The following is a 144179-nucleotide window of genomic DNA, read 5'->3' as shown; positions in this document are numbered from 1 at the left end:
GGGCCTTTATAATCCAAAAAAGGGGTTAGATTTTTGTTGACCTATAACGTTTTGGTAGTTATCTTGATGTCTTCATGTTGGTTTGGTTGAAAAAAGCCCCTAACATTTTTCATTGACGTTTTCTAAATGAAATATGATGGCTTTTCAGTTGAAATGACCTTCTGCTTAGAAATGCAAGAGAAAAACATTTCAGTAATCCTCAAAATCAAACCAAAAAGGTGGTGAGTCCTAACTGCTTTCCTCCCACTCTTTCTGAGCTGTCAGAAAAGCAACAGGAAAAAAAAATAGGGGGAAAGAAAAAAAGAAAAGGTTATTATCGCGGCCACATTTCTTGCTGCTTACTCAAGCAAAATTCCCAATAGTTCAAATCCCAAGGCCCCCTTTCAGTTTTCAGTCAGACAAAGAGACACCCACTGAAGTTCACGAGAAAGCATCCGAAGTATGAGCGAAAACTGAGAAAGGACTTCAGGACTTGTCTTAATGACTTAAAAAGACTGTAGTCTAAGTAAGAAGGTATTTGTAATGAAATGTAAGTCCAAGATGCAGCAAATGCAATTTAACCTGCTATATTGCTTTTCTTAGTATTGCTTTTTTTTTTAATGTTATTGTTGAGCTCAACATACACAACCAGTCTCAAGGGGTGAGGAGGGAATAGCTGTTCTCTAATACAGTCTTTCATTTCTGAGCCCTCAGTTCAAGCCCTTCAGGACACTAATTATCCAAAGTTGTTATCATCTGACAGCTGTCGATGGCCTCTGTGAAATGAAGTGGTGGTGGCTGCCACGCTCCCAGTGGGCATGTGTCAGCATCGTACAAACACTACTGCAGTTTGCCTGGTATTTTTGTTGGCAGCCTGAGCATTTATGGAAACAAACTTGTCTTCTCACTCCTAGTGGGAGCTGCTGCTCTTCACATCTAAAAGGAAGGGGTGAATCGCTGAAGCATGTGTCCCTCCAGTGTTAATGCTGGTGGTGGATCACTGAAGAGCATGTCGCTCTGATGTTAATGCTGCAGGTCATCTCTAGTGATCTTCAGGCTCCAGAGATGTCATCTGGACACACTTCAGGGACACTGACTCCAGGGAGGAAGATAAATTCAGTAGTTAGCACACTAAGAGGGAACGGGCAGCTCTTGGTAACAGACCCATTATGGACATGTTCACGTTCCCCTGGGCCCTCATGTAGGACTTGAACCCATTTAGCCTTTTGTGTCGCAATTAATACAGGGTCAGGTACACAGCTCAGCTCAATGGGCAGGCAATGGACTTACACTTCTCCTCTACTCCATCCTACCACTAAAACAAAATGTCTTTGTCCTGCAATGGATCGTGGGACCACAGCCCTGCAGCCCAACACCATCTTCAGAGGGAACGAGGCTGTAAGCAACGCTGCCTCTTAGCCTCGTTGCCAAAATTTCTCTATGATGTATCACCTTTCATACTTCACAATAAGCTAGGAATAGATTCACCAGACTTTCCTACACCAAATCCGGACAGCTCTGCCTGCGTACTTGTGGGCGTAGATGGCTCCTGCTCCAGCTCAGCAGCAGCACAGGGGCAGGTAGAGCCGTTCAAATTGTTCAGCATCTAACACTCACTGGGCCATCCCTACCAGCAAACAGGATGAACATGATGGTACCAGAGGTCTGCTGGATCATCTCCCCTCCAACCACTGGGCAACCTCGGGACTATTTGACACCTGCAAACAGGTGTATTGAGACTAAATTCTACAGGGAGCACCCAAAAAGAGAACATTAATAAATTGGTTTTGGAGGAGCAGAACTAAAAAGACCCATTTTCCCTTGGGTTTGCGTCCTCTGCCCTCCACCTTACACAGTGACGACGTCTCCCTTATAATCTCCATCCTAAGAAGCAGCAATTCTAAGGTGCTGTCTACTGTCTAGCCAGATGGCTGCTGCCCTCCGGGTGCCCTCCAGCTAGGAACTGGTACCCCCTTTCTCTGTGTGCGGCTTTATTTTCAGAGACCTCTCCTCCCGTAGCTGCCATTTTTCACTCAGCTTCTAAGATCTTTGAAATTCCAGGTGAGAGCGTGCCTTTCCCTGAATCGCTGTCCCCATGCAAACGAGAATGAGAGATTTCCCAAGGCAAGGGAGGAGAGGCGTGCAAGGTCAGTCCTGCAGCCTGATGCTACGGCATTTAGCCAGACAGGTGGGTCTCATTTCTGTTCCCTGCCTCGGGCATGTTTTACATATTTTATGCCATTTCTGCTGGGCAAACAGTAGAGTCCCACCACTCACAGGAGGTGCCCCAGCAGGCACAGTGGGGCTTAACCCCCTTTCCAGAACCATGCCTATACGAAATAGCTGAAAATTAGAGCTCGGTTGAATTAAGGTGGTTAAAATCCTTTTCCTAATGGTCCCATCATTAGGACATGAGCCTCCCTCAGGAGGGAAGTTGTGAGAATGAGGCTCGGTTAATGGATCATCCATGTACTACAACAGTGCAGAGTATACGCAGGTAGTTAAATGACAGAAAATCAAGCAGGGTAAAATGAGTAATAATAAGTAAGTTACTGCCTCCTCGTTCTGTAACACCTCTCCCACTTCATTAGATAGAATTTCACTCCTCTGAATATGACAAACTGGGCCAAAAATTCCTGGCATAACTCAGTCATCCCACTAGCTGTGATGAGTAACTGAAGGAAATCTAATTTGCTTCTTTTCTAGAACTTGCACTGGAGGAGTAAAATTCGAGAAGGGGGGCAAGAAAAAATATTGTGTAATATAATATGATTTATGTACACGTCTTAGGCAGATAATTCAAGCTGAATGATGCTTAAAAGGCTATTATAGACTTGCTTCCAGCAATGAAATAGCCTGTACTGCTATAAAATGTCTGCCCAGGGCACTTCAGTGAGTTTGGGATTCTCTTTCTAGAGAATCCCAATTAGCCAGGGGAAACAGCTGAAGTCTTTGATAATGCAACCTTCTCTTTTTCATTGTGCTAGAACAACTCTATGCTGTTAGCATGAGGCTGCTGGAGATGACCGAAACATGTGATTTTTAAACATGCAATTGTTTTAAAAAGTATTAGCACTTCTCCACACTGAAATAGTGGGAAATCTTCCATTAGGCCAGTTGGTTATAATAACCAACCAAATATATAATATATTTCTTAGACCCACACTGAGCCGACTGCAATGGTTAAAGTCTCTCTCCCAGGCACTGAAAGTCTGTTCATTTATAATGAGCAGAAACGATCGGAATTTCTTCTTTCCGGTCAGAAAATGCTGATTCAAGAAAACAAACTCTTTTGGCAGGAACTCATTGCTTGTGAGAGACCTGTTGGGAAATGCCCCTGAGCTGCAGGAAAGCCACTGCTCTTGCACAGAGACCCAAAAAGAGAGACGGGTACATGGACGGGCATCTGCCGCTGCTGCCACATCTGCCTGGCCGTAGCGCCCAGCAGCCACAGCACCCGTTGGAGAGGGTGTTTTTCACTAATTCTGTGCGAAGGAGCAAACATCACCAAGACCAAAATTACATTGTGGCACACAAATCTGTCACAAACCTAGCATGCATTTTATTTCCGTGTAGGAGGAGAAAATGCTGAAGACTCAGAAAAGTCCCATGGCATGGGAACATCATTTGCCACTCAGCTCAGATAAAGGGTTTTTAAAAGCCAGTGCTGTTCTTGTCAGACTGTAACAAGCATAAGATGTTCATTATTAACACGCTGAAGTCCAAAAATTCCAGAGACGTAGCAGAGGGGTTCTTGTCAGGTATAAAAACCAGGACAGCGTACAGCCATAGCCAAAGGAAACATCATAAATTGAAACACTGGCGTATATAAAAGTACAGTGCAGGTGTTATTTAGAGACACCATTTTTAAAGGCCCTGTAAAAGCTCTGGCACAATTTTTTTACACCCAAAAGGTGGCATATCCAATTTTTCTCCTCCAGTTTTCGCACTTGGGTTTTATGCAGATAACATTTGGATGAGTAAAACTGGAAGGGAAACTGCAAGCTTGCCCTACAAAATCCAAGGTGCAGAAAAAGACGTACGTAGAACTTCTCAACCATTTCTCCAGTTTCCTGATTGAGCCCACACCTTAAAAAAAAAAACAAAAAAAAAACAAAAAAACCAACCCGAACAACTTGGGGGGGGGCAGCAAGGCAAAGGAACAGCTGTGTTTAACTGCTGGCTTTAGTCTGCAGCTCGATTTCCTTGCACGTTTTTAAAAGGAATATCTGTGTTTAGTCTAATGGAAAGCGTCTGTCTGAAGGTGCTCACTGCTCGGCCTCATCTGGCTGGGTTACTTCTGATGTCATTTCACATGGCATTGACCAAAACACCGTCGAGCAAATTTTTTTCATAGCTCTTCCTTCATTTCAAGGAAATGCAAACCAGCAAATAGCAAGTGCGTGCCCTGTGCTGCACCCACTGTGCTACAGAGGAGGATTTCCAGATTGCAGATTTGTTTGTTTGGAAGGGAAGGCTTTTTGCCCTGACTTGGGAAATTGCCATCCGTAGGTGGGTTCAGTGAGCAGTTAATACCCATAGGCCAAGAACATTCAGCTTTTTTAAAGAGCTTTCCAGACAGATGACATTGGGCAGAAGACTGAATTTGCAGAAGCTGGTGCAGGTCAAGGAAGAGACAGGAGTAAGGAGCAGCAGGAAGATAGGACTGTAAAACTTTAAGGACGCTGTCAAAACATGAGTTTTCTCTCTCGGTGTCGCCAGAAAGTAAAATCCTCTGTAGTCTTCTCTTGGTCACTGATTGCTTGGGTTCTGCTTCAATAAATAACTTGTAGCAAAGGTAGATGCCTTTTATGCCTCTTCCCTTCAGTGCCTCTCCAAAGGCATGGATTGCTGACAGCTGTCCAGGGCCAGATGCATGGTCTTGCCTTCACAAGGCAGTTCAGCACACTTAAGCCTTCATTCTGAAACGTGGGAGCTCCCAAGCTGACGGGAGCTGCCATGGCCCTCCAGTTGGACTAGGGCCCTGGCTACTGGGCTGCTGGCACAGTTCAAGAGCCAGATGGTGCAAGGTGCAGCCCACATTTCCCAAACTGGACATGTAATGGCAAGGGATGCACAGTGGGCACGTCGCACCAGGGCTGCCCTATGAAAGCCTTTCATTTATGCATGTCTTATAATGTCTGCCCTAAACTTAATGTGGAAGGGACCATGGCCTAGAGCTGGTCCTTGGCACAACACTTCCCATCACCCTTTTACGCAGAACAGGGCATCAAGGAGAGCGAGTGGGCGACTATCTCCAGAGATCAAAGGCACCTTAATCAAAGGTTCAAAAAAAATGTGCAGAAATCAGTGAATTACTGTCTGGCTCTTTAATTTCTGTCACCAGGGTGCTCAGTCCGGCTAAAAGGCTTTGTATAAAAGGTCATCCACAAAGTTCGCCACCGGCACTGTGCCTGGATGCACTGCACTCTGCCGACCCCGGTGTGCTGGAGCAAGACTGCAGGCTGGAAAATGAGATGTGTATCTTGAAAGGTTAACCCCTTCGAGGACATTTCAAAATAAAAAAAACACCGCTCTCAAAGGCTTTCTGAAAAAGCACGTGGCAAGCAAGCCCAGGCAGCTACCGCGGAGGGGCGCAGCTACGTGACCAAACGGTCACCAAGCGGCACCTGCAACCACAAGCACGGGCACGCATCGCACTTGAGCCTACGGAGGAATCAGCCCTGGCGCAAAAGGATCTTCTAGATCCTACTAAAGGTCAAATGCTGCAAACCTGTCCACAACCAAGCAATGCATACCTCTGAGAAGGGGAATTTTTTCCCTGAGTAAATGGCCATTTTTATCCTGTAACTGCCCCATGGGTATTAGTAAATTCTGCATTGGTGAAAAGACTCAATGGACTTTCAAAAAGGAAAAGTGGGAGTTCAGTACTTGGCAGCTCCACCTGAGGTTGGACATTTTGAGATGATTTTATCCTCCTACACGTATTATCACCAATCTTCTATCTTTTAAAACTCTTGAATGATGTTTGAGCACTCGGGCTTACTTCAAGTACATTTCTTATACTGTCTGCTCCCTTTTCTCACCATATGTACTCTGTAGAAGTTTCTTACATTTTTTTCACTGTTGTTTTCTATCTTTTTAACCTTTAGAGACACTCTCAACTGTTTTTGTAAAATATGTTAATCTCTCCATCTACCAAGTTACCTTGTTTTTAATGGAGAAATCATCCTCCATTAATATTACATTAAAAACACTGCTTCTCTACATCAAGGGCCAAACTCTGCTCTCAGAAGTGCACACACAACGCTGCTGAAAGGAATAGCAGTTCCACACAGGAATCCAACGGCAACATCTGGCCCCAGATGTTTTATTTATTTGTAATTTAACATTGCATTATACAATATTCATAATTTTGCTGCTTTCCATTTCAATGACTGTTATTTGTATGACTTTAAGAGGCTGCCTGAATGCATTTTTAGTGCTCAAACAAGGAGAAATGAGTACAGCGAAGCAAATCTGCACGTATTTCTGGAGGTTCAGAAATCTTCCTGATGAACTACACTCGTCTCAGCGGTGAGACATGCTGAACCACTGTAATTCCAGGGGAAATCAATTGTGAAAACACCGAGATCCTGTACGAGAGCTGGGTTTCAAAAACCAAGGCAGCTTGTGGGCAGGGACACGTCCATAAGTTTTAGGAGACGCAACTGGTCAGAGAGCATATGGCAACCTTGTGGCACAGACAGACGAGAGGGCAGGTCCCAGGGCAGCATCTCCTCCCCTGTATGAGTCCATGTGCCTCTTATCCCCATCATGGGGACCAGGCTGAAGATGAAGGCACAAAGGTCTGACATGAGACCTGGGCACGCGATTTCGCCTTTCAGAATTGGGAAAGTTTATAAAATCACTCCAAACCAAGTAAAGCTGCCTCCATTACTTGATTTTGCTAATTTATTACATTTAAGGTTTTTCTTTCCCCACATTCAACTAAACTGGACCCCTCTGCCTGTAAAGTTAATCCTCCCCATAAAACAGAAATCATTGTTAATATTTGCAAATCTTATCACTGGAATGGAAATGGTGACCTGTGGGACTGTCCCACTTTTCAAGCAATTGAAGCATTAAGACATAATTTATGCACTTGAGAAGAAATTTCCATATCACAGAGATTGCTTCATTCCCTGTTATGACTTATGAAGGGTGTTACTAGTAAATGAAGCCACAGCGATCTGTATTACATAAGGACTTGTTTTGACATGTATACTGCATCTTATTTATGGTGATAGTCCAAAGGTACTGTTTTAATACAACTGAACATTATTCCAAGATTTTCAAGATCAGAAACAAGAAAAAAGCTTAAAGTAAGATCATACGATCTTCATTTCACTATGCATCAAAATCCCAGATAGCTGTGACAGTTTGGACATGCTGTCTGTGATGCACTGAGATTAATTTTTTTTTTACAGTATTTATGTGGAAGATGGCCTGTTGGGGAAGGGAGGGACAGAGGGATTGAGAAAGGGACGGGAAAAGACAGTGGTAGGGGAAAGGAAGGAGGGAAGGAGGGAAGGAAGGAAGGAAGGAAGGAAGGAAGGAAGGAAGGAAGGAAGGAAGGAAGGAAGGAAGGAAGGAAGGAAGGAAGGAAGGAAGGAAGGAAGGAAGGAAGGAAGGAAGGAAGGAAGGAAGGAAGGAAAGAAGGAAGGAAGGGAGGGAGGGAGGAAGGGAGGGAGGAAGGAAGGAAGGAAGGAAGGAAGGAAGGAAGGAAGGAAGGAAGGAAGGAAGGAAGGAAGGAAGGAAGGAAGGAAGGAAGGAAGGAAGGAAGGAAGGAAGGAAGGAAGGAAGGAAGGGAGGAAGGGAGGAAGGACGGACGTCTTGGTGTGAGCTGAAGACTGACCAGGCCCATGGCACCTTGACAAGTGCAGTACTTGTTCTGATGACTACAGTTCATTCGTCGTTCCTGTGTATTTCTGTAAAACAACACTAAGCAAAACCCGAAAAGCGTGGATTCCTCTCAAATCTCTCCCTTGAACACATTATGTGTTTCGCAATCTTATCTGGCATTTACTGTAAAAGCTCTGGTTGGAATTATTACGTGTGTAATTGTCTTTGGTACCTGCTTGATCCAACTCCACCCAGAGGCAAGAGGTTCCACCACTGAACCATGCACCTCATAGACTTGTGAGAGGGTTTACTTAATTAGAGTCTATAATATATTCCACAAAGATAGTGATCAGAATACCAGCTGGTGATCCCTTGCTTAGCCACTTCTCCTATGAATCAAAAATGAATTATTCTTTTTCTCCCTTGCAGAAGACTGTTGCTGAAAACAAACTACTTAATTTTGCTTTTAGGGCTCTCAAAAGACTAAGCGAGATATATTAGCTGTCGGAGGACAGAGAACTTTCTATTCTTGGTGGAATTCTTGTTGGTTTAATTGGGCTTTGTAGAAAAAATAATGTTATTTTAAAGGAGTAACAATAGAGTGTGGGTATGTTTTTATACACTCAATTGCTGTTGTATTAGAAGTCTGTTGCAGAGTTAACCTTACACACATCTATTATTTTCTGTGATGTGTATAAACAGTATTTGGGTATTTTAAAAATATACATGAGTATTACTGTTACACAGATGTAACAATGCAGCCAGAATACCAGCATTTTCTCTGTTTGATGGAGGTTACAGTCTGGGCAGCTGCAGGGAAGTTTTTAACCACGTCACAGCAATCTGGGCTTCAACCAAGGGCTGGACAATTCTCCCACATTCCCATTTTCACAGGTCTTTCCAGTTTTTACCATCCCAGGCTCCAAGCTCTGGGAAGCATTAGTGTCCCTCTGATTCTCACCTCCATGTAACGGTACCCACAGATACGCTAGGTGTCTGCATTGCCCCTGCATGTGTGTCCTGAATCTGGAAAGTGGGAGCTGTGCCCTATAGGCAGTTCCCACTGCATATAGGAAAGTAAGAAGAAAAACCACATTCTGCTTCTGTGATTTCCAAAATGTAGGGTTCTGAGGTGCTTTCGGTAAGCAGCAAGCTAGAATTTCAGTCTATGACCCTTGTAACCATTACAGAATCACAGAATCACAGAATCTTCATGGTTGGAAAGGACCCTTAAGATCATCGAGTCCAACCAAACACCCTACAATCTCTGCCACTAGAGCATGCCCTGAAGTGCCAAATCTAGACGTTTCTGAAATACCTCTAGGGATGGTGACTCAACCACCTCCCTGGGCAGGCTGTTCCAGTGCCTGACCACTCTTTCAGTAAAGTAATTCTTCCTAATACCTAATCTAAACCTCCCCTGCCACAACTTCATACCATTTCCTCTGGTCCTGTCATTATTCACCTGGGAGAAGAGGCCAACACCCACCTCTCTCCAACCTCCTTTCAGGTAGTTGTAGAGGGCAATGAGGTCTCCCCTCAGCCTCCTCTTCTCCAAGCTAAACATGCCCAGCTCCCTCAGTCTCTCCTCACATGACCTGGTCTCCAGACCCCTCACCAGCCTGGTAGCTCTCCTCTGGACATGCTCCAGCGCTTCAATGTCCCTCTTGACATTGACATGGAGAGTCTAGCTTGGATTTCATCCACAGACACAGGATAAACACAAGGGATTTCAAATCAAGAGGGGCAGACTGATCTTCATTCCTCAGTAAGAAGATCAGTGATGCAGAAGAATTGGAGGGTAAACCTGGAATTTACTGTTTCATTCAGCACTTCATCACCCATCTATTCCACGGAGTCAAGAAGGAGCTACACCATCGTTAAAACTATATGACTTTCAAGCCCATAGCTTGCCAAGTGCTCTGCTATAGTCTTTTCCTAAACAGGATAAGTATCTTCCACTTCATACTGAGTCAAAACCCAGTTGCTAGCATGAACTGATCAACGTGAAGTAATTTAAGGAAGCCGTTGCAAGAAAGACATTGTAAATTATACCTTTTATTTTGGCTTAATAAAACTTTCAACAGGCATTGCAATGAACAATGTCAGGCTCTTTCTCCGGGAACTTAAATTAATGTTTTCCAAGCCCTACTAGTCCTGCCTTTCTACAGAGAAAGCTTCCTCAGCTCAGGCAGGCTGTATTTTCTAAGTCAGCATCTTGCTTCTGGATCGTTGTTTTCCCTCATCTTAAAGGCAGATGAAAGAACAACCACATAGTATTAAGAAAAGCAACCTGGCAAGGAGCTGGGGTAGCTGTGCTCTTGTGTAACATCTGACTGTTGTCAGCCAGCTACGGTTGAACCTGCCCAAGGAAATCAGAGCTATGAGTCCGGATTCCTCCGTCAGGATAAGCTTTTCATTCACACCTTAGTACAGTTCCTGACAGCTGTGGCATCCTTGTCAGATTAAATGTATCAGGTCTCTGCCTCTGTTTTCAAACCAAGTAAGTAAAAAAAAAGCTCATTAGGAAACATGCCAGTTGCAAAAAGATCAGAATAGTTGTACTGATTGTACGGTCCTAATTACAGCTCATTAATCCTGAGAGCAAAGGTGGGAAGGTGGGGAACAGTGAATACAGACATCGAGGCAAGCAGTCCTATGCACGAGGAATACAACGAAATGCATCACATGTAGCTAATAGTTGTTACTTATCTGTGGTGGTGTCTAATACAATCTCAGTTTTTTCCGAACACCCCACGACCGTTCACTCTGCAAGAAATGCAAACCCAAAGGGAATGCCTGTGATGCATCCCAAGCCTGTGGGAGGATGCTGAAGGTGTGGGCGCCTTCCTTCCCAGCCTATGACAAACTAGGGATAGCCCGGCCAGCATAGGCAGGCGATGGAATCCCTCCCAGGCTTGCCTTTCTGGCTGTGGGGCTGACTGTTGCAGAGCACCCTCTCACGGCTCCAAACCCTGATGGCCGACAGGCTGTTGGTCCCCTGCGGGGGACGCCCACAGTTCGACAGCTACCCTGTAGTCTCTCCTGGTGCCAACAAAATGTCAAGGTTAAAAGTAAAAGCAGATGCTATAATGCAGGCTTTGCAGGTGTGCGGTATTTCCTCCAAGAGGCACTGCTTTGTCTCATCTGCCTAAAAAGCTGATGGGACACTTGCACAACTCCTGTGGGTGGAAACCAGTCCTGAAAATCACAACCTGTGAGTGACGATGTCCTTAAATACACATTTCTTCTGTAGTCAAGCCTTCTCCCAATGCGAACCAAGCGGTTCACCCACTCAATGCCTGCTGAAGATACCAGCTGTAACACAGCAAGGGCAATGTGTTGTCACCATCTGGCAAAAGGGACACGAATGTTGTATGGAGTAAATCAAAACTCTCTGTTGGGGTGAGAGTCTTGCTTAACTCTATGCCACTGCAAAGGAAATGATCTTGTCTCATCAGCAGGTTGGTGGAGACCAAACTCTCCATAAATTGAAAACTATTTAACACAAATGAACATCTACCATGTACAGAAACAACAGGTGCAATTTATCATGGGCTCTTCAGAAATCCTGGGCATGATTATAACCAAACATTTCCAAAAGGAAGGTTAGTGGGGGGTAACTGCATCATATACCAGGCTTTGGTGGACACAGTGTCAAAGTAGTGTCTGTCTTTGCTGTATAACACCATAATCAGCCCTACACTTGGCATCCATATGCTATGCTTGTAAATATGAAATCTGGAATATTTGCGATATTTGTGTTATAAGAATAGGCAAGCATATTTTCTTTGTTGTGTAGAAAACTTGGTGACAGACAGAATTAATCCGGAGTTCTAGTCTGAACTCACATGTCTAATTTGAAAGGGTCAAAAATGAGGAGTGTCCATGCGTTTTCAGATCCAGCAGTAGACGTTAGTGTCTTTTTTTAAAAAAAACCCTGTATTAACATGGCCGCAGCCAGCTATATGGGCCATTAGATGGGATTCTGAGAGCAAAAAAGAAGAGGAAGAGGAGGAAGAACTAACCAGCTGGTGAATGGATGTGTTTAAAATCTTCAGAAAATGAAAAACCTCCCCCAAAAAAGAAACTGAACAATGTAATGAAATTATGACATTGGGGCCTGGCAGGATGTGTCCGTAGCAGAAACCATCACATTAAAGACACGGAGGAGTTTCCTATGCTGGATCCCCCTTACAGAGAGTGATGAGTGGCGGGTCTCCCTGCCGTGCTGCTCCTGTGCAAGGGCAGGTACAGCCAGAGCTCTGCAAAAGAGGAGCCCACATCTTTTTTGAAGGGGGGGGGCAGACATCCTGAGAGAACCTGAACCTTCAGCCCCGAATGTTGCTATAAAAGAAGCTCAGAGCGAGCCTGCTGACAAGAAAAGGATCAAATATTTTTATCCCCCAAAAAAGAATTTTGGAAATCTTATAAATTATTACCTGTCACTGCCTATAGCCTGTTCTTAGCAGTGGTATTTCTGACACGGACTGATCTCGGTGATCTCTCACTTGAGAAATACACACAGCCTGTATTATCCTGTTAATTTCTCTCTGACTCAGAGCAGGATGCAGGTGGAATCTGTAATGATTTCATTGCAGCCATTCTGTCTTGGACTCTAATCTCAGTAGATATCAAAGATAAGCAAAATCAAGGCAAAAACCTAACCGAAAAGTCTCCAAGGAAAATCCAAACGCTGAAGAGAGAGGCAGAATGACTCAGGACTCTTTCCCAAGGGCTGTTTCCGAAGCTTTTCTCTTAACGAGGTTGCAAAGGGCACTGAACAGTAGAATATAGTTTCAGATCAAGCAAGTTTCAGATCTAGGCATTTATAATCATTAGCAAGATTGTATTGCAGGATAGGACCTATGAGTTACTGTCATGGCTAAGGATATTGAATTAGGCATTGAACAAACTCAGAACCGAAGACAATCTATGGGTCAAAAAAGGTTACAGATGATATTCTAAAGAAAAAAGGAGCATTAGGAAAATATCCATCTCCTCCTTCACAGTCCCTTCTCTTACATCCAAACACGTCCATTTTTGTCCCAATTGGCGCCTGTTTAATGGCATCAGTTTTTCAACTGCGAGGCCACTTTGCCTCTGCTTGCAAAGAAATGTTTTTTGGCAAATGAATGGCAAACCTTGCTTTAGGATCTCTGGCTGGAGAGCACTTCATAAAAATATTAACATAATTTGGTGCTGTCATTTCTAAAGCATCTCTTTAATGAGGGGAGTTGTTTACCGGTGACTGCGGCAGGCGTTGCTATCTCAGAGATCATTTATATTTCACAACGCTGTCAAATCCTGACAAGCAGCAGATTGTAACAGGATGGCTTCTGCTTTTTGATGCAATGTTTGGTACTCTCGGCTCACATGTGAACGGGCTCTCTGTTTGTACCTTGTCAAACGAGGGGAGAGCAGCTCCGGGGAGGGGGTAGGTGTTTCTACTCAGCCTGACACGTTCAATTTACATCGGTTATGCTTGCAACGGGGTAAACATTTTTCTAACAGAGGGTGTTGGCAATAGCAGTGGTCGTCTCAGAACCTTATTGATATTCTTTTGCAATTCTTATCAGACAGGGACTTGCGTGCTCCCCCACCAGCCAGCAGTAACTCACAGTGGGCAGGCGGGGAGGATTTTGCTGCCGGCGTGCCCTCTTCTCAATGACCGCTACAGCCAGGGAGAGCGGTTCCCTCTGTTCCTAATGGAGTCGGTACTTCACGAGCCCTAAGGCAGGTGCTTTATGGAAGCTAAAATTGCAGCAGCCCGTTTATTAAGCAACCTGGAGGATTTAAGCAACCGCGTGAGCACTTGGAAGCCTGTGACGGACTGCAGCCCAACTTCTCAGGGGTGACAGGCCATGCAGCTCTGCTGACGGCAGTGGAGAGACACTGACCAAAACTAGATGGCATTTTGGCTCTCTAGGCCACGTTCACAGATTTTCTATGAGCTCTTGGGCTCAGTTGAAATAGTTTTTCATGAAGGCCAGTGCAAAAATGCTCACCTCTGGGCTACCTCCTGCAGAGTCTGGTATTACAAGGTAGTATTAGGTATTATTAGGACAAGAGGAAATGGCCTCAGGTTGTGCCAGGGGAGGTTTAGATTAGATATTAGGAAAAATGTTTACACCGAAAGGGTTATCAAGCATTGGAACAGGCTGCCCAGGGAAGTGGTGGAATCGTCATCCCTGGAGGTATTTAAAAGAAGGGTAGACGTAGTACTTAGCAATATGGTTTAGTGGTGGGTTTTGTGAGTGTTAGGTTGATGGCTGGACGCGATGATCTGAAAGGCCCCTTCCAACCTAGGCAATTGATCCTATGATTCTACAAGAGCCAGGCAGCAAGCTCATAGCAAATGAGCGATCTGCCAAACTAGCAGGTTTTATAAGAAACTGAAGAGAAGCTAAAATGCAGTTTGCTAGAACGAAATGGCCCAGCTGCAGAAATAGCTGGAGCGACTCTTTTCGAGGTATTAATCATATCTCCCTCCCGACCCACCCTCCTCATTCTCACCAGCGCGGCTGTGCTGGGCTAGCAGATTTTCTGCTCTCCTACTGACACAGACTATGTGAAGCTCCAGCCTGGCGCCCGCAGCCTGCCTCTTTTTAAGGCTCAGCAGCACTCCAGCGATGCGAAGGCAGCTGAGGTAATCGAGGAGTACAGATTTTACAGTATTGTCTGCAGTTCAGCAGTTAGCTGGTACATAAAGGCTCTGCTTTCGCTCGTAGCCAGTGCTGGCAGAAGGCCTGTATTATGCCCTTTCATTTAAGACAAAGGCTCTCACACTGCAGTCTCCGGTGTGGAGAAATCTTTTGTACGGGCAGAGCCAGTGGGAGAAGGAGCCTTCTGGTCCCTGTGCTCCTTCTGCGGGGAGATTATAAAGAAAACCTCTTCCTTCTGCACATGGGCCAGATGAAGAACTGAAGCAATAATGCCTTTTTATCACAGTAATTACAGTGCCCATTGTTTTAATGACAGCGTTGTTGGGAAACAGGAATAGACCGCAGTCCCAAGGAGTTGTTCCAGTGTACACAAATAAACGATTTATTATATTGTTGTCAGATTAGACAGACCACTCAGCCTTACTTATACTAGCGTTTTCCCCCACAATTCTTTGTGCGTGTGTGTATTCGTTTTATTTAACCAGATTATGCAAACTACCCGGCCCGGGAGGAGACAAAAGGCCGCTTTCTCTGGAGAACTTCCTCCGGGACTGGCAACGAGGGGCTGAGATAGGCAAGGGAGACCTCGTCCGACCGCAGCGCTGCCTGCTTAGTGTGTTTATATACAGGGGAATAATACTGTGCTCATAGAAAATGTGCTGGGATTCACTGTTTTCTGTTATTCCTTAAAATAGACATCTCCGGCACACTCAAACACACCTCTGTCTAGGCGCCTGTGTGTGTGCTACCAGACAGAAGCCTCTACAAACTGAGAAGCCCTGGATTTAAGCAAAGTGGGTTTATGAAAAAAAATAAAGGAAAATGGTGATGAAACAAAATCTAGATTTAGAGGAACTGAAATCAGTGCTGGAAGGTGTTGATATCAGTGACTAGGACTACTGATAGCTGGCAAGACAGTGTGAGTCATGTAAGAACGTACCTGAGAAAGAAATAAATCATAGAATCATAGGGTTGGAAGGGACCTCTGGAGATCATTTAGTCCAAACCCCCTGCCAGAGCAGGGTCACCCACAGCAGGTTGCACAGGAACGTGTCCAGGCGGGTTTTGAGTGTCTCCAGAGTTGGAGACTCCACCACCTCTCTGGGCAGCCTGTTCCAGGGCTCTGACATGCTCAAAGGAAAGAAGTTCCTCCTCATGTTTAGGTGGAACTTCCTGTGCTCAAGTTTGTGCCCGTTACCTCTTGTCCTGTCCCTGGGCACCACTGAAAAGAGCCTGGCCCCATCCTCCTGACACCCACCCTTTAAGTATTTATAAGTCTCCAAGAAAGGGTTGTGATCTGGTGACGGTCTCAGTCACAAGGGAATCACAGATCCTCTGGGTGAAGCCTACAGGATGTGGAGCACAAGGTCAAAACACATCCTACCTCTCGCATATAAAAAATTCAAGAAGCAAACACATACCCTGAGTCAACTGGACTTTTTCTTTCATCAGTAGGGACAGATAGGCATCTGCAGAAGCCTCTGCTCCCCTGGGATGGCAGAAACCACCTCTGGCATTGTTTCCTGCTCTCCACTGGCTTTGGAGAGAGCCAGTCTGACAAGCTCTGGCTAGATGTTGGCTTTTAGATAGCCGAAGCCAGTCGCAGGGAGCCCCATGAGGAGTGGTTTAGATGTGAAGACTTAATTTTCCTAAGCTTGTCTGCAGGCCAAGATAATGCAGATCATGACTTTCTAAGAAAATTTGCGGAGCAGCTTTCTGAGCCACTGACCTCAATTTATAACAGCTCTTGGAAAATTAGAGGAGTCACAAAGCCTGGGAGATGCTATTGTACCAGTGCAGAAAGAGGCCACTGGTAAAAACTTGCATAACTATCAGTTGGTTCATCTGGAATTGACTGCACGCAAAATCTGATATGGGAGAAAATCAGGAAATAATTAACAGATAGCAGCATAATTAATGCAATCAAGATGAGTTTATGGAAAATAAGTCCGGTCAGAAAGAAACTGGATGCTGTCTTCCTCAGCACAAGTATGTCTGAGAAACTTAACTTTGTTGACATCAGATACCACCTCTGGATAGTCTAGTTTTCAGTGACCAGTTTCACATAGATACTGCAAAAAGAATTTTATAAAATTACTGAGAAAAAATGGCAAGGTTTGCAAGAGAAAGCTCAAGAAGGCTTGGTCACAATATGTGGTGACTTCATCACATCTTATTGAAGAGAAGATTTCTATAATCAGGTGAAAAGAGAGTACCCCAGTCCAACGGTGAAGCTAAACTGAAACTAAAGATAGGGTTAGAGACAGGGGATGTGCTTGTAATATAGCAGGTAATTATGTGTGAGAACAGTTTGTCTACATATGTGAGACTATATCTATCTTGTAGAAAAGTATCTCAAAAATTTCAAAAGCTGTGAGGTCATTTGGCTTCTCTCTGCACCTACTTGCTTTAGCTAGACCTCAAATGCACTCTCCACCCTGTGCTCCTTGGTGAACCGCAGCCATGGGTTACAGTTCCCCAGTGCAGATGGGGTCAAGGGAGAGCTGGTTTTCCATAGACCTCTGAGCCTGGGTAGCGTTGGGCAGAACCCATCTTCTGATCAAATCCAGCGGTGCTCGAATGACGTGACCCTGATTTAAACAAAACCCCACCAGTATTGCACTTGTGCTGCTTTCACCACAGATCCTCCGCTCCTTAATTGCTTTTGACCTCACCCACAAATGTAAAGGGCACCTTAGGATTTGGCTTATTAACCACTATAGCAGCAAGCCCTCGGGTAGTAATGGAGAGTAATTGATATCACTCCAAGCTCACAATAATTTGTGTCACGGAGATCAAAAGTTTAGCAATTTCAGGGGAATTTAACTCACAGATTGTTGTGAGGAGGGGGGTGTTGGTTTTATTGTGGTTTGGGTTTTCTTTTTTTAATTGCCACCCTAAAAATAATAATGACAAAGTGAATTGGGTCTACTTCTCTTACGGCATTTTTAGACTGAGCAGAGGAAGCTGCATTTCTTTTGCCATTTTCAGAGGCTAGTGATGTTGGTATCACACAGAAAAGCCAGACAGCTTTTCCTGTGTAACACTCACAGATTTTAAAAATACAAATCCTTCAGCCTTACAAAATTTCATTTTTGTTCATTCCAGACCAGACCAAACATTTCAGGAACCCTACCTGACCCCATCCAGTACCAATTTTAAAAAGGTGAGGGTTGAAAAGTCTTTACTGTTGTAAGATTTTTCTGCATTTAAACACTCTTAATTATTTGTAATTTGAAGTAGCTTAGCATGAACTCACAGCCACCAGATATTGCTACTCAGAAAGCTTTCTTGGTATTAAGAAGTAAAAAAACCCAGGCCCCCACTTTTTGCAAAGTTAAAAAAATCACCAAGACAGCAAACCATCATCCATAACTTTAAAGAAGATGTTCTGTTGTACCTTAATAAATCTTAAACGGCTTGTGATCGAGGGATGAGCCAACCCAACTAACAGCGTGGGAACGCGACATCCGTTGTTTTAGAAGGAGCTCAGCAATATTGCTTGTGCTTTCGGTGTACAGCTTGCAGGCAACTGACAGAGAACAAGGTGCCAACCTCGATTTGCAAGTGGCTGGTTTCAGGGTGGACATACTGCCTTGATGCTGGGCTTTCCCTCAGGCAAACCATACCTGCAGTCAATGAATGTTATAATGTGTTTTTTAATAAAACAAGAATGGCTGTCAAGCGAGGACTGTGGTGTTTCATCCCTGGAGCATCTCTACCAGCTCTCAGCGATACAGACCTTTGCTTGCAGTCCCTGAGAGGAAAAAACATCTGGTTAAAGAAAGAAGCGTAAATCCAACTGGGCAAAGCGTTGGGGCTCCTTCTGCAGCCAAGAAGTCTGTGTTGCTGCCTGAGGAGGCCTGGCCAGGGTGGTAGGGAACTAGCCAAGTGCACACACAGACCCACATGCCCCCTCCACATGTTTAGGTGGAACTTCCTATGCTGAAGTTTCTGCCCATTACCTCTTGTCCTGTCGCTGGGCACCACTGAAAAGAGCCTGGCCCCATCCTCCTGACACCCACCCTTTAAGTATTTATAAGTCTCCAAGAAAGGGTCGTGATCTGGTGAGGGTCTCAGTCACAGGGCTGGCTCCACTCCCCGGACACCACTCAAGCTCCACACCACGCTGCACCCTGCCAGCAACGTGCTCAGAGCTGTCCTTACCTGGCACCTCTCCTTGCAGGAGAGAGGAAAGACAGCGTGTCTTTCCCTGTACGTGCAGGGAGAACTAAATGAAATGATGAAACAGAAAATTAGATATTAACTTTTTTTTTCCAAGTTAGAATTAATGTTTGGGGTTGGTTTTTTTCAAAAAAAAACCCCACAACACTCCTTCTGTTGCACCCTTCTGGATCATTTAGGAAAATAGTGTGACAAAATGAAAACTATCCTTCAGAGCACCAACCCCATACACTTGCCAAGGCAGGAGAGAGTTCTCCTTGATGCATCTGATTTTAATTTAACACTACACTTCACCTTCACAGCAAATAATTTCACATACATGCTCTAATTAGTGATGGGGAAACCTCAGCTGGTTTTGAGTCTGGCTTCAGTTTAGAAAATGAAAAATCTGGTTGTTTTATCTAAACCTCATGAGGATGAAAACATAGGAAATTGGAAATCTCTTCATAAGAACAAGGTTTCTTGTAAGACTGTTTGCTTGTTTCAGTTTCAGTCTGAGATGGAAACCAGAAATGACAGACCTTCCCTGGACATTTCTGAGCCATTATATAGAGACAGCTCTAAAAGAGAGATCTTAAAATGGAATTGAATGCAGATTTTAACTACTCTTCATTTTCCCTAATTCCTGGCCTAGACGTATATATATTTAAAATACTGCTGCAAAAATAATTTTCTTGACTGTACTTTTACCACTAGGGCCACAAAGTTTTCCAGGAGAATGCTGCTCTAAGCACAAAATGCTCTTATGGAAGAAAACTAAAATCTGCGTGGAAGAAAATCAGTTTTGTAGATAATTTTCCATTTTCTGTTGGGAGAAAAAAATCTATCACGGAAGGTTTAATGTTTTTCTCCAGGGAGAGGGAAGATGAATGGCCAACAGCTTTCCAGAGAATGGAAGGATTTGCAGCCAAGTTCGGGAGAAAGTGCGGGAGAAGTTTTGCACCTGTCTTTGCCTCCACCAGAGCACAGATCTCTCCGTAAATCCTGGTTTCAAGGAGACAGGAGTAGAGGTCTGGCTCTTGGGAAGCGAGGCGGGGGAAGAAAGAGGGGCGGCACCAATGCCCACTTCCACATCACGCCTTTTGCTGGCAGGGCTGGTTGGGAAAGAATGCTGCGGGCAGGACGTAAAATTGGCACAACTGTCCCAGCTGGGTAACCACGAAGACAAACAGCTTAGCTTTAGTTTTTCCCAAGGTGGGCTTTCTGAAAAGACCTTCCTATTAAAAAACAACAAAATAAAAAAATCACTTTTTTTTTTCCTCCGATTCGGTACATTTGGTTGAGAAAATGCCATTGCCACTCTCCAGCCACTTCTGCCCATCCCATTATCCCACACTACTCCTAACCAGAGACTCCCTTTCCCCCACAGCATCCCACACATCCTCCTCACCTTCCTCTCTTACAAACCGTGGCATGCCATTGAGGCATTGACACCCCTCCAGCTCCCGCCACACCTCCGGCTTTCATCGTCCTCCAGCCCAGTTTATTGCCTTCCCAGAAACATGCGTAACGTGTTTATCACCAGCTTCCTCCTCTCCATAAAGCTCCTCAGCCTGTCCATGCCCAGCAGGGCTGGAGCTAACCAGGGAAATCGGACTAATCCTCCCATCCCGGCCCGCTCTTTGTGCTGGTGGTGTCCAAGCACTCCACCTGTTGCCTCCTGCCCAGACTCAGACCACTCAGGGAGGAAGAAGCCTCTTTTTTACTGCCTTTTACACCTATTATGGTGAAGGCCTGATTCTGTCTGGAGCCAGTAGGTGCTGCTATGTTCAAACAATAAATAACAACCATTCCTAACCACAACCATTTAAAAATAATTTTGTTTTGGCTCCTGAGACACCTAGTTGCTTTTACATTTGAATGCTGTCAATGTAACCCATGTAGGTTTTGCAGCAGTATTTGTTGTTCTGGCTGGTTAAAAGCATTTCTCCTGAGCGGGGGGATGCCAACCAATGCAGCTACACCACTAAACAAATACAGCTCCTTGTTCCAATCCATAATCTGAAGAGTTATTTCTGTATCCACTTACAGAGGAAAGTTGTTTTAAAGAAATATCACGAATTGCAAACACCGTAGCCGTTTCCAATATTACAATTTTCACACATGGATGAGTTTGGGTGATTGTTCTTGGGCCATGACACTGGAGCAAAACAGTCAGCAAGTGAATTTATGTAGCGTTTTCCCTTTATTACATTTGTACATGGGAAATGTGGTCATCCAGACAAACATATACTCATTGCCGAATGCTCTCTGTCTCCCCTTCACAGCTTATCCATGCTGCTGACCAAGTGAAAAAAACAGGTAAAAACCACCATTTGTTCAAACAGGCCTCTGGACCTCTGAGGCCATCAAGGACTTCTGGTTTTAACTCCAGGTCTGCTAGTGGTCTACCTTGAGACTCCAAGCAGTGGTCCATATGTCTGTCACCATCTCTGTTTTCTTGCTTTTATCTATTTAGATGAGAGAAGAGGCACCTTCAGCTTCTTCAGATACGGCACATCATCACCAGGACGTTTTTCCACTCTTACTAGGTCAACTTCTACTGTACTTTGATGAACAGATAGCCAAAAGTGCTGCAATAGCTGTTTAGCCACAATAAAAGAGAAAGTTTCCCCATCTCGGATGTGCACTATAGTACTCTATAAGGAGAAGAGATGCATCCCCGTATGTTTGCACAGCACAGGTCTCCAGAGCCCTGCACGCCAGGGACTGGCCCTTGTGGCACCAGCCACAGCCAGCCTGGGCAGGATGGGCACTTTTCTGAAAGGACCTCAGAAAACACTCAACTACATAATTGTGCTTGTTGCCTCAGAAAGAGCAGAGAGCAGAGATCTTGGATTTCACCACAAGCCGTGTGTTATTAAATTCTTTATCCACACTATTCCACTTGCTATGTGAGGAGTAGGCGGCTGATTTTCTCTCAGACCAAAAGCAGCTAAGAGATGACAGCATCTTTCCCTTCAAAGTGGTGTCATTTCATCAAGCTGCTAGTCCAAGATGGAGCTGAGAGAGAGGTGCAGAAATTGTATTGTGTCCGACATGGCAGGACTCAGATCTCCCACTAGCTCCCATGCCATTAGAAAACTGAGTCACCCTCCTGATAAAATTGAACATCTGTATTATGTAGTGATGTTCTAACAAGAAAAGCTGCCGGGGGATGATCCCCAAGGTCCTCTCTTCCAGTGACTCCCTGAAGAAATCTCCCACTCTGCTAACTGGAGAGCTTTGGGCAACCACAGCTGTATTTCAGATGCTTATACTTCAGTGCTGGATGGATTGCCCATGGAAAACAGGAAAACACTGGCTCCTGGCTAGGGAAGCTGGTTGGGATGGGCATGTCCCAACTCCTACTCCCAGCTCAAAATGTAAGAGAAGTGGCCTGGCCACTGGGTTTTAACTTATCTTAAATGTGAGTGTGCACTGACCACATATTTTGAAAACCTTCATGTGTTTCACATGCCAGAGTGGTTTCCTGATCCAGCACAGTGTCTAACCTATGTCATTGCAGGAAAAAATCTTTGAATACATTTGCCAAGTACTATCTCAAAACTCAGAGACCAGAAGGCAACTGTCCCTGTTAATTTACCTTTTCATAACTTCAAGGCAATGACAGGGTTTTCTGCAATCCACCTCAGTTTTGGGGCACCCGCATAACCGCGAAACTGCTCTGTGACAACCACATGTGTAGCAGGGGAGGTGGTGCCTCCGGACTCTCCTTCAGTATTTAGCAGATGCAACTTCATTCCTTCTGGAGTCAGTTCCTGCATCATTCCAGGGCCTCCATCTGGTTTTGGTAGCTCACCAACCAATGCATCTCACACCTAAGTCACTAATAAATACACAACGTTCATGGACATTAATGGGCTGAGTTGGACTAAACTAAATAACTCGGTGGGGGAAAGACAGGTCTAATATAAGTGGAAGTGCGGCACTCTCCTTCTCCTTTCCAGGAGGGACCATCTGAAAAGGAGACAGGGAGCAGGGAGCCCTGGCTTCTTTGTGAAACCACCATGGCAGATGCTGGTCATTCACATCCGTCTGAGGAGCCCCACCAGGACCAGGCACTGATTCCACAGAAAACTATGCTGTCATTCTCTTAAACTGCTTCATGCCAACAGCAACAAGTTATACTAATGAGAGCAGATGTATCCAGTAAACAGTGGCATGTTTTAAGTTTAATCTACTTAAACCTGGATATATACTAATTCCTAAGTAAATACCTTAGTGGCCAGCAAAATGAGAAACAGATGATAAAAGAAGAAGTTTGCTTGTGACCCTTGAGGCACGGGTATAATGTTTGGCTTGGCATCATTAATCTTATGGTCAGAAGAGTACAGCTTCAGCATGTTTAATGTGAGAGAGAGCTGCTCACAACAAAGTTTCCTCTCTACAGTGCCCTCTGCAAACAGTAATTTCCACATTTTTCTCTCTTCCCTCTAATTAGCTTCCCTTTGGCCTGACAGCCTCTGAAAGCGTTGCCAGCTGAAGAGACCTATCCATCTCCTCCCTTGAATAAAAACATGAGCTAATTGAGTGGAAGGTATTTAAGAACAGCGAACTGTATAAGGTATCACATGTCTCAAGATAACTGATTCTTAAAGAACAGCACCTTAAATAAATCCTTTTGAAACGCTCTCTCAGGCTGATGGTTAAATAATTAATTGCTCCCCAGTGTGTCAATAAAAATCAATCCTCTGACATGAGGCTAAATGAATGGGAATTTTGTCACCAAATTCAGTGGGGCCAGCATTTCACTGTACGCAACACAGGGACAGAGACAAGGCTCTGTCTCACTCTGACAAAGTTTTGATGTCAGTATTTAACTGAAAAAAACAAGTTATGTGAAAAACATAGGTGACACTGATTTCCTCCTTCCTCTGTAGCCAATGGGAAGCAGCTTTTGATACTTGCTGAACTGATCAAAACACTCACTTCAGATAATACATGCTATGAATTTAGTTCTTTCTACAGCTGGTGAATCATTGGCAAATTGATCCTGATTCCTGGAAATGTCATTTTTAAGCAGGCTATGATTAGTGATTAGTATCACACAATATTTTCTTGTCAACTGTCTATTTGTAAGCTGTAACCTTTAGGTATTCACTATACAGATTTTGTAATTGGAGACTTCAAGCACTAGGCTTATCCTCCCTGATTGGAAGATAGGTTTTTTAAAACAAAGCCCTATCAAACGATAAATGAAAACTTCCATCCCACATACAACGCTTGTGGGAAATTAAGGACACACAAATATCACGACAAATAACCAAAGCCACTTGCACAGGGAAGAGTAACCAATGTACTCCCTCAACTTTGTCAAGCTGAAAGTGCTTTCAATAAAAAAAAAAATAATAAAAAAAGTCATTGTGGTATTTGAATGCTTTTTTGTGATTCACCCCATACAGAAACATCCTCATGCAATCATACCGACTCCAGGGATTTCTACTCAGGGTCCGGCAGGACACAAAATCTCACTAGGGCTTTGCAACAGAGCACACGCTGTCTTCCCTCGTCTATGCAGAATGACTCACTTACTTAATGGTGTCTTACGCCATGTAAAAACTGAAAGGAACTTGACAATAGCACAAGCAGTTAATATCATATCAGGAAGGCAAAAAATAAAGGAGTCAAAGTCTGACTGTAGTTAATTTCATTAAGCTGTTTCCTATCTCCTGGGCAGATATACGAGGTGACTAAGAACCAAGCAAGCCGGGTCTTCTATTTATTGGTAGATTTGCATAATAGCTGCACTACAATGCGTTGAGACTGGCCATTTATTGGTTCACCAAAAGTTTGTGACAAGCCAGGGCTTATTCTGTGACTGATCCATTCCCTTGCAGATAGAGCTGTTGTAACTTGCCATGGAGTGACGCTTCTTCTTAGTAATGCTAAAAGGTGAATTTGTGTGAAGCTACTTACTTAAAACATATTTTTTTTCCTTCACCATGATGGAGGACTCCTTGAGATTCTGTTCCAGATTTCAAGCGGAAAGTTGGAGACCTTAAATCATTCCTTGTGAGTGTTCTCTTCTCTATGTCCGCTAGGTTTGGGCTCAGGAAGGAATTAAATGTAACAAACACAAATCCTTGGAGAAAAAGGAGGTTAAATATTTAAAACAGTCTTTGAAAGGTATGCACACAGAGATGATTAACAAATAACAGGAACTGTGTTTGTTCTCTTTGCAGACCACTAAAAATTCTCCCCTCAACAGGCTGGCACATTAACAAATAATATGATTTGTACCCCTTTCTGAGCCTGTTCTACAGAACTGAAAAAAAGAACAACAGGGAGGCAGGGAAAACAACTGCAAGCAAAACCAATCATCTTCCCCTCTAATATTATGGTAAATTACCTCATACTAATCCTCATGCAGACAATGAGCAGGTTTTTCCCCCCTCTTCTTCAAAATGGATATTTTTCTTTTTTTTTTTTTTTTTAATACATGTTATTAGGGGTAGAAGAGCCACAAAAGCCACTTTCAGATCCAGTCTTGTCCCTGCTGATCCAGTCCTGTTCCTGCTCACCCCTGCTTGCTGGCCAGCTGTGCTGTTCTGTAGCCGAACCCCCATCAACCTGCACCGTGAAAGTCGCCGTCTTTAAGCAGACTCCCCCTGACATAACACAACGAAATTACCACTGCAGCAGCACAGGTGCATTTACTTTGTCTGCCCTATAAATCTGGCCGGTGATATGACTTATATAAATAAAGTGAATGGTTTTGTACTTGTAAGGACTTGATAGGGGTCAGCGATTTGCTGAGCACTAGCAGAATTTCTCAGCACAGAATGGGTAAACCAGGAGGGCTTAATTCAAAGTGTTAGATTATCCAGGCGTGATGGCTTAATATGAGTGGGAGGAAGGCATAATACAGGGAATCATTACTCAGACACGTGCATTTATGAAATCATTACTGGGCTGAAGTAGTTCATTTGTCTGCCTGTTTAACTACGGACCTTTGGTTTGAGGAAGACCGACAGTGCATCCACTAGTAGGAGCTCCGGGCTGAATCCTGATCATCTATAATTGAAGATTTTCCGTTAACTGCTCCGTGCCCCTAGCTCGCTCCTTCTGGAAAGGTGCTGGGCTTGTTTCTGTCTGTCTCCAGGTGGATGAGAGATGCCAGTGGCATCTTGTCTTTGTTAGGTTAATTCGGAGAAGCGCTGGGCTCTCAGGGAGCGCTAGCTCCTCACTGAATGAGAGACTCTGTGAACCCTTTAATTTTCACAGCTTTGTGCTGTGCTAACTTTTATTTGAACAGATTTTGCTGGGATTATTTGAGGCCTTGTCAATGCTTATTATGTGACCAAAAGATAAGGCCTTCTTCTCTCTCCATGACTCAAAGAGCACAGAGGCAAGTATTAAAAGGCTTTGTTTTCTTTCCAGTTGAATAAACCTGTGAGTCACATCTTCAGCTGCCTTCCTTCAGCTGCCTCACTGTAAAAGGCAAGCTTTTTAGGCAGCCATTATGCATCTGATGTTGGGAGGGAGAAAGAGGACCACACTGTCTCTGTGAACACCATCTCGGCCCTTAGCTTCACACCTCTTCTCTTCAGGGACGTCTCTCCTCCAAAGCACCGCAGAGCTTGGAGCAGCACCAAGTAGCTGCAAGGAGAAAACAATCCTCCGACCGATTCCCACACACTCCACCCTCCCCCACCTTCAGCACAAGCCGTCATCGTCAGGACATGAAGAGGAAAAGCCAAGCCCAGCCTGAGTGAAAACAATCCTTGGCAATATAAACCATTTTTGGAACAACTTTGTACAACACTGCCAACAGAAACATGAACCTTTGCTTATGAACCTTCTCCTGTTTTTATCCACCATTAGGGCCTCCACTACAGCCTCGGGTTTGAACAGTGTCTCTTGGAGAATTTAGGGGCAGGGTGTTCTTCCCAGATGACCTTATTTCCAGCTAATCTCTTGCCTGTCAACTGTTTCAGCTGAGGTAAGTTTAGAAATGAATTTGCTGCTGGCAGAGATGAAGGACACCAGGAAAGGCTCTGCCCAAGTCAGCAGAACAGCTGTGTTTGGGCAAGATCAGGGTCAAGCACTCCATAATTTTGAATAAGTCATATGAAGCACCCACTCATCACCGGCATTAACATTTTCTGCTTACACCTGACCTCTGACAGGTTTTGTTTTATCCTTACCTTTTCAATAATACCATTTAGCAAAAACTGTTGGACCCGAGGTGATATGCTACAGATTGTGAATCAGACATCACACCAAAAGCATGGAGCCTGGTCACAGGAGCTTAGAGCAGCCATAATGTTCATTTGAATGCCGTAGTGAATTTTCCTCAAACTTGCTGGTTTTGTTTTCCATGTTTTACCAATATTTGCAAAAAAAGCAAATCTATTTCAAACTGATTTCAAATATTTCAGGACATCTTTGCAAAGTTTCAAAATTACTGAGATTACTCCAAACAGAAACTTCAGGAGTTACGCTTATCTAACCAGGGAACAGATCCTACCGTGGAACTGACACACCTCATAAAAATAGCTCAAGTTGCAAACTTTGAATAAGAAATGCTCCCAGCAAATTGCTCTCCAAGAAGCTGCCAGTGAAGAACGATTTCCAGAAGTGATTCAGCAAACAGCTCAAGAAAATTACAATCTCTTCACGGACAATTCACAAATGGAAGATGGGGTTTGTTGAATGATATTCATTACAAACCATTCTTCCACCTATATTTATCCCTACGAAAACAGCCAGGGCTCTCAGGTGGACCCTCTAACATTTACAACACCTGTAACGCACAATGTCTGGAGGCCAGGCAATTTTCTGCAGAACTTCTGCACATAGTAATAAGAAATTATGCTAAATGTCTAAAGCAAGAAATGGTAAAAGATTTTCCTTTTTTCCCCCGTTTTTCCTCTTCACATCATGTAGCAATTAATGCACAAAGGGCAGTAATAGGAACTTAGACCTGAAGGACTGCATTTTTCAAGCAATGCCTTTTTGGAAGGCAGGGAGTTTTTGCCTCTGTATGGCAATACTGGCATAAACTGGACCATGAGGTCTTCACCGTGTGTCCTTGCCCACATGATATGCATCTTCAACAGTTTCTACCAGAGGAGCCTTCTAAGTTTATACAGCGTGTCTTGGACACCAGAGTAGGCAGAAATTGCTTGTCACAGAAAGCACCCTCAATTCCCAGGGGCCGAATTCACTTCCAAAACCGGGCCATGAGATCAGAGGGATTTCTTCAGACCCTCCCCCTCATGTGTCCTGCACTGGCCTCACAAAATGCTGATGGGCCACCAGAGAAAGGAGAAGCAGGGAAATACACGAGCTGCCATTTCCTTAGATGACACAGCATCACTCCCTGGTGCATGCTTCTGTCAGGTCAAAGTAGCCCCATTTACAAGAGAAAATAAAGGATTAGTTGAAAGGATTGTTCTTATTGTTGTTATTATTATTATTGTTGTTGTTGTTATTTATTGACTGTCCTATAATAACTTGATTTGTTTATTGTTTCCCTCTGGTCAGAATGTTAGCCCTGAAGGATGCTATCTGGAAGCATATTCATATCAAAAGGAGACAAACATTATTTGTCATTCTCCTGTCTTGTCTGGTTATTCCCTCACTGCTAAATCCCCTTGGGAAGCAAACAGAAGTTTCAGGTTTACTGCAGGAAGGCCAGTTGAGGCTTCAGTGCTCAGCGGTGTTTGCTCATTGAGTCACGGCTCGGTCTGGCTTGGGTGCGATGGGGCTGTGGAGACCTCTCCCTGCTCCTGCCCAGACCTGCCTCCTTGGAACATGGGCTACGTGAGCTCCCGAGCTGTAAACAAGTGATTTGGCAACAGCAGTGCTGCTCAGCATTTGCTGCTGCCCTTTTTTAATTTCCTGGGGCACGGAAGCCCATGTGTGCCTGCGTTCCTCAATTCTCCCCTCCCAGTTCACAACCTCCAAGGTGGCCTGAGCGCCCCTGTATTCACCGGAGAGAGGTTGGCAACTTCACAGAGTGATTCATCACATCAGGAGGAAGACATCGAGACAACGAGAGTCCTACATTGAAGGGGGAACTACCACAGTCGTTGATACTACAAGGAGAACCTTGGCTGATAAAGCAAATGCTCAATCAGGTGTAACAAGGGTGGGAATGGTTCCGTGCTGTCAAAACAGAGATACCACTCCAGTCGCCCTAGCAGCTCAGATGTCCCTGACATAGAGGCTCTTTAGTACAAAGCCTGGAGAAGAGCAGAAAGACAGCTATATTTTTCCTTTTTTATGTGGTTTTTTTTTTCCCGCTGTATTTTTTTTACATTATTTTAAATTGAAATACAGATGGAGTACCTAAAATATTTAGGGGTATTTTATACAACTTTTATACAACAATTTATACAACAACAATTTTATACAACAACTACTCACCTTGCAGGATGACATAAAGCACAGACAAATAAGTTTTCGTCTCTTCTCTTTCTGCATACTGCATACTTGACACAGGAGTGACGCTAAAATAGGAAGGAGAGACAATATCACCCAAAAATGTGTTTTGAAAGAGGTGGCAGAGGGCAGATTTATCAAGCTTTTTGGACACCTGATCCAATATATTGTAATGAGCTAGTTAGAGGCAGTGAAGAGTTGAAAGCCACCAACAGCTGCCACTGCAGAAAATCACTGAAACCATCATGAGATCACACATCTAGAGGACAACTCTGGGTCTGAGCAGAGCTTGGCACTCCCCCAGAATCACAGTGATGTTGCTTGGAAGGGACTGTGGAGATGTCCAGCACAACCTCACACTTCAACCAAGACTATTCCCAACGTAAGATGACATCAGCCAGAAGACTGGCAGGAAAAGGGTAATCATGAAAAAAAGAAGGGACGGGGGAGGGAAGCTCTGGGAAGTAAAGAGTCTGAAAGAGCGAGCATTTGGGATCAGGCAAAGGATATGTATTGCATCAACTTGAAAGCTGTCCTCCATAGAGGGTCCTCATGTCTGCTGCTGGACTCCGCAAGCACTGAGGTATCACATTGCACTACCCCCAAGATGGTCTCCTGTTTCCGTCAGGTTCATCTATCATGGTTTATCAATCTGCTCTTGCCTGTATTACGTTTTAAGTGTGTACTTTCCCTGGGCTCTGTATTAGAATGGCTCCAAAAACAACAAGAAGCTGGTCTTGAACCCATGTTATATGAAGGAACAGCACATCAAGTGAGGACACTCGGACTGATTTGGAAGCAAATGAACTCATGCTTCCTCATTGCTATCTCTACAGTCATGAGCCTCCCTTTCCCATGAACATTTGAAACTTGGCAGCTCGGTTTTGCTTTGCTTGTTATTGGGAGTGATTGCCCTGGCAGAAATCCTGAACCAGCACACCACGTGCAGTGGGACATTCTCTGCATCTCGTTCAGAGCCTTAGGGAGCCAGGTTTCCACAAAAGAAATTGGGTTTGGAGATTCTTTACCCTCCAGTAGAGTGAATGCATGAATATTTCTGTTCCTGACTTGATTTTCTATCAGTTCCGGGGGGTATTTCAAATCTTTATTTCTCTTGATTAGTGGAGGAGAGATCACTTTGCTTTGCTGTTTCTTTTCCAAGTTCACTGGCTAGCTGGTTCTTAATGTCCTGGGTGTTTCCCTGTCCTCTCCCCAGTAACCATTTCAGGAAGATTCCCAATTACGATTTTGATCCATTTTAAATAGCTAGTTACTCCCAGCTGGTTTCTCTACCACTCCCTTCTGAGGTCAGCCCACCAGAAGTGAGAGGCGGTGGAAATCATTTCATTCAGCTTTCAGATGCAATTCCAAGAAGGAAATTCACCAGTCACAGAGAGTGATGCTTTGTGCTCACACACTGGATCCACTCAATCATAGCTTTTCCCCGACTTCACCTTTCCTTTCCTCAGGAGGTGTCCCTAAATCATTAGGAAGATGGCAAGGATGAGGCTGAGATAAACCGCGTGCTCTGAGGCTGTCTGCATCTGTCTGTCAGCGAGATGTCTCTAATGCCACGTTCACAACAGTTCTGCAAGCAGATTGAGTTGAGGCATCCTCCCCATCCTCAGGGACAGATTTCCTGCCCTTCATCACACTTCATGTCTCCTGTGACATCACGGCAGCTATGGGCCATTCTCAGCTACACCTTAATGGGCAAAGCAAGCTCTGGTTTATCTCCAGCTGTGCTCCAGAGATCACCTGCAGCTTTCACCTGAGTGACAGTTCAGTTCCATCGGTTTGGATCCTGGGTGACCATTGGCTCAGACCACATACAAACTGATGTGGACTCAATATCCAGCAGGACTTCTGAGCCCAGCCTACCTCTGCTCGGTGTGCAAAATCCACCCAGGATGATGGGAAGGGAGAAGCAAATCCACTCTGTGGCTGCACTGCCTCTCCCCCAGGTTGGGAGAAATTTCACCCTGATTGCTCAATGTCTTCAAAAGACAAAGTGAGGAATGTTTCCGGGAGTTTTGCTTCTTTTGCAACTGGCAGCTGGCATTCAAGTTCTCGCCATACAGCAAAGCTGTAGTCACTCTTCTCAGACCTACCTCCCATGTAAATGCAAACTGAGTAATAACTGTAGCAGGGAGGGTTTTCTCAGTCATTTGCCTGTCCCTAAGAAGCATGACTACACTTGGTCAGCATGTGTCACAAGCATGTCATTCATCGGTAATTCCAGAAGTAAGAAGTAAATTACTTTTTGAGTCATATCACCACTGAGTGTTAAAAACATCTACCTCAGTGCATGTAATTCCAAAATAAATTCTTGTTTTTCTTGGTCAGTCTATCCTGACAATGCAACCGCATGTATCAATGGTGTGATGTGTGGTATCACAGTCTCCAGGTTCTTCTCTTTCTTTCTTCTGCCCTTGATGTATAACTTGCTCCTAGCAATCGATCTGAAAATACCAGCTAGTGTGAGGGAGCACACTGACAATCCAACAGAAAAATAAAAGCTCTTCTATCAGATCTGTGTTTTTCACAAAATTTATGGTTATAAGATACTGCTTTTTAGAATACAATCCGAAAGACCAGATTATTCAGGTCATGAACAAATAAAAATGAAAACTGACTACTGCGTGCTTGAAAAAGGAGTTATTTATCTCTATTGGTTTCCACCTTATGGTGAAATCTATACCTACAGATTAAAATATTAAGTGATAGTTGGTGTTTTATCAATAAAAACTGATTTAATGGTTACCTATTACTCTTTCATTATGGGGCACATATAATGAAGTATAAAATGTTTGACCTTTTATTCATGCAATTACAGCTCTGCTGGGAACATGAAATCCCTGGGAAAGGACCTCTGGCAGTCATCTGGTCCATCACCCTGCTCTGACACAGGATCAGCTTGACCTGCACCATTCCTGGAGGTCATTCTTAAGGACCCCCAATGGCAGCCTCCCCAGGCAATCTCGATTTAATTGAGAACTTCCTCAACCAAAGCATTAGCTGCCTGTTTCTGCTACAGAGCTACGGCAGCTGAGAGCCTCACACAGGTCCTCTGCCAGATGGGCATGTTCCCCTGTGAGTTATGTGGGTATCTCTCTAGCTGAAATCTCAGGAAATCTCACTAAGAATCTGATAGTAAAGGTCTGACTTAAAAACTGTCTGTGAAGGAGAAAGCTGTTTAGATGAATAGAGAGCTATCTGTTTCCTGCTCAAGAGGGTATTTATATGTGACCCTTGAAATTTAGCTCAACTGTGTGCTTGGTGTTAGGTGAATGCTAAAGTACTTTGCTGAATTCAGCCCAAACATCCATGTTTGTCTTCCTTAACTAGCTGAAGCCACATTAGTTAAAGAATTTGGACAGCACAGGAAACCTTAAATTATCTGGCAATCAGTAACAGTAGAGTTAATGCCTGTGCTTGCTTTCCTGCTCTCTGTGAGGGTAAGTGAAAGTAGAGCACTACCACAAGCGAGTCCTGCGTTATCTCCACACCAGTCCAAAAAGATTGGGCTTTAACATCAGGCATATGGCTACCTCTTCCATCTCAGAGTCAGACCGCATGTTAAACATCACTTTTCTGCCATGGGTCATTATTTTACAAGGAGGTCCATCATCAAAAACAATATACAGTTTTAGGTAAAAAACTGGTAGGCTTCATCTGTGACACCACGAAGTCGCCTCAAAAAAGTTCCCAGAACAGAACTGCTCTACTTTGATTCTGACAAAGGCGAGGGATGCAAGATCATGGGACATGCAGCCACTTTGCAATGGTAATAAAGTATTACTAGATATCACACAACGATTTCAAGTTCTTGGCAACCTGGTCATATAGTCTGGGTTAGGGTAAAATTGACTGTTCTCGTTCTATGAGTATCTGCAATATATCTTCACAGAAAAGTAATTTATGAGAAACTTATACAATTCCAACAGTGTCACCCAGGTGAATTTTACTTGTTGTAGGAGAAATTAACTCTCTTACTGCTATCTGTCTGAGCAGGAACCTGAAGGCAGTCAGGTCTTCTTAGGGCTGCCTCCATGTTTGGTAGGTCCAAACCTCTGGTGCTCAGAAACTAGACATTTGCAAAGGCAAATGCAATTAATTCCACATAAGTTTCAGATCATTTGCTGGTTTATGCAGTATTCCAGCCAGCTAAATTTGTCTCAATAATTAATGCATTACACCAGCAAGCAGCCTTCCTTATGAGCCATCGTTGACAATTGTGACTAGCCTTTTCACATATCCTTCAGTAACCAAATATAAATAACTCTCTGTCTTCAGAGACCATGTTGTTGTGGTCCACGCCACGCTGTAATTAATGAATGGTGTTTTCAATTAATTACTTTTCTCTTTCAATATCGATTTAGGATGATCGCTGACCAGGGGATGCCTTTAAACATTTAACTTCTTGCAGAGAACTGTTTGGTTGCTTGGTTTTTTTTTTTTTTTAGAATGGTGTTCAGATACTGTCTAGCACTACGATGTGGAAAAAACAAGGTCAAGTCACTAGTTATGCCTGAGACAAAGCAGAAATTTTTTTTCTCCTATGGAATATGTGCCATGCACCGTTGTTCTTATAAGTCCCAGAAGCTGCCAGCTAGCACAAGGCTGGCATATTCGACTGCACAGAGCTGGTCCTGTAGAGATGAATTAGCATGGACACCTCCATCGTACATCCACTGTGATGGTTCAGACACCAAGGGTCCCTTCATCCCCACCAGTACCATAAGAACCAAAGCTATGCCCTTGCTTTTCACCATTCTCCTGCCTTCTCAGTCAAATACCAGCCAAAATCAGTCCATCACTGCAAAACAGTCTGGCCTGATGCAGCACAAATCACAGCGGAAAATTGTTCACCAAAATGCTTTCCAGGCTGCTGTAACTTGAGCAATGGTTTGGCTGGATTTCCTCCCACCCCTCAATAGTGAGCAAAGCAATTACACTAAAAATAGTTCAAGAGGAGAACTACTGAAAGTGAGGATCTACTTTTCACCAAGATGTAGTTACCGGCTGAAAATTTCTTAGATAAGACTGGAGTGGTTGCCAGTAGTGACTGCTCTAATTAAAAGCAAAATAATTTTCATTACCACCACTTTGCTTCACACAACAGTAACGTCCTGAAGCAGTCACCTTTTCAGCCTACGTCCATTACTGTAAAAAAGGCCTCAACTTGGTAAACGTTGTCCGCTCAGGCAATGCAAACAAATATCCTCCCTATAATTTTAGAGGACAGGTGTAATTCCATGTAAGCGTGCAGCAAACACCCACGTCGGGTGTGCACCAGGTCTCCTCTCTTTCCATGTAACATTCTCACACCTGTGGTGACATGAGATGTCAATTACCAACTCTGAAACTGCAGCCTGGCTCAAAGTCAAGCCATACTCTTTTTCGCCTGTGCATCACGACCCCCTGTGCTGACCCAGGTGAAATTTCACTACATTTCACTGTAGTGAAATGCTGTTTGTGCCTTGTCTGTACATTTTGGGTTAAAGCTTCTGGAACCAGGGCTTAATAATTGCATGAAAGCTGGCACAGATTTTCACTCCCATCTTTCACTGCTTTGTCACATCCACAACCCTAAAGGATTAAAAGAAAGAAAGGTTTTGTCTCTGAAGAAGCTGGAAATGGCTGATCCCCCACCGAGAACAAATCTTGGGGAAAAAAAGGCTAGACTATCACTATTCTCAGCACAGAGGATTCAAAGCAGAAAACTGGAGGTATTTGTGCATGGAGGAGAGGATGCTCAGTGTGTGGGTGCCAGGGAATGCAGTAGCTCACTTCCAGAGTGAAATCAGCTTATGTTTGAAGCATGACATGACCACATCCCTCACTGAGGGCTATCTCCTTTGCCTGCCATGGAGAAATTACCATGACTGTAAAGCTGACATGATGGCTTATGCAGCAAAACACTGCTCTTAAGCAGCAGGCGTAGCTACTCAGCATCTGTTGGCTCAAGAACAAGCAGAAGCCCTTAGCCCCACGACACAGAGCACTGAACTTGTGCTGAGAGGTACCAACCACCTTCGCTAGACTCTGGTTCACAGTGTTCATTTAGGATGCTCACAGTTTGCTTTAAAATGATTTAATCTGCACAGCCGCCACAAGGACTGGTTCTGCCTTTCCCTCCACCTCCAGCTGCGCATTCCTGCCTGCTCCCCTCCACCCAGCAGATGGTGAGCTGGCTCACAGACCCCAGCTCTCTGAAAAGCAACCACACTGTTGTGTTGCTAGGGTTAGTTAGGTGGCATGAACACATGGCTGAAGGGGATATGAGTATGAAGGGATGGGGTGGGATTAGCCTTTCAGCAGCTGTGTGGACTTAGGTCAACTCCAGCCATCCAGATCTCACCCACACTAGATCTCCAAGCCCATGGCAGGCTCCACGGGGAGCATGCACAGGAGCCTGGGAGCTTACAGGTTACTGTACCTAATTTCACAAGATAAAGAGCTGTGCTCTGCAAGTGCCAACTGCTCCAGCATTCAGGCTGGGGAAGATTCCCGCTCGTCCCAATTCAGCCTTGTTCATCAAATGCACTTTGAGTCACAAGGTACTAGAAAGAATACAATGAAAAGGACTGGGGTTTATATCCCAGCAGCCAAAAAATGCAAGAGGTAAGATTTCAACCGTAAAGTTAGTTTAGCCATTCTGTCAATTGAAAATATTTTCCACACTTGCTGTTTCCAGTAATCTTTGTAGCAGCACCATACCTATTATTCCATCAAATGCACTCCAGAAGAGCAGCCAGGTCAGTACAGCAGCATAGGTGATGTTTTCCATCACTCCTTCCCTTTCTCACTCCGAGAGAATTCAAGCACACAGTCTCATGTTGCAGTCACAAGGGCTTGTGCTTCTCACTTTGTCATGGGAAGTCTATTCTTGTAGTCAGGTTGGAGAACGCCTGATGTTGCTCTCGGAGAGAGATCGCAAGCTCACATGCTCTGATTGAGTTCAGGCTAGGTGTTTGCAATGGCACATTCACCAACCAGAATCTCATTTCCTTCGGAGATCTGAGATGAACAGAGGTGATGGTTTTAATTCTCCTCAAATCAAAGGGTTAAATGTATCCCCGCAAAACAGCTCACCTCCCTTAAGGATGCAGACTACAGTGCCTTATCGGGATCTTTCAGATCTGCTCGGTGATTACGCCCTCCTTTACAGGGAGTAAAGTTATCAGCTGTGATATAAAACCTCAAAGCAAGACATTTCGCATCTTTGCTCCCGTTTGTTATTTAAGACACTGGACTGCTCATGCTACATCGACCATACATAACAAATCATTTTAAAGGATGTTTTAATATCTGTTCCACAGATCTGCATTGGTGTCCTCTCTGACACTTTACTAAAGCCAATAAACACATGCCTATAACGAAGAACTGCTGTAACAGCACTTGACTTTTTGACCAGCGTATCAATTCTCCCTTTGTGCACGGGCAAAGGGGGTATTTATTTAATTGTGCTTCCTTCTCCTGGGCTCTGCGGTTCATGCTGTTCCCAGTCATGCTCCATGGAGTCCGGAGGATGTCAGCTTCACCACTAATACTCCGGGAGCTGAACCTTGTCGGGATCAGCCAAGGATTTCATCAGCACAAGGTCAATGCAGACACCTCCCTTCCTGTGGGAAACTCTGCTGTGAAGCGGCTCCCTGGCCTGGTGCTCTGCAGCACGGAGAGCGCTTTCTGCAAGCTGTGGATGCCTTTTCAAGTCTGAGTAGGGCTATCGGAGATAAAATCACAGCCATTTGAGCATAATGTAGAGAGCATCACACACCACTGAACCACCAGAAGTGCAAAGCTGTGCCTACGCAGACGCTCGCTGGGCCGAGATCTGCAATATGCCTCGGCAGCGGCTGGGTGTGAGAGGATCCGAGCGCAGGCGGGCAAAACGATTGAAGGAGAAGAATTACTCCTGGCAGTCCTCTTCAGGAGGTACATATGCATAGGAATCAGTATGCATGCACAAATGTGTCCGTACGCACAGGCGCACTGAGCAGGCAGACAAGCACATAAAGAGACAGCATAAACACAGACGGCATCCTGTGCGATTACTGACCCATTTTTCCATGCTATGCTGTGGTTTCTTTGGAAGTTATTAGTGCTCAGCGCTGCAAGAACACAGAAAGCCCTTTCAGCAGCGCGGCCTGAGCCGTGTTGTTTACGTGCTGGGGTTCCTGCCTACCCTAACGTCCTGCCTGTCATAAGGCAATAAGAGCAAATCCGGATCTCAAAAATAATGAAGTTTTTTGGGGTCTCCAAGGTGTTATGTTAAACAATCAACAACAACAAACACCTGTCTGAAAAATAATACTTTCTGACTCAAGAGAGCTGTTTCCTAAGCTTAATTTTTGTTTTATGTATACTGAGTTCCTCCAGCAGTAACACTATGTGGGGCACACGGTGGGATCCTGCTTCTGAGTTTAATAGTAGCACATAAGGCTGTAAATGTTCCATCCCTGGAAACATTCAAGGTCAGGTTGGACGGGGCTTTGAGCAACCTCATCTAGTGGAAGGTGCCCCTGCTCATTGCAGGGGGGTTGGACTAGATGACCTTTAAAGGTCCCTTCCAACCCAAACCATTTTGTGATTCTGAATCTATAAGCCCAGAATTGGGACCTATGTGCATCCCCTCTACACAGCATCTGTTCAGTTTATGGCCTTTAGTAAATGTTTACTCCTCCCAGCTCTGCAGTGAGAGAAGAGAGCCATTCTGCTCAACTCCTGCCTCTTTAGTAGCATTGTCATGACTGCAGATTTCTTCGTCAGTGGCACGAGAAAGAGAGAGTACAGCCCAGCCTTCTGAGTGCAGATTGATTGTGTGAGGCTGGTATTTCAGGGATTTTTAAAAAAAAAAAAAAAAAAATCAACCTGAGATGCTTTGTTTGGTGTCCAGTGAGATTTGTTTCAGACATTATTCAACAGGACATACAAGAACATCACTTTCATAGAGTAGCTTAAGAGGACAGAACCAGGCCTTTAAATAAATTGTCATGTTATTTAAAAGGATGCAAAGTAAATATAATGTGAGGCTTGTGGGTCAAGATAAGGACAGGGAGATTTCACTGACCAATTACCATCACAGGCAAAACAGACTCTACTTGAGGAAATTAATTCAACCAGAGTAGGGTAATGAGAAATAATATAAAATCTTAAAACACCTTCCCCTACCCCTCCTGTCTTCCCAGGCTCGAGTTCACTCCCGAGTTCTCTACCTCCTCCTGCTGAGTGGTGCAAGGGGGATGGGGAATGGGCATTGTGGAAACCTCTGCTCCGGCACCTGGAGCACCTCCTCCCCCTCCTTCTTCACCGACCTTGGTGTCTGCAGAGTTGTTTCTCTCACTGCTTTCTCCTGGTTGCTGTTATTCCCCTTCTTAAATGCGTTATCACAGAGGCATTGCCACTGTCGCTGATGGGCTCGGCCTTGGCCAGCAGCGGGTTCGTCTTGGAGTTGGTTGGCATTGGCTCTATCTGGGGGGAGCTTCGAGCAGCTTCTCACAGATGCCACCCCTGTAGCCCCTGGCTACCAAAACCTTGCCATAGAAACCCAATACAGAAGCAAAACTAGAAGATAATGAATGAGGAATTAGGAAAATTAAGCAACGTGAAAGACAGAAAAAGCAAAGCTGCAGATGGCTGCATTAGGGGATCCTCTCCTGAGCTTAACAGGTCATATCCCAGAAGAACACATTCCACAAAACAAACTCTAACAAAGTTGAATAGGGCAAGGAATTCACAAAGAAGGGATATCTGGGAGATGGAATTATCCTGGCATCTATCTATCCCCTTCAAATATGAGTCAATATACAGGCAATTGCTCAGCTTAAACAGTCTGTTGAACCCGTTGCCACTGAATTGTTTTGAAGGTCACATCTTAATCTCTGACGTGTCTAAAAGAGATGTTTTCATTTATATATTTGCTCAAATCACTTAGCCATACGCGTTTGTTCTAAGCTGCTGTTTCTAGCAGTTTGCCAGGTTTTTTTTATACAGGATATTTAAAAAACACTACCAAAAATGTTTAAAAATAGGTTGAAACAAATCTTTTAATTAATGCATGAAGAAAAGATACGACATTTCTACATTTCCTGTGCTATGCTCATGCACTGCACTAAAATTAACAAATAGTTTAGAAATGTCAACCTGTATATCCAAGAGGATGATAAAACGAGGATAATATTTAGCTAATAATGACCACATAGTAGTCCCTAACTAATGAGGAGGTAAAATCTTTGTCACATGGGCATTAACAATAATAGCTGATGCCACTGGTAATAGACTTGCTTTACTATGCTTTTATTTTTCAAAGCCCCTTAGAAGTAGATCCTAGATTCCCTAGTGTTCACAACCCACGCAGGAGAAACCCACATCTCTCAAACGCATCACCACACTCTTTCTTTGGACTTTGTGGCATCCTGGATTTGTGAGCATCGCTGAATTTCCTGAGTTTCCCAGGTCTGACAGGCCGGCTCCTCTCCAAACAGCTCCTCGAGCTGTCAGAGCTGTCAGATCAGACTTCCTGACGGAGTCCCTGCCACTCAGGAATGAGTGACTTTCAGGCAGCACTCATGACTTCATATCTGATGATAGACTATCTGTCTTATCCTTACCTTACACCTAACATCTAGTTTGCAGTAAAGACAGCCCATGCATGCACCGACATGCAGGTGAGGTGGCTGATACTAGACCAGGACGGAAATGTGCAATAAGGAAAACTCCAGCATGACCAAAAGGTCGTACCACTTGCAAGCCAATGATTTTCACATGAATCACTTGGATGCATTTTGAGCTGCTCTTGTATGTTTCTGATGTGGGGTCTGCTTGGATTCTATTTTTCCAACCTTAAATCCATGCATGTTCATTAACATGAGGCAGTATCCAAGGTACACTGAGTTCCTCTTATGGCAGAATGAAAATACTGTGGCCCAGATTCAGGCTGTCTAAACTCCACTTCAGTTTCTGTGCTTAAAAATTTCCATTGCTGATTAAAGCTTTTGGTGGTGTCCAGCTGATACGAAACATAAAGCATAGGGACGAACATTGAAGTATATGAAACTAGCTTCAGTTCTCAGCTAGAAGATCACATCATAATAAAGGCACCCCTGAAAAGAGCTAAAGAGGTGGGACAAATACCTTTGGACCACACCAGACCAACGCAGAAATAAAAAACTTAAGCTGTAATTTTCCTCTGTGAAAAGATTGACTCTTGGATAGAGAACAAGCATAGGAATCACCAGCCCAAATGGTCTATGCAAAATGTACGATCAATCAAAAATGGAGGGAAGGAAGGACAGATTACATGGGGTGATGGAGGACTCACTACAGAAATTGCTGTCATTTCCACTGTGATATTCTGGAAGGCAGCTATAAAAACCACTTACTTCTCTTAAAGCAAGACGCAATTTGTACCTAGCACGGTTGTCGTATCAGGGTGAGGTATCTGCAAACTATTGACGAGGGCACTATGGAACTGTTACAGTGATTCAGAGGCATAGCATTTGCCATCCTTTATCATAGTCTCATGCATCTGTATTTCTCCTTCAAAACAGTGTTATTAGAGCTTTTATATCAGAAGGCACTCAGTTCTGCACAAATTTAGAGCCTGATTTCTGTTCTAATGCACCCATGCTAAATAAGTCCCATGATAGATAGGTAGACAGTTAGCTAGATAGACAGACAGATGTCAAAAGACAATGAGTGAATGCATAATTAAGCAAGCAATGAACCTAATAGAAAAGCCTGGGTACCTTACTCTGTATATACCTATACATGCACACTCAATGTGTGCATGCACTTACGCGTATGTGAGAACGTGCATGAAAACACACCCATTCTAAATCCAGATGCAGTTTAATATTGACGGCATCGAATCGTATCAAACACTTCCTCCCAAAACTGCATTAAATACAGCAGGTTGGGCTGTAAAGATAGCAAAACACTATTTTCAGCTCTCTTCACAACTTCTTGTGTTACTGAAACGTCTAACTTATGTGGAAAATCAGATGGGTTTGGAAATTTGCCCAAACCAGTTGCCAGCTCAGTATATCTCTAATACTTGGAATCCTCTAAATATAGGCCTTTTATTCTGGAAGAAGCAAGCGCTGAGGATGCTATTCTGCTACTTGGAGCAGTGGTTTCATTTTCCCTTCTGAGACGCACAGTTCAAACCGAGGGGGAAACAAAGGAACTGCTGTTCTCCCTATTCTAATTAATTTATTTAATAAACAAGTCAATAATTTCTTCTTTGTTACAGGGAATTTTTTTAGGGTCTTTATTTTGGAAAGATAGTTTCTCCAGAGGAATTGCCAGGGGCCCATCTAGTCCAGTATCCTGTCTCTGACAGTGGCTAATGCCACGGACAGTTATGGAATAACCCATTTATAAGGGAAGTTTCTTCGCCCTGAGGAGTTTGAGGTTGCCTGTGCCTGGAAGCATGCACGTTTATAATGCTTATTTTTGTCTGCTCATATATAACCACAGATGTTCTCACCAGTCCTATGCAGTTCTAATCCTTCCTGCTAGACTCTCCGACTCGGTGATGCCTAATGGCAGCCGTTTCACACAGGTTACTTGTGCGCTGCATCGCTGTGAGGCTGAGTGCATAAATTTGCCGTGTATTGCCTTTCAGTGTTGCTGGAAGCTCCTGTCTGACGAGAAGAGAGAGAAGCAAAGCCTGGTTTACGTTCCCCACACCATTTGATAGAGGATGGGGGTGCTTTTTGGAGTTTTTTCTCTTTTCTTACTTTTAGCGTGTTGCCTTCCATTTCTCCCTCCCACACTTCAATTTTTTCACAGTCTCTTTTCAGAGACAGCTTGCTGTGTTTTAGCTTTTCTCTTATCCCCTCTACAGCTTTTCTTTTTCTCCAGTATCTTTTTTAGAAATGCAGGACTCAGGAGACTATTCAAAATCCATCAACCCCCATCTTAAAACTAGTCTGCAGCTTTCCTCCTCTCACTGCTGCAGATGCTCACAGCTCTGACGGGAACTCACAATGGCTTATATGGTGACCATTCGCTGTGGGCCAGCTTACACCTTCGTGTCCTTGTGATCGTCCAAGGGGTTTTCCACCCACCAGCTTTGCCTGTGACTAAAGTAGAGGGCACTCAGCATCCTTCACACGGTCTACTTGAAGTGCAAAAAGAGATGTTTTTCTCCTCTCTTCCTGAAAGATGCCTCTGAAATGGTGGAACAGCCACACGGTTGTATCCTAAGGACTTCCTGCCCCATTCTTTATACATCCCTGAGTTTTATTTGCTCTCCTAACCAACCCTGCCCAGCGTGCAGAGAATACCACACAGCTTCCCACAGGCCTCTTCCCAGGCAGTGACAGCTGACCATGCATCAAGCAGAGGGGGCAGATCTTCTCTACCCAGACTTACCAGCTGTCTTCACACATAGATCCAACGCAGAGAGGCAGATCAGGACTGATGTCTGGACTTGTATCAGTGGCATGAACACAATGGCACCTTCACTTCCTTGGGATTCAAGCAACACGATGCTGCTGCTGGTGCTGGCCAGAACCTGCCTGCAAAACTCTTTGATCCTAAGAGTGAGAGGGCACCATGGATTAATGTTTTCTGGCACGTGCAATGAGACCTCACCTTTTTCCCCCTTGAAAGACTGGTTGTTTCAGAGTAGCTTCAACTCACTGATACCTTGATTTCTAATGCTCCAGTGGCCCTCCTGCTAAGTCAGCCAGCAGAAAGGAGAGAGCAGGAAGTTGGACAGCCCTCATGCTCCCTACAAAGGAGGTTAGTGATTTAGAGACCTTCATAAGGAAAAAGGCTGTCTGGAGATACCACCTCACAGTCTGAGGCAAGGATGGGAAAGTCAAAGTCCCCAGAGGGGACTCGGCAGGGTTACCTATGCTGCTCCCTTGGTGTCTCCCCAGTCCTGTGGGATGTGCACATCATAAGAACAGTGAAAGAAAGCCAGCCATAGAGGTGGACTTTCATCTTGGTGCTGTGTTCTTTGCTCTTCATTAGCAGGAAGCTCCTATTTGTGAGGTTAAAGCTTCATGAAGACTCTGGGCTCCCAGCCTTGCTAATGCCTCTTCCAATCGCCAGGCAGCAGCAGCCAGAAAGCCTGAACACTTCAGTGAACAGCCTACCAGCTAGAGGAGAAGACTAAAGGCCAACCATTATCAAATACCCTGATCAGCAAATGCGTGCAGCCGAAAACAGCTACTTGATACTTGCAGGGTGGAGGCAGTCCTGTAACTGCAGATGGGCTGAAAAGCAGCAAGGAACAACGTCACAATCACAGAAGGGTTTGATGGATGGAGAGGCAAATTTTACACAGACAGGGGAAAGAACTTATCTCTGCCATTGGTGAACGGGAAGCTATGAAAGAACAGCAGGACAGAAATGAACAAAGCAAATAATTAGGCAAATTAAATATTTGTCTTTTCTGCACTTTGATATGCTGAGACAGTCAGTGGTAGAGGGTCCTGCTAAAGGCAAGCCTGTTCAGGGAACGCACTCAACTCCTCTCTGCACAGGGCCAGAAAAAAGCAGCCTGAAGCGGCTTCACTTGAACCATCCCAAACAGATGTGCATCTAACCGGGGTTAAAATCCCAGTGCTGGAGAGTCCACCCTCTCCCCAGACAATCCATTCCAGCATTCAACACCCCTTCCAGGAGGTTTTTTCTAACATTTAAGCTGTCTTTCCTTGCTCTAATTTCAGGTCAGTGCCTCTTCTCCCCTCCACTGCAAGCGTAGGGAACAGATGACTCTGGCTGTCTTTGCAGCCATATTTTACACATTTAAAGGCAGTTATTGCATCTGCACTTCTATCACTCTCCCTGCCCAAGGCTCCTGAAAGGACCCTGTTACCCCAGAAGCCGACAGTCTCGCATGTCTAATGGTGTCATCCTATAAAAAACACCCTTCTGAGCAAGGGCAGGCCACCATTCTCAGTTTATCGTCTAAATCCTAAAGAGGCTATGTGACTTTCCCAAGGTCAGATGGCAATCCTTGGAGAAAAGCTAGCTGCATCTCCCGCAATCCCTCTCTTCCAAGCCCACCTGCTGGGCTCTCCACCTCCTGTTCCAGGGTGAGAACTGAGTGCTGTAGGCTCCGTTCCTCAAAATGACTCACTTTCTCAGTGTTTTCATAATGTGGAGAAGAAGGTGACTCAGAAACTACTCCTCAATAAATAAATCATGGGTTGTTCTACAAGGGTGAGCTGCAAAAGGACAGTGAGTCTTTTCAGCGCTGTACAAGCCGCTTGTGTTATACCTCCTGACCGCTTCGTGGCTGGAGCCTCTCCAACATCTGCCAGACTATTTAAGATAATCTGCCTGCTTTATCTCGCAATTGGTGTTAGGAGATTGTCTGGGGGCCTTGTCCAAAAGGAAAGCCCCCAATTTACAAACACATAATAATGAATGGCCTCTCCCCAGCTCTCTCGAGAGGCAGCAGGTCCGAGAGGTGTGATTTTGCAGACAGGGAATGAGGCCCAGGGAGATTTGGTGACCTGCCAAGAATCACACAGGAAAGCCATGTCAGCTCGAGGAATTAAACCCCGCTCTGCTGAGCTCCAGCCCGGTTGTGTGCCTGAGCCCAGCTCCTGACTGTTACTGCAGCAATGGTTCGTGCTGAGCGTGCACAGCTCAAAAGCTGTCCGTGGATTTTTACCAGAAAGGGGATCGAGTTATAATATTTGGAACTGGCTCTCCCACACTCTGAACTCCTGGTTACCTGAGTTCAGGCATTTGGTTTTTAACCCTTCCGTATAAAAAGAGAGGACCAACAAAAAGAAAAAAAATAGTTATTTTCGGAGACCAGAACTCCCCCACAGAAGCTCAGGGTGCTAGAAACCAGGGTGAGCAGCATCACTCATTGCATTGCTTTTAATTTTTATAAGATTCACGGGGTTTAAGGTTAGACAGCCTGACTGTTCTGTGAGAGAGCCACTCCATGCACAGGACCAGCTTGGCAGCTGTGCAAAACACAAGTGGCAAGCGAGCCCCCCACTCTCCCTCCCTGCCTCCGAAGAGATCAGCTCCACAGGGCTGCTTTGTACTCTCCACAGCCCTGCAGGAGCTGAGGCATCGTCAGGGTGACTCAGAGTATTCATAAAGTCTTCGGGGAAACTTTCAAGGTAAAATATTTTGTAATGGAAGCCTTAAGTCACTATAGGTCAGGATAACCACGGCCTTGAAAACAGAGAGGAAAACAAGTGTTACCTGGCTGTCAATGGGCCCATCTCCCCATGCTGCAGAGGGTGAGCAGTCACGGAGAAGCCAGCCCTAAAAGATCTGCAGTCTTACAGCACTCTGCCCATTTTTCCTTCTTGGCAATTTGCTTTCTGGGCTTTCCCAGTCTCCTCTTTGGTTCACTGGGCACTAGAAGACTGGAAGTCCCTAAACTCTGAAGCCCTGGGGCAGTCCAAGGAATTTAAACTGTGTATAGGGTGGGTGAGATGGGAACGCTTCTCTGTACAAACACACAACTCCTCAACCTGTCCCAAAGAGCAGGTTGGGCGCACACAGCCCAACCAGATGGTTGTTTCCATGCAAGGAAAATCCAGACCTGTGGCCAAGACACAGACATGGTCTAGATTAGAAAACCAGGGCTGAGGGATGCTCTTAGCACAGAATATAAATGCAGTAACAACCTGCACGGGCCTCAAAAAAAAGTTCTTCAAAAGGCGAAAATCTAAAGTTGTCTTGATTTTCACACTGCCTAGTCCCTCTCTCATTTACCTTTAACTCTGGGGGAAACCTTGAAATGTAAATTGGTCGCATTTCAGAATTATACATGTTTTTCCTTCCAAAATTTCAATATCTAATGATCTCTGCTCATCAGCCAATTATTACCATATTGATAAGCACAGCTCGTTTAAACAGTATTAGTACCACACTACATGATCATATTCTAGTGTCCCTAAAAGAGAAGTTGAAAGGAAGAGCTTCTTTGCAGGCATAAAGCTCCATTTGCAGTGACCAGAAAAGCAGATCTCAATTCAGTGTGCAAGGTGTTCGGTGCATTTGATGTAATCCCAAATTGCACTATTTATTTTGTGTACATTCTTTATCAGCTCAGAGATTGGTAAACAACCACTATACATTTGGAATAGAATATTGATGTCATTTCCCAGGTGACAATTTTAATAGTCAATATATTTGATTCAAGAACTGACAGCTGCAGTTTAAAGCTGGGAAGATTTGATTTAATAAGAGATATATCCCGTGCAATAGACCATTTGGTTAATGCAGGAAGAAATTTGGTTTGTGACTGATCCCTTCCCTCAGCAAAAGGCAAAAGAGCTTCAGCCAGCAGCGCCTGTGTTACAGCACCCTGAACCAATTTCTCACTGCACTCTATTTCAGCGTATGAGATATGCATTTCCCAATTAATAAGCATCTCGCGCTGCTCACTTGACTTCTTCAGAGTGTCAAGTATCTGCAGCATTTCTGAATCCCGAGCAGAGTCCTCCAGCACCTCACAAGTGAGCGGCAGAATAACCAACCCACCCAAGGCGGACACCTCCTAATCCATGCAGGAAAAGCTCAGGACCAAGGTTGGAAAGGGAGAAGGAAGCTCTTAAATACCACACATCTTAACATAAGAAAGCAAAGGGGAGGCAGGGCTTTTTGGATATGAAAGGAATGACAAAGGAAAGGAAAATGGATGTTCAGGACAAATTTTCTTCCTCCTGAATGAAAAAAATGGAAAAAAAATCAAAATTTGTGGGAGAGAGGGGACAGAAATATTTTAAGCTCACATCATCTTAGGTCCTACATATATATGTGGGGCTGCAGAGAGGACTGCCTGTATTTATAATGGGGGAGGACCAACTTACTAATTTTGGTAGCCTTTGCTTGGGTAGTTACATTTATTTTATCTGCCTTTTGCTAAAGCCAAGTTAGTAATTTCTGGTGCAGAATACTTCTTCCAAAAATGCCTGAGTTACGTCCCTTAGAACACCATGGCTATGCCACCAGTGTACACTTTACACCTTGTTTTTTGATGCTCTAACCAGTGTTCCAAATCCTGTGTATTCTTTCCTTACCCTTTGCGAGACATCTATCAGACATCTTTGAAGTCCACTTTTCCAAGTGAAATTGTAAACCTGACAGTATTTATCCACAGCCTCTGCTCTCATGTACGTGAGCATGAGTCCATTTGAATGTGCATGGGCAACCCCTGCCCTGGGCAGGGCCAAATCAGTGGGTAACGGAAATCAGACGAGCTGAGCTGAAGTCAGTGGGATGTGAGCTTACACCAGCAGACCATACAGACTGCTACTTCCATAGCAGTGGAAGGGGAGCATAAAGACATGTGGAGGAGAAGTGCAGAGCCCCTGGCTGCAGTGCAGGGCTGCCACGAGGAGACCCACGCAGCAGCCATGGTGGGGTGGTCAGACAAGGACTCATGACAGACGGGTGAGTGGTGGTCCCACTCCAGGGCAGAGGAGATAGGAGGGTGGGCTCTCTTCCCTGAAAGTCTGCACCATGACAGAGAACTGATTGGTACCAAATGATAGAGGGAAGAAAATTTGTTTTGCATTTACTTACTTTCGCCAAAACGATCAGCAAGTGAGGAACTTCTGTTTCCTTTTTTCTTCCTTCTTTCCAGTGGAAAATCAGTGGTTTCTGAAAAAGGTGGACATTTTCATTTTTCTGGACAAAATGAACACATACATTTTTTTTTTTTAAATCAAAAGCATTTGTTTTCCTAGTTGTCTTTCTTATCAGCCCTCTCCCCTCCTCCTTCTCCTTCAGGAAATGACATCACATCTTAGAAGCACAAAAAGGGAATGTTTATTGTTTAAGTGCAAGTATAGAAAAGATGACTATATATTTATACCTTTTCTTTCTGCAGGAAATACAATGTGACCCTAAACCCCCCAGATAATACCAATGGTGACAAGCCCTGCAGCGGAGAGCCCAGCAGTGAGCAGTATCTGAAAGCCAGAGGCTCATGGGGTCCCACATGAGCTGGCCCTCCACAGGGAAGGTGGAGGAGGAGGGTATCCCTTTCATGTGAAGGGAGCAAAGGGGTGGCAGGTCAGAACCAAGCCCTGCTGCGACAAGTCCTAGAGAAGGTGACAACTTTGCAGCATGAGAAAAGGCTGCCTTTGGCTGATGTGACAAGTGCTGCTACTGCGTGATTGTGGACTGATTCTGTTCCTTGTGCGTGCCCCAGCTCTCTGCCTCCATATGTAATTTACGCGGGATGCGAAATCCAGCCTCTTGCCTTTAGCGCTGCCCTGGCTTACGCACACATGATCTGATTAACTTCAGCGAATCTGCAGAGGGTAAAGGGTTAACCTCTTCATTTGGAATTTGGTTCCACTGCTGATACACTAGTAAGAATTGAGTCCACTGACACTTGCTCTCTCTCCAAATCATATCAGTCCTCCGGGCTCCACAGGGAGAAATCAAAAAAGAAGAAAAATCCCCACAGCCTGGTCAGACAGTGCTTACAATCTAGTTAGAATGGTTTAAAGTCTTACCACTCCCTCAGCTGTGAGGCAGTACTTGGATTTACTCAATTGCAGCGGCTCATCTGGCTATGTCCTCACGATAGACCCCAGCCCTGCAATTAACTGTGCGCCGGCTGACTGCTCTCCCTCCTGCAAACCTGTGACCCACCAGAACACGCCGGGGGCTTAGCAGCTCCTCTGTGACCCATCCAACGCCGGATCAGGGCTCTCACCAGGGAGCCAGGCAGCTACAGCCCCAGACACAGACAGGTCACCGAGCTATTCAGCAAAAAGGATTTCATTATTATGCTTTAAACACAGTCCCCTTTAAAAACATAAGCACACTTTTTAATTAAGCCTTTGGTGTCTCTTTTCAATATCAGATATCTTAGTGCCGCTGTCCTTTCCTTTTTAATCTAATTTGATTGGAAGTGTATTTGGCTATATCATATATATGACAAAAGGCATTTTTTTCTCATTGCTTCAAATTATTTTTCCAATCATGTTCTATATACTGTGCAGAGGAGTGAATTATAAGGAGTTAGGCAACATACATGGTGTTAATTAGATAGGGGACGTAGAAGGTAATTTTTCCATGACTCCAGGGAAACCTTTATGTTATGCTTATAAAGCAAATGCAAACGGCCATGCAATACAAAGTGCTTCTTAAAAATCAAGTTACACACTGAAATAAAATACTAAGAGCAAAATTAGTTTCTCCGATTTAATTCAGTAAAACTTTAATAGCATCTGACTGCTCTCTGCAAAAGTCATTAAAAAAATTATAAGGAATTCGCAAATGACTGATAATGTAAAAACACGAAGGCTCGGATTCTGTTTCTAACAAAGGTCCTGATGCAGCAAAGCGCTGGAGCCCACACCTAATTCTGCGCTCCGGGAATGTGCTCGCAGGCCAAAGTTAACAGCCAAAGTCGCACCGACTGCAGCAGGAGGCTGATCTGGCGCAGGAGGACGTGGAAGCTTTGATCTAGAAGGAAAGGTTCAGGGAACATTCAAAACCTGAACTGAGCCTTATGCACACATCAGTAATTGCATGTGCTAATCAGGTAAACACTTCTGAAAAATAGGACAAGCTTGAGCAGGAGAAAGGCAGGCGCAGTGAATTAGGCGAGCCAGTGGGTCTCTTTAATCTCCGACGCCGCGATAACCAGTGGAGGATGTTGGAAGTTTCACTGCATGCACAGAAAAACACAAATGGAAATTTTCCTAAATGTCATTCAATAACTACAGACAATAGGTCGTTTTTATGAAAACTGAACTGTTAGTAGCAGCAAGATCAGAGGAAACAGAGCTGCCACTCGCGCCTTTGCTATGGTGGCTCAGAAGAGCGCAGTGGTATGAAAAAAATACTTTCTGGAAATGGGACTTTTCCAGTAGGGATCCGCAGAGTTATAACTCATCTGGTATATTTTTTTTGTGTTAAGTGAAGGGCATAATGCACGACCGATCATATAGGGAACTTCTTTTCCAGTAAAGATTTTTCTACCTTCTTTCTGATAATTAACATCCTTTCATTAAAATGCAGCGTCCCCCCTGGCCAGAATGAAACCGTGCATGCCTTATATCCTACTCTTAACAATGTTTTTAAGGTCATGAATCTTATCAATTAATATTTCAGAGTGATTCATACCATTTCTAATATGCAGTAGCTGGGCAGAATCTTGCAGATAAAAATATTTTCTGAACAGATTCAAAATAATTGCTTTTTTAAATTGCTGATGGGGGTTCTGCCACTCGAGCAGTTAAGCCTGAAAATGTGCTTAAGAGATTAAACAAGGAAAACTGAGCTGGTCTGGTAGCTGGCCCCTTTCCATGTGTCGGAGAGTTGTCACTACTCCAAATGCAACGAGATGACTTAGGATTTGCCTTGGTTCATCCTGCAGACAAGGCGTACAAGGTGCAGAAGTTCCTGTGTTCAACCAGGCTTTGCACAGCTTTCTCATACAGCCACCAAGGCACTGAGGGATTCAGCCAAGGAAAATATGTGTGCCAGGGAGCGATATGGTACTTGGAATCGGAAAACTGCTGCCGGCGGATCCAAATAGGCAGGGCACAGTTTCTGCAGTATTCTCCGGGAGGTTTGCAGGAGGATAGCTGCAGCCCCGGCAGGGCCAGAGGCATGTTTAGCCACTGTGCATCCAGCAGGAGGGGACCTTTCCAGTCCTTCCTACGTGGGAAGTTTCACGAATTATTCAAAAATGCAATTTCTTAACACAGCGGTACTTTGGGGGGGACTGTGCCCTGTGCTGAGGGCTGAAATTTAGAGCTTGTTTACTGCACAAATAAGTAGTTTTGGATTCACCACCAAATTACAATTTAATGTACGCATGTGTGTGTATATGTACACACACCCCCCTCCATTGTTCAATATTGTGTATTTGTACAGTTGTATATATGTTTTTATATGTTTATTTATAAAAATAAACAGTGAGGAAATCTTTGAAGTTTTTCCGTATGCAAAACAAAAAGCAGATGGAAAAATTCTCTTTTTTTTTTAAATATAAATACAGTTGAACCACTGCATATTTAACACTACTTTCTTCTAAAAGAAAAGCTGGGTACTCAGCTTCCCTACATACTTGTGGAGCCAAACTTTAGGGTAATTAATGGTTTTGACTGGTCCCACGGTCAGGTGCCTAAAGACGTGTCAAAGCTGTTTAATTTCCATACACTATATCTAATCTCTTTTATTCCCTCTACAGCATTTTTAGGCACTGCAGTATTAAGACACCTGAAGTCACTAGTCAGTCTTTGGCATCTGGTTAAACGCCCTGATTTCACAAACCTGAAATTCTCAAGCAGCCAGAGAATCTGCTTAGCACTGGAGAGGAGCTGATCACTTAAACTTCTGGGTTTTTTCACTCTTACTCTCAAAATCCAGTCTGTTTTTCAGGCTGACATTTCCAAGGATGTCTTCCAGAGCTCTCTGCCTCGTCTACAGTGGATGTCTGTGCTACCGTCCGAAGGAAGAGTCAAGGAAAGGGGAAGCAAGCAAGTTAATCTAGTGCAAGCCATATCACGACCTATACATCCCACTGCAAAAGTGAGGGCATGTAGGTGAAAAGCTGTAGGTGAAACCTGAGGGACCTGCAGCACAAGGAAGTGCACATGGGCAGGCCCTGGCAGGTTAAGAAGGAAGACAGGGAAGACAGGGTCAAGAGGCCTTAGAGACCGAAAGCCTCATAATAATTAACTCACCGGCTCTCCTTGGAGGCTCACAACTTTATATTTACAAGATTGTCCTACTTTCTGCTCTCAGATGATTTTTGCTTTGCAGCATAACTTCATTATGTGCCTTTCACCGAGGGGACTCCATCCCTCCCAGGTGCTGACTTCAGGAGGCAGACGTTCTCCTTGCTCTTACACAAGCTAGAGAGATGACACTAAGTCCTTTTATAGATAACTTTGTGTATTGAAACACCAAAAAATCCAACATTTCTGAGGGAAAGGCAAGCCTGGGAGAAATAATGTGCCATGCAAAGGGGAAAGGTGAACGAGACAATTAGAGGGACAATCTAATGACTGTGCTAAGAGTAGAGGGTTTGTTCTTCTGAAATTAAGCCTTGAATTTTATTCTCTATTAATAATGCAAAATTTGACTGATAAATAAAACATGATCAGTGGTGTGGAACAGAGATAACAACACAAGAATAAACAGTAATAACTATGCCTTGCTCTTACAAAGCTGGCCTTTTAAATGCTTTGTAAAAGGAGGAATGCTACCTGTGATAATGGTAATGTGCTGAGCTTTGTGAACAGTTGATTTTTTTCTTCTGATCTTCTGTATCCAGTAGCATCCTCAAGTTGTGTATGGCGCATGTTGCTCCCCTAAACACCAGAAAAAAAGAACCGTAAGAAAATAGATCATGACGATGACACTATAATAACAAAATGGATATGCTTCAGTCCTTGAGACAATTCAACACAAGCTGGTCTGTTATGCTGGATAAATCTGTGGTAACAGAAATATCAACTTTTATCTTATAAATATTGGATAATACTTGAAATAGATCATATCTGCCTGGATAGCAAATTTGTTCTAATGACACTATCATCAAAGAAAGATCACATGACCTTTCGTCCCAAAGACCTGTGTACTGCACTGAATAAAATCCAAAAACCTCTAATTCTAGCACGGTTATCGATTATTTCAAATTAGGTCAGAGAGATTCAAAAAGCCTTATTAAATTATATTTTGAAAAAAAGACAATCCGGCAAATGTTTCACTGAAAGTAATGGATTTTTTTACCATAAGTGAATGTTGGGGAAGATACCATGCTGTTCTCCTTAGTTCACATTGTATCCAGAATGTTTTAGATGCCATGTGACAGGAAAACAAAGTGAGACTCAGGAGTACATTGGAACAATCAAAATCACAAGACATCTTGATTAGAAAAAATCAAGTGCAAATTGTTGGCGTGTATAGGCATAATGCTACCCTGTTGTTTGTCTCCAGTCCTATCTTTGGCCCTGTCTCCTGAATGGATTTTGGATCCACGTTGTAGCCTTGTGTCCAACTCCGGCCCTGGATCCGTTTCCTTCTGACTGTACTCTTTGTGTGGAACCTGGATCTGGTTCACCTCTTGCCTGATGTGGGACATTTGGGGGACCCTGTTGCCACCATCGAGCTCTGCCCACCTTGTTCTTACCCTGCAGGACTGTGCCCCATCGCTGCCCAGGCTGGGGTCATCCTCGTCTCCCAGCTTGTCTTCCCCTAGGTAGCAGCTGTCTATTGCTGCCGCTGGGCAATGGATGTTTTGTCACTTCATTATAGCCAGTTCCCTCTGTGAACATGTTATCAGAGTTATCCCTATCGTTTCCACCACTCCCATTCTTCAGCCTACACTGGTTTCCATGACAGTTACATGCTTGAAGATCCTTTTGGTGTGCTGGGACATACTTTTCAAGTTCCTGGCAAGAATATTAGATCTAGAGTGAAGGAGGCAAAATCAGCCATCTCCATTCAGAGAATCTGGGTATCTTTTCAGAATCCCATGTGTGGTATTCTGCTGCTGAGTCTCATCAGAGAAATAATTCTTGAGAAAATTTAGGTTTGTACCTTCTTCACATCCTCTAAAAAAGGAAACGTTAAATTTGGAAGACAGTTAATTAAAAATCAGAGGGGAATTCCACTTGATTGGATGGGGCTGTCTGGCTGAGGGTATCCAAGGTAAAGTGTTCTCTAGCAGAGCTAAGCCCTTTCCTACACAGCACCCCTATCCCTTAAACAGAGAAGTTCACAAATTACTTCTGAGACCTCATAGTCCCTGGCCCAACAAGCCTTTGCACAGAGAGGGGACTGAAGCCTTCAGTATCCCGAGGTGATCAGCAGTGCCAGCCACTGAGCCCCAGCGTGCCGGGCTTCCCTGTTACTCCTGTGGGAATAGCACCTGTCTCAGGTAGCGGCAGTCACACAGGCAAAAAACAGCCATGGAAGCCTTTCAGAAGGGCACAGCAGAAAGCAGGTTCCCCAGCACCAAAAGCTCACACAAGGAAGCTAGCAAGGTTAAGGACGATACTAGACTGCTGTAATAAAGCCAGAAAATGCTGTAGTTTCTTTTCTCTTGCTCTGTTTGAGTGTTGGACAGAGGTGTTGCAGTCACCATAGTCACTTGACACAGGGTGAACTGCTTCAACAGGAGCGAGCGCCCCAAGCGTACTCTTCCCCCACCACGGTCCACACCTTGTGCTAACTCTAATGCCCATCATATCCCCTCATGAGCTGACTGAACTCACTAAAATGGAAGACCACACTCAGTCAGAAAGAAGCTCTAGTTCACAAAAGAGCTATATAAGCTCCCATGCTGGCCCTGGCAGTGCTGCCTAGCTGGGAGAAACTGGGAGGAAGAGAAAGAGGGAGAGAAACGCAGGGAGTCACTCCCATCACCACACCTTTTCTTGTCAGCTGTACGGCCGGTATGGCCCACGGCCATACACATCTGCCAGGCAGTGGGGCCAGTATGAGCTTATACTGCTGGAAAGGCTCTTGACATGAAAGTGTTCATAAAGCCCCAGCAAAAGGTAGGTGTGTAAATCAGGCTATCAGTGCACTTTCCTTGTGGAGTGGAAAGAAGTCTGGTCTGAGCCAAAATCCATAGAAATCCAAGATCTCCTCAAGATATTACACCGGGCTTGTATTGGAAAGGTTTAAATTCTTCCTGAGCGTGGAAGAGGGGAGAGTAAGATGAAATGGGGTCCAGCTGAGGACACTTGGCTTCCAGTACAAGGCCTCCTTTTCCCCAGTGGAAAGCCTCCCTTGAACCTCTTCTGCTCAACTCTGTTTACCTTGCTGTCCTCTGCACAGGGCTTCCACCCACACAGGGCAGGAGGAGAAAGAAAACGGGAGGGATTCTGACAAAAACTGCAAAGTTGCAAAGCCCAGAGCAGTTCTCAAGTTTGAAGAAAATACAGCGTCTCCCAGAAGCAAATTGCAGCCTTGCAGTGTTTGAACGGGCAGCTTGGAACGGTGTGAAGGGCAGCAAACCAGCAGAAGGCATTAGATCTATTTGAACACATTTTAGATGTCAGTTTGAAATCTGCTTTTAATTATAGACTCTGTGGTTTAGCTCCCATTTTCTCCCTCTTTCAGAGAGGCTGACAGTGTTTTGATAACCATTCTTCCATAAGCCTGCTGAGACACCTCAGTGACACACCAAGAAGAGATCAAAGGTCAGAGATTTGGGTGCTCCCTGCACCCTGCTGAGCCCCGTGGCCCACTCCTCCCAGCCCTCACCTCTGCTCTGGTGGCCTGCCTTTTCCTTCGGTTGCTTAGCCCTATTTATCTCCAGATAAGATCCCAGATTGGAAATGTCTTCTTGCCTGTTCAGGCATTTATGTATGGGTCCCAGGGCACTCAGCTCTGCCAATGCAATTGCTGCTTTCACAGCCATCTTCTGTCTTGACGCTCCAAAAGAAGTCACTGCCTTTCCCCTCCAAAAATCTTTATCTCTGAGTTGAAAAGAAAAATCTGTCCATAAAAAGGCAAGCATCTCAGCTCAGCTCCCATCTCTGCTGGAGTCGAAGGGAAATTTGCCAGTGACTTGAACACCACCAAAAGATAACGCTATTCCTTTATCTGTGCATTAATAGTCTTCTCTGCCAATCTCCCCAGCAAGAAGGTCTTGTCAGTTCCCACACAGCGCACAAAGACACTATTACTTACATCTCTAACACAAGATAGGGCCATCAGAGCTTTTCCATTGCCTTGGATGGACTTACTGTGTGCTCATACACATGTAATTTGAACATCTGTTTTGTTTCACACAACGACAATAGGATTTTATTTTGGGGGAGGAAAAAGGAAACTGCAGGAAGCAAAGACCAAAGATCACCTCCACCCCAAGCTAAGGTGTGCAGCCTAGCATGTGGGCTGTACTGTGGAAGATACCTGTTCTTGCTTGGACCACACAACCAGACGTGGGGCTGAGGAACCCCACACAGCTATCATTGCATTACTAGAGAACAAACTCCCAGAGTGGCAGCTTCGGAGAAGGTAACGGGGAGCTACGGACAAAATGGCATGCAGAGCACTGGCTGTCCCTGGATTTCAGTCATCCTTGATCATGCTATACACAAGGAGGTGGTTACATGAAGCATGCGATGACGAACGTACTGCTGTCTGCAGGGTCAAATCTGAAATCTTAGTCCAAGACAAATTCCAGGTAACACTCACTGATTGAAAAGCTGTTTTCAAGACTTTTCTTCATTGTTAGTGCAGAGAACCAGTGATCTAATCTAACCGTATATATATTTGAAAAAACAGGTGGATTATAGACATTGATTGTCTATTATTTCAGCGAAATCTTCAGAAAATATACATGGTTATTTCAGAAATAATATTAGAATTAAGTAATACAGTAATTAGTTATTGGTTTTACTACTGGCTGTATGTAACACTTCCAAAGCCATGGGAACGGCTATAGCATACCTTACTACTTTAATCATTTCAATATGTAGCGGTGTTAGACTTTGACAATCTATAAACACACACACACACATATTTACAGGCACCAGGTGTGTTACACACTTGGATGTATATGGGCTATTTATCTCAAACCCTTTCAGGATATAAAAACAAAAGGGGTGAATATCGGAGTCGCTGGTCATGGAGGATTTCCACATCGCATTTAAGCCTGGGTCAGAGCAAAGTCCCAGGTTTGCATCGCTTTGCCACGCAGCCAGCAGACCAGCACAATCTCACACTAACCTGGGTCAGAACATCGCTCCCAAACCCATCCCAAAAGCTTAGGACCTTCCTTCTGATACAGGATTGGTTTGGTCCCAGGTAAATACGATTTCTCAAAGCTTTATGTCAGCTCCAACCCCCCAGTCTGTATGCATACCCACACTTACATGTGGCAGATAGAGGTGTTACTACTAAAAGGCTTTACGCTGCCTGCACACTGTAAGACCCTGCTCGGCTGCTGCAGATTTTGCTAAATGTTAACTAAAGGAGATAAAATTTCCCATGTGAGTGTTCTCTTTCAGCTGAATTTTGGGATCCTCACCTCGGCGGGGAAGCCAGAAAAAAATACATTTTTACACTCATATTTAAAAATTCCAAGGAAATCCTTGTTTGGAAGCTTGTATCTGGGGGCAGGAACCTGGTAGTGGTGGCTGGAGGGCAGGAGTTTAACCAAGGACTTGCTTCCCACACCCCCACTACATTAAAAACCCTGCCCATATTTAGCCAAGTTTATGCTTGAAAGATAACTGCTTCCAGAGGCTCACGCTCAGCCTTTGGAGTCTGTCGTCCTCGCATGGGCCAAAGTGGGTTTGAGACAGCTTTGCCCGACCCCTGGAGCTGCAGCATGGGTCTATACCTGCGCTGAAAGCAAGGACATTGCCTCTCCCATTCCCTCAGCTGCATTTTTATGAGTAAATTAAACAGCACCGAGGCCTGTAGCAGAGTCTATAGTGTTTAATTATTAGCATGCTCCCTGGCACAGTTTTGGCTTGTCCTAGGGAGTACTCTCAGAGACTGTGTCTGGGCAGGGTTCAGAGAGTAGCACTTGCCAAGGGCTGTTCCCAATAGGCAGAAAGGATAAAGCCATCCTGTTATGGGAGGAAGAGAGTTTAGCTGTATGGATGTGAGCCAGGCTATGCCACTTGCTCTTAGTGCCAGAGAATGGGCTCTGGCCCAGTTTAATTACAATGAAGACATACAATCAGTGACTCCTTCTCTGTCAGGCCTTGGCACTGAGGAAGGAGAAAAAAATCAAACAGCGGAGAGGGAAGAGCTGAAGCCACTGGAGGGGAAGGGATGGCAGTGGGAGAGGGTAATCTTAGAGTTCAAGTTTGGGGTCGGAAAAAATGTGACTAGGAGCTGGTGCAAGGAGGAAGAAAGAATGGATAGGAAGAGATTAGTAGGTCAGTAAGTAGGATTTGGATGGTGATGGGAATTGCATTACTCTGAGAAAGAGTTTAGTAAGTGGAGCAAACTGAGGTTGCTGGTCAAAAACGAAGAACGAGATGAAGTGGGAGTGGAAATTGAGGAACAGATGAGATGGTGAAACTGGAAAAGTTAGCTCAGGAGAATTGGCCAAAAGAATCAATCAGGCCTTTGGGCAAGCAGAGGCTACAAAGCCCTTTGAGAGAACAAGGAGGACTTCTGTCCTCCAGGATGCACAATGTACCTGGTCCTAGGAAAGAGCCAGGAGATTTACCAGGAGATTTCATGTGTTGCTTACACATTTCTGTATCTTTATCTTTGGCTTTCACCTGTGTCACATCTCATTCTTACAGGAGCAATTTAATCTTCCCATCTCAGGAACCTCATGGTCAGATAGAAGAAATGTCAGAAACAGTTAAGGTAACCCACCCTGCGGGTACCCCTGAGAGAAAACGTGGAGCAGCAATTTCCATCAATAACTCCCTGCAGAGATTTGGAAAGGCTCCATGTTCCCTTAAAGGTATCCTTGAAGAATCGTTTTAATTAACCGTTTACCTGCTGTACACTGCCTGAAGCTTTCAGTAGCTAACATTGCAGTCACTTTAGCATCAGCTTGTCACTAGTCATACGAGCAGTCTAGGCAGGATGCACTTGCAGTCTTTGATTTCTGTCAAGAGAAGTACAAGCCACACTGGGATAAAAATCCATACTGGGAACCATCTGACCCACCTGAAAACTGAGACACAAGGAAAGACCTCAGACTTCCTTCTCACTGCTACCACAACATAAATTTATCTTCTTTTATTTTTCTTTTTTTTTCCTTTATAACTGAATATTTTACTGACCCTGCAAAAAAAAAATGAAATCCTCTTACTGTGATCACTAACGAACAAAAAAGCAGAAAGCTCCCACTGCTATTGTGCTTGGAATATAATAGTCAAGGTTAGCACATAATAGCTAAACAATATGCATTTGAAAGCTGTCAAGAGAATAGTGCTTTGTTCTAATGAAAAGGATTGAAATGTTTTCTACTGTCTGCCTTGACACTTCATGTTACAGTACTTGGAATTACTTCAGTCAGGGAAGCTGTCACATCACTCATAAAGTGCCTATAGAGCAGCAACACCGCAGCGGCAGCACTGAGCCAGTGCAGTGCACCCACACAGAGGGGATCATTTTTATCCTCCTCCCTTGCCAGAACCACATTTGCTTGGGGACCACCAGAGAGAAAGCGGTTTTCTGGTGGGTTGGGGTGGTTTTTTTTTCTTTTTTGATTGCTCGTTTGGCACTGCACCAGCATATCCTGTGGGCCAAGACAGAGCACTGGGCAGTTTCAGCAGTAGCAGCTCCGTGGTGAGTGTTTGCTGAGGGGGTGCTCATGCACAGTCCTGTCCATTTTGAGCCTGTCTGCGTGGATTTTGCCAGTCCCATTCATTTCAGGACATAAACCAAAGGGATGAAAATTCTGATCCTGACCATATCAGGCATGGAGAGGACAAGCAATTCCAGCTACAGGCTATGCTTGGGTTATTATTAGGCAGGTGTCTAAAGGTGGAGCTAAATAAGGAACTTTCCTAACTGGGGCAAGCCCAGTTTTGTAGAGGGAGGAGGTGTACGATGAAGCTGGACGAGATGCTGTTGAGTTTTAGAAATACGTAAGTGTAGAGTCAGGAAGCAATTACCCTTTCAGGTGTAAACCAGTTCCAGAAGGACATTTTGGCTTGTGGAAACAGCTCTGAGCAAAAACTTGCTTGGTTTGGAGGGTAATTAATGAGATCAGTAATTAAAAGAGCACTGAACTCATTCCTCCTGCCCTCCTCCCCCATCAGTAAAGGACAGCCGCAGCCATTTGCAGAAGATTAATTTATCCACAGTAACGACATAAAACTGTGTAATGGGAAAGCATAAAAGCAAAGCTCTATGAACCAAAAAGAAAAAGAAAAAAAGAGGGCAATGACGAAAAAAAATAGTTATCCAGTTCTTCTGGGGTGAGACTCGGTTTCAAGTTTGCTAGTGTCTCATTAAAGCACAAGTAGAACTGCAGCCTAGTAATTAGAACTTAGCGTCGCCAAGAAACCTAAAGTGCATCCTTCTTATCACTAAAAAATTCCCAATTCCTTGTGACAGGAAAAGCATTTGTAATCATAGTCCCTCTTCAGTCACCCACCACCAGCACAGGCAGCTGCTCCTCATTCTCACACTGAAGATCAGACCCAGAACAGGCTCAGGCACAGAAGCAGGAGGGAGGCAGGACTTCGTTACCTAAGCTCAGAGCTGCAGTCCTCAAAACACCCATCCTGATGCTGCCTCTCCCCGGATGCAACCAACACGCCCTTTGCCCTTTCTCAAGCAGCTGGATCAGTCGCTCACTCACATCAGGAGAGGTTTTGAGTGGTTCTCAAGGTACTTTCAGGTGAAGTCCCTGGATCCCAATCAGGCAGGGCAGCCCTGGGCACACAGAAGTGCTGCTCCAGATATTTAGACAGATATTAAATCCAGACACTCTCAGGGTTAGGCTGCAGCTGATTTACATTACAGTTTTGGCCTGCAGGACCTAATTTTACCTCTGTCCTCCGCTGGGTACCCAAATCCTCATCTGGAATGAGCCTCAGCCTAAACACCCACTTCCCAGGAGCAAAGCATCTGTCCTATTTTAATTTCTACCTGGGAAACATCCACCGTCCCTCCCTATCCTGCCTGGAACTAATCAGCCCCACATGTCTTTGCTATGCAGTAGTCATTACCCTCAACCTCAAGGCAGGGTTTTCACGCCTCAGCCAAGTATAAGTCAACAGAAAAATCTTTGCACCTACCAAAAACAGACGTGTTCACCACTGGCTAGCGGGCAATTGCTCCAGGGAAAACCTGGTAGCCAAAAGAGAAACACAGTTACACAGTCATTAAATGGTTCCATTAAATGGTTCCTTATTCTGTTTCTGCTCGACTCTTTCATGTGCTTCCATCCAACCCGCTGGATATCCCCCCACCATCTGAATGCTATTTCCAGTACCTCTCTGTGTTGACTTTAGGTGTTTTCCCACCAAACAACCCAGCACTGATATCCTGAAGAGTTGACAGGGAGGTCTGTCAGGGGGCAATTACTTAACTTCCTTCTCCTAAATGGAGCAGCCTTCACGACCACGCAGCCTGTGACAACAGGGTGGGGGGGGCGGGGGGGAGAATGAATCCAGGGTGTGCTGCGTTTCGAGCAGCTCTTAGAAATGCAAAGATGCTTACCCAGGAAAATAAAACCTTACACCTCAGCTCAAGGGAAAAATAAAGTATTTTTTTCTTCTTTGATGCAGAGGCTAAAGCTGGCGTTAATAACAAAAATATGTTCATGGTAATATTCTAAATGATCTTTCCTTAATTTAGAGAAATTAAGATGGTTAACTAAGGGGTAATATTCATAGTGCCAGAGTATATCAGGCAAAATTAGTTTTTGCATGTAAATAAGAACTGAGTCTTTCTGATAACCACACAAGTGTGTTGCAAACATATATTCCAATGCATTTAATATCATTCCTATTTTTAAGTAGGTAAGATATGATGGCAAAGGAAGGGACAATCTTTAAAAAATAGTACAAACTACATTGCTCTTCATCCTTTACCAGAAAAAAGCTTGTCCTGTGAAAAATGCCAACGTATTCCGATTTCTTTTAATTCAAAACCAGAAAAAGCAGTTAACTTGCAAATGTTTCTGAGAACAGGAATTCTGGAACATTTAGACTCAGGAGTCTCACAATATTTTGCTATCAGAAATAACTATTAAATTAGCTACTAAATACAGTAACAATATCAAATAACAATGAAAAGCCGGAAAAAAAAACAGTTGTGACATAAGGAAAATACTATCACAAAAGTAAACAGATTTTTGTTTAATGCTGTCACTTTTTTAAGGTGTCAGCGTCCACAGGCAACAGCTGGATTTTGACAATGTTGCCATTTTCTTTATCACACAGGATTTCAGAGGGCACTGCTCACCAGGTCAGAGGCTCTGGGTTCAGTTTCCACCTCTGCTCTTCTATGGAGTGCTTATATCAACTCAGGAATATCTTTGAGCATCTCTAAGCCTTGCTTTTGATCTCAGTAGTCAGGGCAATATTTATTTTCTCCCGTCCTTGCCTTGTTTGGTTAGCTTGCATGCTCTTTGAAAAAAGACCTGCGTTTTCCTCATTTAAATAGAACCTCCCAAGAGGGCAAAGAGGAATAGCTTCATCTTGGTTGTATGTACAAATAATGAATTACATTCTCAAGAATGTGCTTGCAGTCACCTTCAGTTCTTTGCTGATGTGATCTTGCTCTGTGGAAGTAACCTCATCCTTTGTGAAGCTGTGCACCTCACTCCCCCAACCCAATCTTTTCCCTGCTTCAATAAAGCAGTTTTGAAAAATGGGGTCTTACTAGCAAAACTAGCAGTAGCAAAATGAAAAATTATGAGGCTTGGAAGCAGCAAGAAGCACAGGAACTACAGTCGGAATGGAGGCACAGTGCTGCACGCCAAGGGCAGAGGGAACTCTGGTCCTGTTGTGCATTAAACTGCCTTAAACCACCAGCATTGCTGCGTAACCATTAAGCAAGATGAGGACATACAGTTGGTCTGTAGGGATGGCCAGATGCACAGATGGTGCTCCTGCTTTTAAGTATGCAGGACAGCAAAGGTGAAAGTGGGAGACCACTTCATCACACCTTCTTCTAGGCCAAATAAAACCAAGTTAAAATCCATAACACTTCTGTTGCCTTTGGATCGAGCATGTGGGAGGATGGTGCAGCTCTCGCCAAGGCAGCTGACAGCTGTAACCACTACAGGCTTCAAAAGAGTTGCACCTCAGTGGCTCAGTTTTCAACCCTAGCTCCTTACTTTAACAGAAAGATTAGTTAAACTTGGCTTATTTTACTGATAGTAAACAGAGGCAGGGGAGCAGCAAGAATGAGAAAGGCCTTCACTGTGCCTTAGTGTAATGGCCCTTTCCTACATCTACCTTCACAGACCAAATTGGCCATCTCCCAGAATGGCTTCCTGAGCCAAAGCAAGCTGAGGTGGCATCCAAATCCACAGCTTGTTGAAGGACTCACAGCTATCCCCTGGATGATTCATCTGGTCAAGGCCAAAAATAGCTATTGTGGCAGGAGCTTGATTCACTGTGACTGATCAAAGAAGACTTTTCCATCACAAGTGATGGCCAAGTGTTACAGTGAGACATTTCCCAATCACAGCTTAAAGGAAGCAGAGACTCTAAGTGCAGGTGTGCCTGCAGCATCCAGACCAGTGCTCTAATTAAAAACCGAGCCAAATGTTACTCAAAATTGAGCGAAAGATCTAAATGCCTTCAAAAACTTTGTGACCTGCCCAATTCCTGGAAAAAATATCCTGGAGTATTTGACATTGCAGGTAGGTAATGGCTAAAACACTTATTCAGACCTTTTCAAGACTCAGAGAAGTTTAAGTCTGCTATTGGCCAACCACTTGGGCACCTGCTCCCACGGTTTAACGGTCTGGATGCTGCCATAAACCATGCCACAAGATTTATGAAACATAGCACTGTATGTTTGGGAAAGCAAAGGGTAAGGAATTGGAGCCCTCCCACCCAAAGTCCCCGAGTACCCAACCATTAACACAACAGCTGTCATTGCAAGCAGTTCCTTTCTCCCAGCTATCAGTGAACCAACATTTTCACCAGACACCCTAGTTGTTACGAAGAGGCAACTCAAAAAGAAAAAGGTAAGCTTACTTGCCAATGGAAATTGGCCTCATCAGAAAAAAATCTTATCACTTCATGAAGTACTGCCAGCAAATGTCATTAGGCTCTTAGACTGCTAGAAGAGCTAAGGAACTGACATATGGGGTCAGTCAAAGGCCCATCCCAGCCGGTCCCCTGGTTTTGGCAGTGAGCAGGGGAGGAGGTAAGAAGGAGCCATATGCAGGGCAAGCATCCCTGGGCACATGCTCCCAGCTTGGCCGTGTGTGGTTCATTCCCAAGAGGGAAGTGGCATCCAGACCATCAAGTTTAATAGTTGCCAATGGAACAACAGAAAATCATTTTAACTTTCAAGTGTAACAAATTGGCCAACAGCTATGGAGTCCAAACCACCCTCTCCTTTTAACATTAAACCAGTGTAAATTCATACACTTTAACACAGGTCCTTTAGTGTTGGGTTTTGTTTAAGCTGGTTGGCTTAATTCACCAGCCCCTCGATAAAGAGTCCTTGAAACTTCCCTTCCTTCCAACCCCCTTCACCATTTCATAGAAAGCATCAGAGATTTTCTAACACGCCCTTCCCAAAAACTGTCCATCTAACTTGTTCTGGTCCTTTTCTTCATTCAGCTCAACTTTGCTTTCCTGTGGACGTGTGCACGCTAACTTTAAGAGCCTAAAGGAGGGCTTGAAAGAATAACATGGAGGCAAAGGAAGCCAAAAGAAGTGTTGTGAGGTTTTTTTGATTATTCAAATGCTCATGAATTGTCAGAAAACTGGACAGGTAATACCTTTTCTAAACAGAGTCTTTAATTTGGAAAAAATACTAAAAGCTCAGCATTTCACGCCTCCACTGAGATATGCCTCTGGCTACCCTTTTATTTTTCATGCCATGTTTTCTGAAACGTTACATTCAAGAGAATATATTGCCTTCAAATCATGTACACATGCATGTTTATTAAGTCATTACCATAGCCTTAAGTCCATAAAATCACTGTGGACTGCAATACCACATGTGCACCCAGCAATTAGATGAATAAATTAACCCTGAAAAATTTCTGCTTGGGGTGGAAGGGAACAAGCTGTACTGTGAAAGTTGAAATAACACTCCGGAATAGAGAAATCATTTTGTATTTAAAAGACTGCTACCTGGCTAGCACTCAAAAAAGAAAAAAAAAAATAAAATCACCTAATCATGCTGATGATTACCAATAGCTTTAAATTTCTGAAGTAAAAGGAAGAAAAAAATAGTAGAAAACAAGGATCTGGCAGAGCACACAGTTCCAAAGTGTATTACTCCGTCAGTGTCATTTTCTATGCGGCAGTGTTCTTTCAATTATTTCTTCCCCTCTCTTCCTCTCTGCAAAGAAAATTGGCAGAAAAAGTTGCCTGCAGGATCAGAGAGGGGTATTTTTATCAACCTACAACTAGATTAAAAATCCTTTATCTGAAATGCAGCAGAGGACTGGCCTAAATTAAATCCCATCTCCCTTTGCTTCTAGGCTGTGAAGGATTATCACACAAAGGGCATTTTACTTAATTTGTATTATTTTTTAATTTGTTAGTTTTAGTTTACACTTGCACAAGTTATCCATGAAAAAAGGAACAAGCATGAACAGAGAGCTACATAGTAAACGTCCAAAAGGGGACGCCAGCTGAAGGGTGTTACCTGAGGCGTTTGGTTGATCCGTCACCTGAGAACACGGGAGCAGGTCAAACATAAAGCTCTGAAGGGCAACTTCTAGCCAGTGCATCATTAGCCTGGGCATCGGCTTTCTAAGCTTGCTGTAGTGCCTTCTTTATCTCTACAGAGACTGTTCACACGGCAGAGCATTTGCAGAACCTGGGCTTGCATGAATTTTTAATGATTTTAATAATCACTGTTTGCAGCGCTGCACTGCAGTGTGACTACTAGAGAGCCTTTCAGTAACTGGGTCACCAGAAATGCCCTCTGTCAGCATGCCCATCGCATAATGACATAATCACCAGGCGTTAACCGTACGCACACACATGCACTCGCTTAATTATGCCCATTTGATGCAAGCCTCTCTTATCCGCACAGCCCTAAAGCCCAGAGGTGTTGATGTTGCAACATAGATACAGTTGTATAAAAATGGAGAAGAGGACAGTAAACAAAGTCGGGAAACAGAGGCAGGAAAAAATAGGACCTGAGAAGGCAGCACCCACTGTCTAACCTGTTACTTTCCCATGAGCGAACCACTTGGCTTATATAGGAAGGGATATAAACATTTCAACCCTGTAAAGGACACCACCACCAAAAATAAGGTTGGGTGAAGAATCAGCAGACATCCTTGTCCAGGATATTTTTGGGTAGTTGTTCCAATTTCTGCACTGCTGGGTTCTCTGGCTCCGTCTCATGTCAGAGTGTACAGGAGCAAACAGCTATTAACTTGGCTCAGCAGCGATTGCTGTGCACAGTGGCCTGGGCAGAGATTTTTCATTTCATTTTCATACATCATTTACAGCTTGCTGCAGCCATTCCAGAAAGTCAGCACCAATCTCCTTAAGTTAACACGGAACAAACAGGAAAGGAGATAGAATTCTTCTGTTGTTATTTAAAAGTCTTGTCATGTCTGGGCACATTTGGTGCTACCACTGATTTCATTTTCAATATACTTCACTGATATAACGAAGTCATTTCCTTGAGAATACACAGGGGAGGTCTGGACCGCATTAATGTAGAAAAAAAGCCAAACATAACCAATTTGCTTGTAACAAACCTATTTTCCGTATTGCCCTTTGCTTGTTGTTGGGGTTTTTTTCCTCACATTTTATATTAATATAAAAAAACTATATGAAAAGTGCTCCAAAAATGTCCAAGATTCCTTCTGCACCCAAGTTCCAACAATCATTATATCTGTGTCCTTTAATTGTTCATCCTCTCCGCTTCAGTTACGCACCCTATGAAGAGAAGTATAATAACTCCTTTGCAGCCTCCAATGGCTACAATGAGGATTAATTAGTTAATGTTTGCACAGTACATGGGCCAGGCTCTGCGCTGATTTATGCTTGATGCATGTCAGCTGGGGTGGATTAAGGTGGGAGCTAACACAGATTTGAGCCTCTTGCAAAGAACGCACCAGGTCCAATGCTACTAATTTGCCCTTTGTTTAATTTTTTTCCCTCTTTATGATGGTTTCCCAGAGCTGACAAGGCTTCATACCTATCTAGCAAGGTCTGCCTCTCTGCAGATATGTGTGCGGACCCAGCCTGGCAGTGGTCTGTAGGGAACATCTGAGGCTGTAGAGGTGAAGTCGTGCTAAGCAGCTCCACAGAACAAGGAGTGGTGGCACAGAGCTCTGACTCCATGAACACAGGGATAAGCAGACTTCATTTTAAAACAAAGTCAGGCAGTGGAGAAACAAGTATTTAAGGAAGAATCTGCTTCCTTGGTTCTTCTATATCTCTGCTTTGCAGAGGTGCAACCAGTACATTTAGGTACTTTAGTGACATTGGTGAAGCAGCAAAGGTGTATACTCTTGGATTAAGGCAAAACGAGCAAAAATAAGTCTTATTTGCCTTTTCAGTTTGAAAAATCTTTTAGGCAATGATTGCATTTCACTGCATAAGAGCATATGGCACTATTACTTGATCCTCTTACCAAGGGCAACATTAATGCCTTTCCCCTAACTCAACAGTGTACGCTGTTGAGTGGTTAAAAGGATGTTCCAGTAAACAAAATGCTCAAAAGCCAGAGGCTGTACTGTTATCCTTCTCCCCTTTGCCCTTTGAATCCAGGCCAGGAACATCTCACGTATCGTATGAAAGGATTGCCATAGTGAGAGCACAGTGACAGTCGCACTGATACCAGTTGCAGCAGTGAGCGCTGGTGTGCAGAGCAGACCTGCTGCTGAGCTTGGTTTAGTGCTTGCCTGTTCCGGGAATCATGAGAAAAGGCAAGAATACGGTTCTATTCCCCCATGCAAACTCGGTCCCTGTGTAATTTTTCCAGGAGGTGCATCTCATAGTTTTCCCACAATAGTCCAAGAATGATGAGCTTTCATGTGAAACAGGCCATATGAATTCCCGTGACTGAACAGGGAGCCTTAATGCCTAATTCGGCCATCTATGTTAGATGCCCAAAGCCAGAGAGTAAATAGCCCTTGTCAAATAATCTGAAATCAGCATGACTTACAGTACCCAATAACACTCCTGACCAACAAAGGTAAAAGTGTCAGGTCCAAAAATGCTGAGTTACCAAACTTCAGAATGTGTAAAGCAATGACACATCCAAGAAAAGAGGGAACAGAAGGAAAAAACCCTCTGTATTTAAGACTGCCACAGCTTACATAGCATCTTTTGTCAGGACCAGCTCTCCGAATATCTGCTTATTTGAGAATCTTGCGAGGGAGAAAGGGAGGGAGGATTCTTTGCCGCATTGAAATTAATAGCTAACTGAATTCTGTGGAGTTAAATTCCTCTCTCCCTGTGTGCTGAATGGAATACTACATTTGTTCAGTCCCTTGTACTTGGTCCTACTGCCCTCTGCTATATGAAATACTACTGCATTCCCAGATCCAATTTTCTCATTTTGTTGCCTCAGTCATGGGCCCATAAAAACAGTTTCAATGGATAGAATTGTTAATTGCAGAAATAAGGAAATAGATCTGCCATCAATGTTAATATTCTTTGATAAGTAGCTGTCTAGAAATCACTTCAAAGTAACAGAGAGACATTGAAGTAATTTCCATCGAGAACAGTGCTTGATAGACAGACACATGAGCAGGTAAACAGAACCCTAAGTTAGCAGGATGGCACATACATATTTATATATAAATGCATTCTGATGCAAAAGGACTCTCTCAACCGATACAGAGAGATGCAAAATATTTTGGTGAGTCACTCTATTAACCAGGCTCAGAAGTGACTAAATGAGACAGGAACTGGTAGGCTACGTGAAGAAAGCAAGCTCCTGGTGACCCTCTCACAGCAAAAAAAATTGAAGGAGTATTTCCTGAGATTGCAAGTACAAATGAAAGGACAAAATAGCTATGACTAAGAGTCAGAAAAAGGGTGAGACAGCCCCAGAAAGGTAGTTTGAAATGCTGTACAAGACATGAAGAATTCCAGTCCTAGCTTTGAGGAGACACTGGAACAATCAGTCATAGACAGGCATACGGTGAAGGTGAAGAAAATTAAAAGGATTTTAAAAAGAATGTGTTAATAAAAAATAGGAATTCTGATGGTGAAAGAGTAGGAATTTAAAAGTATTTATTAAATGTATCTGTGAATTAAAAAATTATCAACTTTAGATGAACATTATTTGAAGACGCTCCAAAAGCAGACTAATGTAGGCGCAATGATCAAAGATTTTTAGGGACAAAAACTCTAAAAACAAATCCTCAGGAAGAAGGAAGCTTGGAAAATATCCAAAGGGGATTAACTCATGAGAGACATAGTAGGAACACTGCTTCTTTATATTCCTTTTTGTATTAAACCCGTAGTAAACTGGTGTTTTTCAAAGCAACTGCAAAAAATCTGTCATCAGAATGATGTGTATATGACCAGTCTGGAAGTGTCAAAGTGGGAGTTCACCAGTACGATCCGTGCAGTTTTTAAAAGGGATCATTCATAGCAGCATTACAGTAATGTCTAGGGGACAAGCTATGATCTCTTTGTTCTAGGGTCTGAACAAACAGTGCAGAGAGTTTGCCCGAGGAACTAATGACCTTAACAGACAAGACAAAAGGCTGGAGAAGGAAACAATCCAGGAAAGACAGACCACTCTCACCACACGCGCCAAGACGGATCTATGTCTTTGTATAAGCTAGAGCCAACTACCAAAAGTGGGGTAGAGGATCCCAGTCCTTTGAACACACACCCATTGCTCAAGGAATTCCAAAGAACGTATGAAAACTGCATGCTGTCAATTACCTTCAGATTGGGGGGGGTCATAAGTCAAAACTTAGACCTCCTAGGAAGCTGCAGGATTTAAAAAAATTGTGCTTTTTACTGTAAGGAGGCTGAATGCAGCATATGTGAAAGATTAAAGGAACATCAGGCAGCTGTTAGAGGTTTGCATGTTATAAACTCAGCTTTGGCAGCAGCTTCTGCGAACAGAGAGGTAGACAGAACAGGATAAAAGTTGGTAGCAGAGTCCGGTGGTCTCAGAGGACTCACAGAATTTCTGCTGCCTAAGAACACTGTGGCACAGCTATGCCATACACGAGGCCATTAACTTGGTCATATTTATTAGCCAATCACATTTTCTTAATCATTTGACCTCACTTACCTTTATTCCTTAGATGACCCCAAGCAGAAGTCTGTGCTTCCCTGGCATTTCACTCTGTGACGTGCTGCCTGTCGGAGCATGGAGAAAGCACCGACACCATTTCCAACTAAAAAGATGCCTGGAAATTAAGAAGAAATGGCAAGTACATACCATGCAGAATTGAGCATTACCCAGGCCTGTAAAAATATCCAAAGAAAGGAAAATCAAATATAAATTGCTATTAATCTTCCTATTTTTTCCCTGACCACAAACTGGGAATCATTTTGGAGACATCATAATCTGCAGTATGCTGAAGGCCTTTGCTCATCACGGGACACTGGGTTATAGAAGCAGCACTACAGACTAGAAGTCTGTCGTGTTCCAAACAACGGCCAAAGGCAGATGTCCAGGGCAGAACATAAGAGAGAAAGCCTGCAGTGATATTTCCTCAGAACAAACACCTTGCCTACATAGGCTTTCTGAGTCAGAGGTGCTGTCAGTAGCCTTCACTAGATTTTTTTCTTCCATTAGTCAGTCTAGGGCTGGTTCGTTTGCTTGAACCCTATAAACAGGCATAGCATCCTGTGGCAAGAAGAAGTTTCTCAGAACTACGTACCATGTGAAGAAAGAGTTCCTTCTGCCTCTTTTGAACCAACCATCTGCCTGTTTCTCCTCATAACCCCTTATATTCCCTTATGCGGGGGAGGACAGTGAACAATCCTTCTTTATTTTCCATTTTGGGACATCCCGTCCATCAGTATAGATAACTTCAATTATCTCATCTCCACCCTGAAGACTGTTATTCCAGTCAGTTTTTCCTCAGGCAGAAGCTCTTCCATATTACATTCTTGCTGCCCATCTCTGAACCTTTCCCATGTATGCTGTATCCTTTATGAGATGGGATGTACCAGAGACGCATACAGCATTAAAGAATTACAAAGTGACATAAAAATGCTCCCTCTTTTGTTCTCTGATCCTCTCTAGATTTTTTAACATTTGATTTGCTTCTTCATCAACAACACAGATGATGCACCATGTTATTAAGGAATGAAATTTGAGGGAAATAAATACAGTTTCACAGAGACAGAAGCTAGTACTGGCAGTATGGCCCAGACAGTCTTAGATGTAATTGCCAACAAATTAATTCACCAGAGTGCTGAACCACTGATGCTATTTTAGGCTTCGTTTTGGTAAATAGCAAGCACATTACAGAAGAAGTGATCAAAGAAAATAACCTTTGACTGAGCGATCACAAGTTGATTCAGTTTAAATTAAATGGAAGAGTAAACAAAAATAGGTCTCTAATTAAGGTTCTACATTTCAAATGGGCAAAATTTGAGAAATTAAGGAAACTAATTAGTGAACTCAGCTGGACTAAAGAACTGAAAGGCGTGAATGTGGGAAAGGCCTGAGATTCCTTTCAGCCAAAAGCATAGAAACTACCTCCAGCATATATCCCAAGCCAGGGAAAAACAAATCCTGTAAAAATTTCTTTAAATTTAGGTGAATGGGTAAACCACCTCAACAAAGGATAATATCAGTCAACCAATGGCCAACAAAGAATGGAAAAAAGACAACTCAGCAAAGAGAACGGTACGTTAGAGGTCAAGAAGCTTGAGACTAAAATGAGAAATGCCAAAACTCGGGCAGAGTGAGACCTTGCAAAGGAAACAGAAGGAAATAGAAATGGGCTCTTCAGCCCCCTGGATAAAATAAACAACAGGGAATGGAGTGGAGCAGATAGGCAAGAATTTACAGACTTGAAGGTTCCTGCCCCAATATTAGAGGGATACCTTACACTGATTTTTCAGAAAAGATAATAGCGATAAAGAATGGTAGGATGGCTGACGGTAACAAAAGGATGGCAAAGACCACACCTGAGAGAGAAGATAAGCTCAAAAAGCCTAATGCCTTCAAAACTATCTCCATCTTGGGGTTGCAGGTACCAATGTGAGCCAGCACACCAAAGCAGAGCTTTGGTAGGTGGGCAAGTCCAGAGAAAGGGGAGAGAAAAGGACAGGGAATGGGAGATGAGAAGAATGAGGTCAGCTAAGACAGGAGGTTAAGATGACCTTGTGTGTGAAGTGCTGTTGAATTGTCCCGAGGCACCTCCAGGAACTCCAGAGACAGTGAAGACCCCAGTAGGATGATGGGCATTTTCACCCCCAATACTTGTGTTTTCCTCCTTCCAGAACAGGCAGTCTGCTCCAAAAGCTATCTTCTCTTAATTCCTTGATATGGGAGAGCTGCAAATTTCAAAAATCTGCAAAATACTCTTCAGAGGCAGCAGGAGTGGGCTAATGAGAGTGTTCTCCTGTATAAATATTGGCTATAGGTTAGTTTCAGAAAGGCTTGGAATAAATGGGATGACCTTTTCATTTGGAAGAGCATAAAATATGAGTCGCCCCACAGGGAAAATTCAACAGAAAAGCCTTTGGGCAATTTCTCACTGCTGAATGTTTATGCTAATACCATTCTAAATTAGGGCAAAATTAAGCAAATTTTTTTCTGCATGGGGAGGGTGCATCAGGTGGGGAGTCTGGTCTACTAGAGCTACTAAGTGAGACGATAACTCACTTAAAGAATTATTTAGCTATCAGCTGGGAAACATATCACTCTTATTCGGCAGGGCGTGCATGGCTTACAAGACATTAATCAGGTATCCACTGGAGAAGAAAATAGTGATACTTTTACAATAGACTGTAATTTCAAGGGTGGTTAATAAGTAAATAAATAAAACAGCTATCAATACGAGTAGGTGCATTTTTCGTACCTGTAGAACCCCATTAAAAGAGCCACACAGCCCTTTGATCACATTGAATTAATGCTAAAATATCTTCCTGACCCCGGGCTGCACTCTGTAGCCTTCCACATTGCACCATAGTCTTCAAATAGCCTCCCAATGAAGAGCTTCCTTGCCTTTCGTTGCTGTACTCAGGACCTGGATGTGCAACATCTGTCCTACCAAATGACCCAGTCACGAAGCCAAGCCCTGCTCAGCATCTGCTCTGGAAGATCTGCTGAAATCAGCAGCAGCTGAAAGTCCAAAGTCCTTTGAAAATTCTGGTCTCAGTCACATACCGGAGCATCAGCCATAGGGTTGCCATATTTCTGTCCCAGGTTTTCAGGAAGCATCAAACATGGTATGCCTACGTTTCACAGATGGCCTGTGCTTGGAAACACATGGCATTTATTGTGCATATACAGACCATCTGTCCAGTGTGCAGACCAAAGGCCCATGGCTCCTGGAATTGCTGGACACACCACATGTGCTCTATAGCTTAATCTGGGCACATGTAGAAAATGTATCTGAAATTTTAACTCTGCCTGAGTGGTCAGAGCTTCTGAAATCCCAGACAGAGGTAATGAATTGCTTAACTTAAAATTCTGTAGAGGAAGAAAGTGTATGTCCACGGTGTACAGTGGCTCAAAACGTGCACTTTCCCAGGGTAAGAAGGATCTTACCAACGCTGCCTGCTCTGTTGTAAGCAGAGCAACAGTTAAAGTATCACACTGGAAGGGAACCAGATCTCTCCAGCCTAAACCCTCTAACAAAAGAGTCAGCAGAAGAGATCTTGGTCTCAACAGCCAGAAAGACTGTTTGTGATAAACTGATTTCATGGCAACAACTTGGCAATGCCAGAGGAGTGCCTTTAGATTTCAGGAACGCAATCCTGTTCCTTCCCAGCCATATTCACTGCCATGGAAGACAAGTGGAGTGGCTGTCACACATGTCCCAGGGTTGATCTCTGCATAAAGGGGCATAGAACATCTCACACAGTTTCCCCTATGGTCAGGTTCCCTGGTCACCTCTTCCAACAGCTCTCACAAACGTGTTGCAAAGCACACGATGGGTGAGGGATGCGTGGTCAGAGCATGCTCTCCACTGACCAGTCTGCCTCAAAAAACTGTTAAAGCTCAGAAGGCAGCACAGCTTCTCTGGGGTCACTCTAACTAGGTGCTGTTCAACCTTTTAGGAGGGTGGCAGATCTCTAAAAAAAAATTCCAGCAGTGATGCTGTCATTTATACAGAAATGTAAGTCTATTCTTCCTTACTGTCTAGGTAATCTCAAATGCGTAAATACCACACTTCGCTAAAAGGGCACGGCTGGACCTATTGTGAAGGCAAAAAGTTGCACAGAATCTGCTCCAGCACTGGGGAGATGCACACACCTCTCAAGAGCGACATATACACATGCAAATTACCGCTCCAGGCAGCAAGCATGACACCCACATGTTATTATAATACGTCCCCTAAGAGAAAGGAAGTTATATAAAGATGATCGGTATATTTGATACCTGGGTATTTCAGGCAGTCCGGCCCTGAGGTTCTTCTCTGAATCATCTGATCACATATCGCCTCAGCTGTAGCTCGGTGGGTGGAGAGGAAGAGTGATGATAGCATATGTCTTCTCCAAAGGTTACACCTGCCAGACAGAAAGGCCTCCTGAAGATGCAGTAGCAGCTAGAGGTTACTCAGCTGCTCACCACCTCTCACTTTCTCTTCTCCACATAAAGGGCAGACGAGCAATTACCGAAGGAAAGGAACGAGCAGCCTACACCTGCACACGTGAGGATCCTGTTACAAGAGCATAAATCCTGAGTCAATGGCATTAAAATGCGGCCTGAAAAACATCAGCTTTGACAAAGCTTACTTTATTAGCACTGTTTATTCACAGGAAGGTGCCTGGGTGCTGACCAGACTGGGAATACCTGCGTGCTGCCACTCCTCGTGCAATCACACCTTGAGCCCGCAGTCAGAGACACCCCCACGATTCTGTTGTGCCCAGCAGAAGACAGACACAACCACCTTCAGGGAACACCCCGTCACCCTCCTCAGACACCCTGCTCAGTGTGTCCCATTTGGGGCAGAGAGGAGGTGGAAAGCAGGCCTGGAAGGAGGACACTGGAGTGAGGAGTCTTGTGAAGCGTGTGACAGGGCAGCGCGGCAGCCATCCTGGGGGACCGCACTGAGGGAGGGGCGGCACACCCCGGTGGCTGTGCTTGCTCACACCAGCAGAGCGAGGGGTCCCTGGACAGTCGGTGCCAGTCAGAAAAGCCACAAGATCTTGTGAACCAGCTCCAACCAGGAGCTCTGCAGTGAGGTGTCACAGTGGGGCCCGCACTCTCAGCCAGCATCATCCCGAGGAGGCGGAAAGGGAGGGTGGTGGGATTGCCTGCTCACCAGCTGGGAGGGCAAGAAAAGCCGCAAAGGTGAGACTGAGAGAGGAAAAATGATTCAGGGGCTCAAAGCATCAGACAAATGGGAAGCATAAATAACAACGAACACCCAGATGCTCAGAGCTGGGCAGCCACAGGAGACAGCCAGATTAGAAAAGCCAAATAAATGTGTGTGGGAGTGGATATGAGATCAGAGAAGTAGGGTCAGGGAAGTTCAAAAACAAGCTCTGAAATTCCTTAGCATACTGTTGAGCTCGATCGGGAGGAAAAGAAGCCTTTGAATGTGGTGAAGGGACAGAGTGATATAATACCATAGCCTCCGTGCAGAGAATAGCATGGCTTTGGCATAATGAAGATCTCAGTGCACTATTCTTCTCTCGCTTAGCCTCGTTTAAATCATGAATAATGACATGGCAAACTACAACAGGTTAAAGCCAGTGGGAGGGAGAGAAGAATCACATCCCTTTTGTTTAGAGAGGCCCACAGGAAAAAAAATATATTGCAATAGAAGGAGATCTACAGCAGTCAAGAGGAAAACAATTGCGGATGGCATGAATAGGAGTCACACCGACAGAACTGCGACAGGGTAAAGTCTGGGGGAGGAAGCAGAGGAGACTGCAGGTGTGAAAAGGAGAAGGCTAAGAAAAAATTAAGGGCAAGGAAAGTTCAGCACAGTTTCAGTTGGAGAGACAGCTTTGCCATGTGCCCCAGATCACAAAACTTCCTTTTCTAACTAGAAACGTGAACCCACAGCTGGTTGTGCTAGCACACATGGTCTCTTCAGAGCACTTGGGAAGGGTGGCCAGTGCTTCCACCATCTCCTTTTCTAGTGTCTGAGCTACATTAAAAGGACAGCTAAAAATATATGCAGAACCACCCATTACTTCGCCATGAAATCGGTTGTTCTGGTCACCACATGACTGTAATGCCGCTGTGGATGGCACAGGGCAGGCTGAGTAGGAGAGGTGTGGGAACTCTATCGATGGCTTTGAAATGTTATCCCCGCACAAGAAAAAAATTATAAATTGAGAGCCCATGCTTTGAATGTGACTTGCTCACAAGTCACCAGCTAGACACGCAACTTATTTTGCAACCACACTATAGCCAGAGAGCTCCAAACACTCCGGTGCCCATGATAGTGTATGTTAAACCAAAGGCAGGCTGCAACTCATTTTATCAAGCAAAGAAAGGTCTCTAGAGATGTTGTCATTTTAGATGGAGTTTGCGGGGCAAGAGGTTACATGAGATGCCTTTTAAGACAGCTAACAATTGCTTTGTTTGTCATAAGGAAAAAAAAAATGAGTTTGGGACCCCATAAAAGAATAGTTTGGGGGGGTCATAATTTTGTGTTGACAATCTTCTGATGTAAAAGCAAAATTTCTAATAAAGAATGAACATAAAAACCCCTTGGGTATTGTAAGTGAATCTCAGTACTTTAAACTGGCCCTGGTACGTAGTCTTGCTGTGTGTCATATAATGAATACATATACATCCTGCTACCAGCGTTCTATCAAACTGAAACGATAAAGACTGCCTGGCTATGCTGTTCTGCAAGAGACACAGGCTTCTGTTTACTTCTCATTTGGGAAAAAATGACATTGATATCAAGCAAGAGATTAGCGTGCATTTCTGGATAGGAAGAATGGCAGTGGTGGAAAATATCCCCTATTCCCAAATGATAGGGATGAGTATATCTAATTAAAAAATAATCTTTTATTGTCTGCCAACTCAATCTAAGTTTCAATATACAAACCAGCAATTACAGGAAGTAGATAATCAGTTATGCATTTAAAAGACTTTCTGCTGAATTATGTGTCCTTTAATTACATGTACATTTTTAAAACAAAAATTGGACTTCTTGGAATTGAAGGAGAAGGAGTAGCCAGACTAGGAATGGATTTACTATATTCATGGCCAACAGAAACAATTTAGAGTTAAAAAAGCTAATCATTCTATTTTAAATCATGTGTCACAAATACCTCTAAGAACTAACTTTCATTGCCCTAAGGCACCTTACGTGTTCATGTTATCCTTCCAGTTTTTGAAGCATGAACATCACTGAATTTTAAGCATCAAAAACAAATGCTGACAGCTTTAAAGGTGTTGCTGGCACATGTGTGTATGTAACAGAGGTATTAGTTGGATACACATTTTTCTGTCATATATATATGCTTAACTCACACTTGTTGCAGAGATTTCGGTGCGGTGATGTGTCTTTTTCAAAGTGCAGTAAGGCTGCCAAACCTGCAGGTAGTAAAACACAGGTGAGAATGTCAGGCTTAAAATATTCAAGGATGTAAGCTGATGCAGGCATCCCTCTTACTATAAGCAAGGCTCAGGAGTGAATGTCACTTTAGCAGCACATGTTTCTGCAGCTCTGTGGAAAGAGACCTGGGAGTCCTGGTGGACATCAGGATGACCATGAGCCAGCGATGTGCCCTTGTGGCCAAAAAGGCCAGTGGCATCCTGGGGTGCATCAAGAAGAGTGTGGCAAGCAGGTCGAGGGAGGTCATCCTCCCCCTCTACTCTGCCCTGGTGAGGCCGCATCCGGAGTACTGTGTCCAGTTCTGGGCTCCCCAGTTCAAGAAGGACAGGGAACTGCTGGAGAGGGTGCAGCAAAGGGCTACCAAGATGATTAGGGGACTGGAACACCTCTCTTATGAAGAAAGGCTGAGGGATTTGGGTCTTTTTAGTCTGGAAAAGAGATGACTGAGGGGGGACCCTATCAATACTTTTAAATACTTAAAGGGTGGGTGTCAGGAGGATGGGGCCAGGCTCTTTTCAGTGGTGCCCAGCGGCAGGACAAGAGGTAACGGGCACAAACTTGAGCATAGGAAGTTCCACCTAAACATGAGGAGGAACTTCTTTCCTTTGAGGGTGGCAAAGCACTGGCACAGGCTGCCCAGAGAGGTGGTGGAGTCTCCATCTCTGGAGACATTCAAAACCCACCTGGACACGTTCCTGTGCAACCTGCTGTGGGTGACCCTGCTCTGGCAGGGGGTTTGGACTAGATGATCTCTAGAGGTTCCTTCCAACCCCTACCAGTCTGTGATTCTGTGATCACCACTCCAGTTCTCATTAAAGCTCATTCTAGTGTTCATCACAAGGGACAGTGGACTGTGTGCTGTCTCTCAGACACACCAGGGCTCCAGAGTATAAAGGGGCAAGGGGAAAAAAGTGATGGGGGGGCTTACAAATTGGACAATATGCTGATTACCTTTTGCTGATACCTGTTGCTGATACACGTTGCTATTTCTGTCTTTCAAGAGGCACTGTTAAGTATTGCTAGATCCCCCACATCTTGTCCATTCTGTCTGCTCTATCACACAGTTACCTCCAGAAAAGCTTGTGTCCCTCTCCTATAAATCACACCCTTTAACCCTGATAGGTATCGCTACAGCTTCCTCCACACAGATTTTTGCTGCAGCCACTGGCTCTTCCTCCGTGGCTGGCACTTCATGGCACTGAGTAGCTATAAATCCAGCAGTAATATCTACGGGCTTGAACATAAAAGTTGGTCTCCTATTTTTAGAATTCTGGGCGGGGGGGGGGGGTTGTTGCTTGTCTTTTTTAAGGCAAAATAACCCACACATGTGCAAACACTACTGGAATGATCCCTAGGTACGCAGGGGTGGCTCCCTCCAGTCCTAGGTCAGGTTTAGTTTCCCTGCTTGCATTAGATCACCAGCACGCTCACAAAATGTGTTCCCCTTCTGCAGTGTTCAGCACTAAACACAGTTCTGCTCTGCAAGACAGGCTGTAAACTGTGACCATCATCTGGCAGCTTCCTGGGGCTAGAAAGACAAAGGGGTGACAAGGTCTTGGAGGAGAATTGTCTGCTACAGGATCTGTGGATGTGACACTGACACATCCGCTGATGCAGAAGGTGGGGGCAGAGCACAGGCTTCAGGCCAGCAACATGCTAATGCTGATTTAGGGCTCCAGAAGGAGGAGAGGAATCTGGCTGCTTCAATCTCCAAGTTTTCCACCTTTGAGCAGTCACACCAACTCAGATGTGAGTAGATGCCAAAAAACTCAAAACCAGTTCTTTCGAATTGCAGGGCAAGGGACTACCAACTTCCACGGAAACGTCACGCTTATAAGCAAATTTATGTTCATCCCAGACTGCTGAAGGAAAAATTGTCACCAGCATCCCACTGCAGCTGTGTCTATCGCGCTCAAGTGTGAGATACCAGATTGGCACCAGCCCACTTATCCTGCCTAATTGGATAAAATTATTGACTTCCTGCAATTTAGTGTTTTATTGGGATTTTGCTTTGCAGAGGGACTTGGAGTTGCCAGATTGTAGCTAGTAGTGCTGCTATGTTTTGGTTTGCCTGGACAGCTGCTAGGTGGCAACGTACTTATCACTCTTTGTATGGCTTTTTATATGAAGGTGCCAAAATTCAAAGGACCTATCTGCAAAGGGCTCTATTTTCAGCTGTTGCTGGTGCATCTTATGTACTTGGGTTCCTTGTTAAATAGGAAGGAGCATTAGTGTTTGGCCTTTACTTACCATGCATTAGACATTGTGCATTAAAATTATCACTCAAATGTATTTTAATATACATAAATCTCATTCTCTGAGGCTAATATCTATCCTTTGATGGACACACCTCTTCTTAGCACTTCAGAAGAGATTGACTGTAACACCATTTCCCTTTGAAGTCAGCCTATATATCACATTTCAAGTATAGCTACAACAGTCATTTTAAGGTGCCAAACAGCACCTTCAACCTTACCTTGTCAGATTTTATTCCTCCAGCTTCTAAAATCAGGCATTTTTACATTTTTTTCATTTCTTTTCTATGGGAAAGAGTTTCCCAAAAAGCGCCGGATCTCATTAATGGAAATCTGCCAAGCACTCTCCAAGCACCCCTTTCCCAAGCACTCTCCTCTTTCTCCAAGGGTTCCCCCACAATAATTGCAGTTATTGTGCAATATCCTAATACATGCAATTAGCCAGGCAGACCACAGATGGAAAAAGGACATTCCAGTTTCAAGAGGAATTTTTGGCGACGCAATACACAGCAGTGTGCAAGCAGACTCCAGCTCTGCTTGGAGCTAACGGATGCTATATGGACAACACTAGCACATTTGGCCTGTGCTGATGTATCTTGTCTCTCATTGAAGCTTATTAGTTGCAGCTCAGCACCATGTTCACAAGGCTTTGCTGACAAGGAGTGTGGGCAGACCATGCTAATGCCTGCCTGGATGATGCCTTGCAGACACTCTAACAGATCCTCCATTATCCCCCCTTGGATTAGGAACGGGACTCTACATTGCCTCTGAAAAATCAAATGATTTTTTTTTTCCTGGACAGCTACCACACGTTTTGTCATCTCCACTAGCAGGATGAAATAATTTCAAATGGGCAACTTACCCTTTTGTCAGTATTCAGTTCAGGAAAGGACACTTAATTCTTGACCATGCAATTCCTCTTTCTGTCCCCCAGCTTCTTATGAGGAGCAGTTGGGTTCACTCCAAACAGATGCCCGTGCACACGCCATTGCATGGGCACCGCAGAAGGCTTCTGGAGTCTCTGGCATTACCCAGAGTTACCAGCACAGCCCGGTAGATGGATCTGGAGGAAATGCAAAGACTGAAATTGGAAACAAGAAGGGAAAGAAACCAAATTTTTCAGCACACACAAAAGCAATCTAACAAACACACATTCCCTCAGCAATGACTAGTTAAAATTCAGTTTACAAAAAACCTATTATTTCCTTTAATACCATATAAATAAGGTACTCGGTCATATTCTCTGGCCTCGGCTATACAAGAGGTCAGGCTAGAGAATGTAATGGTCCTTACTGGCTGTGAAAATCCATGAGTATATAGTCATTTGCAGTTTCGCCATTTCCTGAAAAAATTATTCCAGCCTCTACTTTACATCTAGCTAACATGACTGATTATGAGTAAAAAAGGCCTTCAGTGAACAGAGTACATCAACAAGGTTGCTGATGCACAGGCGTTTTCTCTGAGTAACAAGATAGACCTCTCAAAAAGGAAACAATAGCCTGGTCAGTTTTCCCCAGGGTGCCTGGATTAATAAAAGTGTTTTCGTTACAGTGACGATGATGGTATATGGTAAATTTGTATGAGAATCAGGACAAACGGCGAGAAAGAAGTCCATTTTATCACACATCAGGAATTGCCTTTTAGGATCCAACAGTTGTTTCTGGCCCACACTAGGGATGCGCTATAGCAAGGCACAAACTGCCAGTGTCTCTCTCCTGGAAGAAAGCAAAATCCACAAGTGCTGCAGCAGGCTGCAGTACTAGGTTTCCTCTCCTCCCATTCTCATATGCTGACAACCAGCCAGGACAATGGCACCGTCACTTTTGGGTGACCTTCTGTTTGTTCCCAGTCTTCACAGGGGCAAAACACTGATGACAAAGAATATTTGCTCCCCTTCTGTCCTCCATGATGGCCTCAGTCTAATCTGAATCCTCTGTGAAGCGATGCAGAATCACCTACAAGAGTCACGTTGGTTGCTTATAGGAGCTTTAACTTTCCATTCCAAGCTAGGACTCTCGTATAACTGATCAACATGTGGGGAAACTATCGTCCTTTTTCTCCAAACCCTAGTGTATATAGTTTATAGTCCTAGTTGGAATAATGTATATTTGCACCATTCACCTGAGCTCCTTAAAACTCTAAAGCTTGCAAGTCTCAATTACATTTCCCACCTGTTTCTGTCACGGTTATTGTTCCTCTCAGTCCAATGTGCTCAGGTCCCTGTCTCTCATCTTTGGCCAGTACAGAAATAAGCACAACTTTGTTAGAACAAGATGGGAAGTTTGTTTGTCCAACGTTATTAGTTCACCCTCCTCCCACCAAATCTGCTGCAATTGCATGTTCACCCTGTACTTAGCTTTGGTTCAGTTTAAACTGTAAGGTCTTTGGGGCAAAAGCCACATGGTCCCATCTGGGAAGGATTTTAATCCTTCTGTCTGTAGATATCAGCCAAGAAATTCACATGAAATCAAGAGGAAATAATTTATCCCACATAAACTGCCCTAAGGCTCTGTCACCACCATCCAAAGTATTGTTTTTAAGAGATAGGCCGCTGGCCTAATAGGACTGTGGTGACAAACCAGTCTTGCAATTCTGAGGTTTCTTAATTTCTTAAAGCACACTCTTCATTTATGGTGGCTGCCAAATCATGAATAATTTACCACCTTATGTCAGAGTGGTTGGATCCGTGCACCATAATTGCAGATGATGTCAGCTCTGGGATTTGTCCTGAGAGGCTAAAAGCCACTGTAGAGCCATTGTCTCTTGTGGCTGTTTTTTCAGCTCCTAAAGCAACAAGTAATACAGAACTATAGGTCTGAAAAAGACAACCTGTAATTAATATCCCACATGTAGTTAAAATGCTGTTGAGAGGGATGGAGAGCAGATGATTTACAGTCATAGAACTTTGATCTCAGCAGCAGTTAAAATCAGCTGTAAAGGATTTCACTTCTGGTGACAAAGGTACCTGGTTTGAATGACAAGAAGCACACGAATGGCAGGATTGTATGTCACTGAGACCAGCCACTGTCATTGAGAAAATCTTCACCCAAGCAGCTCCCCTCTCCTGGTTTGGAAACCTGCCTGTGTTGCACAGGAACAGCGGGGTGCAGCGTCCCATCTAGGGCAAGGGCACAAGAGACCCCTGACTCCCCTTTCTGCAAAGGACCCGTCCCTAGAAATGCTGGCAACCAGGAGATGCATACGGTGCTTTGTAATATGCCCAGGATAAGGAGTCACGTTTCCTGTATCCCTTTTCCCTTCTCTCTCTTAGTTCTAGTGTCAGAGCGTAGTGCTAATACCAGAGCTAAGGAGCGTTGAGAGCAGGAGGGACTGGAGAGGCAGGAGGAGGACACTCAGGCACAACTGGACTCTGCAAGAAGATGCCTACAGGCTCTCTGATTGAGGAAGGCTTACAGCTGGGAAAATGTTCCTCCTTGTACCTAACACACAGCTACCATTATTTTGTCATTTCTTGGTTTTAATTCATTCTTTACTCAACTGCTTAAGTTGTACCTATACATAGCACAGCAGCATGAAGCTCAGTTAAAGCCTTTCACTTGCAGTTCTTTTTATTTTGCCAGAAGAATTACAAGGATGTCACCACCCTGCAGGTTCTGACACGACAGATCTTCCCCAGAACTGCAACGCAGAACAACAGACTGAGTCATGCCTGAGAGTGCTACCCACTGAAATTTCCCAGCAGGCTGGACTGGCTGGTCTCACCTCCCATGCCCAACGTTGCTGAAGAGCAGCCTGTTGTGTGCTTATTTTTCAAGTAGCTCTCACGGGGCCAGGCACAGCCCACATGTGCCATAAAACACAGGGTTTGTTTAACCCTATTCAGAACAATGAGGCCCAGCCTGGAGCTGGAATTTGTCATTAACCTCTAACTTGTTTGCGATAGGTGAGGGTTTGGCTTACCACAGTTAAGTGTGGATTTGCCTGTTGCCTCAAGCAGATTTTGGGTGACTGAGACAAAAAGGCAAATGTTACAGTGGGGAGAAAAGAAAGTTTTGGAAGATTTGAATGCCCCATGCCAGGTCTCTGGATGAGACAGGACTGGGACCCAGGTCACTCCAGGTTTCTGGGACAGGGTGTCAGCTCAGCAGGGATTTTATTCTAATGCCACTTGTCTTCCCTGAAACTACTCTGGTCACAGATAGCTGGTTTCCATACAGTTTTACATTTGCTAGTAATCAAATAGCAGACCCTGCTAATTACCTGACCTCATACAAAGGAAACTGCGGTTTAAAGGTTTCATTTACGCTCTATCTGCTAAGTCAATGTTGCAAGGCTTTATTGCATTGCAAACCCAGGGCCTGGCACTCTGGCCCTGCACATAGTTCTTACGTGACACCTGTCTTTCTTAGGTGTCTGGCTTGGAAAAAAAGGGCTTGGAAATAGCCAAGAGAAATACTAGCATGGGAAAAGGGGGAAGACATTTCTTGCACAGCATTGAGCCATTTTATTGTTATTGACATGGAAGACAGGGGAAGGGGTGGTCAGAGTGTCCTGTGGTGCAGTTATTCTGGACTACAAGCAGCGCAGGGAAGGAAGCTCCTTAAACCAGAGTTTCAAAGCACTTCGGAGTCATTTGAACAAGAGGAACAGGGTAGATTGAACTCTCAGAGGGAGCAATGCGTTGGGACTAAAGTTAACTGGTGCAAAAGAAATGCAGCCATGCATGACACCCAAGGAGCAAGCCTCCTTTGGGAACCCTGGCCTTGGGCTCCTGACAGACCAGAGGGCCTGCAAGAAATAAGGGACAGAATTACCATAGAGAGGGTATCCCCTGAAGGAGGGGAACCCAACTCACCAGACAGAACAATTCAGATCTTATAACATCCTAACCAAGGAACTTGAGGGAAGCCTCTCTCTCACACAGATTTCCAAGGGAACAGTCATTCAGGGAAGTCCTTTGCCCTGTCCTCCTCCACAGTGAATTGGGATCACAAACCAGAGGTCATTCCCACCACCACTGTTCACTCACCAGTTGGGAACACGTGTCCCCAGGGTGGTCCCGTGGAGTGGTGAATGCTGTTGCAGCTCCCAACTACATCCTAGCGCTTCATTCTGGAGCGGGCACCATAAAAAGACTTTCAATTCTAGAAATTCCCCAAGTGCAGTGGGAATTAGAGTCAGCAAGGGTGCAAGGATGGGTTCTTTGTTTGCTTGTTTTCACTGAAAGTTTAATTTTCTGTGGCACTTTCTCTTTTCATGCACTTTCTAATGTGAAAAAATTACTCCTCTCAATGCAAAACGTTGATTGTTGTCAGAAAAAGAAATCTTCCGGAACAATCACCTAGAAACCAGTAAAGAAAGGCAGGGTTTGACTGAAAAGAGTAACTTCATAAACAGGAATAGTCCATCTCAAATCACTGCCATGATACATGGGAACTGTAGTGTGGCCTCCTCCATTCCTCGATGCTGTCTGTAAAACAGGCTGTACTGTATCCTTCTGGAGACCTTGAAGCCTCCCGGCCAGGCAATGCGACGAGACACGGTGAGAAGGCAGAAGAGCAGGGATCATGGCATGGCCTGGGAGGCAAATGTATGAGCTGCAAGCAGGCAGTCTCTACTGAGTTGCTGAAGTACAATGCTTTCAGCTGTATTGGCTCAACTCCAAATGAGGTATTTTTGATTTTATTTTCCCATGGGACACTTTTCAGGAAAAGAAAATGCTTAAGGTTTTCAATAGTCAATATTATTCCGTGGCAATCTTTAAAGAAAAAATTCTTTTAATCTTCATTTACGTTTTCATCACAATAAACAGATACATCTGAAGATCACCAAATCACACACCAGTTTGCTTCTCTCTGGACTGAACATCCTCAATTTTTTCAAATTCAAATTTTCAGTTCTCTGAACCACTTCCCTTCTGTTGACCTACAATTTTCATGGAGTGCAGTGTCCAAAAGAGGACACGATATCCCAGCTGAGCCTTACACAGTGCTACATAGTGCAGAAGGATGCCTTCCTTCCCATGTCTCACCTCTGTTAGTTTTCACATAAATTCTTGTTTCGGTCCCTAACACTAGCCAAGATTATGATATTATATTACCATTAATTCTTCATCTTCATAAGATAAATCCAAGAAAAATTCCGTAATTTCAGCTGATGTGACCTTAATCAATGAAAATATATTTTCTCTTTCTAACAGTAGTACAAGGTGGTTGAAACCTCTTAATATTTGAGACTTGACAGCCTGTTTGTGTTCTGCAATTGCGATATTTTCCTTTGACAATAAGAACAGCAAATTTACAGCTCATGATACTGTGAGGAGCCTAGAAACCCTTCGGCACTTTTAAACATCAAGATTTACTCTTGGAAGTACAGGAGGTTTTTTAAACCATCTAAATATATCCTCTTAATTATTACTTTGACTGTTACATGCCTCAGAACGTAAAGGCTTAAATCCTCATGTCTAATTAAAGCAACGTATGGAGAGAGAGACAGTGGATTAGGAGGGAGCAGTCTGTCTTTGCAACAACTAGCAAGTTGCCGTTTTATCTATTTTGAACCAAACAAAGTAGCCTTTTAAAGATGAAGAAGAGGACAAGAAGTGTGATATGTACCAGTCCTACCACTCAGTGGTGAAACTAATTACAGAAGAAAGCAAAACCAGACAAATAATACAGCACTATGCTTGCAACCAAGAGGAATAAGTGACAAACATTTACTGTGATCAAACCAACAACTTAAAGTGCACATTACAAATATTTCTCATTCATCTCTAATTCCGGAAGGCCTTCTTTCCCCCTGTTGTGCTAATTGTCTTATACCCAAGGCCTCTGGCCCCCTGCCAGATATTTGCTGTTCTCTGAAAGGCTTCTCTATTCTAGAAGATAAATGCCAGCCCAGCATGGAAATCATTTAGCAGCCAAAGAACTGATGGATTTCCAGTTTTGATTCACTGTACTTCAGGACCATTGTAGCGCTAAATACTGTCTGTCTTTTTAGTAACAGGTGTTGTTTTTTTTAACACCACTGATGTTTGGTGACAGTACCAATAGAAGGGAATATCAAAAGATTTTTAAATAGAAAATTCAGACATGGAAAGATTTTTTTTTTTTGGTACTTTGAAAATAAACACCACTATCAGATCAAAGTTCCCAAACAAGGGCTTGTCTGAAAGATTAAAATAAATGAACCCTGACTAAATAAATTAGGTGTTGGGATTTTTTAAATGTCATCTGCAAAACTCAATACAGCACAGCATTGACTTCAAGCCTTGAAAGTTCAAGCATGTTATATATCCAATATTTAGCTGAAGTAATTCAGGAAGCAACATGTCCCTGTCCCTTCTCTCTGGCCATATGGATGGAAACCATCTTGCTAGATTTTTGCCTCATCCAAGACAACAACATAATCAGGATCTGAAACCATTCTTCAAAAAGTGGAAGAAGAACTAAGGTGGAGCACCTTGCTTGGCTGCTCTCTTGAACTCTCAGCCACACGCTGGTTTCATTGCAGGATCTCTTGCCCACACTCCATCTCCCTCTGTTCATCAACGACCTCTCTCAAGGGAAGATGTAGAGATGCTTTAAGGCATTTGTGTCACATCAAGTCACACAGAGAAGGCGTCCTTTCCATCAAAGTACCAGTTAATTCCATGGATGCAACAAGCTTCCACCTTGATACTGAGTGATGCAAGAAACTTGGGAATATGACTTTCTGCTGGGGAATCTGTGTGATTTGGGAGTGAAGCTCCCTTTTTTCTTCAGTGCAATAAAATCTAGACTCAGAGCGATTTAAAAAAAAAAAAAAAGAATATTGAATGTCCTTTTCCTCACTGGTCTCTACCGCAGTTTCCCCAAACACACCCCTCCAACTCAGGGAATGAGCGGAGCTCTAGTTGCAAGCATCTGCCTGTGTATGCATTTTTATGCTTCTTTACCTTATTATTTGAGCCTCTATCCTCTACTGAGTGATAATGAACTCCCGTTCATTGACTGTATGCCGATGAGGACATCATCACATCTCTCTGCAAACAGGCAATTGTGCAGCATCAGCGTTACATGTCATTATGATGCAGCTACAGTACTTCAGCCCTTTCCTGTACTTTGATCAGCAAAGATTAATTACCCTAGACTGAATTATTAGTGGTGATTAAACCTAACAGAAAATAAATGGGACTGCAATATTATTGGGTTATAATTTCACCAGTGTGGTCATTTGCAAGCAATTTCCTTATGCACAAATTTTTCGTAATCATTATTCCCTAAGAGTTTTTTTATCATGTATTAATTAGGGGGAGACAGCTAGTACACAATACCATATTGTACATTACATGACATATGTAAATCATGCGCAAAGCCCACATAGAGCCATATGTACAAAGCTCAAGCTGACTTGGGCAAAACTTTAATTGAAGTCAGTGGAGGTTTGCTTGTGGTAGAGTGTGATCTTTGTACATGCAGCCCTACATGAGCTTTGCATATGATTTGCATATGTCATGTCATCTTGACCCAAGATTTGATCAATTGGTTTACAGGGTCAATTTCCATTAGATCTACAACTTTCCTATGAATTCCGAATGTAATAAATATTAAATGAGGAACTTACTGCAATCATAGTACAGCTAGGCAGGAGCATTAGATAGCTCTTCCACGGGGAGTTCATATGTCCCACGCTCTCAACTGTCTCCCATGTTCTTCTGTTCACATATTGCATGGGCAGAGGCTGCAGAGGCAGACTTGTGAATGTGAGCAGGGTTATATGGCAGCCTGGGCTGTGCCTTGAGAATGCTGACAGCGCTGCCAGCCTTACTTTCCTCCAAGGGTAGCTCAGGGCTCAGAGCACCATGAAACACAAGCCCCTGCCTTTCTCTTTGGCTCCTCTGTAGAACCGGGTGTGCTCAGATGTTTTGTCATCAGAAAAGCTCCGTACCACCTATTTCTCTAAGGCACCTAGGACTTCCCCACCATTGTCAGGGGTCGTACTTTACCATTAATTATATTCTTTTTTTCCCTCCAGCACGTCAATTATCCAGTAGAAAAAAAAAAAACCAAACCAAAAAAAAAAAAACCAACAATAAAACCCCAATAATTCTTTTTTGCAAGACCTGCCCTCACGACCCATATCAGTCCAAGAAGGAAATAAATTTTTCACCCCAGGCATCTCATTCCCCAGCCAGCAGTCCCTGGAAAGAGAAGGAATTGATGGAACAAGTCTTCTTTCATATAACAACAGTCCACAATCTTGCAGTCTGTGCGAGTCTTGGTCTTGGCTTGAGCCATAAGGTCACACATTAATTAGTCCAATCCCCTTCTTGGGTCAGAGTTTTCTTGTTCACAACAACTGGTTGCTCAAATGTTTTTTCTGCCTTATTCTCAAGCAATTCTGATGGCAGGCTGTGAATACTGTGGTGAGCACCATGGTTTTAAACTACTCTAACATAACTCAAGCCTGGAAGTCCCTGCTTCATCTCTCAGAATACCACTTAATGGTCTCCTGCAGACCGTACTATTACCTGGGAGGCCTCAGAGCTCCTGCAGCGGGGTTCACTCCAGAGACAGAAATAAACAGCAAAGATTTTTTTCTCTGAGCAGCAAATCTCTGCTCTAAACCAGAAAATTACTTGCTTTTTATAAGAATGTAATAAGGTCAATAAGAGGCCTTCCAAGCCAATACTGTGTCTCCTGCAGTGACCAGTAGTAAACACGCAGGGAAGAGAGGGGCTTGGGGTTTTTGATTTTTAACTCCTCATTGGCAGGAAAAGTCATTCTCAATACCTGAACTAATACAAACAATTTCTTTCCATTTCTGTCTCTGGCCGTATAACATGCAGTCAGTAGGAATTACCTGGTTTCTTTGACTTCCAGAGCCACAGAAAGAGCTCCACCTCTATAACTTTATTCAATATTTTGCTTTTCCATCGCTGAGATTCCTCAGCTCCTGAATCAGCTCTCCTTTCTGGGTAGGCATCATGTGCAACATGCAACTAGTCACCCCAGGCCTTGTTGTGAGGTGTTAAACCCCACAGTCCAGCTGAAAAGTTTTGCCAATAACTCTTCAAAATTTGGTAAACCAGACACAGGACTGGCTTTTCTTCCATAAAATCTGCACAACCACCTTATAATTTCACAGTGTCACAAGAAAGAACGTGTTTTGTAAAACTGCAGGGGACCATGATTGCCAAAAGGGAACCCCTCCTTTTGATTCTATAGTGTATAAATCAGCCTTGTATTTGTTTAAATGCTCAGATAAGCCATTTGTGACTCTGCCGGAGTGATAGATCTGAGATTATATATAAATACACACGTACACACACACACACACACAGAGAAGCGCACACTACAGATCAAAAAGGCATCTGGCTGTCAAACATGAAAAAGAAAACAAAAGGTGTAATTGTCAGCTGTCTCCCTTGGACACCTGGAGCTACGGCTAATGCGATCATCTGAAAGGCACCTCCGAGCGTCTGCCATGGCTGTGGCTTTCATGTCAGGCAGAAACTTATTCCAAAGGCAGCTAAAAGCCCACTGAGTTTGATTTGATTTCTCTCCCCTCTCCCAAGCCCCGTGGCAAAGAGATCCAGGCAGTGCAGCTTGGTTTCTCACTTTAGGGGCTGTTTCTTATTCTGCAGCTCAGAGGATTTTCAAATTAGTTTGGCCCACTGTTCCCCATTTGCTTTATGCATTAGGTGGGCACAGCTGTAGTTGACAGAGATGTGATTTCATACCACCCCTTCTTTTTTTCCCTAAAAATCCCACTGAAATTAAAAAAAAAAAAAGAAAGAAAAAAAGCCAGCCTGCATCTCTGGCTCTGCGAAGCAGTCCTTGTCCTTGCTCCCTCCTCCTCATCAGTCACCTCTCAGCAGATGGTGCTTTGCCTGTGCGGACTGGCATGTGCACAGCTCAAGGCCTCCCCTTCCCGGAGCAAGTCCCTCTGGATCCGGCTGCCCTTCCTCGGCAGCTCTCCGTGAGGAACAGCTGCCATCGCTGCACCTTGCTGGGTGTCGGAGAAGGAAGGCAAGCAGCTGTTTCAGAGACGCTGCCGGCGCCAACGAGGGAGATGCCAGCAGGCAGTATTGAAGCTACAATGCAGCCTGCGTACTGCCGCTGAGAGCTCGGACGTGCCTCTGCTAGTCTGTCCTGCTCTTGCCCTGAACTAGTCCTGGGCTCCGGAGCTCTCTGAGCCCGCTGATCCCTCTAGATTATACAGCAAATCCCCCTGCTGTTCCGCAAGGCCAGCCAAGACAGAGCTGTATTATGCTTTGCCTAGTTTTTCTCCCCCTTGAATTGGTGGCATCTCCCCGTCTGGAGCTGGCAGGAGAGGTGAACAGCCTGTGGACGTGCAGCAGATCAGTAACAGCGTGTGATGGCAGCCACACCATTCCGGAGCTCACCCTTCCCAGGGGACGCAGCATTTTGGCCTCACAGTTCACATGCAATTGCTGTTCTTACACCGCCCGAGGGCTGGCAAACTGGTCACCTCTCCCAACCCAGGAGTGCTCGCCAGCCGGAACACGATGCTGAAACCACATACATACAGGGTAGGGTTTTCATCCAGGGGACTTTCCTCGTCTTGTGAGAAAGTCTTAGAAACCTGCATCCTCCGGACATGTTGCTGCAATATCCTTCCACTGTTAAAACTAACCCTTCTCCCTTAGCCTCAGGTATTAAATCTCGTGCTAGTAAGGAGGTTTTGTGAAGGCAATGCAAATCAATTACACTAGAAATGGGCTTTATTCTAGCAAGGAAAGATAAATCGGGTTATTTATTTTCAGCATCATTGTCCTGAATTCAGAGTTCAGTATCCCAAATCATCTTTTTGGTGTATTATGTATCCAGCTTGGTTACACTGGCATAACTCCTTTGAACTGATGGAGCTATGCACATGCACAGCAAATGGGAGTCTGGGTCTTAAAAAAAATATAATAGAGCAAAATCCTACCTGGCCCTTAAGTGATTGGAAGGAGAAAGGAAGAGCAGGTGCCAAGGGAAATCTCTGAGTGCTATCACCTCCCAGGCAGAGGAAGCAGAGCGATTTCAAACAGATCTGGAAGCCCCAGTTGTTTTATTTTGCAGGGAGATACCCATCCCATCTGCAGTGCCAAAACACATGCTGGGAACATTTTAACTGGAACTGGCATGTAGGCCTTGAAGAAGCTGCTAATTCCCACTATATATAAGAAGCTACAGCCTCCCTGTGCCAGGGTTGTAAGAAAGAGAGAGACAACCTCATTCCCTAGAGGGTGTTATTATCCCCCCAATATTATTATTCCTCAAATTCCATAATATTCAAGATATTATTATTCCTCCAAAGCCTTGTCAGCATGAAGCTGCTTGTAATCCAATCCCCGCCGTACAGCAGCCAAAGATAGAGCCACCCTGTGAGGTATTTGGCTCGTCTCTAGAGAGCAGAGGCCCCCGGCAGCTGCAGCCTTCATCACATGGAACGGCTCACAGGGGAAGGCAGACGGACCAGCACTGGGGTATGGGCGTAGATCCCCAGCACGATGGACGGACTCAAGTTCTAACATATCCAGAACACCTGAGGTTTTAAAACCCCTCTGTTTCCCCCCGTAAAAGCACACCACTGCCTGGAACAAAGAGTCACAGCGGTGGAGACGCACGTGACTCCTCGCATCAAAGCCCCGAGTCCCGGCGTTAAGCGGGCAGGGTTAAGCCTGCCTGCGCCGTGTGAATGGGAAAGCCCAGGACTCTGCCTATTCCGGTCACTTTTAGCCTTTGATCACAAAGCTGATGCAGATTGTATAAAAAGGCAGCAATCCTTGCAGGCAATCTCCCCCCCTCCCTGACTCCTGAGCCAGGCTGCCCTCCCCCAGGAAAGAAGACGGAGCACTTGAGGGTAGATTCGCCTCTCTTGCACATCTAGAGTGATTGCACTGACGTCTGTGGAGTTATTTCAGGTTTGGACTTGTGTAAAAGAGATCAGCTTCTCATCGGAAGATTCTTGCTCGGGGCAACAATTAGTTTTGCTCTCCTAGTGCTTGCATCGGAAACCCCAGATCATTCGCACCATCTCTTAGCAAAGTCGAGCCAGGATGACATTGTTTGACAATGTATCTTAAGCAGCTATTCAGCAGCAGAAAGTGAGACGGGAATGTGATGAGGAAAATCAAGACTATTTCTGAATTTGCTTCAAGCAAAGGAGAAAAAAAATTACAATTGAGGGCAGAGAGGCAAGGAAAGATTTGGGTGTTCATATCCCACCTAAACACACTGTCTGTCCTTCAGTGATTCATGACAAGAATAGAAATTGCTCTAATGCCAAAGCTACAAAGCCTTATACTTTAAAAAAACACCCTGTCTTAGAAATATTGCCTCTTGCTTATTCAAACTCAACCTATATTCATCCGCTAGTATCCTGCTAGAAAAGAAAAAAACAGTATTATTCTTCCACATTATTTTCTTCAGATTCAGCCCAGTGGAAATTTAGCAGCCCAGATTTACTCAGGCGTTTTGAAGTCAGGCTGTGGTTCCTGCTACCTGATCCCACTCGTCTGGCATCTGGCACAGTCCTGCTTTTGTTTCCTATGACTTAAGCATCAGGCTTTACTGATGTGTGGCCATATTTTGCTCAGCCCTGCGGGTCAAGTGAATTCCATGTCTGTATTGGTTCCCAAGGGGCCAAGAAGGCGGTCGGGTATAAGCTCTCACATAACCTCTTCTTCTGCAGCCAACTTTCCAAACGGCTCTTATTGCTCTTCATGTTCACTGAGGGGCTTTTATTTAACTTGGCAACTGCTGTCACTTTTCATGTCCATTTCCGCTCGCTCCTTTTGATGTGTAAATTATCCCTGGATATTGGCAAACAGGACAATTTGGGTATTGCTGAGGGGCCCTAGCCTGACTTCCCCCCACCTTCTACAATCATACAGGCCTCATTGACTATCCTTCCTCCACGCCCCACTTTTAATTTGTTCAAGTAGCCTGAACATACACAGTCAGTAATTTGACCACGTATAATCAGACACTACAGCTTTCTGTATCCTGAGTCTTTGCCCCCGTTCCTTTCTGATTTAATGTATGTACAAATTGGTTGTGGTGCCGGAGAGGTCCTGATTCAGCAAAGTGTTTCAGTACATGCCTGTCAGGAAGCAGCAGAGCTCTGTGCTGAGGAGGGACCAGACGCCCCAAACTACACTGTGGAGCTAGGAGAAGGCATAAGCACAACACTCTTGAAGACCCATGGGCTTTGCAGTAGCAGCACTCCAGGTTCAAACAATCCATCTAGTGTTTGGAAGGAGCCAAGCTTAAGATGTGGATGAGTCCATAGCCCACTCGCACAGATGGTGCCTAAATCCAGCCAAACCACGTGGGCAGGAGCTGGGCCCTCACAGAGGTACCACGGTTGAGAAAGCCTTCCTCCACGCAAGAAAATGTGTTTGCAAGAAGGATAATGGACAAGTCTGGTCATGAAGTAAGCTCAGATCTATGCTTACCTGAGATTATGCAGCTGAGCTTCTGCTGCCTTTGCTAGGGATGTTTCCCACTTCAAGTGCCGTTGTGCTGTAACTCTTGTGACAGACACATTGCGTGTTACAGCATCTGAGCAAGAATATCGCATGACATGAGATCTCTACTGTAAGTATTGACAGCACAGGTCCTACCAGACCACCATCTCCACCTCCTCAACCCATATACACTGTACAGCTACAAAAGCTGTATCTCTGTGATAGCACCTCACAGTGTCCTCTTTCCATCCACTGACTCTCCATGCTCCTGCTTTACTCGAAACTTCATGAAGAAACCACAGAGAACTTCACCTGAACCATCTGTACCCTACAGAATAGACAAGGTGGAGCCCAGTCCCCACCTCTCTCCCCAAACACACTGAGATAAAGTGCAGAGAAACTGGTCAAGGCAACAGTTGCTGCAGGCTGATGGGAGTATGTTTTGGTGTGGGCTGTTCTATACCATATGTATGTACAGGAGCCCACGACTCCACACCCAGGTTTTTCCAGTGAGAAAACTGTTTAGTTTGCCTCACCGCAGGCACAAAGTAATGTGTACGCAGTCTGAAAAACAGGAGGGGCAGGACTTGGGTGTGAAATGGGGAATATGCCAATATGACTGTATAAATTCAGCGCCTTAATGTGTCACCAATGCCCTTATGAATCTTTGGCAAAGTAACCTTTGCCCTCTGTGCTCCAGTTTGTTACCCTTGAAGTGGGGATAGCACAGAGATGGCGTAAGAAGAACAACGTAATAACTGTGAGGCACTCAGGGCCTAGGCCTGGAGATAGACAAATAGTAGACTGGTTCAATAAATGGTGTACTGAATGGGAGCCTAAACAAGGAACTTTTTGAAGGGTTTCTCACAGAGAATAACATTTCCCTGCTCAGGGTAGTTGGTCAGCAGCTGGAAGCGAGCAGAGGATGCCGAGGGTGGTTAGCCATGGGAGAGAGGGACTTATTTCCTCTACTTTGCTTGACTGGTTTTCAGGGAAGGGGAACGGCTGTCAGCTGGTTATAGTGGCACATGTTTTTTCTGTATTTGCATTTCAACTCAAGGGCATCGAGAGCAGCTGGAAAGCAGCTATTTTGTCCTGTTTAAATAAATAATGTGTGTGTGGCACATATTATTTCACCATACCCAGCCTTCACTGTAATATCAGCTATGGGAGGCGCTTATGGTTTGAGACTTGCAAAAATAAGGGGCTTCCGACTGATTCTCTGAAGGTTGACCAACAGGTTCAAAGAAGTCCCTTTCTGCACAGGCTGGTGTGGTTAGAAGTAAGCTTTGTGCTTTTCAGAGCAGGGGTAGGCTCAGTTGTGGGTTGTTTCTGTTGTCGGGAGATGGCTTCCATCTCCTTTAACCCAGAGAAATGAGTCACCCAAAAGAGCTGGCTCAGTGACTGCAGTGTGCCATCCAACCCAGTAAAATACCTGTGGGCGTGGGAGGTGGTAAGGCAGTTCCTTCAATACAACATCCCAGAAAAGTGAGGGAACAACCTGTGTGTAAGGTATTATCATTTTAACAGATTCACAAAAAACACACACACTCCAGCCCTTTAGTTTTTCCAGGCTAAAGCAAGGGCACCAATCTTGTTTTCCTGGGACTGTTAACACCTGAAAAGCCAGGAGTTCATCCCAGTGACTTTGAAGCAGTAAAACCTTGAAGATATAATGTGGCTTAAACACATGGAAATTCCTCCAGGCCTTAATTAATTTAGTATTCTTCCAGAGAAAGACTGTTGGCGTTGTAAATTATTCATAAGATATTATAGACTCACTGATCTCAAATTTCATACAAAATTACAGCAAAGCTTTCAAAACGTGAAAAAAAAAAACAGCTCTCAAATTAACCCCTTGCATAATGCATTTCTAAAATTACATCCATAGGGGGTATTTTTTTATTTTTTTTTTTATATATTATTCTATCATTATTGCTAATACATATAATTGCCTTTTGTTTAATGAGATACTCTACCAATTTCATAAGAAAAACAGCAGCCACTACCAGCAAAACCCAGGAGCTCATTTTACAAAATACTGAGATATGTTAATCACTAGTGCTTTAGTTGTTTCACTCCAGGTTCAATAAACCAGTCCAGTGGACAGAGCATGTCAAACAGCAGTTGCTGTTTGATCCGTCTCACACTCTCCATTTTGTTCTGGCTACAGAGTCCTCTTGATCAAAACACATCATGCAACAAAGCAGACAAATAAACAGATCATAATGATAGCATTTGCCAAACCAAAATGACACCCAGTTTGGTGCTCTCTTTCAGTAAATCCTTGCAAATATTCCTTTCCCAAAGCACTAAGAACATAAGCAAAACATCAAATCATTTCTTCAAATTGTTGCAGAGGGTTTGAAAACCTGGCAAGTTAGCTCCATAACACACTATGAAATATTCCAAGAGCTGCATTTATTTACTGCAAAACTTGCTGAAATTTGGAAAATCTCTCATGTAGAGGAGTATGCTGGGTGATGGGAGTTGCTATTATTTTTCTCACAAAGAGAATAAATCTGCTTTTCTGAAAGAGGTGGTTCATATGTATGCATTGACAGTAAAAACAGTTTGAATTGATATTATTGCAGCCAAACAAAGCACTTATTGTTAAAAGTACTCTGTGATTTTGTTTAGTTAATAAGATGTTAGAAAGTACTGTATGCAACCAATACCACGATATTATTCAATAGAGAAATCAAGATGTTAAATACACTCGCTCTGGACTAAGATTAGACAGATCATCATCAAACACTCAATAATCAGTTGTCTAACTACTCATTGTCACCCACCAAGTAGCTGGGATACAAAACACATAAACAGAATCATAAATGCATCTCACCTTCCCCTCTGCGCCTTAGTCTAAGCCTAGTTCCATATTGATATTGAGCAAAATGTCCTTCTTGATTTAGCTTTAACACCGCCATTTCAGGCACACTCCTACAATGAGCCCACCTTCCTCAGTGTCCCTTCATCACATGCACTGCATCATCCCAGTCTCCCCCATGTTTTCTAACCCACACATTTCTAACCCTGCCCCTTCTTGCACCCCCAGACTTTCCCACGTCCACTCTGCACTCACATTTCCAGGTCCCCCAGTGTCACAGCCCAGATGTGACAGATAACCTGGAACTAGGTCCACACCAACTTGATGACTGGTTGGGTGGTTGCTCCCCTGCAGGAGGGTTAACAGGCAGCCCTGTCATTCCCTTGGAGGGATTTCTAATAAAGTCTTTCTCCTTGACCTAGCTGTTGATTTGCACAAAATGTGTGGGAACGTAATATCTGAGAGGTGGCTATCCTGTGTCAAAGGTGACTGAAACCAGCCAATGAATTCAAAAGCTATTAAGAGACTGATTGACAGGCAGGCAGAATAAGATCATAAGTCTCATTCCCTTAGGAATCCAGAATAAAAGGGATTGGAGGTTTTTTTCTTTAATCCAGCAATGCTGAAAACAAGAAACCTCTACAATTCAGGTGTGGGGCCCCCAGAGTCATGAGGTTCCAGGGGGAAAAAACAGTAGTAAGTGAAGTTATATTTTAGACTCTTTTCCTTTACTGTACATTAAGTATTTTGCAATATTCTTTTTTAATATATGAAAATATTATTGTTTTAAACTAGGTCTAAATTTTGGGCTGATTAGGAACGGTCAGAAGCTGTGCGCTACAGAAATGTACAAAGCACCATGCAGCTAGCCAGAAAGTCATGAGCGATTGAGACACCAAACTGGATAAGTTCAATAGAAGTGAATGTTAAGACTCAGTTTTTACGTAGTCAGAGAAAGCTATTGAGTGCCTAAATACAAACATGTATTTTGTTCTTCCATAAGAATTTTGCACAGATATTTTCTGTCTTCAGGAAAGTGAGGATTAGTGACTGGAGATCAGCCTACAATCTGTCAGAGGCATATATAAATCTTACACATGAATTTAAAAAATGAGATAAATGGAATCTTTGTGTAATTTTTCTTGCCGTAAAGAGTCCTAAGGAAAGAAAATAATCATGCCAAATGTCTCCTGTGTGTGGTTCAGACTCTGCAAGCCGAGATTCTTGGAAATTTTTGGCTGAAACAAGGCCATCAAAAATGGTTTGCTGAGTTGAAAAATTTTGTTTTAAGAAAATGTCTTGACAAATGTTGACCTAATCCACAAAAGACTCTTGAGTGAACCCTGGATTCCTTACAGTTCTGCTGTCTTGGCTAGCAAGGTGTGCTAGTCCCAGAGCAGATGTACTTGGCAGATATCCTCCAAGATTTGAAGTAGGGGGCTTTTCACCCCTCAGCTGCTCATGAAATTAGCAATCCTACCAGCTTTGAACCCAAACCAAATAAAAAAGTATTCAGCAAACTGGAAATTCTTCTTTTTCAGCCAACTTCCTTGCACGTCTATGTTTTTGTAAACTAGAACTCCACAGAACACCTCTGGCTTTAAGCTTCCTGGCCATATGCAAACCTGCCATTTTCTAGGTGGACTTCTGTTAGAAACAGGGACAGCAAATCCTATTTCAGCCTAGCCCCTTGAAGGACAGGCCTTCCTTCCCAGGCAGCCATATTAAAAATTGGGCACTTGTCATAGGTCTGCTCCTCAACCCTTTGGACAGCAAAGCAGGTATGTGGTTCACATAGGTGTTCAGCCCTTCCGAGATGTCCCTGGGAATCCTGTTTGGCTGCTAGCTACCTCTCCAGACAAGCATGGGTCAGATACAGGTCCTGTGTTATTGTTGCCAGCCCCTTACTGGACATCTCAGATACCCTCACACATTTGAAATGGCCTCAAATTACCTAATGCTTGAGGAACCAGATCCCACCCGGCAAGTCTATGTGATCTTGTGCAGCCAAATACACACTCACCTTGTCCACACACCAAAATAACTGGACATGATCTAGCTCTAATCCAAAAGCCACATCATCACATTAGCACAACACTGAGTCTAAACAAATCAACCCAGACTCACAGTTCACATCTGTTTGCAAAAGACCATATAAACATAGCCCTTCCCAAAAAAGGGATCCAACAGAGTATTGAAGTTCTCCAACAGAGCCTCTTGAAATTCTGGTTTCCAGACACAACAATCATTTCATCATTCCTCTCCCCACTTGCTGGCTCCACTCCACTGAGGCAAACGTGCTTTATTTTACCAGCCCAGAGTATTCCTAGAGCTGGTGGTCAGTGATGTGATCCTGCCCTTAAGTACCCTAAGAAGAACAGTATAACACTGGCAGCAGAAAGGATGACAACTCGGTCCCAGCATCTCGTCTGATCATTCTGGTGACTCCTTGCAGATGAGAAGGCAAGGTTCAGTGAAAAATGAGTGCAAGGCAATTTCTTCAACCTGACTCATTTGAGAGAGGTCAGGATTCCTAACCCAGTAGCTATTCCCTAGATTGCCAAGGACGACTCCCTTGAAAGACCACAAACTACTCCAATAAGGAGAGAAGGAAAGAAGGAGCAGGAGTATGTTACCGCAGTCAGTTCTGTCCTTACCGACATTGTATGCAAGCTTCCAAGATTTTCCCATCAGTGTACAGATCATTGTTCTGTAGGACTGGCCTACTGTGGTTCACCGTAAGATACACAGGTGGGACAATTATTTACTTATAAGACCTCGTGATATTGAAAGCTAGCAACAACATCTTAACAAGTGACTCGCAGCTTCCTACGCCATGGCATACTGCTGTCCTCTTTGTACACAAGTTGCACAATGCTCCCAGTGTGAGCTATCATCAGCTTGAGAGTTTCACAGAAGAAGCTAAAAGATGCAGGGGGGGAAAGTAGAAGTTTTATAGGAAGCCAGAGGGAGGAGGGGAAATGACAACAGAAGTATCCATCCACCTGAGACACACGCAAATCTGGGAAACATCTGCATATTGCATGCGACAGGTTGCATCACTTAACAATGTTTTTCTTTTTAACTGCTCATTTCAAGCTCTTCCGCAAAAGAAATCAATTACTAATGACATACAGCCCTACTTTTCTTCCTGAACCCATAATTGTTTCCAATTTTAAGCTAAAATTAGCCATTCATGCTATCCAAATGAGCATAGTTTAGTGTTGATGTACGTAAGCGATGCTTTAGATTGTTGAACATAGCTGATCTTTGACAGCTTCTTTTTATAAATAACAGTTTTCTCTTTACACTGAGAACTTTTCAGAGGCGACAGATGTTTGAAAGATGGGGCTGAATTAGTTGAATAGCCTGTACAACCTACCAACCCGAGATTTGAAAATATGAAAGCTCAGAATTCTTAGAAAGGCAGCTTGCAAGAAGCATAAATCACGTCTGCGTAAATTCCTCTCTTTCAGCCTACATCCTTTGCCCATCACATTGTCAGCATTTAACACGTAATAAATAATAAACATCTTTAATAATTTAAAGTGCTGACATGGATAGGCTGTGTTGCACAGAGGAAGACACCAGGAATCCATTAAATGAAGTAAGAAGTAATAGTATTAGAAATACTAATAGTAGTACTAGTAGTAGTAGTAGTAGTAATAATAATAATAATACCACAACTTTTTGTTTGTTCAGCAAGTTACAAAATGTACTGCAGGAAAGAAGAGCTGTGTCAGAGAGAAACCTGGCTTCCATCAGGAGTTTGTGACTTGTGCTGAACAAGGGATACTGGGGGAGGCAAGGTCTGGTTACTTCGTAACTTTAAAAGCCAATTTAAGTTAAAAGCCATCCCTGTGGCAAAGCATGAAGTTGATGTTTCATTCTAATTTTTTACATCTTTTGTACCTTGTTCCTTGTTGAAAGAAACGAGCATGTTCCAGCAGTACTTCAAATGACATGACTCGTAGTTGTCAAGCAGTTAATCTGTTCTCTCAGCAGGCAGAGCAGAGTGTTCTAGCAATAGGCATTTTTTTTTTATTTACATATAAGCATATGCAAATATATGTGTATGTATGAGGAGGAAAAACCAAAGAAACATGCTTGGCATCTGGGGAGGGAAAGATGAGTTTCATAGTGGTCCCTTTGTTTCGGGGGGAAGGAGAGGGATTCAAACCACAAACTCATAGCAGTCCCTACATCTTCTCTGTTCTCTGTTCCCTCTTGTTGTAGCATGGAGCGTGGTTGGGATCACAATCTTTTCCATCTAATGGGCCACTGAGTAGTTTTTCACCTGTTAAATCTCTTCAGAGTCCTTAGAATACCCAGTACACAACTTACACTTCAGCAGTGTGGAGGGATAATATCACCCGCAGACAATTTGCTTCTCAAAATCCTGTTTTCAACATGACTTATATCAGTAGATAAAGCAAACAGTTCCAACCACATTATTATTCCATAAACTTCACTCTTTGATTAGCTATTCTGTTTGGAAAATTCATGCACCAGTCCCAAACTAAATGCACTTTGTCTGTTCAAGCCATATTCTGCATTCTGTGCTTCTTAAAGAAAATGGATTCAGATTAGTAAAAATTGCAATGACTGTTATGCACTCTACCAGCCGCCCAGCATACGTTTTACAAAAGTCTACCACAAAAAATAAGATAAATAGCACCATCCCACTGCTTCGTAAGGTAGAAGGGAGAAACAAATTACCCAGCTAACACACAAAGTATACAGAATATATTAAAAAAAAAAGCACCATTATTAGCCCTAAATTTATACACCAATTAAGTTGTCCATCTCTTTGAAATCAGACATATTACCTTACTACTTTTGGGCTTCTGAATAGCCTTTGTGAACATTAAAAGGCAGGGGTACTAGGAAACTTTTCATTTTTCACACTGTCATTCCAGGAGCAAGGTTTTAAAGGTAAAAACAGTCCATGGGCTTCACATGACTAGTGCAAGTTCAGCCGCACACCAGCATCAATCACTACCTATTTGAAAGCATTCATCTTTTCCTAGTTCATGGTCCCTCAAGTTACGAAGCAAAATATCAAATGAATGCGCTGAATAGGGTGATCAGAGAGAGGGTGCTGTAGCAAAACCAAAGGAGGCCTTTAATAACCATCTCTAATTCACTCCATCCTTCTTACATGACCTCAGCTGTGAGCCTGCACCTTCTCCATGATGAAGCATCTCTTAATAAACCCCTCCGGTTCCGATGATCTTTATGAGTTTTGTTGACTTAGACAGAAAAATACTTCTGTTTGTTCCTTTTTCCTGGCCCAGGTAACAAGCTATGTATTTCTTCAAGCAGGAATTGTACCTTCCTCTACTAATAGAAATCACAAAGCACTACTGAGTGGTCCCACTAAAAACCAGTAATTCAATGCGAATGAGGCAAAAGCAGTAATTGGACAGAAGTTGTCCGATGCTTCTCTTGACAAATTCCCTCTGTGTTACTACAGAGTGATTACAGCAATGGAGGAGTTGCAGAAGCAGAAGAGCACCCTTCCAGATCCAATAACCCCAGTAGGATACTGGAAATAAAACAATATAAGCATCCACTTGGAAAAATAAGTCAAACACAGCCATGCAAAAAAACAATCAATGAAAAAAGTCCTCCCACATATCATGCTCCAGAAAATGTTGCTGGTTTTATTTATTATGTCAGAGAATGGCACGCTTAGAATCATTTCACAGATTCATAGAATCATTTAGGTTGGAAAACACCTTTAAGATCATCATGTCCAACCATATGCTTGGAGATTCCTGGTGCAGTAAAGACAAATGGCAAATTTCAAGGACATATAAAAGGGATTAAAAGGTTGTCTATTTCTTTAGCTTGGAAGTGCCCCACTACCCTACCCTTTATCAGAGCATTCATTTCACAAAATGGAATAAATCACAACTACCTGTTTCTTTTTCAGATATTCTATAGTTGCCAATCTACCTAGAGACTCAGATGGAAAGGCAGTACATGATCATGTAATTAAAGATCATAGTAGCCTGCAGATGCCCAGAAGTCAAAGTCTGAACAGGACACTATTTCTGTCTCTGAACACACTCTGAACACTTCTGATTCTCCAGGAGTTTCCTGATAGACTGAAGAGACCGCCAAATCCTTGGGACAGAATGCCGGAGCTCAGGTCTGAAGAAACAGACCCCATATAGCCTGTTAATAGACACATCAGTCAAACTCCCACTGCACGCACAATCAGCGTCTGGGCATCTATTTGCAGGGTGTGGGTTTACCCGCAGAGCAAGAATTAGCACTTCAAGACTACTTAAATAATTACAAAAATCAAAGATGTGTTCCCAGAAAAAAAAAAAAAGGCAAGAAAAACTAACTCCCTACCCCCAAGCACCTGAGTGTTTCACTTATTTCCAGGTTTCTATAGAGAGTCATAAAGAGAAGTATTAAGATCTAGGGCACAAGGCTGCAGCTCCCATTCTGTGTAAGACTTTATTGTATATTTACACTGCAAATGGACATACGTATCAGGAAACATAGCAAGTATGCTGATTTGTGTTTCTGCTATCCTACAGTTTCATACTGGTGCCAATATACATCCTCACCTAGTTTGTATGGCAGAAAAAGAAACAGCAATACAGAAAGTGCACCTTATAAAACAGGTCCTCCTCCTCATTTACAGATTAGCAAATTTTCTCCGCTTACCCACTATTTTCACGCTTTGCATAATTAACCTACTTCATTAAAAGAAAGAGGTCTTTTCTGATGAGAAATAGGAACCCAGGTGCTGTAAGTTATGAAGATTTCCTCAGAAAATCCTATTTTTAAAGCCTGCTCAGTAGCATTTCCTAAACTAAAAACAGTAATGTTACTGATTGAAACAAAATGACAAGGTGGAAAGGGGAGTGAAAAATACTGGGAACCAAGGACATCACAAAATGAATAATATTTAATCCGTCTTAATGCTACCAGGAAAATTAAGTTTAAGCTGCACACTTAATTAGTCTGCTAATGCTGTTTGATGGGCCTCCTCGTAATGCCAAGACCACTGGGATCTTCTCTGTGTCCCCAAGAAACCTGAGATTTTTCATTATGTCTGCATTTATAGCAGAGATACGACTTAGTCATCCCTTTTCTTGTGCTTCAAGCCTATCAGTGTTTACACATAATTCATGTCCCTTTTGCTTATGCATCCACAGGAAGATGGCGCATGCTGTTCACAAAGAGTTTTCATATCGTTACAGCTGTGCATGTGAAAATCTCACCTACTGCCAGGGCTAGTCACGTACTTTTAGACTCCAAATGGCTGAATGTATTTGTCAGGTCTAGCAGTGACTACTAGCAGAACGGCGGATCGCTGTAATCTTAAAAATAATGTCTGAGAGAACGGCATCCTAGCAAGATGCATGACACAGCTCAGAGGGCTATCAGCCTTTATGTTAAAAACAGGAGAAAATCATTCCACTTACAGCATTGGATTAAAAACACTGAAGAGTAGGTAGGTGTAAAGACCTCAAAGTTACACTGTTTCATTGATTAGCTTAAAGAATTTGTTTGTTAGAGACTGGATAAGTTCAAGAAGTCCAAAGGCCCCTTACGAATCTGTTTGGTTAATGGATTTTGAACAGCACAGCAGCACTTTAACCTTTTGTCCCAGAGCTGGAGGCCAAAAGAAGCTCTCTAGCACTGATTAGTGAGGGTCAGATTTACTCCTAGCAACAGGATCCACTAACCAGCAGGTCAAATGCCATCCTCTCATTTAAAAAAGACACATAAATGAACACACAACACCAGTCTGATCCTTCTGGGTACGTTGGATATTACCTCCAGGGACATTAATTAGTCCTATAAGGAAACACACAGGGATATTCAGCCAGACCTGGTTGCGGTACTGTCTCTCTTTCAAATGCAAAACAGTAACAGATAGTAATAGGTTTATGTTCCATCCACACGGTACTGCTTAGTCCATACTCTGATTCTAGTCTGATCTCCAGGAAAATGTTTTAATACAGTATAACAAAACCTGACAGCCTATATTTCAAGCTGAATCAAGGAAAGCAGTTGGGAATTACATACACATTGAGCCAGATTAGTTTGATTACTCCTTCCTGGATTTTGTCTAAGAATGGTAACCTTTGAATTTCAGCTTGATGGCAATTTTATTTTCCAAAAGAGGGATACCTTGTAATTGAGGAGAGATACCTGATATAAAGCGTGTGTTTCCTTACATTATGCAAAGACACACTTACACATGCATGCACTAAGTTATATGTAAAAATAAATACATGTCTGTGACCGAGCTCATCAATATGGGCAAGGGCATTTCTGTCAACTGCCTTGTACACCATGAGTATTTCAATATGCAATCCGCAACAACTACTTGTAGCTTCTACAGCACCTTTTGCTCTTTGACACATCACATAAATACTCTTTGCATCCAGCAGCGGGAAATATTTCAGTACATGTGTTCTTGATTTATAAGTTTAATTAGAAACTTTTATGCTTTATACTGAAATACCTTGAGAACAGTTTGAGTCGAATGAGCATAAACAATGAAATTAGAATTCCAAACACATCTTCCCTGTATCTTCATGCAGTTGCCCACGATTTCTTGTGCAATCCTCAAAGAGAGTATTGCAAGGCACGCAACAAAAAATTGGCATCGTATCCACTGTTCTTACCTTCCAATTCATCTAGATATTTCAGCATACGCCAAATACTATGCAAAAAAAGAACTTCTCTGAAGGCAACAGGAAAAGTGTGTAAGAACTGTGCCAGGGCAGAACCTTACCACAGCTCCCATAGGCTTTCACAGATAACATTGCCTTGAACCCCACAAATGTAATGCATTAACATGAAAATAATCCATTAGTTTTAACGATGTCAAGTAGCAACCGCAGGTCTTGGCCCTGAGCGTTCAGCAAGAAAAATAACAGCATATAGCACTTTTGGAACAATGCAAAACTGAGGTGGCAGCATTATCTTTATCTTATAGTTAAAGAAAACAAGGCACAAAGTTTGAGTGATCTTCATCAGTAACAGGAAGGCCAGGGACACAATTAACATTCTTATGACTGTTCATCCACACTCTTACCCGTTACGATACCATAGGGTCCATGGAAATAGTAGGGGCCAATCAATTTTAAAGGCATAAAGGAGGAACAAGATGATTCTGTGTTTAAAACTCTGGAATTAGGGTTTAGAGCAACAGAACTGAGATCCTGGTTCTTCTACAGACTTACTGAAAGATATTGAATAATTAATTTAGTCCTATCATATTTGAGGTCACCTGCTGTAAAACAAGATTAAATACACTTTCTTTCTTGCAAATGCAGAGCATCTTTTGTCTCTTCAGTAGGTTTTTCCACATATGTATTCAGTTTGGCAAAAATCCTTTTTGCTGAAAAGAGACTGATCAAAAATATTCAGCCAGCCCTAAACACAGAAGGAACCATAGAATCACAGGGTTGGAAGGGACCTCTGGAGATCATCTAGTCCAACCCCCCCGCTACAGCAGGGTCACCCACAGCAGGTTGCACAGGAACGCATCCAGGCGGGGTTTGAATGTCTCCAGGGACGGAGACTCCACCACCTCTCTGGGCAGCCTGTTCCAGTGCTCTGCCACCCTCAAAGGAAAGAACATCCTCCTCATGTTTAGGTGGAACTTCCTATGCTCAAGTTTGTGCCCATTACTTCTGTCCTGCCACTGGGCACCACTGAAAAGAGCCTGGCCCCATCCTCCTGACACCCACCCTTTAAGTATTCATAAGTGTTGATAAGGTCCCCCCTCAGCCGTCTTTTTTCCAGACTAAAAAGACCCAAATCCCTCAGCCTTTCCTCATAAGAGAGGTGTTCCAGTCCCCTAATCATCTTCGTAGCCCTTTGCTGCACCCTCTCCAGCAGTTCCCTGTCCCTCTTGAACCGGGGAGCCCAGAACTGGACACAAGAACTTTCTCATTATCTGGGTTTATCAAAGTCTGAAAGGGTTTTGGTCTTTTCTAAGGGGTCTGCACAAACAAATTGTAATCCCAGTAGAGTACAGAATAATCTCATTCAGAGCATCAGTGGAATGGAATGGGCTCATTACCTTAAGACACAAAATATTATTTCTAAATACAGTCCCCTGTTTAGACAGAGTAATGAGTCAGAAATGGCAGTAGACAGAAATTAAAAAGAAAGTGTATCCCACAAATTGTTTTGCACTCTGAGCTGGATGCTCAAGTGCTTGAAGAAAAGGCCTGAGTTAGTCACAGGAATAAGGACAGTGCTCCAGAACTCCTTGAACTACACAGCAACAGGATTTCCACCTGCTTTATTTCACCAGCCATCTCAGTAACAATTGCATCATTGAGTACTTCTGCCCTGAGAAGAGATACCACCTCCATTAACAACAAGGGCCCTTTAAGCATTCTTGAAGGACTGGAGACTTTGGAGGACAGACAAAGATGGGGAGGATGGCAAAATGAAAAATTATTTTATAATCTTCCTACACTCACCTTGTAATCCCCCCTGCCTCCTTTAAATGTAGAAAAACTTAGCTAAAAGAAACTTAGCCCAAAGATTTCCTGAACAGCTCTGGCTCTGCCTCCTGTCATGCACTGACACAGCAGCTCTTCCCAGAGCCTCTGCGCCAACGCTGTAGCAAAAGAGAATCCCTTTGCCTGTGAAAAAGAACAAAGGGCACCGACTGTGGCAGCTTTTTAGCAGCAAAGAGCGCTGGGGAAGAGGGAAATCCAGATCTGAACCCTCCTCAAAGAGCCAGGACTCTGAGTCCAGCATAATCCATGGTTTTACCAGATAACTTTGATAAGGTGGCTAATTATTGGCTGAGTAACCCCTTGCTATCCCTAAAATCAATTACCTCTCCTTCTGTATTGATTAAAACAATCCGTTGCTATTTTCTCACGATCCTGGTTGTCAGCAGCCCTGTTAGATGCTCTTTCTGTGAGCAGACTATTCTCCTTTGGCTTTTGCAAGTGCAACTCGTATGCAGAGGATCAGATAGCAGGAAGTTTCTGCTAGTTTTCTTTCTCCTCCCCGTATCCTCCACTTATTGAAGTTATTGACTGACACACCAAAGTGAAACTACCTTAACTTTGTACACGCCGCAAGTGAGTAATCTGAAAGCTATAAAGTAGCATTTTCTCATATAAAAAGTGCACCCCGATGAGTTACACCCTTTATTTTTAAATCAATGAATTCATTACTGAACCAATAATCCCTGGTTCATAAAATTAACTGGAGGGGGCCCATGGAAACAAAAGCATAGAGAAACTTTTGTTTTCTCGAAAGTACTCCCCTGATACAACCTCTAGTGTCTCGTGTTTTGTTATTCTGTTTATAAAGCTTTCACCAATCAACAGAACTGGGATATGTAGTGCTTGGACTACCAGCTCTGTATATAAATGATAATGGACAGTTGCATCTTTACTGCCGCGATCAAATTCTAGTCAAAGAGCTGTGCCAAGAATTCTGACTTTTACAAACAATCTCCCTACTATTATAATTTAATATTTTATTGTCATCGTGCCTGTCCCATCCCCTGCCATCCCACCCCACCCCCACCCCCCGCAACAGTTATAACAGGAATCCCAAAGAGTCTGCAATCAAAGCAGACAGGACAGAGTCAGGCTGCAAGAAAAGAAGCACTATTCTGCCCAATTTTCTAAAAAGGGAGTTTAAGGTGGAAAAATATGTTGCGATCAGCTTTGACTCGCAGTGTTTCAATGGGATCCCTAATGTTTCTTTCCCAAGTCTCAGCTCCTAGATACTCCTACCTTCATTAACAGCAGATGAGACACAGCTCTGAAGATCAAATGTCATCCTTAACCCACAGCCCACATGTAGCATGTGCAACAGGAGAACACTGTGTTGCTATGACACACTTTAGGATTTACTCACTCACATCCAAGAACACAGATTAAGAACATGAAGTGGTTTTGCCCCCAAGTCTTTTCAACCTTGCCTTTATCTTGCACTGGCTCCCACAATATTGTACTGGAGAGCTGGTTAAACATCTTCTTCCAGGAGTTTTTGAGGTGAAAAACATTTTGACCTGAACAATTTCACAAAGAACTTCTTTGTGAACACAGAAATTTAGGAGGTTTCAATGAAAAGCTAACAGCATAGAAATTGAACTTCTTTTCTGTGACAGTTCTCAGAAAAATATCACCTCCCCTCCCAAAAAACACTAACACCCTAACCCTTTGTAGGCTGCGTTTTGGCAGGATGAGAAAAAAACACCTTTCCAAAGATGAGGTCCAGGAATACATAAAAAGGCCATAGTACCTGTGACAGAAACACACCAACTGTTGCTTGGGTTACCAAATGGCAGGTGATATTTTGGGAACATCACACTCCCGCACACTCCTACCGGGTCTTAAAGCACAGGAAACAAAGAAAGTGGGAGGGAGAGAGAGGCATAAGAAATAGAAATAACTTGCCTAAGGCTAACCAATTAAAAACACTGTCAGGGTCAAGAACAAGCTCTCTCCTAGTGTCTACCATATTAATCCTGACCCCCACAGATACATGGACCTTCTGTAAGTCAGGATCTGCAAGTAAAGCCAGTCCTACCCATGGCTCCGATGTTAGGGAGGATTCTGAAAGGTTAAAAAAAAGAAACAAGTTTGAAGCATAATGCTGCCACCACAGTCCATCCTTAAATCACTCTTAAATTACTCTTAATCATCACAAACTCATAGGCCTGTCCCTTCAAAGTGGTAGATGTCATAGAGCTGAAGCTGAGGGGCATGTTGATGCAAAAAAAAGGCAGAGAAGCAGGCGTATGTCTGGATTGCTTTAATTTTGTGGTTTTATGTCAAATGCTGAATCGTACTCTAATGCTCTTGCATATTTAATTTCCCTTGTTCTTTTCAAACACTAGCAAATGTGACTGCTTGCACTGCCAAGACACTGCAAATTAAAACAATATACACAGTCAAAATGTGATATTGAACTATTGCTAGAGCTTAGCCCTGCTTATATGAGACACGCCAGCAAGCACGTTCCTCTCACAGTGCAGTCCCTTCTCATGGTACATTATGAATTATTCCAACATGACAGTCTCGCAACATAAAGTCCATTGAAATCACGGTACAGTCCAAACTTCCTATTCATTGCAATGGGAGTTTGTCTAGTAAAAATAATTAGACCTGCAGGGAACTGTTCCAAAGTCTTGCCAACACCAGTGAACAAAACCCTCAAAGCTTACCAGTTTTAGCTCAGAAGTTCACTGATGTTCTCCCAGTAGGATCGCTCTTCATCATGAAAACTGAATGTACCACTGATATTTTGTGTGATGAAGACCAAGGCCTAATGAAAGGCATTTAAATCTGTGCCAGTGAAGAGGAAATTCAGACTTCTGAAAGGCTAAGAGATGTCGGAGCAGCTGGAAATATTCAGTATGATCCTCCAGCTGAATACAACCGTGCTGGCAGACAGGAGGAAAAGTCAGGAAGAAAGCAGGGTTTGCTCTCACACACCATCCCATTGACTACCCTCTTAAGGGCTCCCCCCTGCCAAAAAAAATAGGAGAGGAGACAGAAGGGAGAGATCAAGAACACCACATGAGAGAAACCAGCCTAAAGCAACATCTCTGCATTAGCCATAGTCCAACACAAATGGAATACAGCAGTTTTTGCTGCAGCAGGACATATGGCTGTGTCCTTCACAAATCTTTCTAAGGATGGGACTGGATTATTCAGCTATCTTCTGCATAGAGAAATATGAAGAACAGGGATACATGAGGAGAACGGTTATGGTTTGCCTATGGGTCCATAGAGTAAATGCACTTACTTAAGTCAGGAAGATGATACAGCCACTAGAGGTAGGAAAGAGTTCTGGTTTGGTGTCTGAGTACAGCTGACTTCAAACTGGATAAGCTCAGTCAGGGTGAAGAACCAGTTTTACAAGAGAAGACCAAAGGGGCTCATCTTGTTTAGACTGGCAAAATAGCTGGTGAAAGGGGGAAGACTGCTCTCTGCAAATCTATCCTGAGGATAAACACCAGAAGACAAAAGAACTGTTTGAGTTAATGGCTAATACTGGCACAAGAACAAATGAATATAAATTGCCCATGAATACATTTAGGTTGGAAATTAAAAGAGGGTTCCTAACCACTACAGCAATTAGGGTCTGAAACAGCCTGCCAATGGGAATAACAGAGCAAAGTCTAACAGCTTTTAAGAGAGAACTCAACACCTTCATGAACAGCATGGAGAGTGGTGCCTGGGACTTGGAAACACAGCAGCCTTGTGGATAATACTTCTCAAGAGAGTGCACATTGGTCTATGGCTATTTGTGGTCATAACAGTGGGTCGTTAACACCCAACCTGCCCGCAGTCCCTGAGCTTATCCTTTTATTCTGCAGAAGAAGATCCCTAGTAGTGGCCTTGATCCATAAAGGCATTTTTGGTACTAGAATCCCACCAACTACAGTAAGAAGCATGCACCGTGAATGCTTTCACAAACCTGGCACTGGTACAAGGAAGGGGCATTTCACCCACAGCCCTTATCTATATATTAGACTTAATGCAGTAGCATTACAAATCCAATCATCGTCATCCATCGAGGCCTCTGAGCTTCTCACTGGAGCATGCAAAACTGCCAAAGGCCGAAGAGAGATTGGACTGACTTTCCACATAGCACAGTGTACTGCCTGTCTGGCAGTTCCCAGTTTCTAGCACCAGAAAAACAATGGGTTATAGATAGGTATGTCCATAATTGTGTAGTACCTCATTGAGTACCCAGGGAAACTCTTAGCTCCCCAAGGCTGATAGTAGCTTTGCCAATGGCTGCAGCAAGACAGGGACTGAACTTGGCTGTCTCATGCTGGGTTGTACAGCCCAGAAACAGAGAAGTGACAGGTGGTAATTAGATTAAGTACACTGGGATGAGCTGAACAGAAGCCAGCATAACCAGAACCAAACTAACAGGAGGGAGCGGCTGGTGGCTACTGGTCCTGCTTGAAGAGTACTCTGTCAAGTCAAAGACCACTCTGGGACCAGGACAGATGATTCGTTATCCTCAGGCAAACGTACCCAGGATTAGGCAATGGGCTGTGAATGCCTGAGTATCCAGCCACAAGGCAAGAGAATTGTGTGCAGGAATTAATGGGAGAGGCTCATCACTCAAGAGGTTAGAATACAAAATCAGGTGCCTAACTGGCCCGTCTATTCTATGAAACAAAACATTTGCCCACATGTTTTTTTAAAAAGGTTTTTTTTCATTTTAGAGGGCTTTAAAACTATACAGATAGCCTATTTCCTAATTGAAAGCCTTTTAAACATCTCTCCTCCAGTGAGATGCAGAACAATTACCACAGTAAATGCATCTGTAGATTTTATTTTCTTATTATTGGTGGTTGAAGGGATTTGTATTGTTTACTTCGAATTTAAAATGTTGTTTTTCAGTATAGTATGGGAGACCACAGATTGCAGGTTAACCTGCCTTGTTTAAAATAAATTGAGAGTCTGAATCTCACCCAATCAATCCCTAATTAGTTAAGTGAGACAGATGGGTCAACCCAGCCATTCTTGCCAAAACAGTGGAGGGGTATCATTAACTGTGGGAGGCTGGGAGGAGGGAACCACATAAAGCATGGAATGTATCTCAACCAATATCATGAAGGGGGAAAATTCTCCATCTGAAGCTTTGATGATGAGATGGGCCCATCTAGTCTGGTCCCCTATTAGTCTTTCTACCTAGAGGGATGAAAGGTCAAAAAAAATACCACCAAGGTTTGAACAGGGAGCTCTGGGAAACCAGAAGCCTAAACTCCAGTTATCAGATATCCTTAGAGTGACTTTTCACAAGCTTACTCTTGACAGGGAAGCCAGATTCAAATGTCACTACGCCTCACCTACATATGAGCTGAGGTTGAGAAAGCCAAGATTGCCTAGCCTAGACAAGAAATGACTCAGGAGAATATTATTAATGTGTATAAATATCTGACAGGGAGGAATAAAGATGACAGACCCAGATAAATCTCAGTGGTGCCCAGTAAAGGGGCAACAGGCACAAAATGAAATACAAAAAATTCCACAAAAACATAAGAAAAAAAATAATTGTGAGGGTAGTCAAATGCTGGAACTGGTTGCTCAGAGAAGCATCTGTCATTTGTTTAGTGGCCAGCCCAGCCTAAACTACAACATTGTGGAGTCTCCATTCTTGAAGGTATTCAAATCTGACTGGACAAGGCACTGAAAAATCTGCTCTAGTTGACGCTGCTTTGAGCAAGGGGCTTGAACTAGACAGTCTCCAGACGTCCCTTCCAGCCTTAATCATCCTATGATTCTTTTCTAGAAACCACTGCCCTCCACCATACAGTACAGCTCTTGAGGGTTGATTTTGACTCATACCAGTTCATCCATCCATTTTCCACTGCTGTCACGAAAGACAATTTTGACGTGACTGAGAGGGTCTATAAAAACTGTGTGATAAAAGCAGAAGGCAGGAACAAGCAGCCAGCAATGAAGCTGGGTAAACAAGGAAAACCTCTTAACACAGCTTTGTCAGTCAAGAGAGGGTTTCTTGGGAACAAGACCCTTAGTGCTACATCTTCCAGGATGAGGTGCTGTATTCGTCTCACTGCAATGTCAGAAGTACACAAAAAGGTTTGATATTCCCCTTCTACCTGATTTCAGCATGGAAAAAACAGAATCTTGATGCTTCACATTATGAAGGCACTTCTGAGACTCTCATTAAGTAATTATCAGCCTCCAAGAGCAGTTAGAAACCTTGGACAAATCTGGTCCTTCATCTCTCTCTACTTCAGTTGTTTCCCTGCAGAATGTGTACTGTTGCATTGCCTGCCACAGCAGGTTTTAAAAACAAGCCTACCCTTCACTATATGCAGTAACCAGAATGGACATAACATCAAGGAACTATTAAATGTAAATAGCCGTTTTTCTTCTCCCTTCTTCCTGAGCAAAAGAAGATCTGACTGACTTCACTGGCTGATGACTCAGGAGAAGTTCGTTCACGACTGCAGAAAGAATTTGCCAATGTTTCCTATTAAAAGAAACCCATGAGACCTGAATAATTAATAACCTACCAGTGAAAAATTGGCCCTAATTACCAAAGCAATCCTGAAAAAAAAAATGTTAATTGCTTGGCCTGTGTTCCTCCCTCAATGGAATGACTATATTGACAAATCTCATACAGCAAGAGAAATCTGGTGGCCACAAGATACACTTGTTACAAATCGATCAATGGCAATTATGAAGTTTTCTTGCATTTCTGAAACTGCTTCAGGCTCACATCTATCTTAAGATAATATTATACATTTTTATCAAGGTTGGATTTCTCCCTGTTTTTGCTTCAGCTGAATGTGATTTGTGTTTCGTAGGGGACAAAATAAAATAAATATGACGAAAACTTTTAAATGATTTTAACAAAGCAAGTCATTATCAAGCATTGGCAAAAGCATTCAGTTAAATTGCACCCATGGTTGAAATTAATTTTCTGAAGCAAATTCTGAAAGGGGTAGAAGCCAACAATCAATAATCTCTTAATGAGGTGCAAGAAAAACATGTGTAGACATGACAGGTTTTGATGGCTAATGAGCTTCAGAGGAAGAACATTGTTCAGAGGAAAACTCTGAAAGGCACAAAAAATTGATTAATTGCCAGCCCAAGATATTGCAGCAAAGCATTTGGAAATTCAGCAGCCCTCAGACCTCATATCATTTACACCTCTGATGCGACGTGTTAACTTTAGGAAACATTATAGCTGAAGGGTGTTGTTTTTCCCCCCGCCTCTCTTTCCCTAGTCGCTAACTCGCAATCAATCTGCTTGCTGTGATTTGTTGCCTCAGAAACAAAGTTACCTGGTAAAACTTTCCCATATTGTTTACTGGAATGAAAAACCGAATGCAAAAGACAAACCACGGGGGGTCCTGTTTCCCTTTTGTGTTAATAGCTGCTTTTCTGCATGTAAGACATAACTAGGCTAACAGACATTTTGGTCTTCTGTCACTTACACTCACAAGTGTCAGCAATACAACATAAAAGAGTTCTCACTTACCAAAAAAATGATCAAAAGATCATGACCTATTTTCCTTCAGTTAAACACCTTATTTTAAGATGCAGAACTAACCTCCGTTCTATTTCCTGTCAGCAGCAAAGACACAGAGCTCATGTCAGCGGGCACAAGGGATTCCAGCCTGGGAAACCTGATGCCTTCTTTGCTTGGGTCTTTACTGCAAAGATAGGTCTTGAGGAGCCCTTGGTCCCTGGGGCCAATAGGAAAGTCTGGAGCAAGGAAGACTTACCCTCTGTAGAGGATGATCAATTTAGGGAACATTTAAACAAACTGGACAAAAAAGTCCATGGGACCTAATGGGATGCATCCATGCATGCTGGAGGAGGTGGCTGATGTCACTACAAAGCCACTCTTGATAATCCCGGGGAGATAGGAGGTTTCTGTGGACTGGATAAGAGCAAATGGTGCTCCTATCTTCAAGAAGGGCAAGGGAGAGGGTCCAGGGAACTACAGGACTGTCAGCCCCACCCTGATCCTTGGGAAGGTGATGGAGCAAATCTTCCTGGAAAATATTTCCAAACATATGAAGGACAAGGAGGTGATTGGGAGTAGGCAGCATGGATTTAAGAAGGTTAAATCATGCCTGACCATCTTGATAGCCTTTTACGATGAGATGACAGGCTCGGTGGATGCAGGAAGAGCAGCGGATGTTTATTTTTGCTTCTCTAAGGCTTTTGACACTGTCTCCCATAATATCTTCATAGACAAACTGATGAAGTACAGACTAGATAAACAGACTGTGAGGGGGACTGAAAACTGCCTGAGCTGCTGGTCTCAAAGTGTTGTGACCTCCTGCCCTCTACTACCACCACCGCAAATAGTTTTTACTTTCAGATACAGCAGAGATTATACCCTATGTGCCCCCTTCCATTCGAGCAAAGCCACTAATACAGACAGCATTAATTTTCCACACACAGGTGCTATTTAATTGTATCCTTAACATTTTACATATTCATGAAGTTTACTTAAGGTTTTGCTCAGTATCTTCTTCTTTATTTTCTGAAGTAGCTGGAGATACAGTCCACCAACTCTGTCCTTGTTGTCCAATACAGATTTCACAGAACAAAAACAGGGAAGACTGATGGGCAGAGGATGACTCAGGAACAACTGTGGAAGGTAGAGGACTGCCACACACTAAACATCAACTGGAATCCAGAAGAGGTCACTCAGCAGGGTAGCCTGGGTACAAGCATCCACTACTCTGCTAAATTAGTGGGTAACACCCAGCAGGTTTTTGTACAGCCATTAGAGAGGAAACAGGCCTTATAAACCAGCCAATCCTCCTGTCCAATTTTGTTTTCCTAACCTGAGGTGTGACTGCCTCAGACAGAATCAGGAGATAAGGAAATGGCCTATTTGTTTTCCCATGTGTAAAGTATAATGTATTTCTGCACAGAAAGTGTGAGAAGTATCTTTCTACGATCAATAAATGTAAAGGATCAAAACACCCCGAGACTCCACTAATTACATGGGCAAAATAAGGAGACAAGAATATAGATGAAAGAAAGAAGAAAGGAACACCCAGAAGATAATTCATGAATCCCAGGAGTCAGTTGTATCATCTGCAAGCTCGTTGTCTGAATGTTGACTGGATTGGGAGATCATGAGAGATGACTTTGTCTTACTTCCAGCTCCTCTTCTCATAAGCAGTCTGTGCCTCAAGATCTTTGAGAAGAGGATAGATTGCTATTTCTACAGGCTTGTCCTCTCGTATATAAGGCAGATTTCAGAAAATAAATATTTTCTCACCAACACCATAAAACATAATAAACACCTGAGGAGAAAAATCATCTTGTTTTCATGGCCACTCAAACGCTGACCACTCTTTTACAGTTGCTATATGACTAACAACAGGTTAAACTGATCTGAGACCCTACAACTGAGATCTGCTACAAACATCAGTAACCAGTGTATCTAGAAGTTGGCCCAGATGTAAAACAGCACTTAAGGAACAAAGGCAAAAGCACAAGGCAGAAGCTTCAAGAATCCCATCTCCACTGATAAATGTGACACATTAATTACTTCCTCTGACTCCCTGTACCCGTTCTCTCTTCATTTACTGCCTAGTGAGACACTCATCTCTTCAGGGTAGGGATTCTCTCTCACTGCCAACATGATTAGGAGCTTGTTCTTGTTTAAAGCCTCCAGTTGTCATTTTTATTAAAAAAAAAATATATAATTCAGGTTAAAAACTCCCAGAGCACTGCAAACTAACCCTTCGGCAGCTCAAGTCCCAAGGCGCCTATATTTTTGCTAATAAAGGTAGCCTAACTTGAGGGACATAAAGTTAGCACTTCGGCGCATTATTAGAACCGTCCAAGTCTTTATGTTGTTGAGCAGATTGACACCATCTCATTTGCCCTACTGCAATTCACAAACTAGACGTTTCCCAGTCTAACTTGCACCTGTAGAGCCCAATACCCCTGCAGCTGTGTTTTTCAGCCAGAGACATAGATTGATGGCTGCACATAACATATGGGGGGACTTGAAAACACACTGAACAAAACCTGATAATCCCACACGCATGAGCAAAATGGGGGCAAATAAAAACCCAGATAGGCAACTGTGTAAAAAACAACTCGTGGTTTTTATTACATTTTTTTTTAATTGTATGAAAGAATTCTTCAATTAAGAAAACATTTGAGGAGTAAAACAAAGAACAGACCTGCACCAGGTCCTGGACGAAACATGGAAGGTCCACGTTCTTCAGTTTTAACTTCTAGCTTAGCGATAAGTGTGTTTGTCTGGAACGCGGGAAGACACATTCCCCTCCTTTCCCAGAGGCTGGGCTTCTTCTAGAGTCTCTTGTCGAAGCCCAGTTACAGAAACACAGCAACACAGCTTGCAACTCATATCTATCTCCTTCATCTAAATGTGCAGACATGCAGCAGGGCCATCTGTCCATGGACCAGGCCAAACAACAAGAAAGTCTCTTTGGCCAAGCTGGAAGCATGGAAACCTCACATAGCCTTGCTTGGTCCCTGACAGGGCCGTGACAGAAGAGAAGGGGCAAAGCTGGAGTTCAGTCAAAGCCAGGAGCTCCTGCCTCACATAAAGATATTACTACTCAGTTTATCAAGGAGTCTACAAAAGAGGTTATAGTCCTATGAGTGTCCCTACTATAAGTCTCCAGAGTGACTCTCTTTCTTTGACAATGTCAATGTAATAATTCCCATACAAAACAAAAGAGCTCCAAGAGAAGAGCCAAGACGAATCTCCAAACCTAGTGATTCAAGTGGGAAATGAGAGTTTCCCACCCCCCAGGCAGAGGGATGTTTTGAATTGTATCTCAGATCCAGGCCCAGGCCATAAGACTGTTACAAAACAGGGGGTGGGGGGAGGAAAAAACCAAGGGAATGGCATATATTCTGATGACTGTGAGAACAGCAGCTGATCCTTCCCAGATTCCAGGAGAGAGCCATGACAGCAAGCCCCAGCTGGGGAGACGTCATTGAAATGTAGGTGCACTGAGTCCTTCTGCTCATCAAGCCTTCAGAGCTTGATTCGGGAATTACCAAGTCAATACAGAGTCACACTGATTTCAGTGAGCTAATTAAGTCTTGAGTACTCATAAGCTTTACTGTGACCTAATCCCTGTTAGAGCTGTAATTGTACAGATTGATTGATCATTTGATACTGAAATTGCTTAGAATCCAAGCAATAAACTCTTTCTGACAAGGTTGGGGGTTTTTAACAAAAAAAAAGTTATTTCATAAAAATTAACCTTTTGCTCAAACATAAAATTCTAATGAAAATTTTTCTGAAGAAATAGTTCCAATGGCATTTTGACTCTCAAAATGTTTGTCAGAATGAAAGTTCAGTATTTTTTCATATACTTTAAAACCACTGTGAAGTTAAAATAAAAATTAAGACAGTCTCATATATGTATCTATGAAGGACATTACTCGTGCTTGTCTAGTTTGTCACCCCTCCTCCCGCAAAATTACAAAATCTTCTCGGAAATATAAACTCCAGCCCCTGGTAGCTCTACGCCCAAGAGCTGGTGTAACCCACTGCTGTGCCTGTTCTTCATGTTCTCTTCCCCACCTGGTCCCCAGAGGAGCAGAATCTGCTGAAGTTGCCAAAAAGAAGCTTTTGCCAGAAGTCCCACCTCCTCAAAAGTTGTTCCATAAGCAGTGGAACTGTTGAAACCTGTTTTCCTATGATTTGGTGCCTTGCAGCCAGATTCTCCTGTGTCTAACAAGGTGCTAGACCTTCCCTCTCAAGGTTTTCCTGTAGCTCGGGTGTTATTCTAGCCTCTACCCATGTGAATTCTTTCACGCTTAACAAGGGATGGAGTCAAATAACTTCCCTCCCCAGCCATTCTCAGAAAACCTTTCAGGATGCAAACTACCATCTCTGTCAAACTCAGCTAGAAGAGACCAGTAGATTTCGAAGTTATAAGGACAGTGCATACCCCCCTGTGCTCATAAACCTAGCTTCATAAGGAAACACGACTAAAAATAACTATGCTTGGGTTATGAACAGCTATAGTTGCAATGTGAGTTGTGTCTCCGCTCCCTGTCAGTATGCATTAGAGTATGTTTTAATTTCACATTTCCATGGCCTGTGTCAAAAGATCTGTTATTTCTCCTGTGATCTTTTCCTAGCTTCTTTATATTTTTACCACTGTGTAGTTGTACTGTTTTCCTTGTCAGAACAGCCCAAGAAGGCTTAGACATTCTGCATGAAACTTCTTTGCAAGAAGTATTTTATAAGACAGGAATTTTAATAATTCTTAGAACGGTACGTTTTGGTTTTATCCTGCAACATAGCCTGCTTTATATGCAACTCAGGCAGAAAACTACAAAAGGTAATTTAGCTGTTAACTGGCACAGTCTATATATGCCAGCAAAAATGCACCATCACTAGAAAACACTATATTTAGAAAGTACGTAGCATAAGGAGTTAAAAGAGGTCTTTTTTCCCCTTCACAGAAACTATTTCTGTAGATTCAGTCTGGTGTATGCAAAGTAACACATGCTAGAGACTTCTGTGCAAGTACCTCTGGTCTTAAAAAAAAAAAAAAAAGAAAAGATGTTTGTATAGTAATATTGAGATTTGCTATATGCTCTTGCATTTAAGGCCACACTCAAAAGTTTGCACATGTTCTTTCTCCACTGTCAGTTGTTAACTGTCCACTATACCCTCCTCTCCAGCACTGTCTTATTTTTCTCTGAGAGCATGAGCCTTAAAAAGTGCCCTTTTTTTTTGTCTTTCTTTACAATAATAGTGCTTCATCTTCACAGAGTCTCCAGAAATCCATTATAAGCTACTTATTTTCAACACGTTCTGTAACACTGAACCTTTGCTTGCAAGACAGACTTCTGGAAAAATAATAATCCTGTATAATACATCTAAATCCCTCCTGATCAGTAGTGTATTCCCAAATCATTTCCTTGATTCAGCCAAGTTTCCACTCAGAGGCATAAAATTTGGAGGGGGAAAGTTGAGCCGTCCAGGTGGCACAGACAGTATTTCACATCATTCCAGCAGCTCAGGAGCTCCTGCCTCTCCTTATCGTCTCACTGTCGTCTCTGATGGAGACCGAGTTCAGCAGAGGGACACAGACGGAAGCAGGAGAAAGAACTGCAGTGTTTGCCGAGCATCAGATCTCCTTACAGCAGACCAGAGCCCCAAATATTTAACACATTGCAAGGAAAGGCTCAAATAGAGAGCACCAAGAAAGGAAATGGTGCAGTTAGCACCAAAACGCACTGTTTTTGTTTATGTTTGCCAGAGCTTTCAACTGTTTATCAGAATGGCAACAGATGGCACAAGGCAAACACACGCACTTTTTCACAGTTTCCTACAAAACGAACAGATGTCTTCATTACATGCTACATGACCGCGTTTAACAAAATGTGACAAGAAACAGAGGTAGAGAAAAATGGCATACCCCTTTCCTAACCTGAATTGCCTCTTGGCACAGATTTTAGTTGTGCTTGAGCATGGGACTGAATGCACAAGAGGGAACTGAGAGGATTTTTCACCTGTATCTATCTACTCCACTGTATCCAGTAGGCATAGAAAAAACAGAAGCAGAGACTTCAAGGTGGTTTCAGCTCTAGGGAAACATTGCACACCTCTGGACCCAACAAGATGGAGACTGGAGATGTTCTCACCATCTCTTCTTAGAAGTGTTTTCAGGAGATGACTGTGCTCACCTGGGTGAGGAGACCCCCTTGAGTAGAGTCCACATGATCCTAGTAAACTTTTAGCTCTGCTAGAGAGAGCGTCAGCCACAGTCTGCTGCTGGAGCCATGGAAAGCATTTATATTGGCCAGGCTCCATCAGAGGCTGAGCAAGAAGAGTAGAATCATAGAATTGTCTAGGTTGGAAGGGACCTTTCAGATCATCTAGTCCAACCATCAACCTAACACTGACAAAAACCATCACTGAACTATATCGCTAAGCACTATGTCTACCTGTCTCTTAAATACCTCCAGGGATGGTGCCTCAACCACTTCCCTGGGCAGCCTGTTCCAATGCTTAATAACCCTTTCAGCGTAAAAGTTTTTCCTAATATCTAATCTAAACCTCCCCTGGCACAACTTGAGGCCGTTTCCTCTTGTCCTATCGCATGTTACTTGGGAGAAGAGACCAACCCCCACCTCTCTACAGCCTCCTTTTAGGTAGTTGTAGAGAGCAATAAGGTCTCCCCCCTCAGCTTTCTTTTCTCCAGGCTAAACCACCCCAGCTCCCTCAGCTGCTCCTCATAAGGCTTGTTCTCCAGACCCCTCATCAGCTTCATTGCCCTTCTCTGGACATGCTCCAGCACCTTAATGTATTTTTTGTAGTGAGGGCCCAAAATTGCACACAGTACTTGAGGTGGGGCCTCACCAGTGCCGAGTACAGGGGGACAATCACTTCCCTAGTACTGCTCACTGCAGTGTTCCTGATACAGGTCAGGATGCTGTTGGTCTTCTGTAACAAGAAGATTCATCAAACCTAAATGGTCCCAAATGCTAGAGATTTCTCTAGTGATGCAAGTGAATAGAGCCCCATGAACAAAATAAATCTCTTCTGAAAACAAGGCCCACATTAGGCTAAATACTGCCTTTCTCTGCTCGGCTAGGGGGCTCAGCAATTCAAGGAAACCCATGTCTTGACACAGAAGGCAGGAGAAGAGCATGGAGGACTTCTCCACACCAGAGAGCTGGACTTGTCAATCTTAATTTTTGCTAAGAACTGTATCAGAAATCAGACAGGCTTACATCAAGTCCTTCCTTTCATTTTCAAATCAACTAAAGAAGAAATGGGGAGAAGTGTTCAGGTTTGGTGGGTAATCAGCACTTGATGTCCACTCGCTTAGGTGTTTAGCACAGAGTGGATCAGAGAAAGCTCAGAGCAAAATCACAATTGATGTGAAAATTTTACAACAGGGCAATAGACATTGATATATTTCATTTTGTTTCTGCTGAAGAGAAAAAAGCTAGTCATTTCAGACAGCTCTCTCAGTTAGACGGCAGACGTAACTTGCTTACCGATCTGCATTTGGGGACTGCAAGGGCAGGGACGGACACAGAAAGGGTTGTAGCAAAGCACAGCCTTGGACATATTTCTTCCAGCTGGAAGCTTTGAATTGCTTCAATACAGAGCCATACTCCAGCCTCTCAAAGAAAACTTCAGACTCTTTGTAATAAAGCCAGGATCCATCTCCAAGCCAGGTTGTCACAACACAGTCTGAGGACAAACCCATGGCAAAAGACACAGAACAGACCTTGCAGGCACTTCTCTTTTGTCCACAGCATAAACAGTTATAAAGCAAGAGAGACTTAATGCTGTCCCTCTTCCCAGAACTTCTCTAAGTAGGCCAACACAGGGGAAACCCATACCATAACATGCTAGAGCTGCTAGTCTGGGGTTTGTCAGGCATCAGCTGTGCCAGTGAGACTAAGTCTCTTGACAACAGTATGAGCCTCTCCTATTCCTGCTGGGTAAACCTCAGAACTAGCTGTAGGCTTTAAGGGCTGTATAACCCCTATGAGGGACTTTATACAGCTAGGGTAAGAGCATATAAAACATAGGCAGATCCCCCTCTTGGGAGGTGTTATCTGCTAGCCCAAGCAACAGAGGCCCAGACTCTTCTCCAGCTGGTACCAGTTCACCTCAAAGGTCCTGAGCTATCTGCAAATTTGCCCATATAGATACATGCTGCTGGCCTGCAGCACTGCATAGAAGGCTTTACAAAGTCATAATCCGGCATGAAACAGAGAAGACTCTAGAGTTAAGCATGCTGTAAAAGTAGTGATCCGCTGCACATTATTTATCAACACCTATTTGCATTGGGGAGCTGTCGATCAGGCTGATTAACACGGCCCTGCACACTGGTGTGACAGCATCCTTGAGCTGCGCTGTGCTGTCCTCGCTTATTCACAGACAGGGTTGGTATCTGCACAGTACCGTGTCCTGCCACGAAGAAGTTCCTTAACAGGTTCTAAGTGCCTTAAGTCCATAGAGCAGCCATCTGCTCATTGTTCCTGCATTTTACCCTGTGACAGGCAAAACTGACTGCAATTCTTGACAGGAAAATAGTCTCCCCTTCAGGCTCACAGGGAGTTTTATGCAATGCAGTCTTCTAGACACCCATGGCTGGCTCTCCCCTTTTGCGGTAGGGGCCCAGGGCAATGGAGACAGCCTTTGCTGCTGGTAAAATTATCCTGTATAAAATGAAACATCTAAAAAACAGCTAACATCAGGAAAACCAGCTCATGTAAATCCTTTGACTTTCAGATAACCTGTGCTCAGACTAACAAAACACAATTCTTAGCTGGTTAGGAAGATGCCAACCAGATTTCTGCTTCGGCATACCATTTCCAGTGGTCAGTCCTACGCCGATGGGAGGCCATAGGAGCTTTCCCATGGATTTCAGCAGACAGAATCAGGCCCTCTGATAGCGCTGAAAGCAGCACCAAGAACAGAATGTCTCTGCAGGATGCCTACATGCCCTGGGCAGAGACGAAATGTCAGGATGCAGGCAGGGCAGAAACTCCCCCAGGCAGCAAGGAAGAAAACATTTACTGAGTTTTTAGGGAGGAGCACTCTAGCCATTCTTTCAACCATTATATAACTTTAATGACTGGCCCCTCTCATTGTCTTAGCAGCTTGCAGAATTTTCTCCTCCCTTCCCCTCATCTCCACCTCCCGTATTGGCTTTGAAGATTTCATCTGCAGCTGCTCACAGAGGTATTGTCCATCTGGAAAACAATGTCTGCTGAACCCAAAGTTCCTTGTGGAGCTACTGTTCTCAGCAAACTGCTTCTCACAAGCTTTATATTCCTCACCAGTTCTCTAGGCCTCTTCCTAGTGGCAATTGGTAGCCCCTCCAGCAACAAAAGATGGCACAGGGCCTCATTAGCAGTGCAAGGCGCTCCACAGCAGAGGCTCTTTGAATCAAATGCTGTGACATCCTTAGTATATATGTCCTGAAAGAAAACCTAAAAATACAGGCAGTGGTGACACAGAACACTTCCTGCACGTGACTAAAATCCATGGCAATATTCTCACCTAGTGCACAAAAAGGCAGAAACCCAAATCTATCCTATGGGTGAATGCATTTGCATGTGTTTGTGAGCGCATTTAATGCAACCCTTAAAGCTGTTCTTAGTGCACATATCACAGCACAGGATGTTGGAAGTTCAATTATTTCCACAACATTAGAAGATTGAAAGCTAAATACAACAGATATCTCAGATGTCTAAATTGAGACTGAAGTGGCTAAATTCTGTATGCGTCTACAACTGTGATTTGGGTATTCTTTCCACCTAGCCCAGAAGTCACTGGGCACCTCCCTACCCGAGTCAAAGGTTTCAATGGATTCTCTTTCTTGCCATTGGCTTCTTAATAGAGGGCCAAAGGTGGATTCAGTCATTGCAATTCATATGTTTTCCAAGTAAAAGCCTACTGATTAAACTATTCACTCCAGAACAGGGCATTTGGTTTTGAGATTCTCTACAGCCTGAGAGTACACGTTCAGTTCCTCACTTTACCCTAAATAAGTCTCCTTTTCGCTAGGCTAGCGTCTCATCCTGGTGGAGCTACGTGTATCTATTTTGCCAGAACTCACAAGCATAATAAACAAGACCAACCTACAGCCAGCCAGAACAAAGAGAGAAAAAAAGAAAAAAAAAAAAGAGGCCCTGATATCATTCATACCATCTGCAAAGAGACTGATGCTCAGATTATACCTCTGCATCACTAGAAACTAGCTTTGATGTTCTTTTAAAACAATTCATCTGTACAACTCCACACACTCTTATGGCTCCATTGAAGAAAAAAAAATACAATCTGGTTTTTGCTTCATCTGCTCGTAACAGCATTTTCCCCAATACACAGGAGGGTAAGGATCTCTGATATTGGCATCACATTGGTAGAAAAATCGGGAGACTAAATAGTTTGAGTTATGTAGGCATATAATGCACTCTTGGAAGGAAGACCACCACAAGTGTCCTCAAACAACGTTTCTTCTCCAGGAATCCCACTCTAAACTCTAAATCTGCTTCCCCAAAAATATTGTGTCCTTTGAATTGCCATCAGCTATAGAGAATGAGAGCATTCATGATTTGCTACAGCTTTTGTTCAAAGATCACTGCAAAATGAAGAGAGACCAAATGAGACAGCAGGTCTTCTGTAGATTGAGCATTTACTTACACACCAGAAAAGGAACTCATAAGACTATGTTTAACACCATCTGGGGATCCTCCCATACAATATTACCATCAATAATAACAGAAGCCTAGCTACAGATTGTTGTACTCCATGACAGCTAAATATATCAGACCTAATTAGATAACACAGGCCAAAAAGCAGAAATCTGCAAACACAAGGGAATGCTACCACAAGGACCAGGAAGATGGAAAAAAAAACCCTGCAAATTAAGTGTAGGGATGAACCTGGATTTAAATCACCAGTCTCAACACCACAACTGAAATTTAGGAAAGGTCAGCTCTAAATAAGGAGCCTAGTTTGAACTGCACAGCTGGGGTCTCTCTGTGACTCAAACCAGAGCACAGGCTCCAAACACTCGTAAGAGCTAGAAAGAATGCACTAGGGAATTTACCTCAGCTGGTGTATATCAGCCTAGCTCCATTGACTTCAATTAGCATGAAGTTAAATCTTCAGTGTTGACTTCAATGGGATTACAGTGATTTACATCAGCTGAGGAGCTAACATTTCACTTTTAGGCAGACTCTTCCGTAGCGTCTTCATTAGTGGAAATTCTATGTAAAGAAAAGAAAAAGAGATATACCCTGTTCTTATGGTTCCAGACACCTACTGCAATGGATATATCATAAATGCAAGAGATAGACTGACAGCCAACTATAATTAGCTCCATTTTCTACAGTTCAATCTGTGGTTACAATTACCCTTTCTTTGCTATAAACATCCAGCTAAGAATTGCTGGAGCCACTCCTTCCACTTCCTGCCTCTCCCCCTTATTTAACAGCTCTAAACGCAGGTTTTCATAAAGGCACAAGGTTCTTGCCCTTTCCTGTGCACACACAGCTGGCAATTACTGCTAGCAGCCAGCATTCCCACTTCCCAGCAGTCTCTTCCTGTCTGTTTTCCCTAACTCTGTAAACACAAGAATAACTATCGTTTCATTGGATATTACACATGTATCCCAGGTTTGAATGCTCTAAGATACTTAAATTCAGTATACTGTGAAACATGCAACAAGACACTGTGGTCCTCCCACAGGTTGTGTTGCCAGTTGTCGTTGGAAAACAACATGCTGGTTCCTCCTGGATTCTAACAGAGCCATTGCTTGTTAAACATTGAAAATATTATGCGAAACTCCCAAATATGAGGAATCCAAGGCAGGCATCCCTACCTCCTACTTCTAGGCACCCAATCTGAATGCCTTGATTAGGCTCCTTTACATCCAGAGGTGATTTAAGAGCTAAACTAGGAGTTTACCGCTCTCCATGGAATATATAGCCTGTGTAGGCTCATAAACTAGGTACCTTTATTAGAAGCCTAAAGATGGTATGAATATTCTCAAAATACCTATATGTCCCATTTCTCCCCCTGAACCCTTTTATCATCCGACAACATGAACCAGAAAGAGAGGAAGTTTGCCTGGTCCAGGGTTCTCTTAACATTTTAAGACCTTGAGATTTATACAGCTGTTGAACATCAGGTCCTGCTGCCCAGTACCAAAGCTATGTTTTGGGTGGAATTATGTAAATGACTGTCTTCACATTTCCCGGTCAATTTAATGGAATGTCAAGGATGGATTCAAACTGACTGGGGAAGAAATAAAAGCGTACACACCATTTAAAAGCTTTGAAAGCATATCCCTATAGGAAAAGGTTCATATTGCCTTGGATGAAGTTTATTCCTTCCTTGTGTATATTGCACAGCAGTTGTCATCTCACAATATTGGGGTTAAGACTCTCACTCCCCAATCCTTGGTCATCATCTCCTATAGAGTTATTAAGCCTAAGAAGATGCCTTTTTAAGTCAAGAATAACTTTTGTTCAAAGTGTTTCCTGAGTAGCTTATGGACAGATGAATTTACTATTCCTAGGAAGCTGTCACTGAAATCTCAAAGACAAACTACCTGCTTCAGTTGTTATGGTTCCATTGTTACTATATATTTATGGATTTCCTCTGTAAGCTCCCAGGTTTCAGGACTTTTCCTTCTCCCCTCCTCCTCCCACAGATCTCCCAGATTTTTCTTCTGGTGTTACATTGTGCCACTTCCCAGTCATGGTTTGCAGAACACATTCCAGCTCTGCCATGTTTCTAAGCCTCAAACTAAAGGAAAAATTGTTGCCCCTTCTGCAAAATTCAGTTTTAACCATACAACTGAACTCTTCTGAAGGTATTTAGTTCAAATCAAAGTGAAGTGGGACACTTTAGTCTTCTTACAAAAGACAGGCAGCTGCAAATGACATCAAGTACTAACACTCAGCAGCTGCCTCGGAAAAAAAGAATATGGAATTATTGAAAAAAATTGTCAGAGAGCAGGGAGAGAGGAAGCATGGATGATGGTCAGATAGTTCTCAATTCATTAAACATTCCATCACAGTAGAGGATGTGGAAAGTTCTGGGTAGCTGCTCTGAAGTGAGACGCTGACCTACAGGAGCAGCTTAAAATTCATGCAAATTTTATAAAGTGACATCCTTCTAGTTCCTCTTACTCATCTTTTGAGTAGCTAAATACTAATCACATTTACAGGTTTTGAGAGAGAGAGAAATCAGACTTTCAGCTGGTCACATGACTCCAGGAAGTTGGGATTAAAGAAAAAATACTAAATATTGTAACACATCGTGAGGGTACTGACTCTCTGAGAGTGCAGCCACACACGGGTCTGAAAGAGCTGTGCTATAATATCAAAGAAGCAAAGAGAATTGTTATACTCTCCATATTTTATAACCTAAAAAGGAATGGAGGAAGCCCAAGGAGCTCGACTTCTCACCTTAAAAATGCACAGATTATACTGACTCGTTCTTTATGGTCTCTTCTTTTTCCCAGTCTCCCCTATTTTGACTCCTCCTTTCTTAATTTCTTTGTTTCTTCCTCTTTCTCGGTGGTCTGTCTCCAAATTCAAAGGTGATGCTTTCCCTGAGCCTACCCTCTTCACTCCCTCCTACCCTTTGTCCCAGCCCAGGGAGCCATGGATGGCTCCCGCTGTCATCATCCGACCTTTCCAACAAGTGCAACAGAGCCTGTGGCTGTACCTTTACCCTCCTTCCCCCCACAATAAACCTTAATTACCTCCTGTGTTTGCTTTGACAGAGAAATAAAGGATCTTCATCATTAGGCAGATTATTTTTTTTTTTTTTTTCAAAAATCAGCCTCATTTTTGCCACCCTATGGACAGTTTTACCTTTACATGGCAGAACTGTTCACATTTGCCTGAATTCTTCCATACACTACAATGACGCAAGAAATGAAGACCAAGTCTGTTTTTTAAGGTTACGTATTGAACATTTACCTAGGAGCTGGAGAACGGTAATCCAGTGAGTTGCATAAAAGCAATAACAGCAGCAAGATTTTGTATACATCTCAGGTAGCTTTCCCTGCCAAGTGAAATGCTTTAAAATTCTTGATCATAATCATCTTTTTTAAAAAGTGTCCATTGAAAAAAAAAACTTTTCTCATTATTTAATCTTTGCCTGTGTGTTTCCTATTCAGCATTTTTAACGGCCGTTTTTCTAATACCACATTCACCTCAAGTGACATTAAGCTGATGTAATAGAACCATTTTAATCAGTGACAATCAATTTTATTACTATGAAAACCTTAGGGACAGAACATTAAATACATACCATGTAATTAGTTTTGATAAAACAAGCCTTCATCTTAGCAAATCAAATATAATAAAAAGGAAATTTAACAGCTATAAAAATCTATGGCATAAAGTAGGTATGAATATGCATGCTGTACATGCAACAGTATATAATCATGTTTCATTTCATCTACACATATAATCTGTGTGAGGGCAAAGATGAGTTCTGGAAAGCCTTTGGAAATGTAGGAATGCCCCAAATGTTCTTTTGTGGAGAATAACCTACTTTATATGCTTGCTTTATAGGCTACATTAGTAGCTGCATCTTAGAAGATAATTCAGATTGTGAGGAGTCTGCAAAATCGCTTAATGAATGCCCTTATTGATGCAACGAAACCAAGATGAAAAGCAGTACTGAGGAAAGTAGACTAAATATCCACTACCTCACTAGTGATAAAAATAGAGTTTCTGTCTCCGTATTTATTCACAATGTAATTAATATCTGACATGATTCTGCAGCCTCTATGCCACCAAGGCTGGAAGTGTTTACAAACAACCATTAGTACTGTGTCAGAAGAGCAGGCTGGGCACATAACAGCCTCCCCCATAGGCACAGACCAATATTTCTCCAGCAACCAGGAATTCCCACCGAGGTCACCAGCAGCACAGAGGCACTTTATTCTGTTTCTTGCAAGGACCACGTCCTTGTGCAGATCATGATATCCCTCGAGCAGGAACACCTAACAGGACTGAGGGGATTTGGTGGTGAATTTTCCTTTTTCATTAGCCAGGGGCTATTTTGTTTGAAATTATTTGGAAAATATAAATAATGTTTCCACACTTAGTAATCATCCACTGGGGGCATATTTAAGTTGCAATTTGTCAGCGTGAAGTTTTGCCACACAGAGAGAAACAACAAGCTACAAAAACAGTCTCTGAGACACGATCTTCCCAGCCAGGAATCAGCAGAGTCTCCTGCTCTAGCCTTCTCTCCTTGATTTCTTGTCCAGGTGACCTCCTGGTCACAAAGAAATTCTCAGTTCACTTTTCAGATAGCCATTAAGATTACTTTGTACTATTCCACCCCAGGGGAACCGAAAAGCTAGCCCAAAATCCAGAACAATTGACTATATTTTTCTCTCAACAGAAAATTGGATTTTCTACTAAGCTTAAAACCTCTTCAAGGGAAATAGATTAATTCAGAAAGTCTTCCAATTTTAAATCCATTTTCCCAGAGCAGATTTTGATTCAACATTTTCACGGGGTTCTCCTCAAAACCAACAAAAGTTTAAAAACAAACAAACAAAAAAAAAGTCCTCACAATTTCCCAGGAAAAGTTCTTCACCAAATTATGTCTATAAAAAATTAGAAGTATTTATTACTTTCCTCAAAATTTGCCACAAGAAAACAAAGCATTTCCTGGTTAGTTCTAGTCAAGCATTCAGGCTTGTCTGGTTCGTCTCATTCTTCCCCACGTTAATCAGGAATCACATCATAGCCAAGAGACTGTAATTACATCTGATGGAGCCCTTTGCATTTTGTCAAAAATATCTTTGCATCAACAACCCATTGCAGAAACCTGCACCCGGATGCTATGGAAAGCCCATGGCCCCAGAACTGGGGAAACCAGTGCACAGTTCCAGATTTGGGAGCGACTCATGAGATTGGTCGTGTCAGGGTTAAGGAGATGGGGTTTCTTGAGGCCCCAGCTCTGGGTCGTGGCACCAAGCACATCACTCAAGGGCAGAAGAGCCTTGATCTCCATGTCATGGCCACGGGATGGGACCTCGGGCCTTTGGACTCAGAGGTTTCAAAGGGTCTCACCAGCTGCTGGCCCAGCCCTGGACTAGATTCCTCCTGCAGGTTGCCCCAAAGCTGGTGGTCCTGTGACACCAGAGCCTGCAGCTGCGGGCCAGACGAGCGGCCCAAGTGGACTGGTCTCTGATGGAGAGCTGGGACTGTGAAAGCTAGAGAGACACTGTCTCTAACCCAGCCAAAAATCCTGAGACATAAGCAGCTGCTACCAGTGGCAGAACTGACAAGATCATCAATTTCTCTGAGAAGCTGCAGCATCTGGGGAGCATATTTCATTTCGGAAACACTGTGTATTGATGTGTCTGAAACAGACTTTTCTTAGGTTTTCTGGTTCACGTGAAGTACTGAGGAAGGCTTGTTTTAGACTGAGAGAAAACGGAAAAGAAAAACCCCACAGTTTTCTGCCATCTGGAAATCCTGAGGGTTTAGCTGTCTCTATTTGCAACAGTCTATGTCTGATGCAGGAAAAGAATTGGGCCAGGAATCCTGGAGGATCAGCCTTATCCATCCCTTTACTGTATCTTATTACCCTTTCAGCTGGGGTTGCTCAGAGCCCCACATAGGCTAGATCAGCTCCATCAAGTGCACCGTATAGGCACAAACTCAGCCTTATATTTCTCTGAAATAATGGTGATTCATGCACAGTGACAAAATTTTCCCAAGACGTTGCAAGTCTTACAAGCCAAAGGTAAGTGTTTGAAAGAAATAGTTAATACTTGAAACTGAATCCTCAATTCAAGGTGACCTTGGAGTTTTTATTAATGCTTTGATCACCTCCATGTCTATGAAGTGACATGACTCGATTACCGTGTGTTACATCCTCACATTTACTCATACCTCAGAGGGCCTAATTTGTGCCTCTGATGTATTTCTGAAGTAATTTCTATGGAAAGATATTTTTTAAATTCCTTTAAGTGTATAAATTGTATTATTAATTCAACATACTACTTTTGCTCCATTGTTCCTTTTTTTTTTTTTTTCCCTGCTGTTAGAATACGTGAGAGGAAATTTAAGCTGTTGAGCCATTAGGAATACCTCACCTCTGTATATCACTAAAAGAAACATTCTGTTTCCCATCTGGACCATGGTGCTTGGTGCTTGGATAGGTGCTTGAATTCCTGCAGTTTGATATTTTGGGATGGAAGTCCTGCGTCTGCCAAAGTCAGTAGCAAAAAACATTCTTAGTGCTTTAAATGGGGTAGAATCAAACCTAAAGAGTGACAACAAGGCACCTCTGTTCGGCACATTGGTCCCTCCTGTTATCTGTGCAACACATGGAGTTTGTTGATATCTCAATATGAATAAAATATTCATTGACATGTTTTATGTGTGTCTGCATATGCACTGCAGCTGGATGAACACATCATCATTCCAAGACCTTAACCCTTTTGTCTGATTGCAAATTGCAAGCCAAGGCAGTGATTTTCATCACTTTTATTCTATTTTTCTTAAACATGCAACGGATCAGCTTAGGAATGCAAGCTGTATTTTGTAACTCACTCACAAATAGCCTGTTCATGTCTGCCTCGATCCAAGAGAGAACTTAAACCTGTCCCCAGAAGGGGCTACGCAAGATTTAAAATATTTCCTTGCATAGCGACCTGTGTGTACTGGCTGGGCACAACAGCTCAGTCACCTCAGCTTCACAAATAGACCTCACAGTTCCCTCACAGGGACCAAGGATGGACAGGCTGTACTGGAAAGAGCGGTAACCTGCCTCCATCAGTGGCCTAGAGCAGATATATAGGGCATTACAACACTTCAGGAACACTCTTCCCATCAGCAGCAGCCTGAGCCTCAGACTTTCAGAGACAGAGGTGCTTCACTGGTGTTTGATAAATCTGCATGGATTTCTTGTCCATTAACTTGTCCAGTCTCCCCATAAACTCATATGAACTTCCAGCAACTAGTACATCCCGCAGCAAGGAGTTCCTCAGCTTCACTTCGTGTTACATGCAAAAACACTGACTGTCTTTACACCCCCTACCCAAAAGGGATGAGGACGGATAAAGCCTAAAAAAGTTTTAGGAAATGTTTCAGAATCTTGAATGGAAAAGGATATTGCTTTTCTGCCAGAGCAATAGGAATAATACACTGTCAAAGGTGAGGGACAGTGCATGTTCCCAACTTTGTCACTACCTATGTGTAGATCCATGCTCTCACTTTTCCCTTCTGAACACTCTAAATTACAAGTAGATTTCAGAAAGGCCATAGCATCATTTGTTGTACAAACACTTTCATGGATAATTATTTACTGTATATTTGCTACAATTTCTATTTCTGCAGAAATTATGGATAGATAAAACCTCACTGGCTCAGCTGTTCACAGATAAACCAATAAGCCAGGCTGCAATTGCATACACTAGAAAATCAATCATTGAAACTTCAGTCGTTTTAACTCATTTGGAAGGACATACACAAATATATTTGTGCTGTATTTGCCTAATTCTAATATACATTCACGTGCCTGTATACATTTCCCTGTCAAGATACAGTAATTAGATCTATGAAATACAAACAGCTAGGGTTTATGCCATTCTGCCTCCCCTCCTCCCCAACACTCCTATATTAGTAACTAGAAATAAACACTCAGCAACACGAAGAAACGGGGGAAGGGAAAGCTTTAAAAATGATCTGCTGATTTCTGTATGGAGGGGCTGATAGCTATCAAACCCTCTTAGGTAAAACATGGCTCAGTATACCAAAGTGACCTGACAGTCTACTCTTTAATTACCAGTATGAGATGTGACATGTCATAGCACAACTGTGGTGGCACTGTAATACACATCTGGCTGCAGTCAGCACCACCCTAAAAGAGCAGTTTTCACAACAGGTGTTACCTCCCTCTGGAAACAGGACTCAAAGGAACAATGTTTATGGCTTCATCCTGGGCAAAATAGCGAGATGCAAAGGGAAAGGCTAATACCTACACAGCAACTTTACTATGTGGGCTTTGGCTGAGACTAAGAAATATGATGAGTCAAACGCTTCTGATAACTTAAATGCTTGGGCTTTCAAATTAGCCATGTTTGTTTTTAAAAGATCTTCAAATGAAATTGGGATGAATTCCTTTCTCCTGATCAGAATCCAGTGTCATTCATTGTCCCATAAAACAAGGACACACCGCGGGATTGGAGGGAACTGCTGTAAGCGTGTCCAAAACCCAAGCGTGTGTGTGTATGTGAGTGTCTATGTGCGTAGACAAAGGAATTATTATTGGAAAACAGCTCTTGCTTTTTAAACGAAATCTGGCTTGTGAACCCTTCCACCAGGAATCAATATGCAAATGCTGATACAGATGTTACCTAAGGTGCAAGCAAGATCAAAGCAGTGCTTGCGAAGCTCAGCTCCAATTCTTGGCAAAGGTGCTGATGATGGAGAGGGATTAAAAATAAATAGGGCATAATAGCTCCAGCATGAAACTCCACTCCTTACAGCTAATACACCAACCCACACAGAAGATTGCTGAAATGCTGAAACCAGCTAGACTGGCAGGCCTGATAGGGAAATGGAGTCCATCACACTGGAACTTCAAACAGGGTCAGATAGCATAATGATCTGCATGCCAGGGGCAGGGAAGGTAAGAGGATAGCAGAAGATCGGATACCAGGGACTTTATACCTGGCTTGCTGCCAGCAGACAGGTCAGAGGCAGAAAAGGACACAAAGAAGGAGAAGAGGGAAGGCATTGTCCAACGGGAACTTAGGTTCTTTCAGTTCTCTGAAGGCTGTCATTCAACCTACTTCAGTACCTGCAGAATGTGCAAAAAAAAAAAAAAAAAAAAAGCATTACCAGTGTTTTAGTTGTCTGGTCTGTTTAGCTTTAGTTAAGGCTTCTTTGCTTGATATTTAGTAAGTCTTGCTGGTCTGAGCCACCAGTGCTTTTAACATCATGGACCTGATAACTATACACAAACTGTCTAGAAAAATCTATAGACGATCCACTTCCATCAGAAGATTCTTTGAATCCCAAGAACAGATTCCAGATGCTCAGTCAAAAGATGAAAAGCGAAGATGTTTCCCCTAGTAAAAGTATCCTTTATGGGTCTTTGCCTGGTACAGCCTCGGATGTATGAGAATGAGGCAGGTTTGCAGGCAGAGATGTCTTTAAAAAAATAAAATTAAATAAAGAAACCTCACACACGAAGAGATGCAGCTGGAGAAGGCCCTGCAGATCTTCTTCAGGTCTGAGACAGAAGCAAAAACTTCAGCCTAAAGAGATTCTGAGAACAAATGCCCTGAGATTCACTTAATTGTGGGAATCACCTTGTCACCTACTCTCTGATAAATGCATGCCAGTACTCAAAGCTGCCTGAATGACAAGCTAGATTAAAAGGCCTAAGGTGAGAGAAATTTACAGAGTATTAAAAAAAAAAAAAAGTCATTTTAGGCAATTCTCCTTGGAGGTCTCTTACACCAAAGTGCTCCCAGCAGCACTTATGGTGAGTAAGAATCAGGCCCCTTGCCTTTTAAACAAGGTGTCAGGAGATAAATGTATGTTGCACATTTTACATTTCTTCTTTCATTGTTCATATAATAATGAGCAGACCCTGTCACAGGACCCAGAAGATTACATTTCCCATCTGTTACAGACAGCACAGAGCAATGGTTTTACATTACCACGTAGGGTTCAGGAGCTGTGTTCAGAAAAGTCTATTAGGAATGCACACTGACAGGCGATTCCAATTAGGCAGCAGAGGAAACCAAAAAAAAAAAAGAGCTGGAAAAGAGATTGCATTAAAAAGTTTGGCTCTGAGTCTTAATTTCCTGGAAAACTAGAATACTTTGGGCTGGTTCTTCTCCAGGTGAAAATGCAGAGCTCTTTGCGCAGTAAGGACAGCATCAAGAGTGAGATTGAACATGTGGCCATGCACTGTCTATTGTCCAGCAGAAATGAAAATCAGCCTCTTGTGTGATTTAGCACAGAAAAATCAATGCAATTTATTGATGGGTTTAATTTACCTAAGCAGGAAGGTCAGGGACTCTGCCCAGAGAAGGCTGAGTTTAGATCACACCTGGTAAACAGGAAGGGCAGGGACCAGAGTGACAAGCCCAAACTGGGTATGCTGGAAATTAGCGAGCAAAACAGCAACAGGATGGGTCTGTCACCACTTTGTAGACTATCCTATCTGACACTAGTCCCATGAGGACAGGTGACCTGAAAAGCATGAACTCTACCACACAGCCTATGATATTCATCTCCTCCTTTAGTATCTGGTCCACCATGACATGGCTGACCCTTTGTCCTGATCTTGAAAGGAAACTGGCTCGGGAAGGGCCTCTGACAGTAGCTCTCTGCTTCAGCTTTAATCACAAACACTGGCTAAAGTTCAAAACCCCCCTTCCTATTCCCTTTTTCGTTCATCTTCTCCTTTTAACTTTTAATGTATTTTCTACCTTTTCTTTTATGTTGTGTTTAGCAAATAAATTAGAAAGCATCTAGTTTAGATGGCCAATACTGGTCATTCTCCAAAGCTATTGTGATCTTGTGAGATGCGTAAAGGCAACATCTCAAAAATTTAGCAATGGTAAAACTAACAATCGCTCTACTCCTGGCTGAAGCACCAGCCTGAGAGAAGGCCTGCACTTAGCTTCACAAGCTCTCGACCTCAAGATCAATCTGGTGTGATGCCCAGCCTGGATCTGATTCATGCTCACCCAAAAGCAAAACAGACAGTAAGCAGGTACAGGCTTGACTGCTGATGTCAGGCAGGCCTACAAGTGAGGGTCAGTAGCAGTCTGTAAAAGGAATGGAGGTAGCAGTCTCCTCACAGGTTGCTCCCCCCACACCCCCCCGCCTTTTGGCACATTAGGAAGTAAGCAGGAACAGGCTCCCAGAGCATGAGCAGCCCTAGTCCATCTAAGCTAACCTCGTCCTCCAAAGGACCTCCGCCGAGACCGTGGTTACTGTCTTTAGAGCCTTCAAAAGGGCCAGCAAAGAAGAAGGTGGGTCTTAAATAATTCTCTGCAATCATAAGGAACAGAAACCTTAGGTACTGTTACAATATCATATTTCGACATTCTTTATTTTTTATATTGCAAATATAATTCATAGAATAGTTTGGATTGGAAGGGACCATTAAAGGCCATCTAGTCCAACCCCCCTGCAATGTGCAGGAACATCTTCAACTAAACTAGATCAGGTTGCTCAGAGCCCCCTCCGACCTGACCTTGAATGATTCCAGGGATGGGGCATCTACCACCTCTCTGGGTAATCTGTTCCAGTGTTTCACCACCTTCATTGTAAAAAACGTCTTCCTTATATTTAGTCTAAATCTGCCCTTTTATTTAAAACAATGACCCCTTGTCCTACTGCAACAGGCCCTACTAAAAGGTTTGTCCCCAAAATGATTATTTGTTTTTGTCTTTTCCTGTGCCTTTAAGACGACAACTGAAGGTGGATGTCTGAGCCAGAACCCAACCAGGGGAAGTCTTTGAACTCAAAGCCTGTACCTGATGTAAGTGTTTAATACTGCACAAGTGGCAGAATTCACATTGACACCTCTGAGACTCTGGATCCTTTCCATGCTTTCAAATTAAGCACACCGCACTCAGGTGCACCCCTCAGCGACCCATGGCTGAGAAAACCACCGTTTGCAGGCTCAACAGCTGGTACTGCCAACACTTTGCATCCGAGCACTAGCAGCTACAGCCCCGGATCCCAATCCTCCTCTTTACTGCTCTGCAAACACATGCTGTAGAACTAGCATGACAAGGTCATGCAAGCACTGCATGGTCAGCGGTGGCCCAGGGCACGCCAGCAGAGCAGTGTGCTAGTAGGACATCCTGCAGCACAGAAATGGCAATGAAAGCACCATGGCTTCTCTGTATCAGTCTGGAGCACACACCAACCTCCTAGCCCATTTTACAGACTGAGGAGAGCACAGGGAGCTCCAAGGTTTGCCTGCACCCCTTTCCAAACTGTGCCATGCGCATGCCAGGCCTGGTGACAGCAACAATGCATTTATCCCCCTGCCATCGTGTGACACAGGGAGTCTAAACAGAAACACGAGGTCACAGCCTTTACAGCATCTTTCCTAAAGCTTTACTTGGTGGGCAATCAACAGCAGTGCTTTTGAAGAAAGTTACACAGTCAGAGAAGCTACAACAAAGCAACCAAGAAAGGCAGCTGCTTTTCCAGACGCAAATGCCACAGATGAGAGGCTCTGTGCTTTGGCCTCCTGTGCCAGTCAGCAGAAGGCTCTTGCAAGGGAGACTTGCTGGTCCTGTGGGTATAAAACTTGAAACCACTACTCGATCATCCAATCCATCTGCATGCAAACCTGTTCCGGGCTTCAAAGCCAGTGCCACACATGGCCTGACTACACAATCAAGCTTTGTACACAAAAGCTGAGTTAAAAATTAACCAGGCTGGAAAGAAGGGGAGAAAGAGGGTCACCTGGCCAAGCTGTGAGCATAGGAGCAAAACGCTCACAAGTAAACGTATTACACATAATGTTGTCACATATGTTCACTAACTGGAGCAGCCCCCTGCCCTCCTAGCAAAGGAGAACAGATGTCTGAAATCAAATCACCTAAATGCCCTCTATTTTTTGGGCATCACCTTTTTTTCCCTTGTTGCCAGATTTGAAAGTCCAATTTGCCAGAATAATATCCCCTGCATGCATGGAGGCTTTCAAAGTTGAAGCATCTGTCTCTTAGCAACCAGAGAGGCTTGAAGGATCCTTTTTTTTTTTTTTGCTTTCCCCTGATACCCACTGAGACATGTCAATTACTTACATCTTTCCAAAAAAAGATAAAGGACCAGACATCCCTTCCACTCCCCAACCACACAATGCAAAGAAGAGAACTCCACAGAGGGGATAACAAAACACTGTTACCTGGCAAAGGAGGAACAGCCCAGGCACGCTGCTATATCCTTATGTCCAGGGGCATTGACTCCAGGGCAAGAGATACAGAAATGCTTGGTCTTGTAAGAGAAGTGACAATGCCGGGGGGAAGGGAGAAACCATGTCCTGAGATTCTTACCCCTTCTAACTGTGGTGAAGTTCAGGGAAGTTAGACACAGAGGTCCTAGTTTATGGTAGATGTCCCTCAGGAGGCATAACTCAAGGCTAGGAGGGACAGCACTTTGGTAAGGGCAAGGACACTGTGGACTGACAGGTAAGACATCATGATAGCAAAGACTTCTGTACAGCCAGCATCAGGGAGCAGCGAGAGACAGCTGCTTCCCAAGGATAGCCCGGGAGGAAAGAGTGACCCTAGCCCAGGCAGTGCCCTCACCAATGGGGGACAGCGACAGAAAGTCTGAACATGGTGGGCAGAGCCAGGTACTGGTAAAAGAGTCCATCGATAGTTCAAGACCAGACAGGTGGTGCACCAGATCTGAGGGCCAAACAGGGTATCTAGTCAGGAACAAATGGAGACACAGCTAGGAAACAAGGCTACAACATGGGTTGAAAGTCCATCCAGGAGACAGGGACACTTACAGGCATAGAGACAATCTACAAAGTACATTCAGGCTGCCCATCTATGAGACCAGATACCTGCAATGTAGCTCCAAGGCCCACCCAGGAAGCAGGTTCACCTACAGCACAGGTCACGAAAAGCCTGAAGGCCCAGGCTTGAGCTAAAATGGAATTCCCGGCAGGGGTGTGGGTCCCAGGTGAGGCTTGAGAGCTATCAAGGCCTATTAACACCCTGAGGGCCCTGATGATGGGTTTAGAAGTAGTGGAATGGGGTATGAGCCACATCTGAAATCTCTTCCCCTACGCATAACTGTGTCTGTGCTGGGTAACACCCCAAATCATTGCTTGAAATATATTGTCCTCTCTCCCACTCCTTTACTTATGCTTAGAGCATCAGGAGAGTACCGACCTCACACAAACTACTGAGACTGGTGTGACAGAGCATCTTCTGCATAAAGGTGCACGACTGGAAACCCTAACAAAGCCCCAAAAGTGACCCCAGTTTGGCTAAACAGCAAGTATCCCTACCACGGTTCCTTCATGTTATACAGGTAAACAACATGGAAAGGTCCTTCCCTACTGAACGTATGGCACTAACAAAGCTCCTCAGCCATCTCCCTATTCCTTTAAAGTTAAAAATCACTGTAAACTCATAGACTGGCATAAGGTATGTCTGACACTATAAAAGCAGTTAAACTTGTCAGCATAATTCCAAGAGCATTGCAGAGATTTTTTGTATAAATAGCAGGGATCTCCAGTGTAAATAAGGGGAAGGTGGAACCTGAGGTGGCTGAGCCAAGCCTGGGATAAGGCAGGATTCAACACTCAATAACAGAAAATGGAGACATTTCCTCCTCCACCTCACCCTCAATTGTGCTTTTAAAAATCTCAGAGTGGGAGGATCAAGGGGGTCACATTTCTGGCTGTATTCCCAGCTCTGATTCAAGTGCAGCACTGTCCACTACACAGATTTTTAACGGAGCAAAATACGCTTGAAATAATTTGTACTGTAATTAGAAACCTTGCTTGCAATTATAAGTGAAAAAAAAATAATCTCTAATAAACAGAATCTATTAAATCCTCCCTGCTATTCTGAGGTGTTTATTATGCTGTATTTACAAGTTTCTGTTCAAGCTTGGGAAGGTTTAACAGAAATTAAAATACATGATACAAAAATAAACCTGTATCTACCTGTGCCCTTCTTTACACATAAACAAACACAGTAAACTGCAACTAAGTTCAGCAACCAAACCTGACTTAACAACTTTTTGTAAGAAAGAGATTGAAAAAACAAGTGTTCATATACACAAGAAGGATAATACATTTTTAGATATTTTTGTCTGAAAGCAACAGGACAGGCCAATCAGTTGAATATTTTATGTTAAGTTAGGAGACAGATAATTTGATGGCACTAGTGGAAACAAGAGTCTCCTTTGCAACATCTACGTCTCCTGCTAACTCAGCATCCAGATGTGAGCGCACGTACTTGCTGATATAATACAGCCTGAGAACCTGGGTGTGAAAAGAGGCAAGGCCAGTACTCACAAGTGCTTTAAAAACCCAATGATGTCAAGTGACCTGGACACCCACGCTCAGCCAGCAGACAGGACGTCAAGTAAGCACAATAGGATCCTAATGGCTCTGGCCAGCCAGCAATTGCAGTGCTGAATTCTGAACAAGCTGCAAATGGACAGGGCAGTCCCAGCAGAAACCCTACAGAGAGCGACAGGTTCAGCCTCAGGCATCTTTCTGCTTTTAGCAGTACGGGTTATTCCTTCAAGGTCACCTCAGGCCTCAAGGAGCAGTTAATGGAAGTAGCTCAGAAAGCTCTTCTCACATCTCCCAACCCTTCTCTGATGGCTGGAAAGCCGCATATGGGATGGTCACCCCACGTTCAACAAACAGATGTCCACTTCTTGAGTAGTGCTGTGAGTGAGCAGTACCCCAGACGCCTCTGCAGGGCTTGCCCTCTGACTGAATGCCAGCTGGGGCTGAGGAATTCGAAGAAAAGTTCTTGAGCTACTTTTGCACAAGAAGTTCTTGTGCTTTGTCCCTTGCTCCAAAGCCTTGTCTGAGCCCTGCAGCTGTACGCATGGGAAGGACCACTTCATGGATCTAAAGAAAGGCAGGATGAAAACTTGCCCGCCTAAAGAATTACTGTGAACTGGAATAGCTTGTATTTTAGACTTAGAAAACAGAGAGAGCACACAAGGTAGGCCTGGTCTATTGCAATCTGTACAAAAATAAGACCAAAACGACTGTCCTTCCAGTCATTGTGTGTCCCCCATCAGAAATATAAAGGCAAAAGTCCCAGTCATCACCTACCCTTTTTAAAATTTCTTTTGTTCCTATTTAAAACTAGGCTGCTGCAAGTTTTATTATGTTTTACACCAGCTGCTGGTAAGTTATCGGTTTTGGACTTGTAATTATTTGCAAAACTCAGAGAATATCAGCAGTGAAAAGTATGGCTTTGTTTTGAGGTTATTTTTATTATTTCCTCAAAGGAACATAGCCCACCAAGACTATTTAGTTTGCATAAACCTTGTAATCTTTCCTAACAAATCATGTACAGAAATATTTCCCAGTGTCTGCTGAACATAGTGATAGCAAATACATGTAGGCACAGCATGTAATTTAGAGAATATTTTTGTTTTATTTATAACATGGAAGTGAACAGGATGGTCTGTTTGTAGTTGCCATGGAAATTGCTGGCATTAGCTCACTTCTTACCAAAGAGGAAGCAAAGAGCTTTTCACTTTCTGCTATTTAACCTCTTTTAATATTAAAATCCTATATACTGCAGTAGTACAAATCTCTCCTCTACGGAAGGTCAAGGGCATTCTAGAGCTATCATTGCTAAAAAGAAATCAGCTATTTGGAGTACTGTGCATATGCTTTGTGAACATGATATTTCTTGAAACAGATTGAGCTCATCTGCTTAGAAGATTTTTTTTTTTTTTTTTTGCTTTTTTAATATTTTGGAGAACTCTTTGGATTGTGAAAGCAACACAAACTGGCAAAAGCTGGGCTAAGGAGGTTAATGCAAAGCACCTCCACGTTATTTTTACTAACTTCTCCCTACCGCATTGTTCCTTTTTGATGTAATCCCAAGGGATGGAGAGTCTCACCAATGACTAACATGTGTATTACACTGACCACCCTCTCCACTCTTAAAGTTCAAACAACAAAAGCAACACAAAATCCCTCCTCCCTTCCAGAATTATGACCTCGAGGAGGGAGAAGTGACTCCATGAAGCCCTGTGGTATTTCACTTTTACCTTTGCAGCTAATGGCAGGTAAAAACTTCCCAGTTAATATAAAGTTAGATAACAACATAAAACCCCTCTTGGATATGACAGCAAAATTCAGTTTCAGAGAAGACTCATGCTACCTGCATCTGTACGATCATGAAGCAGCAATACTGAATCTAACATAGCTTCTAGCTCAGTGCTGCAAAGACTGGGTGTCCTCTGGAGCCAGTGAGGCACAGGAGAGAAGCATCCACCTTGTCTCAATCCCCGGTGTTTTACAGATTTATCAAAGATCAAAAAGCCTGAAGAATTCACTTTTGCCTTTAAGTCTCATCACTATTTGGAAAAAAAAAAAACAAAACACAAAAACCAAAACAAAACAACCACCACACTTATTTAAACTAGAGCATGAGAGCATGTCTTTTTAAAAAGATTTGAAAGTTTCTCATAATGGAAAAATCCACCAACCCCTTGGCAAACTGGAAGAGGGGTTACTAAGCCCTCCATCTGGGGGGGGAAGAGGCTCATTTAGCCTATGTGGAGCAAGAAGGAAACAGGTCAGCCTGCTGAAGATAATTTTTTGAGAACACATGCAGTTCCTTCTCTTCCTCAATATGCCTCAAGCATCAAGGATGTAAAAATTTAAAGTTCTAAAGGAAAAACGAATCAAGCAAGAAAATCAACAGCTTCCTTACCAAAACATAGTCTCCTTTTTCTAACCAATCACAGAAGCTGAAAATATATTTAAATACAGAAGGAAAAAAAAAAAAAGGAATATCTAAATGCTAAGAAGGAAAGAAGTCCTTTACCCACCTTGTTTTTTATTAGATCGTGCACAATATCACATTTTAACCGTCCCCTGCACCTCTTTCTCCTGTAAGGTCCCCTGACACTCTTTTTTCAATTGGCATTTTGTGGTTTCCTGCAGCTTCACAGTGTTTGTAGTAACACACTGTGGTGTATGGCATATGATGATTCCTGATCTACACACGTCTGCTAAAGCAGGCTGTGTGCAAGCTTAGCTCTGTAGCGCGGGGTACAGCAACGGCTGCATTTAGCCACAGAGCACCTCCTGCTTCCACCCCCGACGGCAGCAATCTCCTGCATCCAATTTTGTGAAATACAGGAGTTCTCAGTCACTGGGGCAGGACGGCCAGGACCTTACAGGCATAGCTGATATCAATTCAGGTTTTTACGGTTAGGTGAGGAAATTAAAAAGATACAGGAAAAAATAGGTTGGACTTATGCCCTCCTGTTTAGAGGTGAGCTGCAAATAATCTGTCAGTAATGCAGGTAATGTGAGGTTAGGTGCCAAGTGCCCTTCCTATCACCATTACACGGGGCAGTCAGCACCTACCCATGCTTTCATCTCCCTTCTCAAAGCACACACGTGCGTGAGTGTGGATAAAAAGTGCAGTTCATCTTTAATAGGGAGCTCTTCAAGTCGATATATTGCTTAACTGGCAAATAACACAGCACTTTGGACAGAGGTGAAATGTGGAGATCATCTCTCTATTACAAGAGCCTGGCAGCAGCATTCAGCACCAGCTGGAAATTGTACAGGGTCTTATCAGGCCAGGCTGTCAGGAGGGAGCCGCAATAATCTAATC

General features: G+C 43.4%; 1 long non-coding RNA gene across 6 annotated transcripts; it reads right to left on the bottom strand.

Moving 5' to 3' along the window:
* Positions 1 to 35815: 35815 nt before the first annotated feature.
* On the bottom strand, positions 35816 to 143597 carry LOC141742174 (uncharacterized). Of its 6 annotated transcripts, XR_012586614.1 has the most exons (10): positions 134512 to 135721; positions 80413 to 80613; positions 77211 to 77273; positions 74148 to 74275; positions 69870 to 69987; positions 52253 to 52357; positions 47598 to 47675; positions 42453 to 42616; positions 41563 to 41719; positions 35816 to 36089 (listed from the first exon to the last, which is right to left on the bottom strand). It is a non-coding gene; the product is annotated as an uncharacterized LOC141742174 (long non-coding RNA). The 6 variants fall into 6 exon arrangements; XR_012586613.1 differs by lacking the exon at positions 35816 to 36089 and having other exon boundaries at positions 41311 to 41719; XR_012586617.1 differs by lacking the exons at positions 35816 to 36089; positions 41563 to 41719; positions 42453 to 42616; positions 47598 to 47675; positions 134512 to 135721 and adding exons at positions 49228 to 49701; positions 51315 to 51482; positions 51728 to 51898; positions 143383 to 143577.
* Between the last annotated feature and the right edge of the window lie 582 nt (positions 143598 to 144179).

The sequence above is a fragment of the Larus michahellis genome, chromosome 4 (assembly GCF_964199755.1).
Source record: "Larus michahellis chromosome 4, bLarMic1.1, whole genome shotgun sequence".
NCBI lineage: Eukaryota > Metazoa > Chordata > Aves > Charadriiformes > Laridae > Larus > Larus michahellis.
This window is presented reverse-complemented; position numbering and strand designations above follow the sequence as displayed.